Here is a 141,443-nt window from a genome sequence, read left to right as displayed (position 1 = left end):
GCCAATGAATGCATAAGCACGTGGAACAAAAAATATCAGTGTTTCTCTCTATCCCTTTCTCTCTTTCTAAAAAAAAGTCAATTAAAAACTGTAATAATAAAAATGAATAAAAATTACCAGTCTTCCCAATTGTATACAGGTCTGCAAACAAAAATAAGTGTCTTCAATGGCGCCTCCCCCCTCTAAGACTCAGTGGTCCAGCAGACAAAGGCTCCAGGGGTGCACTCTGCGTGGGAGGACGGCCCGGTGCTTCGTGGGGCCCCCCACCCCGAGCCTCTCCTACAAGGAAGGCGGTGAAATTCGAGGCAGACGTGAAGTCGGAGGAAGCAGGCGGAGGAAGAGTCCTTGAGCCCTTCCCCGAGGCCATCTGCACCGTGGGAAGTTATTTTTAGCCTGCGCCGTTTGAATTGTGAAAAATACGAAGCATTCTGGGAGTTATCCTAACCCTTGATGAGATAAATACGGTGCCCGTGCAATAAAACAAATGGAAAATATGTATTTACTCCAAAAGCTTCATTTAAAAAAAAATTAACATGAGGAAATGATTTCCTCAAGACCCTTCCAGTCGGAGACGAATGGTGGACCCAACCGCTGCAGGACAGGGGTCGGATTTATCACTGTGGTTACGCCCCCTGATTGGACGGGCTGAGCCCGCGAGGCTCCCCAGCAGCAAGGTTGCGTCCTGCAGAGCCCAAGCACACGCTCGCCTGGGCTGCGCACCTCAGGCCTGGATGGAATCCAGGCCCTGCACTTGGCCCCACCTCCGCGGCTGCACAGTTACTGTCCGTGCAACCCCCGCGAGTCCGGAGTGTCTCTGAACTTCAGTGTCCTGCCGCCCTCATAGCCTCCACAGTGGGTGAGAAAACTGGATGCAATAATAGCCCGTTTGGTGAAAGGTCCAACGTATTGACAGACGTGAGTCACTCTCGCTTGCGTGGACTGAAACGCAAACACAGAGCATTTCCAGGACCTGTCACGCATTCAGGAACGTCCCGGGCACTGAGGAAAACAACGCGAGAATAGCAGATCACATGGCCCCGGCCTCCGAGAAGCTTGTAAGAAAGTTTTCAGGCATTAAAAAAGCGGGGTGTGGGGGGGATTCGTGTATGATAGCAAATTAACACATCAGCATTTGGTGGCACAAGGAACAAGTGTCTAGAAGATCCTGGAGAGAGGCCCATGCCCGAGGCTGAAGGAAACACGGTGGGAGACACAGCAGGGCCCTAATGAGGCAAGGGCAAGGCTGACGGCGTCGCCCCTGAGACTCGGCCGATCTGGCAAAGAAAATGGGATAGAATTTAAGAGCTACGCCCCCGGCCACCAAATACTTACCAGATGTGGCCATGGCCCAGCCAGGCTAAGAAGTCAGCGGAAGACGTGGAGAAAGCCCGGGCTCCAGGCTGGCTGGGGTAGGGTCAGCTCCCTGGACCCAGTTTCTCCTCTGCAAAATAGTCCGCCCATGTCCCCTTGCTCCCCCCACCCCCACAGGCCCAACTGCAGGGCAACAGACAAAGGGGGGGAAGGAGAGAAGCAGGAGGACACCTTGCACACCCACTCTTGCACACCCACTCTTGCACACCCGCTCACTCTGGGCCAGCATGGTGTTCCACACTGTGTCCCACTTTCCCTCACTTCAGTCTCTCATGTGGGGCTGAAATTACTATTCTCATTTTATAAATGAGGAAACAACCTCATAGCCCTTGAGAGACTAGACCAAGTTCTTGCAAAAAGTAGCAGAAGAAAGATTCGAACCTAAGTCTTTCAGACACCCGAGCCCACGCTCTTCATTGCTCCCAGACAGGGTGGAAGGGGTCCTGAGCTGGGGGGTAAATGGAAGGGAGGGCCTGGCAAGCAGCATCCTCGGCTCTGCCCCCACTCTGGGCTAGGAGAAGGGGAGGCTTGGGCTGGAGACGCTGCTCTGGGCCCTTGGAAAGGCCTGGGGGCTCTGAGAGGTGGAGCCGGTGACGTCAGGTGAAGGGTGGCTCGCAGCTCGCCTAAGACAGGAAGAGAAGCATCCCAGGACCCAGTCCAGGTGGCCTCCATGGGGAAGGTCTGGAACTGGGGATTGTCTCTGTCTAGGGATGAAGACAAGACGGGCATCTGGCAGGGATCTCCCTGGAGGGCAGAACTGGCCCTGCCCTGGCATCCGGGACCAGTGGGACTGAGGGGGAGGGGGCTGGTCTCAAGGTGCACTGAGGGGAAGTGGGGCCGGGAGCCTGGGCCCACTCATGACCTACAAGGATGCTCAGCCCGACCAGAGGCGGGAAGAGAACTCATGTCACAAGCTAGAAAGTGCAGGAACCCGCGCACACAGACGTTCTGCTTCTCACACTTGGGAGCATGGAGGTGGGCAGGGGCCCAGCGAGCCCCAGGACAAACACAGCCCATCCCTCTGCAAGAGCAAAGCAAGGGGGTTTCAAACAACATTTTGACATTAGCACAAACTTGAAAGAATGAAACTGAACTCCACCATCTGTGCACGTGTTTAGAATGACATGATTCCAAATGCATCTCGCACTTGAAGCTGCCACTGGAAATGCCCCGCAAAGTTTCCCAGCCCTTCAGCCTCGCGATGGGAATTTTCCAAAAAGGAATCGAAGGGTAAGAACAAACACAGAGGGAGGGCAGCCAGGCCGGTCCTCAGGTGTGGAGTGGGCTGGACCCCAGGGCCAGGTACCCGGGAGATGAGGAAGGGGGCCAGGAAGCCAGGAGGTGAGTCCTGGACCAGCCCCTGAGGCTCCATTTACACTAATTTGGAACCTTCGCTGTTGAGCTAGATACTAAGGAAAGAGAGCAAAGGGAACTAGACCCTGAGCTTAATAAACCGGGAGGCATAAGCCCATTTGCTTTCTGAGCCAGGAAGCACCAGCTTCACAATCCAGGGGATCGAGCATTGTGCTCTGCCTAAAGAAATAACACCTCTCCCTCGCCCATCCAGTACCAGGTTGCCAGGTGGGAGCAGGGGCAGGCAGGCACATGCGCAGTGGAAGTCAAAATGGTGCAGGGGAGGGGCTGGACCGAAGAGGCCTGTCAGTCTAGCCTGGGAACAGAAGAGATTGGTTGGGAGGCGGGCCTGCAGAAATTTGAAAAGTCGATTGGTCCTTTTGAAAAAACACCTTTTATTATTATTATTTTTATTATTGTTGGAAAATTCTTTTCCTTTAGATACCGCAACATCCCCACTTCCACCAGTGATAGTGTCACCCAGGCAAAAGACATCTCCCGCCTGTCCCGGGTTTCCTGCGAAAAGGTACGCCCAACGGAAGGTGTGTGTAAACTGCAAAGGGCTCCAAGACAGAAGAAATTATCTTTATTACGTCACAGGAACTTGGGCAGCCCTGCCTGGCTCCTGATTGGTTCACTCCTCCATGACCACGCCCCCTCCTCTGTAGCCCCGCCCACACTCCAAGCTTGATGGCCCTGCCCCCAAGTGCTGCCTTCTGCTCTCTACCCCTCGTCTCCTGGTCCACAGGCTGTAGACGGGGGCTTAGCTGGGATTTGCTCCCTTTGGCCGCTGTTTCTTGGACCCACAGTGCAGACACGGGGTTCTGGCCGAGCCACGTCTGCTGCTCAGGCCACTGTGGGGGAGATGGGTCTGAGTTTAGGGGGCCGGAAGGGAAGGAAGCCCAGGAACATACACACGGACCTGTCATGAGCTGAATTGTACCCCCACAACTTGCGTGTGCTGCAAGTTCTAATCCCCGATCCTCCGACGTGATGCTATTTGAAAGAAGCTCATCAGGAACAGGGAACGGGTTCTCCCTGGCAGAAGGAGCCGCCACGCCTGCAGACCCTTCGATCTTGAACTTCCAGCGTCCAGAACGGAGACAACCAAGTTCTGCTGGTTAAGGGACTCTGACTGCGGTACTTCGTTGCGGCAGCCTGAGCAAACTCCTGCAATGCCCGGCCTTTCACCCCGGGCCACAGAAGGCTCCTGGAAGCGGCGCGGCCTGCGCCAGGGCTCCGAGAACAAGCAGAGGATTCCAGGCAGAGCAGGAAGGGCGTGAGAGCCGCTCAGGGCCGAGAAAAGCAGACAGGCAGCACCACGCAGACTTTCCCAGTGAACTCGTTTCCGGAAGTCTCTACGAGACAGAAGGTGGGGTCTGCCTGTTTCCGGTGGTCACTGGCAACACCTAGAGTCGGCAAGGACCCTGGAGATATAGTCCAACTCTCTGGTTTTGCAAACAGAACAATTGAGGGTAAGGGAGCGGGGATAAGCCACCCAGTGTCCCTCGGGGGTGGGAGCCCAGGCAGAACTGGAACCCCGGACTCCGGACGCCCACTGGTCACTGTAAACAGCAGCTGATCGCTGTTTCCAACACAGCAGATGTGGAGTGGGGGATGGTAAAGCAGGTTTCCCTTTCAGAATAAGGCTCATTTTTTAACTTAAAAGAAAAGCATGGATGCATGCCTTTGCTGATACCTACACGAAATACTTTGTTTTCCAGTGTGATCAGTATAACATAACTTGGGATTCCCACAGGAGGCGCTGCAAACCCGTGTGGCCTGGAGATGTCGTCATCAGAGCAAAGCGGCACTTTTCCAGCCGAGGGTTCTCACCGGCAGAGTGGCTCTTACCTTCCCAGGACATTCCGTCCTGGACCAGACGAGGAGCCGGCATCCGGTCCTTCCAGCCCGCTCACCTAATGACTTTAACACGATGGCTCCTCCGCTCAGAGGAAGGCCGCCAGCAACTCACTCTCCCCTCCGTCGGCACCTCCAGCCAGACTGAAGGAGAAGCTTCACCGTAAAAGTCACTGGGGTGGCTCCACCCCCACTGTGGGTGCCCTGAGACCCCTCCTCCAGAGCAATGAGCTGGAGGCCAAGTGGAGTGGGCCTGGGCCAGCCAGGGAGCCTCCCCACCAAACACCAGTAGGAAGAATTCTGAGGTCGCTGTGGTATCCGCCGCACCCGTTTCTCCCGGCAGGCCGTGTGACCCAGGACGAGCCCCAGCCTCTCCGGGCCTCGGTTATACCGTGACATGCACCTTAGCCACCTCACTGGGATGAAAGCAGAGCGACTGGTCGGATGAACTTGAGATTTCTCTCCATGCTGAAGTGCTTTGCTAATTCGGCAGTGCAAATATTAGGGCTAAAGATCACAATGGACTTGATTTGGGGGCCACTGACATACACTTCCATGATTCCCTCCCCACCACCTCTCCTCTTCGACCTGCTCCTTCCTTGCTTTCTTTGCTCCCAAGGTCACCCCTCTTCCAGGAAAGTGGGGGTGGGGGACAGGATCGGCATGCATGTCCCTGCTGCTCTGCCCCCGGCCCTGCATCACACCCTCGAAAAATCCCCATCTCAGTCCCTGCGACATTCTTTCCCCTGATTTCCCCACCCCCCACCCCGCCCTTCTGGTCACTCCTGCCTCTTTCACTCTGTAAATGGATGGACTCCGAGGTTCTGGGCTCCTCCCCCACCAGCTACTTCCAAGCCTAAAGCTTTCTCTGACGCTGCCTGTTCCCTGCCTGAACACCCCGCATGCCCTCCGTAAACCGCTGCCCTGGAGGGAATACCGCCGCCGAGCGAGCGACCCGCCAGGCACAGGGGAAGACGCAGCCGCGCTGTGCATTCATCACCACCTGCTTACGAGGGAACATGAAAATCAGGTCATGTTGTTTTTGGGAAGAACGCTGACCGGAATGCAGAATTCAGGTGCCGCAGAACCACCCTGTGGACTCGGATGGATGCCAGGAATAAGGCTGGGCCCTTCTGCATTCAGGGGAAGTTTCTCTCGGCTGGGAACACAGTCTCTTCTCCAGGGTCTGGCGTCTTCGCCGTGTTTTACAAAGCACAAACTCGTATCTTCGAGTGGGGGAGGGACGAGGGTGGTGCCGCAGCTCTACATTTTGAAAGTAGCGTTAAGCCCTGGCTGGTGTAGCTCAGTGGATTGAGCGCAGGCTGCGAACCAAAGCGTCGCAGGTTCGATTCCCAGTCAGGGCACATGCCTGGGTTGCAGGCCAGAACCCCCAGCAACCGCACATTCATTGATGTTTCTCTCTATCTTTCGTTCCCCCTTCCCTCTCTAAAAAAATAAAAAAATAAATAAAATCTTTAAAAAAAAAAAAAGAAAGAAAAGAAAGGAGCGTTAACACCAGAGTGTAACATCTTGACTCGAGTCTCTCTTCCCAAGTGTGAAGGACCTCGAGAGTCAGCTTTTGGTTCCGGCCACTCCAGACTTTAAAAATAACCCCCTCTTTAAAAAATAAATAAATACAAATAACCCCCTCTTCCTTCTCACATCCTCTGACACATTTTTTAAATTTTTTTAGTTGTAGCCAGCAAGACTATTGGAGCTTAGAGTTTGTCGTGATGAGAGTTCAGACAGTTACCAACAGCGGGGAGAGGAGGACAGGCGGACAGAGCTGTGCCGATCTCACTGGCAATTAAAGGGCAAAGCAAAGCACCATACCCAGGCAAATCAAGTCTAAATTAACAATGGGAGAAACGAACAAACAAAAACTCACGGCCCTGCTTATTGACCTCTAAAAAGATCGTTTTCACAGATAAGAGCTCTGCAGGGTCCAGACCCGTTCCCTGGCTCCTGTTTCATCCTCTCTAAGAGGAGGGGAATAAGTGCATCACGGGGCTGCTGCAAGAAGGAAAGGATGGAGCGTACTTAAGGGCCCGCCTTAGTCCTTGGAACCTAGGAAGCAGTGCATCATTTTCAATGCTTTTCCAAGTCAAGTTCCATCCATAGGTCCTTCACAACTAACTCTCTTCGTATCATCCATCCAAATGGAGGAGCAGCGCTATTTATTGAGGCGCTCTTGCCCTGTATGAGGTGGGGTGTGGGGGTGTGGCCAGGTGCTATTTGGTGTGAACTGGCTAAGAGCAGCTCTCCTCCCGAATTCCCTTTGTTGCTGCAGGACCTAGTGTGTTTTTTTAAGGTTTTTTTAAAGATTTTATTAATTTTTAGAGAGGGAAGGGAGGGAGAAAGAGAGAGAGAGAGAGAAACATCAATGTGCGGTTGCTGGGGGTCATGGCCTGCAACCCAGGCATGTGCCCTGACTGGGAATCGAACCTGTGATGCTTTGGTTCGCAGCCCGCGCTCAATCCACTGAGCTACACCAGCCAGGGCAGGACCTAGTATTCACAGTGCGATGTGGACAACGTCCCGATGGCTCCGTCTCCCCGGGACCGCAGGCCCTGTTTTCAGCTCAGATGCCAATAATGGACTGAGTGTTACCACCGAAAGGCGCTCCCAACAACCCCTTTCTGCGCAGAGCGGTGGCGCTCAATGCTGGAAGGAGCGTGGGCAGGTCCCAAGGACGGAAGCCACGGCCGCTTTCACAAGAGCAGGCAGCCAGCGTTTGGGGTTGGGTGTTGCCAGAGGCCATCCCCTCAGAGCGACAGCAAAAATGACCCCACGTGAAACGCAGACAGGGCAGACACGGGTTCCTGTACAGGGAAGCGTCCCTAAGCCATGGGCATGGGTGTATCATTCACAGATGATGGACAGGGGGGTCGGCCTTCCCATACCAGGTCACACGGGTCCCCCTAATTCTTCATGAGGAGGTTCCCAGTCCTGGGTACCCAGGGCAATCATCTGAGAAATGTGCGTGGGTGCACCCCACTCTGACCCAGTCAGTCTCTGGAGGCGGTGCCTACATGTCACAAATGTTAACGCCAGTGTCCTGCTCCCTGACCGACCACGGCCTCCCATTCTTCCATGCCCTTCCCGCCTTCATTCTCTTCACAGCTGTCTTTGACCTTGGGGAGACCTCCAGGTCCTGGACCCCTCCATTTTCCCTCATCCTCCTGGCCTCTCTCCCTTTCTAGCTGAGTCTGAAGTCTGCATTAGCCTGGGGTCTCTGGAGAAACAGAGGAAGGGAGAGAGAGAAAGAGGAAGAGAGAGATTTATTATAAGGTATACACGGGCCAGCAGTGGGCCAGCTGGAGACTCAAGACAGACAGTGGTGTAATTCCAGTTCAAGTGCAGGAGACTGATGTCCCAGCCCCAGCCCTCAAACAGGCCAAGTTCTTTCTTCCCTTTCTCCAAAGTGCCTCTTTGTCCTATTCGTGTCTTCAACTGATTGGACGAGGCCCACCCTCATTGTGGAGGGTCGGCTGTTGTACTCACTCTACCCGTTCCAGTGCCAGTCTCATCCAAAAACACCCCCATAGACACCACGGTCAGAAACCTAGGGTCCATCCTCCGTTTCTGCCCACCCCGTCAGTCACCCGTACCCCACCCGTCCTGCCAGACTTACACGCTGTCTCTCGCATCCATACATCTTCCCTCACGCTCCATGGTTGCTATTTTATTTGAGGACACTGTTTTTTTTCTTGCCTGCAATGACCTCTTCATTTATCTACCTGCTTCTCCGTGTATTGATCTGCTATCCCCACTGCGACCCGAGTAATTAATCTACAACGCAAATCGGACTATTCACTCCCTGCTTCCAACCGGTCAGTGGCTTGCTGCAAGAGACACAGTGAGCACATGGCTTACCAGGCCCTCAGTAACTCCTTGCCTCCCTGCCTCTGCGGCTCGATCTAACGGAAGGCCCTGTCCCAAGCTTCACGCACCATCTACGCCTGGCTTCCGTGTCTTTTGTTCTTGTTGATTCACAGCCTCCCAGCCTGCTTCTTACAGCTCATCTTATCCTTCGAGACTCAAGTCAAGCACCTCCTTCTAGAGAAGACTTTTCTAGACTCTCCCAGACTGAGTTAGGGTCCCCTCCTCCAGCTCCCAGAATGTGCCTGCCAGCACTGGGCACGGTGCCTAATGCATACTAGGCAGGTCCATCGATGTTTGTTGAGTGAATAAATGAATACATAAGCCATCCATTACCGTTAATAGGTGCACTCATAGGGGTGAGAAAAGGAAGCTATGGCAGCACAGGGGAGGCTCCCCGCCCTCCCGGGAGTCAAGGAAGGCTCTGTGAGAAGGAGCTCTGTGCTTGGCAGGGGGCCAGGAGGCAGGAGGGGAATTCTGTGCTAGGCAGCCCCCCCCCACCCCAGCATGTCACCTGTGCCGTCACGCTGGGACCCCACCTGCTTTGATGCTCTGCCACCACCCTCTCGAAAGCCCTCATTCTGGAACATGGAGACCTGCCTTGTCACGTTGCCTGGTGTCCTCCTCCGCTTAGGGACCCGATCGGGCAGAGACGACGAGCCTGTCCGAGGTCCCGGGGACAGGGGGGCCTGGGGAAGACCCCGTCAGGAGAGCTGAGCATTGTCGCCCCAGCCTGGCTCTGCCACTCCGAGCCAGACACTTGAGCACAGAGCAACGACTCTTTTCTCCCTGTGCATCTTGATCTGTTTATACGTGTTTAGAATGTAGAGGGAAACCCCAAATCCACATTTCCAAGCTCTGCTGTGCTCGACGCTTAAGCGCGAGTATCGTGGGGCAAATTGGATCCATGTGTCTCGGGTTCATTTACACTTTGTTCATCAGAATGGCCTCCAAGCCCCTCCCCGTGCGGCTGCCTCACGCCCATGAAGGCATCGAAGTGTTCTTGGAGCTTTGGGGTTTCAAAAAAGGGGGGGAAGGAAGGGTTGAAAATCTGAATCTTGAGTCGAGACAACTGGATTTAAACCTCCAAAGCTCCGATTACACTTTGCAACCCTAAATCTCCCAGTCCAAGGGGACACTCCACTTACCTCGGGCCCCCGAGTCACCCCAATATCCCTGTGGCAGGCGCCACCCCCAACAAGACGCATCTCCTCCCAAGAAGGAGGAGTGTGTGCCTCGATTGTGCCTTAAGAACTGGAAGCCCAGAGGAAATGGCACGGACAGCGGCTGCAGGAGCAGTAAGCCCCTCACTCCCGGCTGCGTTAGCATCCCCGTCTTTGGGCCTGAGAGGGATAAGGGAGATCATCAGCAATAATAAGGACCATCTGCGCAGCGCTTTGCACGCGATAAATCACTTTCACACCCCGTTTCTTATCTGGTCTCTGCTGTTTTTGTACGAGAGGTGCTGTTAGCCACCACCCTCCACTGGGGGGCTCTGGAAAAGAGGCTCAGAAAGGTTATGCGGATTACCCAAGCTCACACAGCGAACAGCCTCGATGCCAGGACTCGGACTCATGCCCTTGACATGCCCCCGGGGGCTTGTCTCCTACCCCCCATTCACCACTCCTCAGGGTGGAATGAGACCAACAGCGGCCAAACCCTCCCGGTCTTGCCAGTGGCCCTCGTGAGCCCAGATGGGGTAGCAGAGCCAGAGGAGCCACCTCTGCGCCTGGCATCCTTTTACTTCTCTCAGTGCCCCTCTCTCCCTTTATTGGAAGAAGTCAGGAAAGGGAGAAGCTTATCTCTTCTCACCCCATGCAAAGAAATGGTCTCATTGTTCCTGACTTTGCAACACCCATCCCTGGGAAATAATAGAGCAGTTCGCTTTAACACATGTTTTCTTTCCAGTTCTCACAACAGCCTGATAAAGTAGCTACTCTGCAACCCGTTTTCCTCAAACAGGAAGCTGAGGGTCAGAGAGGATGCTAAATTGGTAAGAGAGCCAAGCTTAAAGGATCTTTCTAAAGCCCTGGCTGGCGGAGCTCAGTGGATTGAGCACAGGCTGCGAACCAAAGTGTCGCAGGTTCAATTCCCAGTCAGGGTACATGCCTGGGTTGCAGGCCATGACCCCCAGCAACCGCACATTGATGTTTCTCTCTCTCTCTCTCTCTTTATCTCCCTCCCTTCCCTCTCTAAAAATAAATAAATAAAATCTTTTTTTAAAAAAAGGTCTTTCTACTAAGCCATACTGAGAGCATTTGGCTCTGGACCCGTGAGGACAACCCCTGGCAGAAAATGGAGCTGACAGCGGAGAACAGGGAGAAGGGAAAGATAACGGCTTAAGGACTGCAAAGGGAGAGGTTACTCTGTGACTCGCCCGTTTGGCCAGGAACACGAAACACTGCAGGAAAACCAGGCGTAAAGAGCAAGGCAGCCTGGGGGGAGGGGCGGGGGCTGGCTGGGAGCAGAACCTGGGGGGGCACACACATACAGGCATCCAGAAGACACGCCATTTTCCTCTTTCAAGTGCATGCAAATGCAACTATAAATTAGGACTAATCAGTACCCGTGAGGTGAATTAATTAAAAAGTTATAATTCACAAGAGGCCGACATTACTTGATAATGTATCGCCAAAGCTTATGAATATGAGAATTAATTACTTGGCCCAGATGTTGAAAGAATGCTTAATGCCTCGAGCTCTTGGTTTGAAGCATCCACTTTTTTTTTTTTTTTTACACAGGGCTGAAATGAAGATAACGTTACTGTGTGTTTCCTAAACTATTATCTTGACAAACAGCCACCATTTATTAATGTGTTAATAGTTGTTGCCTGGCTGTGCTAGGGGGTTTATACACGTTATTTCATTTAACCTTCGGAGCAACTGTGTAAGATGAACATAATTATCCTCATTGCACGCGACCGAAACAAGTGGGCTCTGCACTCTGAGAGGCCAAGGTCACTCACAGGAAGGGCAGGACCGAATACGCAAACCTTGTGCGTGCCCAGCTCTGCCCACGGGACAGCCCTTGCTGCAAACGAACCCCACGACCACTCTGGCTGACAAACTCCGCATGGCTGAGGACCTACTCCGTTTGTAAACCATGCACTTGGCTCTGCCTGTCTGTCATTCGAAGCTCACGGGTACACTTGAACCTGAAATCTGCCAGCACACAAGTCCATTGTTCCCATTCTCTGTTCGTTCCTCACTGGTTTCTCAACTCCACTTTCACCGAAACCCAAACCAGGTGTTGCCGCCTGGTGGGCAGGACAAACACAGAGCCAGACTCCAGTCCTCGCGGTCGGGGGGCGGGGGGGGGCGCAGAATGAGAGCACTGGTCAGACCCATCGACGCTGACCCAGAGCCTTGCCAGGTAGCTGTGGCACAAAGGCAAAGGTGGGGGAACCAGAACTTTCAAAATCTGGGTTCCATATGGTTTTGAGTCTTTCAGATGTTTTAGGTTTTTAATAGTAGGTTTTTATTTTCCACAAAGAACCTATTTTTGTAATAGGAAAACGCATTTTAATTATTAAAATTATGAATGACAGTTTGGCTGGGTATAAAATTTTTGAATCACAGTTCCTCTCCCAGGTTGTATATTCCGTTGACCGCCTTTGCCCAGCGATGTACAGAGAAGTCTGGGGCCTCCTTTCTGACCCTGTACTTCCAGGGTTATTTTGGTTTTTTCTGTGCAAAGTTTTCTAATATTCTTTTATTATCCGTGGAATTCAATATTCCCACCAGGACATGTCAAGAAGTTTGTCAGATTTCATTAAATCTTTCTGCTAAAGTTGCCATCGTAAGTTAACAACTTACTTTGGCATCAGAAGAATTTAGTGTGTACAGTTTTTCATATTGTTTCTGATTTGTTCTTTAGCCCCAGCTGTCACTCATTTTCTAGTCCATTTTCACGTCTCCTTTTACTTGATCTTTTCTCTCTCTCATGGTTTGCTCCACCTGAGTTTCACTCATGAGTTCGTCCTCTGCCATTCAGTGCAAAACGCCTCCGAGTTTCTACTCTGCCATTGTTGCCTTGGGTTATCTCTAGAGCCCCCTTTATCCCAGTGAAGGTAATGCAATTTCAGTCAAAATACAATGAAATCCCTTGGGTGACTTACCATCCTAAAGTTTATCTATAGGAATAAAGCTATAAAACCAAATGGGACATCTTAAGGGAAAGAATGGGGAACAGTGGTAATAAAAGGAGGTAAGCCATGCAACACAAGATATTAAAATTTATTTAAAAACTACAATTAGGAGAAACAAAGGCGACAGGTAGTCCATCGCCAATACAGGCGGGCAAATCAATGGGACGGCGTAACTTTGTTTATTCTTCCAACAGTATCTCAACCAGGAGGGACAGGATTTCACGCGACAATGGCAGGGAAATGCCTTGCTCACCACCTGGGGGTAAAATACCACACTCCTGACTTACATTTTTATAACCTAAGTTCTAGATGAATTCAAGGTTTCATTGTTTAAAATACATAAAAATAGATTAAAAATTGATGAATATTTACATAATCATCATATACAGGAGACTTGCGAAGTATTTTGTCAAAGATGAAAACCATAAAGCAACATCTGTCAATCTTAACCCTATGAAAATCAGTTTGAAAAATGAACACTCAGTGCAATAGAAAGTGATACAAGCCCTGGCTGGCATAGCTCAGTGGATTGAGCGCAGGCTGCGAACCAAAGTGTCGCAGGTTCGATTCCCAGTCAGGGCACATGCCTGGGTTGCAGGCCATGACCCCCAGCAACCGCACATTGATCTCTCTCTCTCTCTCTCTATCTCCCTCCCTTCCCTCTCTAAAAAAAATAAATAAATAAATTCTTAAAAAAAAAAAAGACATGCTGGCTGGGTTGTTTAAAAAAAAAGAAAGTGATACAAATGGGACGTTTATTTAAAAAATAAAGACAAATGGCAAAAAAAAGTTAAGAAAAACACTTATTCCTACTATAAGCAAGGCATGAAAAATCGAAGGACCCTTAACACGTCCTCCAGCCTCATCCCTGCTCCACAGACTCTGTTTTCACACACTTACTCGAGGCAAAAGGGAGACCGGCTTGGAGAGCCTTGCAAGGCCTGCCGTCGGCACACGCGTGGAAGCCAACGAAGGAGAAGGCCAACACGACGCAGGAGAACATCGCTGTGACCCATCACACAGAATGCAGCGGGCAGGACGAGGCTCGGGGAGCAGGAGCCTCCCCTCGTACTGGTGCAGCCATCTGAGGAGACAGTCAGGAAAACTGGACCCTCGGACTGGCCCTTGATAAAGGGGAGACCAGTGTGGGGTGCTTGGGCATGCCCCGAACTCGGCAACCGGCTTCACGCCGGCAAGGTGGCTGTGCCTTCCCAAAAGGTAGCTGTGCAGCAGGAAATGAATTCAGTCTGGGCCGTAAAAAAATGTGCTTGGGCATCATGTTTTACAGTTCAAAAAATGCCTTTGGCACATTATTTCTACATCATCTACCCACAGCCCTGCTAATAGGCAATGAAGAAGTCATTACCCTTTTTTTTTTAAAGGAGAGGGACCAGAGGCTGAGAGAGAGGGGATAATTTACCTGTAGCCGCACTGCTAGGTGCACCTAAGGAGATACTCAGCCCATCTCAGACGGGAGCCCTGCCTTCTTCCCCACCGCCCCGTCACCCTGTGGGGTGAAAGGAACCGGCCCCGTGCTGCTCCATGTCACAGTTGCACGGGCTTCACAGAGTGGATTCTCGTCCAAATCCCAAGTGCTCGTGCTGGGGAACAACAGCTGGTGTTGGAGGCAAACTGTTAGCAAACAACAATTTTCCTAAAGACTCCAGATGCTCTTCGAAACGAGAAGACCCTTTTGCTGCATCTGGATCCTTTTCTAGAAAGAAGAGAGAAGCACTGTGAAGAAAATATAAAAGTCGTTGTCACAAGGACACTCTACACCAGATTTCACTTACGGGGTCATGCCGCTGACTCGGGCGGAATTTACTGTATTAATACTTGTTGCTTTGGGCATCAGTGTCTCCAGGCCCAAAACTGAAAGTGAGATACCCTCTAAATTCCCTTCCCCTCTGAGCCTCCTGGATACCGCAGTTTAAGCAGGAAGCCAGCACACACTGAGAGAAGAATAAAATGAGAAAGGGGACGGGAAACCACGTGATGATAACGAGTAATTGAAGGGATCAGGAACCAGAGATGAGAAGACAGTGGGGAACGAGAGTCAGGTCTACAGGGCTGTCTTAGGAAAGGCTCACTCCGCTCATCCCAAGGGGCCACAAAGAGGGAAACTGGGACTGGTGGGCAAAAGCCCAGGGAGAAGCTAAAAAGTAGAACCACCCAGAGACGAAGCCAGAAGCATCCAGAGAAAGGAAAGAGAAGGAAAACAGCTGTGCTCCTGTCTTGATCTGTGACATGCATGACCTCGAACAACTACCATAGTCCTTTTACCTGGGCGTGTCAAGCCCTTTTCCAGGTTAGAAAACTGTTACTCAGAAACAGACCGTCTCATCAGCATCAGGGGTAGCGAGTTAGTGAATGTCACCTTCAGCAGGAAGGTGTTGAACAAAGGATGAAACACCAATTTAAATGCATGTAGGCATCACATGTAGAAGGTTGGAGAAAAGGTCTTTAGGATCCCTTCCAGCCAGCAAACCCCAGGCATGTAAGCTGTTGGGTGCTGCTTCCCAATCACCATGAAGAATCACATACTCCAAAATACTGAACGGAAAGAAAAAGTCCCCTTGGAACTCAGCCACCATCACCATGATGAATACTATTCTGATGACCACCACCATGATGACCACCACCATCACCACCATCACCACTACCACCACCATGATGACCACAGCCTTCACCATCACCACCACCATGATGACCACCACCATCACCACCATCACCACCACCATGATGAACATTACCATCATCACCATTACCACCATGATGACCACCACCATCACCACCATCACCACCACCATGATGACCACCACGATGACCACCATCATCACCACCACAACCACCACAACCACCATGATGACCACCACGATGACCACCACCATCACCACCACCACCACAATGATGAACATCACCATCACTACCACCATCGTCATCACCACCAGTAGGATCATTATCAGTACCAGCACCTATTATAAGCTGGGTACTAGTATAAGTTATAATTAGAAATATCGTATTAAATAGAATGGCTATCAAGGTAAATATCTTTGTTACCACATTACAGATGAGAAAACTGAGCCTCAGAAAAAAAAGCCAATTATTTATCAAATGTCATCTAGCAAGTACATGGCGGAGCTCAAGCTCCAGCCCGGTTGTGTCTGAGTCTTGGGAACACCCTGCTCTCTCCCTAACCCCTCCTGCATGCTGCCCTGCCACCGTTGCCCCGAGCATGGAATATGCCACATCAGGAAGGAGAGGAACAGGTGCTGGAGCTCGGGAAAGTGCTTTTAAAAATGTCTTCTCCTGCACGTGGCCACCACAATGGGCATGACTTCAATGGCACTGCACTCCTTGAGAGCCATCACGACCTCGATGGCATGGTAAGAACCAGCCTGCCCTCCCAGCTCTCTGTGGCTCTGGTCGGTGGCTCCAGGACACTGGCCGTGCCATCTTACAGCCCTACACACAGACCCTCCGGAAGGCACGATGCTGTCTCACAGAGAATGGCTCAGTGGAACGGCTCACCCCCCTCCCCCAGCGCCACATTCCCCACTCTGGGGGTGCTGACTTGGCTCGCCTGCCTTGCAAGGTGCGAAGGCCATGGGCAACTTTCCCCACGCTCAGCACTTCCTCCAGTTCTCTGGCTCTTTCAGCTGAGGCTGCAGTGTTGAACATGTAGTTTTGTAAATTAATTCGTTGGAGATTCACCCTTGTCAGCTAACTTTCCTCACTGCCATAAGTCAAGGAAGTCACTCACGAGCAACTGAAATTTTCTACTTTCATGTCCTCTTGAGCCCTTTTCATTTAAGACAGTGTTCCAAAACCTCTATTCAGCAAACTCGCCGGTTATATCCAGGGAATCTCAAAAGTGTTCACTTAAAATTAGCAGGGAAAGTGATCATCTCGTCTTAGCCTCAGATTTTTTAAAAATTGTGGGGTGGATCATCTGGGGTGAGAAAGGACATTGAAGACAACTAAGCCCCTGGTTGCTATCCAACATAAATCAATCTACTTCTCAGTTTCATTCTCCTCGACAGCCTCAAACCAGTGGGGTTTTTTATACCAGGAAGAGATGGTGCCAGGCTCAAGGTAGCTCTCCCTACAGGTGAGAACTAAGAAGAAAGAGCCTCACTTCTGCCTTCCAAGAGTTCACAGGTGAACGGAAGAAGGACACGCCACCCACCCAGGGACAAAGGGGACAGTCTCGGAGGGGCAGGCAACCTGGGAGCAGCTTGGGCTGGGAGGCCTGAGTCCTGAGTTTGGGTTCTGACCGTGTCCCTAATTTGCTCCATAAACTTGGACGTCACCTCCCCTCTCTAAGTTTCTGCTTACTCATCTACTAAAACAACAGCAGGGGATCACTTTCTCAAAGTGTCGCGTTTGCTCACAAAATTCTCACCCATAACTTCCCCACCACCCCTCTAAAATGGCGTAGCAAATTGCAAGTAAGGAAGTAACTGGCAGGTCATCTGCAAACTTTATTACCTTTCCTGATCTTTTCCCTCTTGTTTAGGAAACAATGATAGTGATCCGTTTCCCCAGCCCCCCTCTCGCTTCACCAAGCGTTACACTGCCATCGCTGTCGAGGTCAATGAAAGCCTAGATTTGCTAATGCTTCCATTGCCTGAATTTTCGAACAAATGCTTTGGAGAAGTTGAGCAACTGCCTGACTGCCCGAGATGTATTTTATGTGCTGAAGGCATCTCATGTGGGCTTTGTCTTAAGTGAATAATAGCAATGTTGTTGAGTGAATAACGGTTCAGCTAATGCCATTGTTACTAAGTAATTTACACTTAGTTAGGAAACCAAGAGGGTCATTTGAACTCGTATGCATTGAAATGTACCATATCTTGGTTCCACAATATGCTTTTCATTATTTCACAATGCCTCGAAGAATGGAACTAATAAAGCTGATATTTCATACTGTAGGGTGCAGACCCGCAGTTGGCTGTAATGTTCCAGCTTGCAATTCTGTTTATACAAGGAACAGATTAATCTGTTCCACTGGAGAAGAGGCCCACCCAAGGTCTACTGCACAGGTGAGGGATAGGAAAACCCGCTCACAGCTATTTCCTCCAAGAATCAGTGGAACCAGTGGGCACATCTCCCAAACTGGTGTCACAGAGCCATCGGTCGGCAGATTCAACTGCTGTTCTGGGAAAACCAAGAATGAATCCTGTTACATTTAGCAAGCCGAACTACCGCAGCCTTTCGGGAAACTCTGAGGAGCAATGGTTTCGATTCCTCTGTTCCTGCACAGTCAGTAGTAAGTGGCCAACTCGCTCTTGCGATCAGCCCGTATTACAGCACGTTAGCAGAGACCCGCGTAAGCACCGGCGGTCCTCATGAGACGGGCCACACGCGCCCTGGGGGCCTGGGAAAATCATCCCAGTACGATTCCCAGTGCCAGAACTTCACCTAATCGCCAAGGAAGTCTCGGCACCTATGTAGTCTCTCCTACTCTCAACTGAGTGTAAGCTTTTTAAGGCCTTACCTGTGGAGGGAAGCAAAGCTTTGCCACCCCCAAATATGTGTCTTCGGGATATTGGTTATTTTAAGCTGTTTGTGTGTGTGTGTGTGTGTGTTTTAAGAAACAGAAGTCTCAGGGAAAATCTTTGACCTTTCCCCTGACTACCTAATGAGGTAAATAGGGGACCTGCTCCAGGAAGGGGCTGTCATCAGAGGCCACTACGGTTTCACGTGAACCGAGTGTGTTAGGGGGCGCCCAGCAAGGCCCATGGGATCAGAGGCCTCTCGGTGCCTCACGGGTAAAGGTGGCCCATCATTTATTTACCGAACATTAAGGGCTTTTCCATCCCCACGTGGGTTGACTTCCTGCTTCCCAGGCTCCACACCACAACCCCCTTCTCAGGATGGAACACACGCCCCAACCGCCCTTGGGCCTCACATTCTCACGGAACCCCTACGAGAATAACCCCAGTAAGTGTGAGCATTTTCTCCCGTTAATCTGTCATCTGTCATCTCAACCATTTGCCCAGCCCGAAGAAGACCGAAGGGCAAATTCTGTCCCTGCTCTGCAGTCACTCATTAAGCAGAATCCACCTTCCTTTGCACCCAAGTTCAGACACCACTGACCGGCTCTCACGGGCACGTTGCCTGGGTGTGCAGGAGGTGTTTGCACACCAAACCTCCCCTCGTCCACCTACTCAAGCTGTGGTGCACGTGTGTCCGTCCTGCTCCCCGCACCGTTGTTTGTGTGTGCACCCGCCCCCACCCCCACCCCCCCAAGCAGCGTGCTCGCCAGTGAGCCCGGCACAACCGCAGCCGGAGGAGGAGAAAACCAGCTCAGGGCCGGTGACGCTTTTGCCAGATTGCCCGCAGCCTCGGTCAGCGCCGCTGCTGTAACAAGGAGGCCGGAGACTGGGCGGCTCGGAAACCACAGAAACTTGCCTCCCGTAGTTCTGGAGGCCGGAAGTTCAAGATCAAGGCAACGGCAGATCACTGTCTGGCGATGGCTCTCATCCTGGTTCACGGTCAGCCACCTCCTCGCAGCGCGTCCCTCGGGGGCCTCTTTGGTCAGGACACTAATCCCGGTCATGAGGACTGCACCCTGTGACCCAGTCACGCCCCAGAGGCCTCGCCTCCTGACACCATCACACGGGGGGTTAGGCTTCAACATACGAGTCCGGGCGGACGCAAGCTTCCCGTCGTCCACACCCGGTTAGTGGTCAGGGAGCTGAGCTAGGACTCCAGGTGTGTCCGTCGACAGGTTCCACGATCTCCCTATCGCACCGAACCGCCCCAGCGTGGCGGCCTCCCCGGCACTGTGGCATCGGCCCCTTTCCCTCGGGCCCTCACGAGGTCACAGGAAACAGCCCACGGACACTCTGCAGCACACAGGCACCCACAGACGGCTGGTCCTCAGGGGCCCTGGCTACATTCCAGACACTGTTCTCGGTGCTTCCCGGGATGTTTGCACGCCCTCCAACCCCCACCGGTCTTTGGGGACAGTCACTGGTATGACCCTCACTCAGCAGGTGAGGAACACAGGTCACGGAGGTGTTAAGTGACTTCCCCAAGGTCACACAGCTAAGCAGTTACAAAACTGGCACTCAAACCCACATGGGCTGGCCTCAGAGTCTGGGCTGTAGCCTCTACACTAGCAGCTCCAAGGGTCCCTCCACCCACACAGGGGTTTAGCGAACGTGAGCAACCCTTTACCGAAGGCCCCCCACTGTGCCAACACGGAGCAGGGCCGGGGCACACCAGCGTTGGTGAGACTAGGCGGCCCTTTCTGCGCTGGAATCTATAGGGTAAATGGGGAGGCGGGTGTCAGACCAGTGAGAGCTGCAAAGGCAAACACACAGGGAGAGGGACGGGCAGAGGTGGGGACAAGACCCTTTCTGGTCTGAGTGACGAGAGCCCGGTTGCTGGGACCTCACTGGGTGACATTTGGCACGTCTGTGACTGCCGAGGGGGCAACACCAATGCTCCTCCCCCCGCAGCTCGTCTCCTGGGCCTGAGTTTGCGTCTGGGCTTGGATCCTCCTTTGAGATGCCCTAGTCTCGTCTGAAGAGGAAGTAAGGGCGGTGGGGACTCCCTGGGCGGGCTGCTGGGACGCCAGAGAGAATTCAGAGAAGGCAGCTAGCACGGCCCTGGCCGCACGGCACACGCCCGATTTCCTCGCCTTTCTTTCTCCTCGTGCGCCGACCAGCCTCGGCCGCGCTGGGGCCCTGGGTTCTCGGGAGCAGCTGTCAAAGCGGCAGCTCAGCCACCCTCCGCCGGATCTCCTTGGCCGGGCAGGGGGCCTGCTCCTTACGGCTCCGAAATCGAACCCAGTGTCGGCGGTGAACCCAGCACCGCGTCGGCCACGTGGGCAGAAGGAGGCCACCTGCCTGTCGGTGTCTAAGTCCACCTGGGCTCTGTTCTGCTGCAGTATCGGGGGGAAAACCCCAATCTCCTGGAGACTCAGAACAACAGAGGGGGATTTCCCACTTCCCTGCGTGCCCCCACGGCGGACTGGGAGCCTCTGCTTTGTGTCATCCTCACTCAGGGACCCGGCCCGAGAGAAGCTCCGTGACCATTTCCTTGAGGGCTGAGCAACGCGGCAAACCGAGGGCCAGCTCCGGAGGCTGCTTTTGCTGCTTGGGTGGGACCCAGCGCTTCTGCCCACATGTCATTGCCATGACGACTCACACGGCCACCCCTAACCCCAAGGGGTCAGGGGAGTGCAGTCCTGCCGAGAGCCTGGAGGAAGAAGAAATGGTCTGTGGCAGCTGCCATGACCCCCACAGGGCGTCACCACGTGCCTGGTCTCCTCCGGGAGGCTCTGTGCCAGGGAGCCTGGGAGGGAACCGCTCCCGTCTGAGCCTGTCCGGGGAAGCTTCCCAACACGACCCATGATCCAGGGCGTCTCAGGCGCGTTCACTGAGGCAGCCCTACCGGCAGGGACAGCAGAACTCCTGCCTCTGGGCTCGTCCCAGAAGCTCCTGTGAGCCCTGCGCCTGCTCCGTCGCACGTGGCTGTGAGTGTGGAGGTCGCATCCAGCGCTCACAGGGCACGAGCGGCGCCCCTCCGGTGCGCCTGCACCACCCCTCGCCCGAGCCCCTCGCCCGAGCCCCGCGCACGCGCGCCTGAGAAGTTCAGCGACGGCGACAGGTCCTCAGCATCCCCAAAAGGTATTCTCAAAGTCTTTGCAGATTGACAGAATCTCTGCATCATCGCTCTCTGACTTAGATCGCTTTTCTTCTTCGGGATGAAAATTCGACCTGCCATTCCCCGAGAAGCGCTTCGGAGCCGCCCACGTGGTCTGCAGGGTCGCGCCCACACTCAGGAGCGTTCTCCGAGGAAGGCACGGCTGCGGTTCCCGCGGACGGACGGCGGGGGGCAGAGGCTCAGGGAGGCCGGCGGCTTGGCGGGGCCCCACAGTCCACGGCAGAGACGGAAGGTGAACCGCCCGGCTTTCCTTATTCTCCCTTTGTTTCCGCCGAGAAACCAACCTCAGACCCCAGCAAATGCAGAAGGCAACCTGCAACGTCAATTGTATTTCTCCCCTTCTGTAGCAGGTCCTCGTGGCCTCACCTCTCTGGGGGACAAACTGCAGCAAGAACCAGTGAGACAGGGGGTGTGGCCAAAGGGCTGTCGCTGATCGGGGCTGCAGAGACTGGCAAGGAGACAGTCAGACCAACCCCCAGTGGATGTGGGTCTCAGAACTGGAAGAAGACCAGCTCGATTCAGCATGGCAACTACTTTCACCTGGCCATGACCCTCAGCCTCATTACACACTCGTTGTAACACATTTGCATGCTACACAACATACCCCCATGGAGCCTTGATCAAAACACAGAAAGCCCCTGCCCTGACTGGCGTAGCTCAGTGGATTGAGCGCGGGCTGCGAACCAAAGCATCGCAGGTTCGATTCCCAGTCAGGGCACATGCCTGGGTTGCAGGCCACAGCCCCCAGCAACCGCACATTGATGTTTCTCTCTCTCTCTCTCTCTTTCTCCCTCCCTTCCCTCTCTAAAAATAAATAAATAAAATCTTAAAAAAAAAAGAATTGTTTAAAAAAATGAAGCATTTGGAAGACAGAATGTGATAGATTTTAAAAATTGCCACTCTTTGCTCCCTCCCTGCAGCCACGCCCTTGGGCCAGGACACACCCCGCTGAGTCCGAGCCGGGTCCCTGGTAGCAGCAGGCTGTCGCCACGGGGATGCAAGCAGAGGCTTCCCGGGCACTTGCCCACTGGAGCGTGTCCTCGCGCACGGCTCTCGGAGCCTCAGGACAGCCCCAGCGCACGAGAGCCGAAGCTCCTCTGTGCAGCCTGTGGGAGGATGAGACACTCGTGACCCTGTAAGCCCCACCGCCCCAACCACACGCAGCTCTCACCCCTGGAAACAGAATTAGTTTCCTAGCCAACCGGCAGCTGACCACAGATGCGAGCCGGGGCGGGGGGGGGGGGGGGGGGCAAGGAGTCCAGCATCAGCAGAAAACCACCCAGCAGAGCCCAGCCCAAACTGCCAGCCTATAGAATCATCAAACCAGTCAATAATGGCAGTTTCAGTCCACTAAGATTCGGGGTGGTTTCTCAGGCAACAACAGCTACATGACACAGAAAAAGACGTACTCTGGTAATACAGTGGAAAAGCACTGGGCTTCCCCACTGGGGACGTTATCTGACCGTCTGTGACTCTGCATTGCTGTGCCTGACACGGGAATCACAGCATAGGCTCCCGGGGCAGCTGTGAGAGCAGAAGGAAGCCCGTGAAAGCAGCTGTCGTGCAGTGAGGCCGAGCACGCATGAGATGAATCGGTGTCGTTCCTCATTGGCAGGAATTGAGAAGGAAGAACCGTTTCAGAACACGAGGGACAGAGGACTTGGGTTACATCCATTTTCACAGCGTAGGAGTGGGTTCCAAATATCACTTGAGGAGTCCAAGGATTTCATCGTTTTGAGCGATGGGTTAAGTCTGGGGCTGGAATTGGGAAGCATGAGTTTTATATCCTAACTCGTCCACTGACTTGCAACGTGACCCAGGACGCTTTTCAGAACCCAGTTAACTCCTGAGGGGTGGTCCTTCGGGTCTGAGCCAATCACAGCAGAGCAAGGAGAAAGCCAGCTCCACGCAAGGTTCTTTCAGACCGAAAGTTTGAAGTCCAGCCTCCGTGCCTGGGCCTTTGCTACTTGGTTTCCACTTGTCCTGCCACCCACAGCCCAGCTAACCCCATACACCCAGCACTCTGGCCCAGTGAAACAGCATGCGAGACCCGAGACAGAGTACACGGCTGTGGTACCCAGCTCACGCTGCTCTTCTGCTGGGATGTATTCTCCATGATCAAACTCCTACTCATCCTTCAAGGCCTACCCCAGGGAGTCCCCTGAGCTGTCAGACAAAAGTACTTTTTTCCCTTGTGTTCCCCACAGCCATTATCTTGCCTCAGTTTCTATACAGGCAGAGGCTAAGACAGGGACCCTCGTGCATGTAGGTTATTAAGGGAGGGCCCTCAGGGGGATCCTGAAGGAGAGGGAAGCAGGAGAGGGTGGTGGGAAGAGCTGCAGAAAGGGGTGAGCTCAGCTGGTGTCTACATGGAACACAAATGAAAGCACAGGGTTGTCCCACCTGGAGGCAAGGGGCCTGCCTCGTCTGTTTCCTCATCTCAGCCAACCGCTGGCTGGAAGCAACCTCAGGGAGAGTACATGACCTTCTTCCCAGCATCCCCAGGGCCGCATCCACTACCCAGGGCAATCCCAAGGGAAGGGACCGTTGTGGTCAAGAATGAACTCTCGGGCCCTGGCGGGTGCGGCTCAGTGAATTGAGCGCCCACCTGCGAACCAACGGGTCGTTGGTTCGATTCCCAGTCAGGGCACATGCCTGGGTGGCGGGCCAGGTCCCCCACTGGGAGCATGTGAGAGGCGACCACACACTGATGTTTCTCTCCCACTCTTTCCCCCTCCCTTTCCCTCTCTAACAAATAAATTTTTAAAAATGAAAAAACGAAGGATGCACTGTGAGGTGAGCCTCTCACAGCAGTGAGTTCACTCCGTTGAGGCTCAGCTTCTTCAGGTCCCCACGGGCCACAGTTCCTGGGGAGGCTTGCAAGAGAGGTTCCCTAGGTCACATGTGAAACCCGGCTCCCTCCCCCACCTCCCACACCGCATCACCCTCCACGGTAGCTAGCCAGGCGGTCGGTGGGATGTTCCTGAGGGGGAGGGGGAACCAGACCCCCACGGAAGGAGGTCTGAGGCCCATTTGGCTGTTGAAACTGGGTGTGGGGGCCCTAAGAGATGGGTACCCAGGGAATCACCTCAATGCCAGGCATGTTCCCCCTGTCCCCATCGGGACACAGCCCCTTTCCCCGTGATGACAGAGTCCTCACCCCTACCGAGTGAGAACACCTTCCTTTGCCAGATAATTATTAGCACAAACGCCCAAAACGACCAGCAGCAGCTGCACCTTTAAATTCAGTGGGCCCAGCTGGTGGCATCTCCCCTGAGCCTACAATGACAGGAGGCGCCAATTCCCTACCTGGGCCACTAGGGGCGATGGTGAGCAGCCACGCCTGCTTCCCTCTGGAGGTACCTGCACCCATGTGCTCTATCCATTCTACAGTGCGTCTCCTTCCAGCCGCGGGACGTGTGTCTGTCCTCCCCCGTCCCCTTGCCCCGGGGCTCCCGGGAGACGAGGTCTGTTTCTATTTATCTCTGATCACATAATAAATCACCTTGCTCAGCACGCAGTAAGGGTGCGGAAGGAAGAAGAGTGTGTCGCTTACAGCACGCACAGGGTGCCTCCGCGTGGTCTGCCTCACATTCCTCCAAAAAACACACCCAGACTGTGGTCCTAACACCCGACACAGGGGCAACGGGTCCGCGTAGTACATCGGGGCCACCCCAGGGCACGGGCATAACAAACAGCTACCCAACCGGGGACCGGGCAAGGGTCAAACTACCCCCAGCCGCGTATGTGCTGCCGGCAAAGGGGAGAGAGGGGAATGCCACGGGCCCGGGTTTCCAGGTGCCCCGAACCTGGTGAAAATCAGACCCATCACCCCACCAGGCAAGGCTCCCCCATGTGGGGCTCAGGGCTGAGAGACGGTCACGGGGGGTCACGGCCTGTCAGGAGTCTGTCCCCAGGACCTCGGTCTATTCCAGGTCTGGGGCTGGGGGACGGAATGGGCAGGGGGAGAGTGACTGTGGAAAGTGCTGGGCCGGGGCCAGCACCCTGGCCGCAGCCCACCCTGAGTGTCCTGCCTGGGCCAGGAGGGGCCCGGAAAGGAAGCCGTGCAGGAGAGTTGGGGAAGGTCTAAAAACCACAGGAGTCTGATGAGGAAAGCCCAGAGGCTGCCCAGTGATGCAATTCGTGGGAGACAAAAAAGAAAGAAAAGAAAAAAAAAAAAGAAGTAAGAAAAAAAAAGAATCCTCCAAGCCTACCCAGGAGCATTCATCATTCAGCGTGACCTTCCAGGAATCTGCTGACAGACACAGAGTGTTCTGTGTGACTCCCTGCCCGGGACCTGGAATGACTGTGAAGGGGAGGAAGGCAGGGGAGGGGGCCGGAGTGCGGGGCGGGGAGGCAGGGTGGCCTGGTTCCCGGCGCCATCTCGGGCTCCATCTGCTGGTGACACTGGGCACCACACCCAATCTCCTGACCGAACACAGCCCCTGTTTGTGGCAGAAGGTGTGTGTGTGTGTGTGTGTGTGTGTGTGTGTGTGTGTGGAGAGGAGCAAAACACATTTGCACCCGGATGAGCCAGGTCTCTCATCCCCTTTGGATGTCGCGTGCCTGTCGGGTGAGACCTGCTGTGCTGGTTTTACCCGTGGGACACTGGGGTTCAGGGAGATGATCCGTTGCACCCAGGGCAAGCATGGACCGATTCGTTGTCACTGTGGAATCACTCCTTTCTGACCCCACAGGGGCCGGACCAGCTCCTGGAGCATAGACGCTCGCTGAGTGAAGGGCTGGATAAGGCCTGAGGACCTGGCCTTTCCGCAGTGTGTCTGTAGGAGCCGCTCTACACAGGAAGGGGCCGAGGCAGCCGTGAGGACGGTGCCGTGTTCACAGGCAGTGCTGGGAAATGCCCGGCGCATCTTCTGCCTCCGCATCCCCCTCCAAGATCACAAGCCACTTCTGAGGCTGGGGTGGGTCACACTGCCCTTTGACCTCTCCTAGCACTGAGTCGTCCTGGAGGGACCACATAAGGAAGAGAGGAGAGCGGGCTGCCCAGCCGGCCACCAGCGTCAAAGGGGCGGGGACCAGACCACACTGACAGGTGACGGGCTACCTCTGAGCTCTCTGAAAAACTGTTTGCTGTTGTGGCAGCATATTGTGACATGCCTGGAGAGGCTCAGGCACATCAGGTGTCTTTGTGCCCGGCCCCGCCTACCCATCCATCCCATCCCCTCCTAGCTGCCCCTCCCCCCATGTGCACCCTTGCCCTAAACACAGAAACACACCTGCTATCCAAACCCCTACCCAAGGCAAAAACTGCACCAGCCAGGGACCCCCGCACAGCAAACCTCCCATCCCCAAACACTCTGGCATCTACCGCGTCCTTGAACCTGGGCAGCACGTCGATTCCCCTTGTGCTCTCTCTGGCTGGGATGATTCTCCTGCTCGGGAAAACTCCTGTGCAGCCTTCAAGGCCCATTTCCAATACCACCCCCTCGTGAAACCTGCTCTCCAACCCCACTGACTAGCTAATTGTTCCCTTCCCTGAGCACCCAGCGATCTCGCTTGTATTTCACTACAACCCACAGGGTACTGTCTTCGCCTGCCTGTGCCCTGGATGTAAGCTGTATACTCAGCAAATACCCGTTCAATGGCACATGGGCGAATGAGCACGAGCTTCTTGTACACCCTCTGAGAGAAAGAACAGGAGTCAAAGCCAACTAGACACACAGAATGATTAGAAACAGAAGCCCATTATTGAATGAGTTTATTATTCAGCTGCACAGTAAGTGCTCAATAAAAAAAGTTAAACTGAGTATCTTGACGCTGGACTTATTTTTGGGTGACTTGGTTCAGGATGTTTATTTTCTGGGCCCTAGAGTTTTCTCCTGGGAGCTGGAAACAACTGCTACCCAACAACCCCGGGGCGAGGATGGCACAGCGCCGGAAATGCGCGGCCATCGAGCGTGCCACAGGGCCAAGTGTCGCTTGCTCCCACCGCTCCGCTCTGAGACAGAGGCCTGGGGAGCTGGATTCTGGTCTAAACCACCCCTCCCGATGGCACCAGAAAGCCAAGGAGCTGCCCAGAATTGATTCTGGGGCCTCATTTGCACCCCAAAGCCATTTGAAGAAACGAGCCTCCTTGGGATGTTCGCCACACCTACTGTGTGCTCGGCCCCAGGCCAGCCCCGGAGACCAGAACTGTCGGCGAGTGAACGGCAGACCTGCCAGCAGGGGCCGGGGGCGCCTCCTGCAGAAACAGACCGGCCTTCTCCGGCTGCGGGCAGGCGTCCAGGCGTCCAGGCGTCCAGGGAGTGCGGGCGCACAGCTGCAGCTGGGGCCGGCGGCCAGGGCAGACTCGCCCCTTGTGTCGGGACCAGCGGGAGACACAGTGCCCGCTCTGAGCTGCACAGAGCGGCTGTCATCCTCCCCTCCAGGTGCCGCCACAGGGGACCTTGTCAGGGGCCTTTCGGGGGCAACCTTCCCACGGGTCTCCGTTCAGCGTTCACACCAATAAGGCCACAAATGGGGTCCACGCGAGGGCCGTGACAGGCGATGCTTTCAGAGACGTGCACACAGCCACCGATTTGAGTCCCATTTTCGTCATGTGAGGCTGAGTCATGGCTACAATCTGTCCTCTCCGTGGGTAAGAGCGGAGAATCCCAGGCTATTAGAGCCAAGAGGAAAGTTAAAATTCACCTGAACCAAGGGCGCTCCACCTTTAGGTTATACCCGCACCCCACCCCCAGGGCTTGGAGATCAGATTGCTGCGCCCTGCACCCCAAGTGTCCTATTCACTCGTTAGGCCTGGGGCGGGGTGGAGCACTTGCATTTCTAGGGAGTTCCCAGCAGGGGGTGCCGGCGCTCAGGGTGCCAACCCAGAGACCTCGCTTGGAGCACCCATGGTCCAGGCCCATCTGGGAACTGAACGGTGGAGAAACAGGAGACCAGCGAGGGGACACCAGGAGTAGAGAGCAGCGCCCCCCCACGATGTGCGGAGCGGGGCACTCCCCAGCCCACGCACCCAGAGCCCTTGGAGCCTGAGTTAGCTGCACGGTCGCCGGGTGACGCTCAGGCCCCTCCGTGCTGCCACCAGGAAGTCATGACAGAGGTGGTGGGGGAGGGCTTGGCTGGAGGCCGCCTCACGCGTCTGCAAACACGGCCCTGACTCCTCGGTGGAGGAGGCAGGTGCAGGCAGGACCAGAGCCAGGGCGGGGCCAGCCTGTCCGTGTGGCTGCACGGGGACGGGGCCGTGAAAGATGTGATGAGTGAGACCCAAGCCCTGTGAGAAACGCATCCTGCCGTACTGTCCTCCGTCTGTCCCTCCATCTGCCACGGAACGGCAGGCCCCAGGCAGCGTCCGACGGCAGGTCGGGGCCGGTGGGGAGAGCCTCGCAGCCTCAGTGCAGGGGAGCAGCCCGGCTTTGGCACCCACCTTGGGTCCGAGTCCCAGCCGGCTACGTACACAGCCTTTATGCCCCTTCCCTGGAGGCAGTTTTGAGCCTCAGGTCGGAACAAGCCAGGAGCACGTGTCTCGGAACCCAGCACAGAACAGATGCGCTCAATGAACCGCACTCACAATAAGGCCTGACTCCCCCCAGGCCACGGGCAGTGCGCCTCCCCGTGTGGGTCACTCCCGGGCAGCGGCTGCCACAGGAGACTTCTCTGCAGACTGGACACGGCGCCGCTAACACGGAAACCACAGAGAACGGCGGGCTGGCTTCTCCGACCAGGTGACCGCCCCCAGGGCCTCCGCGGTCGTTCTGCAGACCTGAGGGGAGCAGGCCCGCCCCCTGCAGGTAGAAGGAAGGGCACTGCGGGCACCCTAACTAACTCCTTCTGTGGGTAGCTGAGTGTTCGCAAGGGCCTTTCAAGTTCAAGTCGGGTGAGTTTTAAACTAAACCGTGTGTCCACGGCACTCGGAACTGAGCCACTGAGGCAAACGGGGCACCCCGTCTGCCTGTCCTCACAGGCGAGGCCAAGACGAAGGAACCTTCGAGGGGTGGGGGAGGGGACCTTGTGGAGTGTCAGACCCTGAAACGTTCACAGTGAGAACACGGGGCTCTCTGCAAGAACACAAGCTAAAGGAGTTCGTCATCACCAAGCCCTTATTATATGAAACGTTAAAGGGAATTGCCTAAGAAAAAGATCAAAATACGAACAGTAAAACGACTACAAACTCACAACTATCAACACACAAACCTCAAATTAAAACAAGAACAAAAAACAAACGAAGCCAACAAGTAGAACAGGAACAGAATCACAGAAATGGAGATCACACAGAGGGTTATCAGCAGGGGAGTGGGAGGGGCATAGAGGGGGAAAAGTACCGGGAATAAGCAGCATACATTATAGGCAGAAAACGGGGAAGTCAAGAATAGTACAGGAATGCAGAAGCCAAAGAATTTACATGTACGACTTGAAGTAAGGGGGCCATGCTGGTGGGAGGGGGTGTGCAGGGCGGAGGGGAATAAAGGGGAGAAAATGGGATAACTGTAATAGCATAATCAATAAAATATATTTTTAAAAAATAATTTAAAAATTAAAATGAAGAAAATGAAGAAACTGAGTCATGAAGAGGTAGCTTGCCCGGGGACATGGTGATTAGTCCCCCGCCGGCCGGGTCCTCCTGACTCGCCACATGTAACCGCCTCTCACACTCGCTGGGCGGTAGTGCGCATGCCGGGTACAACAGGCCTTCCTCAGAGGTGGAATAGTCACGTGCGTGAGTGAAGAGTTTCAGGGGAACACACCCACATTCCAGCCTGAAGAATCCAACAGGGATTCAACACATACTCTGTGTCAGATCATTTATATCCATGAGCATCTTTAATGCGCTGATGTGCAGCGAGGAAATAGCAGCGCTGTTTTCCAGAGGCAGATGCTGAGACCCAGAGAGGATGGAGAGCACGCCACAGCCACTATCTCGGTATTCTCGAGTGTCAGGGAGACATCGCGGCAGTCTGTGAAATGGGGAAGTGCAGACTCCCAGACGTTCTTCTAGAGTATTCTTCCAAAATATCTGCATCTTCCGCACATCTTCGTGCTAGTTCACCACTCTGTACATTGAAGGAAACTGATAAGAATGCAAATCATTCTTGCCCATGAAAATGCTAATGGTTTTGATCTTTGGAGAGGCCATTGATTATTGCCCTGGGCACACTGAACTGTTTGCAAATCTATTTGCAAAACCACTTCCAATTCCTGACTGCCTGAGTGTGCGTGCTCTTCGAATTCTCCATTGAACCTGTGTTTACACTTTACTGGTTTTCTCATTAATTAATGAGTGAAATAAAACCCTTGACATGTATTCATTAAATATTTCCACAGGAGTCATGGTTTCACCTTTATTTCAATTTTAGCACCAATTAGGATTCAAACCCAAGTTTGTTGGTTTTGATTAATTACACACACACACACACACACACACTTGTTACTGCTAATCACGTGTTCTTTAGCATTAAGCTGTAGCACAAATTTAAGCAGGTCTTTTAAAACTTGCAGTTTTCTCCCTGGCTGGTGTGGCCTGTTGGTTGGAGCATCGTCCCATAACCGAAAGGCTGTGGGTTCAGTTCCCAGTCAGGGCACGTGCCTGGGTCATGGTTTGGTCCCTGGTCCAGGTGCGTACCATCCCCAGCCCGGGCACATATGGGAGGCAGCCAGTCCCACATTGGTGTTTCTCCCTCCCCCTTTCTCTCTGCCTTCCTCTCTATCTGAAAGCAATGAAAAAAAAAATTGTATTTTTCAGTGTTGTCTGTTAGGGACAGCCCTGGATTCCCATGACGGCATGTGTCCCAGTCCTCTGGTTTCTGTGCTCGTCTCCCTCCATCGCCTCCAGATCCCCTGGGTGCCACTCTCCCAGGCTGTACTGCGGCCCCGAGCAAACCGGCGCGTGGTCGGGGCTAAACAGTGCAGCCTGGATTGAGTCTGACTGAGCTGAACTAGATCTGCACTCAGCCTCCTGTGTTCTTCCAGAGTCCTTGCCTCCCCACGGTGCCAGGTCCTGGGGGACAGTCTTGCAGAGAGGCCTTGCGGAGAAATCTGGGAACGTACCAGGTTTTCTCCCTGTCGGGGGACCAGAAGCTTTTCCAGGCAGGAAGAAGGACCGCTGCCGTCCACAGACCCTGGGCTGGCAGTCCCAGTGCCCCTACACACACACACACACACACACACACACACACTCTCTCTCTCTCTCTCTCTCTCTCTCTCTCTCTCTCTCTCTGAGATAGCATCTTGCTGGAACAAATTCCAGAGGCTGCCAGCTCTCAGCCCAGGCCCTACCTACGCCACACAAGACTTCCCTGAGTTCCAGCTTTTTTGTCATCGGTGGTGGTTGATTTTACGCGTTACCTTGGCTAGACTGCAGTGCCCAGATATTGGGTCGAGCACGAGTCCAGATGTTGCTGTGCCGTGTAGGTATTTTTGAGATGTGATTAGTGTTTAAATCGGTAGACTCTGGGTAAAGCAGACGGCTCTCGGTGATGTGAGTGCTCCTGCTCCCGTCAGATGAAGACCTTACGAGAAGAGCCAGGCATCTGCTGCGGAAGAGGGACTTCTGCCTCCAGCCATTCCGCGCTCGTGGGCTGCAGCATTGCGTCGTCCCCGGGTCGGTAGCCCGCCAGCCTACCCCGCAGATTTCAGATGCACGGAACCCCCACCCCCAAACAGTGAACCCATTCCTTTCCCTCCCCCCTCTCTCCCCCTCTGACTGTCTCTCGCCAGACAGAAGAAAGAGTAGTAAACAGAGCCCAGGGGTGAACTGGGCAGGACCTGGCTTCCTGGGAGGCCGTGAAGCAATGAGAAATCTACTCTGCAGACCCGGCAAGGGCCTGCCCTGCCAGACGAGGGTCCCGCAGGTGAACCAAGGCTGAAGGGCACTAGAATGCATTCCAGCGGGCCCCCCCGCCCTCTGCCCTGCAGCGCCACCCGCTCCCTCCCTCCAGGTGTCCGCACCTTTGACCAGGGGGAAACCTTAACCCACCCGTACCACGGATGTTGACATGGGGCGGGGAGTGTCAACCCCGTCATCTACCCGGAATGTTGCACAACTGAAAAACTGAAGATGATGTATTGAACTGTGACAGCTCTTGAGCACCACTTTCCCACCCCGTGGAGGGTCGGTCCGTGAGGAGGCTGTTGGGGCAGCATGTGCGTGGTCACGGCACCCAGAGATCCCAGGGCCGTTCCGTCTGAGCAGCTGCTCGCTGAACCAACAGGGCGGCTCTGTCACCAGACCCTGGGCTGTGGCCACCGGGCTTGATCCAATGGTGGTACAAGCGAGTGTCCCAGGGCAACTGTCCTTCTACAGGGATGCCACTCCCGAGTGGTGACCCCACTCCCTCAAATCCTACTGCTGCTCGCCAAAGGCCCTGAAGTAAGTAAGGACTGAGTATTAATGAAATCACCCCCCAGGTTACGTTTGCCCCTGTTCTGCAAGTGCGGCCCATTCTATTTCACGCTGCAGACAAGTTCGGCCGTGTGGTCTAATGTAGCCCTGGAGGGGTTACACGGTGACCCCACATATACATGGAAGAACATCCCCAAGATGGACATCGTAAATTCTTTTCCATTGTTTAACCTCCGCAGGGGAATTAAAGGCCAACAAAATTAACATCTAAAAGAATTCTTCTTTCCGATTTCTCCTTCTGCTCTGGGGTAGGGAGCGGGGCTCCGGGGGCAGCGGGTTTAGGATGGATTCCTTCCGAAGCTGCGGCTCCCCCGGCCCCTTCCCGTGGGAGGCTGGAATGCATGAGCACCTGCACAGGAGTGACACTCCCGGGCCACGTCTCTTCATGTCCCCGCTTCCCGAGGAGCCAGTGCGAACCCCAGGGTTATCTCACTACCACCCCCGACACCCACAAAGGTTAGGAAACCCAAGCAAACCGCAGGCCCGTAGGAATTACGGGGACAGGACCAGATCACTCGGCGGATCGCGACACGGCCAATCCTACAGCAGAGACGCCGGGGATTTCTGGGAGGGGAGTCAATGGAAACTGTGAAAACGTTGCCCACCGTCGGTTCCGGCCCCACCGGAATACCAGTGAGTCTGGCCCGTCGCTGGGCGTGGCTTTTCGATAAACGCAAATTCAGCAGGAAGACGGCACCTCGGAGGAGGCCCACGGAGCCCGCTGGGAGTGGGCAGCTCCCTGGACAGTGGCACTGGGCGCACTGCTGTCTGCCCACAAGCTTGACAGACGTGAAGGCTCTGTATCTCGTTAGAGGCTCCTGCCGCCTGTTCAAATCCCTTGACCTCTGTCTCCCCAGATGTCCCTGGCACCCCCGCGCTGAACCACAGGTCGGATCTGTCTCCACTCCCCCTGTCCCCAGAGCGCACCACAGTAACTTGCAGCTTTTGGTTTCCTGAAAATTCCATTTGGTGTTTTCTCTGCGCGACTCCGGAAGATGGAATACCCCTCGTAAAACAACAGGGCTCAAAAGGTCTGTATCCTTGGCTAGATAAAACCTGCCGTTCCACTGCTGTGGTCGAACCCCCAGTCTGGGTCTCTCAAACCTACCACAATCATAGTTTATGACGTGCACACTTCCGAGCCAAGCTGAGCCCACTGCCCACTGGAGACGCGGAGCCTCGGACTCAGCTGGTCTGGGGCAGGACTCCTACGGTGGTGATTTTTGAAATCCCTCCTCCCCATTCAGTCTAACGTGCAGGTTGAGAATCCCCATCACTGAGACCGGCTCCTGGAGGGTCCTCTGCTCCTAACACTCCTCCCAGCGTCAGCCACGGCTCGGTCCTGGTGGGGCCCCCTCCGAGCATTCATGTCCACGTCAGGCCCTCGGGAGTTGTCCTGGGTTCCTCCCGGGCTCTCCTCCACCCCCATACTACGGCCTAGGTTTGGGTGCTCAGCCTCTCCCATGGGATCGCAGCTGCCCGGACAGTCTCCAGTCTCCCTGGTCCATGCACACCACCACCTGAGTGATCTCTCCACAGTACCACCTACTCAGGCCGTCCAGCCTCCACTACAGTGGCCGCCAACCGCGATGCAAGGGAGACCCGACCAGCTGGCCTGGCTACTCCCAGGCGCAGGCTCCTCTCCACCGTGGCCTGACCGCCCTGCAACCCCTTCCTCTAACCACGTGGAGCTCGTCGCTGCTGTCCCCCACCATGCTGCCACTCCCTGGCCTCTCCCTGTTCCCCAGCCACCACTCCAGACTGAGTCCAGGCACCAGCCTCTCGCCCGCCCAGGAGGCCCTCCTCCTCGGGCCCTGAAAACACCCACCGCTCCCGACCCCCAGACACACCCACCCTCCTTCCCTCCCTCCCTCCGTGGCACTCTCCCAGGACACTGACGTTCCTGTCCCTGCACCTGCCCACCTGCAATGCACAATTTCTTTAAACGTCCCTTCCCACAGGCCCTGAGCTCCCCGAACCCCCGGACACCTGGCATCGCACCAGGCACACAGGAGACCTTCAGTGCGTTTCCTCCTGCAGATGCCTAGTTCACTGCCCCGTGCCGGTTCTAAGGCGCCCCTCAGACAGACGACAGACAGACAGATGGGGGTTGTTTCATGAACACTGTCTCCAGCTGTAAATAACCTGCCTACTACCCTCCAAACCAGCCGCTGGGTGGGACAACAGGGGCGGTCCCTGGAGAGGCTGAGCAGGGAAGACTCGTCCCTTGGAGACCAGGAGGAAAGTGTGGAGACATGAGCAAGCGAGATCCAAGGCTCTTGTCTTTCTTCCCCTCCTTCCCTTTCCCCTCCCCCTTTATTTTGTTGACATTATATCATTTTCGTCCTACTAGATTTTTGAGGCCAAAAGTAATAGATTCACATAATTCTCGAAGTCAAAGGAGGCCTAGCCCCGCCTGCCCCACCAGCCCCTCCAACGTGCACAGGCCCCGGCTCCTCGGAGACAGAGCTTTCTCAGCTGTTTACCCTGCTCTCGGCTTCATTTTTCTAAATAACACAAAAGTGCCGTCATATTCTGATGAACTAAGTAGATACTACTTACTGGCTTCTTGTGCTAGATGACGTTTCTATCTTCCATGCGCCCTCTTGTCCCATCCCGGCGACCCTCCCAGGGTGACAACGTGGTTTCTTGTGGCCGTCCGTTCTGGCTTTGCCCGGGGCTGACAGCCGCTCCTGTTTTTATTACTTGTTATTTTCCCAATGTATTTCGATCTCCTCCTTCCTCCAAACAACTTGATGGGGGGGAAAAAAACTTCTCAGGAGCGTTTTCCACATTGTCAAAGATATCCTTCTTTTTTCCTCCTCCTTCGACAAGCAGAAAGAGAAGCACAACATCGAGGCTGGATGGCACTTCTGCGGAAGGGCGTGCGTGCCAACCCGGGTCCTCCCGGGAGGCCTCTCTCCGGAGGTGCGCGGCCGCCCTGCCCCCTCTGACCTGGATCTGCCCCCATCTGTGGTCTGTGTCACTGAGACAATGCTACCTGCCGTCACAAAGAACCTCAGAGCCTCACAGGTCATCACCATGGAAACACGTCTCCTTCCACAAAGCGCATGTTAGTCTTTGGCGAGTCGCCTGCCACCTAGTGACTCGGGGACCCGGGCTCCTTCCAGCGTGTGGCTCTGCCTGAGAGCCCTGCGCGGGATGACGGGTAGAGACAGGGCATGGGGACCAGGCCCAGCGGTGCTTGAACTGCCTTGGCTCAGCGGTGACCTGCCGCCGCCGCTGCTGCTGTTCCCACTGCCAAGGCGCAGGGACACAGCCGCACCTCAACACAAGCCGGGGGGGGGGGGGGGGGGGGGGGGCGGAGAAACAGCGACCACGCCCAGGAAGAGGCGGGACTCTCGGAGGACGACAGTGTGTCCCCTCTGCCACCCCTCCCAAGGCTCAGGGTCTCTGACCCTGCCCCGTTTTCACAGGGAGCCCCCAGACAGTCAACGTCTCCACAGGACACTCGGCCTCGGGGGTTCAGCAACCGGAGTGTCTCCTTTGTGTCATTAAGCGGCCGTGACCGTGTAGCCGCCGCCAGGAGACAAGCCAAGGACAGCAGGCGGGGGCAGAATCCCTTTACCTGGTCCTCCTGCCCCGCACGCTGCTGCTGCTGCATCAGAGCATTCCTTGGGCCTGGGATCGCCGGCAAACGGTCCAGTTCACGCCCCACTCCGCGCGGGCTCCGTTCCCCCACCCAGCACGCCTGGTCGGTGCAGACACCTCTGAGCCGGAAGGCCAAGCTCTGCTTGGGGAGACGACTAGGTCTCGTTTGCGTTTGTTCCTGCGCAAAACAGGAGGTGCAGACCCCATCGCTCAAAGCGTGTTAGTGTTTTAAAACGGCGAAGGCACTGTGGACCACGCCAGGGTTCGGTCCCGGGGAAGACGCGGGCGCTGCCCCGAGTCCGTCCTGCGGGCTGGTTCCTGCTCCGTCCTCTGGTCGCTGCCGACAACGACCGTCTCAGCTACAGGGCTCCAGGGGGCGGCTCGTGCGAGGGGCCCACGGTGCGGCCCTTGCTCCACCGGTCCTCGCCCACTTCTCCTTCGTCGCCACCGCCCGTGCAACTGCCACTCCTGTGACGGGGCGGAGCTTGAGGGCGCCTGAAAACGCGCTGGGTTTGGAGACCCGAGCTCCAGCTCTGCGTCTGCCTAGTCAGACGGCCCTGGACTAGTCGCGGTCTCTCTCGGCTTCCATTTTTCTCGTCCAAACGGCGTGAACGGCCGTAAAACGTGATCTGCGACGGCGGTGATAATAACACTCCGGGCTGGGCCTTACCTTACCGTTTGCAAAGCACAGGCGCGCCCCGGGGTCCAGGCCACTGTTCGCTCTGGGGGAACCAGGTGGAACCAGCGGAGGACTCACTCAGGGGCCCCGCCCTGTCGTCAGAGTCTGCAGAGCAGTGGGGGTGGGGGGGGCCGGGGGCAGGATGAAACCCCACTTCATCTCACCGGGGCCCACCCACGGGTGTTTTCCAGCCCAGGGCCCCCACGTGACATGGCACTTTAATCGGTGCTGCCGTTCCATCTGCACTGAATTTTAAACACATTTCGGTTTGACCACTGTCATAGGGCCACTGTTTCATGTTTGCATGTATTGAAGTAAAGCTGTGTAAGAAGAACTTAGTTCGACACTAATATTTTGAAGGCGACTCTCTCGGGGCTGGAGAAAAACACCTCAGTTTGTGCACTTCACACGCCGCCTGCGTGTCGAGTCCCGATGGTCACCTGCTCGGGCAGCGAGCACGGAGTTCTGCGGAGAGCCCGGATGACGGCTCTTTCCCTGTGTGACACCACGTGTCTCCTTGGCTGTGCCGCCGGAAAGTGAGGGCACACGCTTTTGTCCAGAACCACGTCTCTCTCAATAAATCAGCCTCGGACCGCCTCACCCCACCAATCCGTGCTATTTATTTTCAGGACGTTTCTGAACTATGAATCAAGCAGACAATGCACAAAAGCGAAACTGTCCGGCCGCTCTTCGAAGAAAAGCACAAAGTTCCCGAACGGCCGGGTTCCTTGAAAATACAAAGCCCTTCTTCCTCGCTGGGCTCCGTGACCCTCTCGGAAAAAGATGTTTTTGCAATCAGGGCAGAAACACGACTGGCCGCCTGCGTTTACATTTCTTTGTTGCACAATGAATGTAACTTGTTCCGCTTCCAGCCGCGGAGAAAGGAGCAAAAGTAGTGGTTACTTTCCAAAGTGAAACTTAAAACCACAATCTCCGGTGCACAAAAGGCGGAATGAGTCACCGGAAGAGGCCACTTGCTTGCAAAACTCATTAAAAGCAATGCGGGCTGAATGGACTTCCTGCACCAGCGAAAAGATCTCTGGCATCAGGACACTTCCTCCAGGCCCCGACAATTTGGGGGAGGCAGGAAGCCATCAGAAATCTGGGTGAAGCCCCCGGTCTGCTGGTTCACAAGTGCCCCCCACCTCCTGGCAGGCAGAATCCCTTCCCAGCCCGGACCGGCTCGCGCTGAGATGCCCAGGAAGGTGGCTCCAGCAGCAGCCGTGCGTCACAGGCCAAGGACACCCTGGGTTGGGTTGCCACGGGCCTCTCCCCTTCAGCAGATCCCTTCCGTCACTCTGGCCAGGCCAGGTTCAAGTTGGATGTCCTGTGGCAGCTCCGCAGAACCAGGCTACAGGCCTCAGGTGGATCTGCTGGAACTTCAGGTGGGCCCCCCACGCAGTTTCATTCAGAAAGCCAAGGGTGAGGCCCAAGAGCTTGCAGCTCTAACAAACCCCCGGATACTGGAGCTTCGGAGGGGCCCCCCAGACTTCACTTGGAGAGCCAAAGGGTCCTTAGACCTGAACTACAAACAGCTGCAAACCCCTCCCTCCTCCGTGATGTTTGACCTTGGGCTGTGCCAGCTAACCCTGAGCTCACAACACACTTGGCTGGTCTCCAAGGCACGGGCTCGCAGGAGAGGCGCCAGTCCAGCCGGACTCGTTTTCAAAGGCTGTGCCTCCAAACCAAGCTGGAGTGTGCCCCCAGGTGGCCATTTGGGGTCATTGACTTTCAGAGCCAACTTCTGTCTGGTCGCACTCTGGTCCCTTCAGGCACCAAGCCCCTTGTAGTGGCACCGGCACTTGGGCCCCTTCCATCACAGCAGGACCTAGACCGGGGCTGTCAAACCCATTTTCACCCGGGGCCACATCAGCCTCACGCCTGCCTTCAAAGGGCCGGATGTCATTGTAGGGCTGCATGCATGTAACTGCTCCTTAACTAGGGGCAAGGAGCTGGGTAGAAACAAGGTGCCGGGCCGGATAAAACAGGGCGGAGGGCCCGATGCGGCCCGCGGGCCTTGTGTTTGCCACCTGTGAGCTGGAGGGGCCGGGCAGGAAGGGGACCCTGGGGCACTTTACCCACTCTCTCTTCATTTAGGGCAGAACTGCTCCCCCATGGCCCTCCTGGTCTGGAGACAGAACAGTCCGTATGTCTGCAGACGTGTGAGTGACAGGTGAGTGACAGCTGTCCCGGACAGTGGCCTAGGGCCACCCTCCTGCTAGAATGAGCAAATTCAGATTGCAGAGGAGTTAGGGGTTTTTTGGGGAGGGGGTATGGTGATGTGGGGGTTGTTTTTCAGGAGGCCTGCCCAACTCTCTTCCCTGACTCTTCTCCTGTCTGGGGGTCCCAGCACAGCCCGGTGCACCACCGGTGGTCGGGAAGGGTGTGCTGAGGACCAACACCGGCGGTCACTGCCCCACCGCCAATGCACCTTGGCCTCGATGACAGGGCTGGTGAGTCTGGTGGGTGTGCCGACTTTGGAAACCAAAGGCAGCAAGTATTTTAAAATTTTTAAAAAGATTGTATTTATTTATTTTTAGAGAGGGGAAGGAGGGAGAAAGAGAAACATCAATGTGTGGTTGCTGGGGGCCATGGCCTGCAACCCAGGCATGTGCCCTGACTGCGATGCTTTGGTTCACAGCCCGCGCTCAATCCACTGAGCTACACCAGCCAGGGCACAGCAAGTATTTTAAATGTTCAGGTTTGCAGCCGAGACATGGAGAAATGCAAGCTGCACAGGTGTGAGCGCTACCCGCACGGCGCAATGGGAACAGCGTGCCCGGCAGCACCACGGGGAGACGGTGGGGCAGAGCCAGTGCCGGCCGAGGAGCTCCGGGCCCAAGCCCAGGGTTGACGCTATTTTTTTTTTTACCTTACAGGTGAAAGAGCTTACGATCTGAGTGCGCTGGAGTAAACCTGTGACGTCCCACCCAATGAGAGGGCTCGTTTTGTCTTCCACATGCACAAGTGTTTGTTCTACAGACACCCCGAGACGAGCTCTTCGCATCGGGGCTCCTTGAGCAGCTCAGCCTGCCACCCCGTCAGCACTGAAGCATCCAGGGGCCACTGCTCCTGCATTTATTCCAAAAACTCGTGGGCTGATGCGGGCAGATCAATAGGGTGTCTCGGGCATGTGGACGCTGCACAAAATCGATAGGGATTATGGCAGTGTTCAAGTGGCCTGGGTGGACCGGTCAAGGGTTTCAATTGATTTGTTCAGAATGAAAACGGAGTCGGCGCCCCACGCGGAAGAATCCAAAACCTGTGGACGGCGAACGCGAGGCAGGGGAGCCTGCGCCATTGACCCTCTCCTCTTCCCTACGTTGTTAGCGTCTCAACATCCTGAAAACCTCTGGCTGGGGACAGTGCGCAGCCCTTTCTCAGAGGGAGCAACGGCCCCCAGGAGGCACAGCGGTGAAACGCAGGCCTCCCGTCTGGCCCGCACACCCCAGAGGCAACAGTCCCCAGGCTCGCCTGTCCCCAGGCCGGGTGTCAGGCCACCAGGGACCAGCCCTATAGCTTAGAGGCCGCTGAAATGAGTCCAGTGGCCGACCCTACGCCATCCACCCTGGCCTCCCTGCTGTGTCTCCTGCAGGAACGCCGACAGAGCGCAGGCTCCCCCCCCCCCCCGTCCCCGCCCCCCACGCTCGTCACCTGCCGTCCCAACAGCCAGGTGCTTCCCCACGGGGCCCCGCCTCCTCCCATTTCTCGGGCCTGTGAGGGGAACACACTTGGTTTCCCTGAACCTCTCTGGGGTCTTCTCTTGTGGGCAGAGTCCACTCAGGTAACAGCCACGCGGGAAACGCTGCCTTGCGGGCCAGGCTGTGAGTGGCCCTCCAGGGATGGCCTGTCAGTGAACCCTCCCTGCTCCCAAGCCACTGCCATGGGCGGGAGGCTCTGGAGCGGGGCGCGCCCTCTCCTCTCCCTTTCCCCCCTCCTACCCTCCCAAGTCCAGCAGGTCGGTATGTTACCAAAGGCATCGGAAGAGACTCTTTTATTCCAAGTTTTGAATAGTTCAGTCTTTTTTTTTTCCCTTGAGAATAAAATGTTTGGTATCACACACTAAAAATCAGCAACTTAATCATTTACCAAAAACACCATTTAGAATTCACACAGCTGATTTCCACAAGTCTTTCAGGGGTCTCTTTTATTATCACAGCAGCTTCCAGCTCTGCGTCCGGCAGAGCACGGCGGTATTACAAGGGTGCTCATCATCGCGCCAGCGAGCGCACATACAGATCGGGGTCGCACATGCGATACAGGAAAGGAGTGACCCCCACCTGAACCTGAACCTGAGCCGGGGATTCTCTTTGCAGGTGTAATCACGTCTCCGCCGTGCTGGGTGTGCGTGAGTGCTCTCCACCACAGGCGATGAACACTGGTCACTCCGCAGCTTTGAAGCGCGGGGCCCACATGCAGCATTCTAGCACGTGACCGCGCGGCCACCGGGTCGCAGTTGTATAAACACAGATTAAACCAACGCGCGTTCATGCGGGAGTGTCGCCCAAGGACAAATCTCATTTCCCAAAGCAACAAGCCAGGTGTGAATGTTACTGCCGGGGGGGGGGGGGGGGGGGGGTCCCACTCTGTACTTGACCCCGATGCGAGTGCAACTTTCTGCAAGGCAGGCTGCGGTTCAGGGTGCCGCGGTGCGCAAGGCCAGCGTGGCGCGCTCACACCTGCCCGGGGGAGTGGATTGGAGCCGCCGGGCAGGCAAGGGGCAAGCGGCAGGATGGGCGCGTGGCAGGAGGGGAGCGCCACCCCCGCGTACCGCCTCGCTGCTCCAGCGAGGAGCAGTGGGGTAGCCTCCGCAAGCCGGGAGCTCGTGCGGCGGTCCCAGCAGTGAGAACTCCCCCCAAAACACCCTCGTGGCAGAGAGAATGAGCGTAAGCTCGAGGCCACTGTCGAGCAAGCCCAGAGTACTTCAGGCGGGAAGACTTTATTTTCATTGCCTCCCAAAAGGACTGTGCGCATGCGTGTTTGCGTTTCTATGCAACTAGAATTAACCACACCCGTTCTCTGCGGGGGCCCTTCCGCTCCCCAGCCCCCCACCCCCAACCGCAGCGAGGCCGCTGCGCTACGCTACGTTCTTTCACAGAAAGAGTACCATCCCCGCAGCTGCTCCGTGCGCGCGCCCCCCCCCCCCCCCCCCCCCCCGCCCCGTGGCTCCCGCAGTGCAAGTTAAAGAGGAAAGCACTTCAATCACGGGAGGAAAACGCTCCTTAGAAAAATAATACTTCAAAAAATAAAGCAAAATCTTTTACCAAAATAATTCTTTGACTTTTCAAAACTGTTCTCTCGGCGAGCCAATGTAATAAACGAGTTAGGAGACTCGTCTCTCTCGGACCACCGTTTCCCCACCGGCCCTTGGTTCGCGAGGGAAAAGCCGAGGGGAACGGAAGGTGTGAATCCTGGATGGCGAAGAGGGCCGGGGCTGTGAGGTCTGTACACTAAGGCTCTGCGGACGGTCTAGCGTGTATCTTCTTCATGTGTCGACGACAGTTAATGGAGAAAGAATATGGCTAAGTGCTTACAACAAGAACCCAATCAGAGGAAAGTAATAAATAACATCTACAAAGAATATAATTTAACTTCTTGAAACTATCTTCTTAAAACCCAGCAGTTTCTTCTGAGAGCTTCCAACGGAAACGGACCTCACTACCCTCCGCGCCGGCTCCGTTCAAGGGCACAGGGTCAGCACACGCCCTTGCTGGGGGGAAGGGTGCTTGCCCGGCGGAGGGCCGGGTGGGGGTCGCGGAAACGCTGCCCCGGAAACGTCTCCGAGATCTGAACTTAAGGCGTGGCAGCGCGACGGAGAGCCGGACGGAGCCTGCCACAGGTGCGGTGAGGCCTAAACCTTCCAGCCTCGGGCCGCACGCGGGGCGCGGGAGATCAGCGGGTCACACAGGCTGTCTTTAACCAAAGGGATTTAAAGAAGGGCTCGTCACCTAAAACGTGGACCAGTCGGCGAATACTGCAGGGGAACAACCGCAAGGCGGGCCCAGGGCAGGGAGGCCTGCAGTCCCTCCAGAGCCCCCCCCCCCACTCGGGTGGCGTGACCCCACACGCCCCTCCCGCCCAGTGCAGAAGAGGGGTACGAGCTGCCCCCAGGGAGTGTGGCCCGCACTCCAGTCGTGCGCATTGGGCGTTCCTCAGTTACACTGCCCCCAGCAGGGCCCGACAGCCACCTCTGCTCGGGGTCACGGGTGCACGCCGCACACCGACCACCAACCGAGGACGCGCTGCAGGCCGGGAGGGCGGTGCCGGCGCCGGCTCTCAGCGGCAGCCGGGGAGCGCCTCCCACTGCACAGGCGCCCAGTCGTGTCGCCCGTGAAGCGCACCCTTCGTAGCAGTTGACTTAGAAATGTCAGCCCTCGGGGCCGCGGGGCCGGGAGCGTGCGTCTGGACTCTCTCTGCTCTCCAGCAAGTGACTGCACGCCAGGGTCCCCAGCTCCGCTCCTCGGCTCCCAGAGCCCGCCCTTCGAGGGGGCGTGGCCCGGCTCCACGCAACGTGGGCGCTCGCGCTCGGAGAGTTCACGCCGAGGCGGAGCGGACGTCCTGGTCCTCAAACGGGGGCGGCGGCTCTCTCCAGAAGGTGAAGTCGCTGAACGTGTCCGAGCAGGGGAAGTCAGACGAGTGGCTCCTCTTGAGCAGTGGGAACACGTGGTCGACCACCTCACAGAGTCGCACGTACCTGCGCGGAAAGGGACATCATCATTGCCTCCCGGGACACCCGGCGGAGGGGCACACCCGCCACGCTCCCCGCCCCGTGCCTGGAAACTAGGAGAACGCCACAACCCTGAGGGGCGGGCCCAGGGGGTGAACACGGCAGAGGGGGCCTAGAGTCATTCCTCAACAATAACAGGAGACCGAAGGGCGCGCCAAGAAGGAGTCGGAGAAGGCCCCACAGCGAGGCGGCAAGACCCAGGGTGGCGTGGAGAAGCGAGGAGGACGGCAGAGCGGGAGAGAGGAGGACCTGAGGACGTCAGCCCAGCAGAGGGATGGCCACCCGCCTCGGACCTCACGCGTGGGCACTGCAGGGACGGAGCCCAGACCCCTGGAGCGCCGTGGGTCTGGGTGTGTGCAGGGAAGAGGCACCAGGCCCCGGGGTTCAGGAGACACAGATTCGACTCTGGCCGTGCCACTTACTGGCTGTGGGATCTTGGGAAAACGGCTTTGTCTGCTAAGCCACAACCCACCCCCCGCCCCCCATGAAGGGCAGACAGGGAGCGCCCCACACTGTTCACAGGAGAATTAAATTAAGCAGAGTATGCAGCAATACAATCACGCACACTGCATGTTCTTGACATGCCGTCAACGGACAATTATCATTAGGGAAGACTCAGCCCTGGCTAATGAGCAGCTTTAAGAAGAGAAGCGGTCATTGGCGCGAGGGTCGAGGGACCTGGGACCTGCTCCCCGCCCCACTGCTGTGGAACCCGAGGCAATGGACTTGAACGAGACCCGTGTTTCTCAACGCGCCCCGCAATTCCCTCACTCCACTTTCTGCACATTCCCAAGAAGTTGTTGCACATCAGTTTGCTTCTGCGGCCTACACTACAGAAGGAAAGTCGCCGTGTTGAATATGCATTTTCAGACCTCCGGGCGCCTCCAACCAAGAACTGTGACAAGCCGGGGCCCCCCTGAGCATCCCCAGGGTCCCCCCGCCCAGCCGCCGGGTCCCTCTGCAGCTCCAATTTGCTGGGAATCGAAAGGGGCTTTCCAAAACCCGGCCTCTAGGATTTAGTGTGCTCTAAGGCATAAAACAGCTTATTAAATGAGAATGAGTGTGTGTATTTAATAAAGGACCTCCAAAGGGCTTCTGAGAAACATCGTGCTTGCATAAAATGAAAAAAAAAAAAATCTCCCTTAACGAGCAAGAATTATGTCTTTCCTGGGGATGAAAACAAACGTTTACAATACCTCCTGGCTTTAGGACCTATTCGCTTGAGTTCTGCGGCTGTGGGAGGCGACCGACCCCGGCGGGGGCAGCTCACCCAGCACTCACCGCCAGGGGGTGGGGCCCCAGCCCAGGCAGCTGTCAGGGGGCTCTGAGTGAGCGCTGGCCGCGCCCCACCCGTGTGCCTGGCCGGACCGCCCTCCCCCACCACCCCCACCCCCACCCCACACAGGACTCCTGCAGGGCACAGCGCCCAGGGGGCTTGCACTGAAGCCCCTCACCCAGCAAGGCCCTTGACCCTCGGAGACCTTTCGGGTGACTCCGCAGAGCCAGTGTTGCAAGTTCGGGGGGGCGGGCCCCCACTTGGCTTTGAAACGGTGGTCCCAGTTCGGCCCCAGGTGTGGAGAGCATGCTTTCCGGGGAAAGGAGCCCCCCTCTCTCGGGCACAGCCACACCCCCAGCCCAGGCTAAGACAGCTTCCCTCAGCCACACGAGCAGTGCCCTCGCTGTCGCTGTCGCACACGGGGCTCCGCCCCAGGCCAAGGCCCCGGCAAAGTGTGCGTCCAAGCCGAGTCTCAGGGAATGGGGTGACCTCGGGGGCCTCCTCCTCTCTGCCGGCCCCTTAGAACGACACCTGCCCCGCGGCTGCTGCCCGGCAGACACCTGGGCGGTCCCTGGGCAGCGGCGGCCCATCGCCTGGGAGTCTCTCTGAACCTAAACAACAATCTACTCGACCTTCCCCAGACTCGGGGGGCCGTGACACGTGGGAAGGTGACAGGCCGGGGAGCCAGGGCAGAGGGGGCTCCGGTGTCCCCGGGGGAGGCCTGGCGTCATCAGGGTGGCCACGCAGGACTCAGGAGGGGAAACCACGAAGCTGAATAGGCCCCCCACTGCGAGGCCAGGCTGGAGGCCCCGCCGGGGGAGGGCACTCTGGAGGATGGCAACGTGCTCCGGGGAACCCAGATCTGCGGTCGACGCAAACCCACCAGAGGCGCCGGGAGAAGACCCAAAGACGCCCATTCCAACCCCTCCACCCGAGGAGGGCGCCCGCAGGCCCCTGGGGTGCTCGAGGCAGCAGCTCTCAGCCGGGTCTGCCCACACGGGGCCAGACAGAGGCAGCCACGTCTGTCCGCCTGGCGTCACCGGGTACGCAAAGCTCCCAGCCCCTGGGGGAGGAAGTGCTGTCCCCTCCAGGAAGTGAGGAGTCCGAAGTGAGAGACGCCTCCCTGCCGTCGCCCAGCCCAGCGGTCAGCCGCGGGAAACCGGCCGGGACCCCCACTGCGGGAGGGGTCCTTACAATGCGTGCTCGGCCTTGTTTCCGATGGCGACGCTGCGGCGTGCGGGAATGTGAAGGGAGACACCGTCCCTCAACTACAGCGCCCCATGATGCATCGGGTGCCTGCCCCTCAGCGTCACACTCTGGGCTCCGAAACCCAACTGGGGGACCCACAGCTGCTAGTTTCCAAGTTCATTAGACTCCTCTCTGGAGTGGAGTACGGCCCCAGTTTAAACGCTCCACCCAGAGGGGGTCTGATTTAATCCAGACTGTGCAGACGTGAAATTTCGGGCATAATATGGGAGCTAAAATCTACTCTCCTTGTGGGGACTAACGGTTAAAGCACAGGCAGCGAAGGACCCACGGGTGCACGGTACACAGTGCAGGACCGTTCCGACACTGAGACGCCGGGGGCGCCGGGGGCGCGGGGCACTCACGAGGAGATGTTGGTCTTGGCGTGCTCCTGCACCAGCTCCCCTTTGGGGTTCACGGTGAATATCCTGTTCAGGGACACGCCCACTTGCTTGTACGAATACACGTCCTGTGTGGGGTGAAGGGTCAGAGAAAAGGAGTTCACCGTGAATACACACACAGGACACCTGGGGTCCGATGCCACGTGACGCGTGTTGGTGAACCGGACCCACGCTCCCAGCTAGCGCAGGGGGAGCACATCCCCGGACGGACATGAGAGACTGTCAGGTCGGCAATCCCCTCTGGCGCCCCTGCGCTCAGCATCTCGGGAAGGGAGTTCCAGACACCGGGACCCTCGGCATGCCCCCTGCAGCCCTCCCGCTCCTTACGGCTATTCTCCCACCTTCTTGGGCACGAGTGTCAAAAGTAGGAGAATCCCCTTACTCTGTCCTCCTGACCATCGAACTTTCTGGCAAATTGGGGCAGAAGACACAAAGTGCCAGAGCATTTCCTGTACTGCACGGAGCAACACCGTCACCCCCGCCCCTTATGCACAGGGGGCGTGTCCCGAGACCCCTAGTGGGGGCCTGAAACCGGGGAGGGCACCAGACCCTGTAGGGACTGTGTTTTTCCTGCACAATGCAGACCACCTTTGATTGGGTTTAATTATCAATTAGACACAGTGAGAGATTAACAACAGTAACCAATAATAAAGCTAAAGAATTGAAACACTACATTGTGATAAAAGGTACGTGAATGTGGCATGTGGCGTTACCAAGTAAAATACGGGTGACTCGAACACAAGCACCGTGATGCCACGAGTCCATCTGATGGCCCGGACAGCTACTGAGTGGCAGACCTGACAGGCAGGGGGCGAGCAGGGGTGTCCGCCCTGCGGCCCATCGGCCACGTGCAGCCCATCGGCCACGTGCAGCCCAGGGTGGCTGTGAATGCGGCCCGACACAAACTCGTAAGTTTACTTAAAACACTGTGAGATTTTGTGTGTGTGTGTGACTACTTGTCCCCGTGTATTTCATGTGCGGCCCAAGGCAACACTGCTTCTTCCAGGGTGGCCCAGAGACGCCAAAAGTTTGGGCGCCCCTGGTACAGCGTGAAGGCTCGGGACCAAGGGAAGACTCGGGGGGGGGGCAGAGTGGGACGCGTGGGACTTTATCACGCTGCTCGGAAGGGTGAGCGAGGTAACGCTGATGAACTGTTTATTTCTGGACCTTTCCACTTAATGTTTCCAGACTGCGGTTGAGAACAAGCAGCTGAAACTGCAGAAAGTAAAACCGCGGACCAGCATGGGGGACCACCGCACCCTTAAAACTTGTACCTCGGGCCTCACCACTGCCCTAGGCATCAGCCCTGCGGGCCCCGGCCGGCAGAGAGCACCTGGCCTGGCCGGTGTTCCTGTTCGACTAACTCAGTGGACCGTTCGGAACTGAATGTTTCCAGACCCACGTGTCGTGCCTCAAACTGAGACTCGACGGCCAAACTGCAAAGAAAACTAGAGGCTGTGAAACAGCTCGCAGTCCCCTTGCCTCTGGATGCGGGCGAAGGCCTTTGACCAGCCGCCCCCCCCACCAGTCGGAGGGGAGCCCGGCCTCGCAGGCAGCCTCCCGGGGGGCAGCCGCCAGGAAACACGGGGGGCCCCGGGGCGCCCCACCCCCCGGCTGCTACTCACAGCAGGTCGGTTTCCAAAGGCCGCATAAAAGGGTTCTGTGTTTGGGAAAAACAGGTTTTTGATGTCCGTCAAACACTGGACTTTAAACTTTTCTGGCTTCTTTTCTATCACTTCCCTGTCAAAACAAGGAGAGAAAGAAGGGAGCAGGGTGAGAGGGCAAGCTTCGTTCCCATCAAGCCATTCTGAACCGTCAAGACGCCGTGGCCCGAACAGCGCTCGTATCTTCAGGGGCTGACGGTGCGTCAGCCCGCTCCGCTGTCCCAGGAACGTGCTGGACGGGAAGGGACTCGCTCCCCCCTTCCAAGTCCCCCAGAACGGAAAGGCTGAGGGCACTCGGTCTGCCGGTCACCCGCGGAACAAGGACCCCAGAGCACAGGGGAGAAGAAAACCTCTCCCACCCCGTCTTCTGAGGCCGGCACAGCCTCGGACACCACACCTAAGGAAACGGAGTGTGAGCGGTGTGGGAGCCGGTCTCATGTGTGAACATCAGTGCGAAGCTTCAAAATGACTTAAAAGCACCCCGGCTGGCATAGCTCAGTGGATGGAGCACACGCAGGCTGCAAACCAAAGCATCGCAGGTTCGATTCCCAGTCAGGGCACATGCCTGGGTTGCAGGCCACAGTCCCCAGCAACCGCACATTGATGTTTCTCTCTCTCTTTCTCCCTCCCTTCCCTCTCTAAAAATAGATAAATAAAATCTTTTAAAAAATTTTTTAAAACTTATCAAAATTTAAGCAACACTTTCAGAATAGGATGCTTCATCATTTCAAGAAGGCAGGCACGCAACCGAAACTCAAAGAAAGACTTGTGCAGTGTGTGGAGATGGTGCTGTGACCAATCGAACATGGTAAACGTCATTTGCACAGTTTCGTGCTCATGGGGATGTCTCGTTGGATGACGCCCCACGGCCAGGCAGACCAGTTGGAGTTGACAGAGAACAAATCCACACATTCATTCATTGAGAGCAATCGACGTTATACCACTCGGGAGAGAGCCGACATACTCGAAACGTACAAATCAGCAGTTACTGGTGAAGATGAAAAACGTGCCTTCTGTTTTGTGGAAAAAAATCAACACGAACCTTTGGGCCAGCCCTCTGTGTCCTAGACTCGCAGCATTTCGGAGCTCAGGGGGATGCAGCAGATCCTCTGGCCCCGCCCTGTCACCTGGCAGCTGGGGACAGTGACCCAGCAGGGGGGCACCACCCCTCATTAGTCGCCCAGCAGCGTCCAAGGGTGGGGCTCCGGCCCCCACTCCAGCCCCCGCACACCCCACGCCAAGAGCTTACTGCTGCCGACTGTGCCGCGCGAACACCCCCAGTGTACACCCGGACAGCACGGTCACAACGGCACCGGATTCCCGAGTCTCGCTAGGGCAGGTCACGGCTCACATAAGCAGACCTCCGACCAGTTCTGGGACATCTGAGGCCGCCCCACCACAGCTCGGCCCCGACTGGGGGCCTCGGGCCACGCCCCCTGGAGCGCCCCCAGCTCCCAGGAGGGAGCACAGCTGTGAGGGTCCGGCTTCTCTTTCTAATAACTCCCCGCTAGGACACAGGGGCCCCTCTGGGACGAGAACATTTAAATCAGGAAAAACCGAAGAGGATCACCGTGAGTTATTGCAGTGGTAGGAGGCCAGGAACAGAAACGTCAGCTCTGGACTCTGCCTGGCAAAGCCTTGGTGCTCAGCATGCCACCAAGCAGCGGGTCGCACACCATGCCCACGCCCCGGGGACACTCTGTTAAAACACGGGATTACCGAGCCATCTCGTTAAAGCGTCTGGGTTTCTACCGAGGTCTCCGTCACGACCCCTCAAGGAGAGTGCACTGCGGCACCCACAGGTGTTGCCTGCACCTTCTCCCCAGTGCGGCCCGTTTCCGTGCAGCATCTCTTCCTGCAGCAGGAGGAGGAGCTGCCACTCGCACGGCACAGGACCGCACTGGAGACGGCCGCCGGCGAGCTGAAGGGACACGGCCCAGAGGGCGCCAGGGCCGTCTGGACTCTCCACCACCACCAGCACGGTCAGGGCCACAGGTGGCACCTCTGGTCCCCAGTTGAGGCAAAATCACAACAAAACTTCTCATCGGACATTCGAGACACAACCGCAGGGTGCGCACTGCAGCCCCTGGCAGGGCCGGGGTCCCGTTACGGCCACAGCGGGTTATGCTGTGGGAGCGTCTGGGAGCTGCCCGGGGGCTCGGGCTGCACCGAGGGGGCCAGCGCTCCCCTCCCCCACCCCGCAGGCCAGAGTCCAACTGGGCCGCCCTGACCAGAAGGGGGCCAAGAGGGCCGAGGGAGGAGGATCGTGAGAACCAGGCCAGTGGTCTGTCGCACGCCGTTACAATAAGCAGCGACCAAAACTCCCTGTGAGGACGAGTATGACGGGGGTCCAAGGCCAGGTGAGCGGTGGCGTCTGGTAGGAGGGCCACTGAACCCGACCCAGGTCCCCGGCTGGACGGACTGCAGGCTGACTCTCCCAGACCCCACGGGAGTCTGACAACACGGGGCGGGGAAGGGGCGCGGGAGCAGGAGGGGCGGCCACCACAAAAGGGGTGCAGCACGCGGCCAAGGGCGAGAACATCACCGTGGAAAGCAGAGCCGGCTCAGCACCACCGAGCTCTAGAGGCTGGGGGGAAACGGGACTGGGAGGAGGCGGCAGGTCCTGAGCGGAGAAGGGGGCCCCGAGGACGAGCGGAGAAGGGGGTGGGCAGGGCCAGCCTGCTCTTCGGGGTGATTTTCCCGGCGCCCACCTTGGAGACGGGAGCTGGGTCAGGAAGACCCTTCAGAGGCCGGCCGCTACAGCACATCCCCCCAGGGAGGGACACACAGCCCGCCCCGGGCAGAGCAGACGGGGCAGTGGGACAGGAGGGCGGGCCGGCAGCGCCTACCTGTGCAAGGCGGAGAAGAGGCTGCTGGGGCTCAGCAGCAGGGGCCCCTGCGGCAGCACCGTGCCCCTCTCGTTGACCCAGTGCAGGTAGCCCCTCGTCATGTCCGCCATCCCGATGGCCCGCGCAGAGCAGTAGAGGAACTTGTACCCGTTCCTGGAAGAGACAAAGGCGCACCCTCAGCGGCGTCGCACTGGGGGGGGGGGGGCCTCCGGCGCCCTCACAAGCCCGGACCCGCATCCGCCCCGTGAACATGGCGTGGTGGCCGGTCCCCTCAAGACCACATTCCACAAAACCTGATTACAGATGCCACCCCCACCCCCCCACCCTGCCCCGGGGCCTGCCTCGTCGCCGGCTGCTTCTCCCCAGACAAGTCACCGTGGCGCCCAGTGTCCCAAGAGCTCTGGGGTCCTGGGGCCCCATTTCTTCCCACCCCCATCCATCCGGGGCCCTAAATGCCACACCCTGACGGGGACAGCGGCCAACGTTAGTGACGCTGTGATACGACGGACGCACAGCCGGCCTGCGTCCTGGGTTCCGGGCACAGAGCCTCCAAAACCCTCGGAACTCCCCCGGCGGCAGGAGTGAGGGGGGCACCCTGCACCGTTCCTGGGCCGCCCCCTCCACACGCGCCCCAGTGTCTGCTCAGAGGCGACGCGGGCAGGGCGGGGGCCGGTTGCCGGAGGAACGAACCGGCAGTGAGAGCTCAGACGCCGATGTCCGAGGATTCGGTCAGGCATGCCCAAGCGCCCAAGCCTCCGGCAACCCCGACCAACGGGGCTCAGACGGCTTCCGGTCCGGGAACGTGTCCAGGTGCTGAGAAGGCGGCACGGCCCAACTCCTTTGCGGGGGGGGGGGGGTCCCTCCCGGGCCTCACCCTATGCTCCACCTGGCTGTTCACTTGCGTCCTTGGTAATAAACCAGTAAGCATGTTTCCCTAGGTCCTGAGCCATCGTCGCAAATTACCGAACCTGAGCGGGGGGGAACCCCCGGTTTGCAGCCAAGCTGGGCAGACTGTGAGTGATCTGGGGACCAGCTCCTCTCCCCCGCATCTTGAGTAGGGGGCAGCCCTGGGGGGAACCCCACCCGAGCTCCTGCTGCAGCCTGAACCATCCCCCTGCCCCCCCCATCAGGTCTCCACATGGAAAGAAAACAGAAAACTCAGCACTGAACCCGGTCATGCTCACAGCCCCCCCACACCTTGCCCTCCCCCAGCCAGAGCCCAGCGAGCCCTGGCCCCTGCCCTGCCTTCCAACCCCACCTGCTCCTGGCGCAGCACACAGGGGCGGGTTCTCGCCGCCCCTCCCCCTCGCTGCGCTTGCTCCAGCGCCAGACCCCTGCCCCCCCAGACCCTCAGGGCTCTGCTCAATCGCCACCCCCTGAGAGGGCTCTTCTCTGCTGCCTCTGCGTAATAACACGACCTGCCCTGGCCCTCACCCCAGGCGCTGATGCTGGCCCCGTCTGTCCCCCTGTCACCTGTCACTGACGGTACATTGCAATCCCCTGTCTGCTGTCTCATTCATCTGCACACTCCCTGAGGGTGGGGACTCAGTCTCACTCTGGGCTGGAACCCCTGTGCCCAGAGCAGTGCAGGGCACACAGCAGACACTCGGAAATATCTGCCGGAGGAGCACGTGCAAACTCCCCACTTCCCATCGACTCCCTGCTCCCCCACGGACACCACACGCTGGCCGCGGGGCTTGTCACCAGGCTGGGCTGGTAGTGAGTCCTTTAAAAGAAACACAGGAACGTTTTTAAGACTAAAGAGAATCTAGAAACATCAGCGTGTGTGGACCACAGGGATGCATCTGAACATCAAGCAGTCTTTCTAATTAAACATCTTTGTACTTGAGCTGTCTAATCAATGCAATCTTTAAAAAAAAAATCACTATTTCTGTCTCCAGCTCTTCACACCCAAGTCGGAAGCTGCCACCTGCCGGGAGAGCTCTGAGATGCTAATTTGATTCAAAACTCGATTTTCAAATGCTTTTCACACTTCCTGGCAGCTGTGGTCACCACCCAGCTGTCCGGAGGCTCCGGAGGGCTCCAGAGGTCGTCCCTAACCTCAGGTGGGAAAGCAGCTCGAGGAAGGAGAGCACCCCCTGCTCATAATGCTCGTAGGTAGCAGCAGGGGCTGGCTGCCCAGGGCCTTCGCCGCACACAGAAGCTGTCGGGAACACCAGGAGCTCCCACCCACGCCCAGGTGTCCCGAGCCCCCATGGGCCATGGCCCAGCAGTGGAGGGGGGAGGCCGCTGCTCTGGGGGCCACGCACCTCGCTGGCCCCCGTGTCTGGGTGCCGCGGGAAGCACAGCAGACTCCGCACTTGGGGGAGTGTGAGTCCCCGCCTCCCGGCCCTAACGGAAATGCAAGGAGGCTCCAGGCTGTTCCAGAGCCTCACCCTCCACGGCTCGCTCACCTCCACGGCTCACTCATGCTACACGGCTCGCTCACGCTACATGGCTCACTCACCTCCACGGCTCACTCACGCTACACGGCTCACTCACCTCCACGGCTCACTCACCTCCACAGCTCACTCACGCTATACGGCTCACTCATCTCCACGGCTCACTCACACTACACGGCTCACTCACACTACACGGCTCACTCACCTCCACGGCTCACTCACCTCCACGGCTCACTCACGCTACACAGCTCACTCACCTCCACAGCTCACTCACCTCCACGGCTCACTCACCTCCACGGCTTACTCATATTACACGGCTCACTCACATGACACGGCTTACTCACGCTACACGGCTCACTCACCTCCACGGCTCACTCACGCTACACGGCTCACTCACGCTACACGGCTCACTCACCTCCACGGCTCACTCACGCTACACGGCTCACTTACGCTACATGGCTCACTCACCTCCACAGCTCACTCACCTCCACGGCTCACATTACACGGCTCACTCACGCTACACGGCTCACTCACGCTACATGACTCACGCTACATGGCTCACTCACCTCCACGGCTCACTCACACTACACGGCTCACTTACACTACACGGCTCACTCACACTACATGGGTCGATAGAGAAGAGAAGGCTTGCGGGCTTGCATGTGTTTTGGTAAACCGTACAACCTTATTTTTTCAAGAAGATATCTTTTCTGGGAAAATCCAAATTGACACAAATCAAGACAGTCCCTTCCCCCCAAAAATGTAACTGCTTTTTTTTTAACGTCTCAGCGAAGACAGGAATAGATCGATGCTCCAAAAGCCACAATGAGTCAGGCTGTGAACTGAGAATTACTCAGAGGCCTGACCCAAGACGGTTTCTTTCAACCTAAAATAGACGCGATTGTCAGTGCCGTGCAAGTCACTGAAAAGCCACCACTTAACCCTTCTAAAAACAGATCTGCCCAAGGTGAGGGGGCTGTGGGGAGAGGGTTAGGCGGGCACAGGGCGGGGAGTGTGCAGGCGGGGACCTGCAGGGGGCAGCGTGGGGACGAGGATCGGATCGGCCCTCTGCCTGCGCCCCGCCTCTGTCCAGCAACCGCCCTGGCGGAGCCGACCTTACAGCAGCCTGCCCCAGTGAGCGCGCCTTCTCTCGTTATTCACCCGCTCGTTACACACCGCAGACGGGGTGCAAGCGCTTCTGCCTCTGCTGGCAGCGCTGAAAACGTGGCGACTGCCCGCCAAGTTCGTCAACAGGGCACCAGATGCAACGTGCTTTCTCCATATTACGGAACTGTGTGCGGCGGTTAAGAAGAGGTAAACCTGCCCTGGCTGGCGCGGCTCAGTGGAGTGAGTGCCAGCCCGAATACCCAAAGGTTGCCGGTTCAATTCCCAGTCAGGGCACATGCCTGGGTTTCAGGCCAGGTTCCCAGTAGGGGGCACACAAGAGGCAACCACACATTGATGTTTCTCTTTCTCTCCCTCTCTTTCTCCCTTCCCCTCCCCTGTCTCTAAAAGTAAATAAATAAAATCTTTTTTGAAAAAAAAAAGTAAACCCAATGTGACGCAGCGGAAGGGTGCATCACGTAACTGTTCGCAGTGCTCGTAGCGAGGGGATTAGCTTGGCACTGGATCACAGAGGAGGAAGACACACATCTACATACTTCTAAATTTCTCTAGTTCTCCTTATTTCTCTCTATTTAAAAGAATCATGTATTACTTAGGTAATTTTTTACAGAAGAGACCTAGAAAAGAAAGGTCAAACTAGTGACCTGGGCATCTAAGAAATTGGAAGTCTCTGATTCCACCAGAATAGAAGGTCCCCTCCCAGGCAACCCGCCTCCCCCCCCCCCCCCCCCCCCCCCCCCCCCCGCACACTGGAGCACCAGGTCCAGGACGCCTGGGCAAATGAATGAGGGCAGAGCAGAAAGCACGCACTTCACTCCCCTGTGCTCACGGGGGACTGGAAACAGCGCCAGGCGCCCACCCCCAAGGCCCCTCGCCCCAGACGGGGGCCACCAGTGAGCTTGTCAGGCTCTGAGATGTTGGGAACTGCCCTGCCTGGTATCAGAAGCTATAACCCCCGCCAAGGCTAAGGCTGAGGGAACGACCTTGGACCGTCAGCCACCAAGGAGACAAAAGCTTATCTCCCTGGCAGGGGCACCACTTCTGCTCCTTTTACTTCACCCTGCCTGGCCCCCAATGCTTGGTCGGTTAGCCAATGACGAGTAAAATTTCCCAAGGGGGGAACGACCTAAGACAGGCACGATCATGTGGGAGGCCCCCAAGAAAGGACTTTGGGGGCTACAGCAAAAGGGGGTGATGGACCCTTGCCCCTTGGCTTTGACAAAGCCTGAGTCCTCACTGTCTGCAAGAAAATCTCCTAATCTCTTGGCTGCCTTACTTCCCCTGCTCCACCTAAGCCTGAAACAATGACAGAGGGTGGTGCAGCTCTGTGCTGGAAAGGGTGGGTTCCTGGGTGATCAGGTCTAAGAAAGAATATGTAAAATCCTGTGAGACCTGCTTTGTTTAGAATGCCCTCAATTAGCTGATAAGGGACCAAGCAAGAAGTAAGTTTGTTCCTCAAAGTTTTATGGCTCTTTAGCTGTCTGACCCTGACTCAGAATAGGCCCTCAGAGTTCCTTGTTATCTGTTGTCTGATCCTCACTTCCTGGCCATGAGTATGAGCTTCACCTGAATTCCTGTGTAAACGAACCCAGTAAAAGCCTGCTCGGGCGGGAGAACGGGACGCTCTCCCCTAGGGAAGGTGGCCGAGGCGCTCCCCACTAGAGAGAGTGGCTGTTCCATCCCTACGTCCCTAGTTCCCCACAGGACCTGGTTGTCTCTGTGTATGTGTTTCTCATGTTTCGACGAGCCACCCACAGCGTTCCTCGGCCACTGCAAGCCGATGGTCGTGTCACGGAGCCACGGGCCTGGGTGCTGTCCCGACACTCCCCTCCCCCTCCTCCCATGGAGCGGTGGAGGGCCGGTCCCGAGTCAGCCGCACGCACCTCCCAGCCCTGACTGGCTGGAGAACAGGATGCCAGGAAGGAGCGGGGGTCCCCGAGGGGCTCAGAGCCCTGGGGACAGAGGAGAGCGGACGCGGGGGCCCTGGAGCTGGGCAGACAGGGCCGGACCGAGTTCCGCCTGTCAGCAGCAACAGGAACTCGGACAGGCCGCTGTGACTCTGAGCGTGTCTCACTCGTCTAAACACAGAAGTGATCTTACTTGTCAAAATCACCCTGGGCCGGGAGTGAAGAGGCACGTGTGCCCGACCGACAGACTCAGAACTACCCACCCCCCCTGGACCCCAGACCCCCAGGCAGGGGCCCCACAGCAGGTGCAGTCTGTGTTCCGGCCACTCGGCGAAGCGCTCCCCGGGCCACGGCTACGCCGGGCTGGAAACCTGCACCCTGGGGGCGGGACACCCTCTCTGGGCAGATGTCAGACCACCATTCGTCACCCGCCTGTCCCTGATACTCCCCGGCATGACCTGCGTGTGCCCCGGTCCCTCCCCCAAGGCTGCCACCTTCTTCCCTCTCCATCAGCTTAGGTTCACCAGCCACTTCCTCTCTCGTCTCTCGGCACTGAACTCGGGGTTCCCTACCGCCATGCTGCCGACGCCCCCGGCTGAGCAGGGAGCCGCCCCGGCGGCCCACCTGCTGGTGCAGCGCACACGCACACCAGCAGTGCACGGGGCGGGCAGGCACTCTGTACTTACTGGCTCACTTTGTGGTACAGCTTGGCGATGCCCTGGTGGGTCCAGTCCTTCCCGAGGGTGGGCAGAATGTGGCCGAGAGTATCTGACCTAAAGAAGGACAGAACAGAGAAAAGCAACATAAAGAGGGCATGAGGGCATCGCGGAAGGGAAAACACGTGGGTTCCGATTCATGGCACCACAAATGCCCCGTGAAAACTGCCAAAGGACCCGCCACTTGCTTCCCGGACGACAGAAACTGAAGCGGTCACATGAGAAGGCCGGGGAGGGGGGGGGGGGCTACATTCACACGTGTGTGCCGCGTCCCTGAGGGGCCCGTCACGCACGAAGCCCCTGCAGAGGCGTCCACGTGAACCACAGGAGGAGCTGGCCCCCCAGGCGGGAACCGCCGGCCAGCAAGCCCCCCGGGGCAGCTGCTGGGCTGGGCAGCAAAGGCTGGGCAAGCCCAAACACTGGACGGCACGGCCCCCAGCGCCACAGAAAGAGCCCCAAGGCGCCGGCCCCAGGCCCAGGGGTCGAGATGGAGGTCAGCGCACCGGCCCAAGGCGGCGGGCCCACCTGGTGATTGTCCCGTCGATGTCAGAGATGATGACTTTGTCGTCCCAGTTCCACAGGTAGATGGTACCCTCGCAGCGGCAGGTGCCCTGGTACTGCGTGGTGACGCTGAACACCACGTCGTTGGGGCCGTTCTTCAGCTTCAGGCTTTTCTGGAAAACACGACACGACACGCCCTCTTGAGGGGGCGGCCCGGGCCGGGGGTGCGTGCCTCCCGCTGCAGGACAAGCGGGGTTGGGGTCCTCTGGAATCACCGTCCCCCCCCACTGGACCACGGAGCAGTCCCGTCTTCCCCGTCTTGCTCCAGGCGGGAGGGCTCCCTCCAGGATCCGGGCGACCTGAACCCCGACTCTCCCCGCAGACCCACTCCCAACGCGGCTCACACACCTCACACACACAAGGTCTCCCACCCGCCAGGAGGACGCCACCCCCCCAGGGAGGACACCACCCCCCAGAGAGGACGCCAACCTCATATCTCGGGATGAGAGTCATCGGACAGGGTTAAGGCCTAGGCCACCAGGCTCGACAAAAGGAGCCACAGTTCCAGAACGGGTCACACTCCCTACTCCACAGCCCAACGTGCAGGGCCCCGCCCGTGGGGGGGGGGGTTAGACCACGGAAGCGCAGCGTGGGCCCACGCTTCCCTACGGAACCACGTTTTCCACAGTGCTCACACTGGCGCAGACTGGAGGCGAGCAGCCTGCCACCAGGCCCCGCCTAGGTCCGGAAGCAGGGGGTCCAGGCCCAGGAAACCAACCGCACAGAGGCCCCCAGACTCCAGGGTGCCCCCAGGTCACGGGCCGGAGCCTCCCACCACCGCATAGTTTGCTCGGGAGCTGCAGGGTCGCACTCGTGGGGCGGTGTGGGTGTCGGCGCCTGCCCGCTGTCATTCCCCACTGAACACACCCCCCTTCCCCCCCCCCCCCGACTAAGCCTGGGACACCTGCTCATGGCCACTCACGGACACAGGGTCCACGGAAGGAAGGGCCTGACCGAAGCGGCCGTGCGCCCGTGCAGAAGGGGGCACTTCGACCTGCCACCTGGAGTGCTCCAAATCCCATCGCTGGGGCTTGATCTCCCCGCCCCCAGGAGACGCGTCTGAGTCAACGAGCATCTCAAAGCAGGAACACCCGAGCTCGGTCTGTCGGCCAGTCACACTCGGGGTAGGTCACCTGCACCGGGCTGCCTCCCTGTGCCCGAGAAAACAGGCCCCCCAGGGCTGCTGTGGCACAGAAGGCAGAGGGGACGCGGCCCCAAGGAGCCGCCCGGATGGGCGCCCCCGTCGGGGCAGAAGCGCGGGGCTCCGGAGGGGCAGCAGGGACTCTGGGGCACCGAGGTGCCGGGAAGTCCCGTGGGGGCCGGCGAGGAGGGACGCCCAGATGTCACACACACGCACCAGGCCCGGCGGCCGAGCCCCGGCCGGCGCCCACAGGCAGGCCGGAGGAGCAGGCCCAGACACTACTCACCAGCTGCTCCGAGGTGAGCCGGAGGGTCTTCTTGTAGCCGACGCTGGACAGCAGCGGGAGGTGGCTGGCGCTGGAGGGCCTGGTGGCTGCCCGCTCCTCGTCACTGGAGGACGACTCGTGCTTCATTCTGGAACCCACACAGCGACATGGCCGCCGGTCAGGAAGTGCGTCCGGGCGGCCACCAAGAATGCATCGGGCCGGAATCGGTCTCCTGAGCACCGAGCCTGGGGCGGTCATTCCCCGTGTGCCACACGCACGTTTATCAGGGGGACCCACTCAGCTCCCGTGCACACGCTCCCGCGTCCCTCGGCTGGGGACGCCTCTCCTCCATGGCCTCCCAGTTCACTAGCGACCACTGCACCACCAGACACCACCGGGGGGCTCCCCTGCCCGGTCCGCGCAGGGCTGGGCCCCCGCCTTGCCTACGAGCACCCTCACTGTCTCTCCTCTCCCCTCTCCCCTCTCCTCTCCTCGCCTCCTCGGCACAAGGAGTCCCATCTCTGCACGTCCAACCAGTCTGGTCCCCACATCTGCCTCTCCAGACCCACAGCACCCAGATGAGGGCACTCTGGGGCAGACCGAGGGGCACCAATGAGGACAGGGAAGACTCGCCAAGCCCGCCCCGGAGCTCCTGGTGCCCTGCCCAGAAGCCTCAGGGCGAGGGCCTTCTAGGCTCTCCTAGTGGGTGGGGGTGGGGAGGTGCAGGGGGAAGCGGGTTCCTCTTCCTTACGGAGCCCATACACAGCACATCAGTAATGAGTCGAGAACTCTTCCCCAGGCCTCAGGGGCTCGCCCATAAAATGACCTGTTCCCACGAGAGTCCCCTCCTGCAGAGCCCGTGAGCGACGCTGGTCCTCCTAAACCCACAGCCCAGAGGGGTCCAGACGGGCCCAAGGGCGCCTGGCCAGGAGCGGCAGACGACGCGGCCGACGTGTCGAGTCGGGCAATGTCCCCGCCCCATCCAGACAGTCTGGGGGGAGAGGAGACCCAGCCGTGCACCAGCGCGCTCAGGGACAGCAGGCCGGCGTCTCCCTCCGCGGGGCGCGTGCAGAAGCAAAGCGGAATCACTCTCGTTCCCATCTGCTGCTCTGAAGAAGACCCCAACATGGGCAGCCTGCCACGCTTGAGGGGCCACAGACACAGGGAATGAAAGGGAAGCGGCCCTGGCTGGCATAGCTCAGTGGATTGAGCACAGGCTGCGAACCAAAGCGTCGCAGGTTCGATTCCCAGTCAGGGCACATGCCTGGGTTGCAGGCCACGGCCCCCAGCAACCGCACATTGATGTTTCTCTCTCTCTCTTTCTCCCTCCCTTCCCTCTCTAGAAAAATAAATAAATAAAATCTTAAAAAAAAGAAAAGTAGCAACTTAAGTCCTCATAAGTGTTTAAACTACAAAGAAAGGCAAGTTTCAGGAGGGAAACCTATGTCCCTGTCACTGGTAAGGTTCTTCTTCATCATCATCATCATCACCATCGCCATCATCATCACTACTCCTGTCTCCTGTCCCCTGAGGCTGCCTCGGGCCACGACCGTGAGAAGTCCTCCGGTTACACTGTATCGTTTTTAAGCCCCTCTTTCGTTTGGACGTTAGATCTCTAAGGGAGAGACTGTCTCCATCTGATTAGGGGGAAACCAAATCAAGCCAAGTGCCCCCGGCCACTGAACAGATGGCAGAGGCAGGGCTGGGCCCCGAGGATACCACCCCCGTCCACCTGGGTCTAAGGCCGTGGGGTCTGGTGAACACCAGGCCATCAGCGTCCACCGGGCCTGCACCGTGACCCTGGACACGGGAAGGAGCTGCCACGCCCCGGGATGACGGCTGGCACTGTACCTGGTGGACATGCCGAGCTGCGATGGCTGCTCCCCAGTGCTGTGGCTCTTGCCAGCCAAGCTCTGCTCCGGCTTACTTTCCTGGAGAGGCAGAGAAAGCGTCAGGGGCGTACCGGCCGGGGGCCCACCCTGGGGTCCCCAGGCCCAGAGCAGGGTCCGAGGGCCTTCCCCGACAGCACACCCCCCTCCCCGTCTCTTCTGAAGCACACAGTTCAGCTCAACAATACACGTGACAAAAGGGAGTCTGTTTTCCACCGGGGTGTGTGGCACCAGACGGAACTCCACAGCCACCGCAGCGCCGTGCAAATGCCCCGTCGGGGGCCGCTCGGGGGCCTGCGGGCTCTCAAAGTGTTTCCCTGTAACCGCTGAGGGAAATGCCCGAAAACATTTTCACCCTGTGTTGCGCTTGGAAAAACGCCGACGCCGCCTTTCTTTCTCGCACTCATTCTTTTCCCAGAACAGGCTCCTCCGCTGGGCCAGCAGGAGCTCTGAGCGCCCGGAGATCGGGCCGGCCCCGCCTCCCTCCCTTAGGATCCAGAGATCGGGGCCGGCCCGCCTCCCTCCCTTAGGATCCGGGGCCAAGTCACGGGACCTCTCCGCCTCGCGTCCCCCTGGAAACCGGGCGAGGACCCCGCTCCCCCCCCCCACGCCCCGCTGGGGGGCGGCGGCGCCCACAGCCCCACGGGGTGGCGGGGGGGGGGGGGGGGGGGGGGCAGGGAAGGTGCCGGAGGCCAGCGCGGACCGGCGGAGGGCGTTCAGCTCAATCTCGCTCTTTGTGGTCATTGGCTCCGGAGGTAGATTAACGTTTTCCGTGTTAATTTTAAAAAATGAGCAATATAAACAGGGTGACCATCTTAACACATGGTGAGTACTAAGTATTTTCTAAATATCCTTTAGCTTTTTATAAGTGTGCACACAATTGATGGGATAACACACCCAGTGATTTTTAATCTATTTATTGAGACGGGCAACTCAGCTACCACCACTTACTGAGCTTTGTTGGACTAGCTCAGAATATACGTATATCCATCTGAAACAAATACAGTTATATTTTTAGAAATATTTAATGTCATAATGATTCCTTATTTCATCCTGGCATTCTCCTCAATCCAAACTGGTGGGAAACTGGATATTATGCAGTAAGTAGGTCTTTGACATAGCTTTCTACCCAAATTCTAGAACATTCTGCCCTTTAGTAAGGGAACTAGAAAGGCCCTTTAAGTCTCTTAAAGAAAAGTATACGTTTGTCCTAACATGTCTAGGTTCCTTGGGAATAATGGGACAATCACTAAAACTCAAGCATGCTAACGAAGAGCATCAAAGAACAATGTTACCATGACAAAATCTTTCCAACAGACTTTTCCCCTTGGAACTGATAAATAAATAGCTCACTGGGGTTTCTTTTACTTTTCTTTCTTATCCTCACCTGAGAACATGCTTATTACTTTCCAGAGAGAGAGGGGAAGGGAGGGACAGAGAGCGAGAGAGACATCGATTGCTGCCTCCCATATACACCCAACCCTGGACCGAACCTTTCCCTGTGGACGATGCTCCACCCCACGGAGCCACCCCGGCCAGGGCGCTTCCACTACAATGATAACCAACTGGACAGTTGTCCCTGGGGTCTCTTCATGCTACATTCCAAAAGTAACCACTCAACAAACATTTCCCGACTCCTGCTCTGGGTCCAAAACGGACACCAGGACTGCCCGGGGGTGAGAGCCACCCACGGTCTCGGCCCTCATGGAGTGTGGGGTCTCGAGGGAGCAGATGCTGACCAAATACTCACACCGATACATGTGCGTCAGTACAAACTCTGACAAGATGCATGAAGGACCAGCCTGGCCCCCAGCTGGTTGAGCGAAGGGGAGTGAGAGGGGCCCTCCGAGCACCGGGCAGAGAAGGCACCACGTGCAAAGGTCCTGGGGCAGACGGACTCTCAGCCAGTGACGCCACAGCTCAGAGGGCGGAGGGAGAACTGTAGAGGATGAGGCTACGGGCGGGGGTGGTGGGGGGACTAGGATCCCCGAGGCCTGGGACCACGGTGAGGATACTGGTCTTCGTCACAAGGACCCTGGGGACCCACGGAAAGGTTGAAGCAGGGAGCAGCACATAAACTGGACCAGGGTCCTACACAGAACAGCACATCACAGCACCGAGAATGAAGCAGGGAGGACAAGAACGGACACAGACAGCTCGCTGGGAAACAGTTCCAGGAGAGAGAACGGCCGTCTAGACTCGGGGGGGGGAGAGAAGGCGGAGAGACACAGAAGATGTCTGGGAGAGACGCCCAGGATGGCAAACCGGTAGGACCAGGGGACGGACTGCGTCTGAGGAGGAAGGGAGTGGCTAGCCCGCGGACGGCCAGGGGCACCGTTTTCGGACCGCGGTGAAGGATCCGCAGAGAAACGGTGAGTTAAGTGTGAGAGATGACAAGTTTGTGGCGTCTGGGAGCAATCTCGGGGGGGGGGGGGGTGTCTCCTGGGTGGCTACTTGATACCTGGGCAGAGGCATCAGAGAATGCGTGGTCTGGAAATAACAGTGGGTCGTCTCGCGGGGGCACCTGCCGTGCGGGGAGTAGGCGATCGGAGCAGAAGAGAAGACCCTGAGACCACCCCAGAGACCCCCTCCCGGGGCGCCGAGCCAGCGGAGGCACTCCCGGTGGACCCAGCGGCGTGGACACGAGGAGAAGGGTGCACGGAACGGGCTGGGGGGGACACGGAGACCTGGAGACCAGTGCAGGCGCTTACAGAAATGCCCTCAGCGTGGGCAGACGAACGAGAACCGCTGGCAGCTCTAAGCACGCCTCACTGAGGTCGTCCTCACAGGCAGGAGGAAGGTATTTAACTTAACACACACAAAAAAGTGAACAACCAGATGGAATCCCTGCTATTCAGAGACGGAGAAGCATTCCAGAGGAAGAGGGACGTGACCGCGGCCTCCGGGCCTCCCAGACCTCGCCCCTCCACCTTCCGCACACCCTGCAAAGCCGTCCCCGCCTCCCCGACCCCTGCCCCGGCTGACGCCCATTTCTCTGACGTGAGAGCTTGAGGAACTCCGCCACTCGAACCCCAAACTCCCTGAGCTGTGCCCCGACACTCCTGTGTGTCCCGTGCTTACCTCCTTGATTGTGGTGTTTCTTCCCCTCCACGAAAACCACCATCTTCCTCCCTTTCGGGGCATCTTATCCCTCATGATGGACTCCACAGTGGCCTGTTTTAAATGGATGGGAACATAAATAACGGAACCAAAAAAAGATCGACTTAGCACACTCAAACCAAAAGACGCACACGTGCAAAGTAAAGTAAGATTTAACAAAAAAAAAAAAAGAAAAAAATCAAGAGAAAATGGAACACACTATTTGTGAATTAAAAAACTTGGAGAAGCAAAACCTAATGGCGTCCAAAATTACAGTGAGGTAACTTAAGCATGAAGACTTAACAAGATGTTAAAGGAATAAACAAACAGCAAAAAGATACAACACAACAACAACAGGAAAAAAGAAAGCATTGAAAAAAATCATTAGTGATTAGTAAGACCAGAGCTTTCAAATTAAAGTGGCTTACTGGTTAGGACACTGTTACTCTCAATATAAAATAAAAAAAGTGAAATGATTACTATGGGGTATAGGGTAAAAAATGCAAAAGATGTTTTTAGTAAACGTAAATTTCTAAAGTTTGACAAACTGAACATTCGTAAGTGCATTTAAAATATCAAGTGTTAAAAAATTCACACTCTTGTGGGAGAAGATTTAATATCAACTAATAATTTTCTAAGTATTTCCAAGGGGCAAAGGATCCATCTTGAAGCTAATTCCCTGGGCCAAGGTCATTGTTATCTCATTTTTCTTCCTTGGTTCACAGAACTGTCAGGTAGCAGCTGACACCTCAGCTGGTAATGACTGAAAGATTTACTTTCAACCAAACAGGCTGCCAATAAGTGGAAAGGTAAATAATTTACACATTCGGCCTGAATGTGCTTCTTTTTGTCATTTAAAACATTCCTACCTGACACGAAGAAACACCTGAATACACAAGATGCATAAAATGCAAACCATACACACCCCCTCCGCAGGAACAGGGCCATCCATGAAGATGTAAATCACCCTGCTCCTCCTAATTCATCCAGGAACGTGTAAAACCCCAATTTAAAAAAAAAAAAAGAAAGAAAACCCTAACAGGACTATTGTCTGCAGTTCACAGGGAAAACAAAAACAGCCAAGAAGATCCTCAGAAGAGTTACAGGAAGACACAAGCCTTACTAAGTAGTCCAGTATACACTGAAAACCAGAGTGGTTTTTTGAAATGCGGCCGCTACACGAGTAAACACACTAATGAAACAGAAGGCCAAGTCCAGAAATACACCTGCACTCACAGAGAAACGTAAGTGATGACCAGGCTGCAACCGCCCGTCGGCGGGGACCAGAGCTGTCACCCAAGGAAAGGTGCCTGGATGATCTCGGGCAGCCGCGCCAGCCCCGGGGGGCTGCCGCCCTGGATGCACCGTCACCCCGTTCTCACTGTCTGGCCCACGTGACCAAAACGCTGCTCGAGAACCAGGCTGTGACGTGTCCCAGAAAACGAGCCTCAGTCAGTCTACACGACTCACAGTCCTCCCGCCGTCTCGCCAGCTACTGGTCGGGAGGCGATCACGTGAACAAGCTGCAGCCAATGAAATGCCTCCGTCCTCCCCACTGTGGACGGGGCCGTGGAAGCAGATGGGTGGGACAGTCGCCTCGCGATCAGGACGGGGAAGCCGAGGAAACCACAGAGAAGCCGAGCCACATTCGTCCAGCCGGGACGCCCAGCCTCTGCGACTCTTCTTGTGCATGAAAACAAACCCCCCTCATCTGAGCCACTTGTGGGTCACTGTTCCCTGCCCCAGAGCCCCCTGCCTCAGTGACCGGCAGCGAGGAAAGAGAGCTGGCTTCTGTCCCCTCACCCGTCACTCTCAACATAAAATGTAAACGGAGCGAAGACGTAAGGAAGCACTGGAAGAGACAGGGCACATGTTCACGAGTGTTGGAAGCCAGGAAGCAGGGCCGGTCCAGGTACGATACGAAACCCGACAGCCGTGCAACACTGACAGAGCCTACGTGTAAATATAATTCTGTATTAGACAAACGCCAGAACCAGTCAAAATAAAAATCGTCGACACACTTGTAAAAAGATTTCGGATGTGTATAGCCAAGTCTTTAAGTTTACAAGCCACGGGTATTTCCTTTTCCGTAAACTACATCCTTTAACAGTATTTCCGTTGCACTGGTCTTTTCGCTTATTAACGTGTAAGAGTTGAAATGTGTAACGTAAGAATTTGTCCCGGGCCACGGATACCGTGAGGAACCGGGCAAGAAAAACAAAAACCACCCAGGAGAGCAGGCCCCCCACCCAGTGCACAGTACGCACAGGGAACATACCCCCCCAAAAAGGTCACAAGCCCCAAACTCCAAAACACACACGGACACACGAGAAGGAGCAAATGCACTCATCACAGTCAGACAGCCCTCCCAGACCCTCAGGCGTCAGGATTACCCAACAGACAGCAACATCAAAGCAGCACGGAGCACTTGCTACGTGTACACAGGACCAAAAAGCAGCGTGTGGTCTAGCAGGAAGACGCAGCGCTGGAAAAATGAACGATTCCAGGCCGAGCGCCCATGACGCCTTGGGAGGGGGAGGATGACAGCACAGTGGCTGCCCCGGTGAGTCTGACCTCGCACCCTGCGTCTCCCTCAGCCTCTCGCCTACTCTCACCTGCAGCCTGGAGCGCCCGGGCCCTGCCCTGGCTCCTCGGCGGCCCATCGGGCCCGAGGCCGGAGCTGGCACCGGCATCTGATGCCCACCGCTGGGCTGCGACCCCGCCCCCTTCCCTCCCCATCCCCGGCTGGGGACACCCCAGCGTCCGCCTGCTCTGCCCCCACCCGTGTCCCCAGCACAGCGGGTGTTGGGAAAGGAGCCCTGGGGAAGGCAGGACTTGGTCCGGCACCCTCACGGCGGAGAGGTTTGCCTTGATGAGCACATGGGGAAAGACATTCAACATGCCAGAGAAACGGAATCCAAAGCCCTGACGCTGATATGCAGGAACTTCGAAGAGCACAACGTAACTAAAATAAAACAAAATCTAAACTGCACCCACCCAGACTCACCCGCCCACCACTTTCAGTCCCTCCTTCTTTCTCGTGCTGACGCTCACCTTTGGCAGGGGCTTCTGGAAAGCTTGCATGGCCAGGAGCAGCGGGGCCGCCGTGGTCCAGTTATAGTACCTGGCGCGAGACAGTGGGACAACTGTCAGACCGAGGCTCGGACTGAAAATCTCACGGCGTGAGAAGAGGTTGTGGAAAGTTCTGGAACTGCAGCTGGGTCCGTGAAGAGCCCAAAACTGTCGCCCACATCCCAGCCTTCTCCCGCATGCCCCACCCTTGCTGTGGCCACAGGGAGGGGCCGAGCAGCTGCCCAGGCAGCAGCACGTCCAGTCGGAGGCAGGGGGAAGCCGCACGGCCGCTGGAGGGCAGCCCGAGGCGCACGGTGCACCAGGTCACCCCCACGCTGGTGGCACTGCCTGCCACGCTTCTAGGGAAGGGCCACCAGGCTGCCTGACTTCACGGGTAAACATCCACCACCACCTCTCGGGGAGAAGAGCTTGCCAACAGTCTACCGAACGCCTGCACGTCCCTGACACCCCCTCAGCTCATCTGGGGGGCCTCAGATGAGGAAGCTGTCTGGGTGGACACGCAGTCTCTTCTGTTACACCTGCCCAGGCCCCACAGGCCCGAGACAGTCCACGGTCCCCTGTAAAACCCAGCACCGAGACCGTGGAAGCCCACAGGCTCGACACTCACGTCAAGCTAACAACTCTCCGGCACCACGGTTCTCGCCAACGGTGAACTGACAGCAACACGTTTTAACAAAGACACGTACGTATATACATAAACACATGACCTGACTTCTAAGGTCCGCTGTCTAGGTCTCTGCACTGGAAAACCTGACGCCGAAACGGCGCCACGCCCCTGTGCGCGGCTCCCCGGAGAAACTCACTTATTCCCGATCTTCACCACGAGGTTGGGGTCGTCGATGAGCGCAGGGTTGTCCGAAAACTGCTGATACGACACGGCTTGTTCCAAAAAGGCTTCTGGGGAAGCAATCGCGGGGGACGGGGAAGGAGGTGAGGAGCGCCTGGCTGACAGAGCCAGGGAAGTCTGCCGAGAGCTCACACGCTGCCACGGCAGGGTAAGTCTCCAACCGCGTCAGTGCAGGGACCTCGGTGTGTCTGGGGGGGCCGGTCCACACGGAACGAGGGGAGCGTGGGGCCGACTGAGGGTGTGGGGGAAGCGCCCCCCTAGCTGGGGCGCAGACGCGGAAAGGGCAGGGGCAGGAGCGTGGAAACCACAGTCTGCGTGCGCCTCTGAGGATGCAGGTGAATGGTAAGCGGGGCGCAGAAACCGGGCGGCCTGGGTTTAAGTCACACCTGATGCTGTGACCCTGGGTGAGCGGTTCATGTCCCCATGCCTCAGTCCCCCCCTCTGCCCCAGGGACATACTTCCGCGGGAGCTGTGAGGATGGATGAGGCCATGAATAAAAGGCGGTGTCCTGCCTAAAACAAGGGCTCGATCCGTGTCAGCGGGTGTGGCTCTGGCCACGGCCACCTGCAGGGGGTGCAGAGGCCCACGTGGGGCCCAGCCGCTGACGCAGCCGCTGACGCAGCCACTGACGCAGCCCAGGGCCAACTGAGGGTCTGGGGGAAGCATCCCCCTAGCTGGGCTGGCAGGAAGCCAGGCAGGGCTGGCAGGAAGGCCCGGGTCAGGGGCGCCTTTCTTCGCCATCATCGGGCTGAGGGGTTAGCGGGTTCGGGGCTAGCATGGGGGGCCCTGGTCTCTGTGTAAGAAATAACTCCCAAAGCCATGAAGGAGACAGGGTCCAGGATGGCACCTCAGGCAGGGAGGCAGCCATGAGTGGCGAGGGGGAAAGGAACAGACCAGACCACAGCAGGAGTGTGGGGTGGTGGCGGGGGGTGGGGTGGGTGGAAGAGGGACACTCAAGGTCTCCTTAGGGAATTTGTCAGGTGGTACGGGCTGGCCACACTGACTAGGGGGCCTGGGGCCACCCCCCCACATAAGTGTCCTGAGACACTGAGAAATCACTTCTTGGATATGGTGAATGCCGTGACCTCATTCACCCTCCAGGCCAATACTAAAAGCACCCTTCACAGCCAGCTGGGAAGCGTCCCTGGACTCGCCCAGAGGTCCCCCCTCCTCCACGATGCCATAGCACTTGTGCACCCCTCCAGCGCACTGTGCCCCCACCGGCTGCAGGCCCCCACACCCCCGCAGGGCTGGTGCGGGCCACGGAGACACACACCAGGCGCAGCAAACACGCCTGACAATGGGTGACCCCAATGAGGCCACTGCCTGAAACTGCATGTGCACCCCAGAACCCCGAGGTCAGCCACGTGCAGGCCACCAATGCGTGGGTCATGAGCAACAGCGAGCCACGGGTGGTACTGGGAACCCAACGAAGGGGAAGCGACTTCTGTCGTGAACCGAGCCCCGCAGCCCCAGCTCCGGGGCGTTCTGACCAGCTGCCACAAGAGGGCGCTCTCGGCTTGAAGACCGGCTCCAAAGCCCGGCGGTACCTGTGGTTATCTCCCTGTTGTCACTGAGGCCACCGCAGAGGGAGATGGCGATGGACGGCAGGTCCCGCAGGCCGTCGGAGGTGCTCTCCACGCCACTGTCCACGCCGGAGCTGCCCACGGACTGCGGGGACTGGTTGGCTGACCGGGCCCCGTTGTCGGCATGCTTGGGGAGCCCGGCAGGATCTCCACTGGAAGGAGGGAGAGGGGAGGGCCGTCTGAGGACCTTCCTGGCCTTGGGTCTCACACAGACATCAGACGGCCCCGCAGAGCAGCAAAGGGCTTCGTCTCAGACGGATGTTTTGGTGACGCACCGTGGGAAGCCGAGACGAGTGAAGGGAGAGAATACAACCTGTGGCGCCCCCTCCCAGGCCCGCGTGGAGAGACCTGAAGGGACGGGGCTCACCCAAGAGGCCACAGCTCTGCACTCCTGGCCTCCCTGCGAACCCCGGGAGAACTAAAGATGCCCCCAAGGCCACAGGACACCCTGTCCTGGGGAGAAAGAGCCACGCAGATGCCACTCGGGGCACTGGCCACGGCAATGCAACCTCAGGGTCATCAGGAGCCACAGCCCTGTGCGGGGGGGGGGGGGGGGGGGGGGTCCCTGCTCCGAAGGTGCGGAGCCCTGGGGAGACGGCCCCACCCCCGCACTCTGCCTGCACAGAAGGTCCCCGTTTCCACTGCCTGCTCCTCCCAGTGGAACTCAGGCCTCCTGCCGCCTTTTCCCCCCTTCTCATCAAATAGCAGGGAAAGTGAACTCACACAGGCTCCGACTCAGGGTACAGAAAGGGACGTGAAGAATAGGGAGAAACCTTACTTTTTGGGGAAATACAGGGCAGCCACCTCGGGGTCCATCTCCGTGAGGTCATCCAGGTAGACGCCGTCGGCACCCAGGTGTCTGCTTCGTTTGTCTGTGGAGGCACACGGGGCGCCGTGTCAGAGCGCCGCTCCTCCCCAACGGAGCCCCTGGACCTCCCAGGGTCTCCAGAAGCCACGGCGCAGCACAGCACGCACCCGTGCTGGGATGGGCCTAAGCTGACCCCACAGCCCCACCCTCAGAGGCCTGCAGTAGAGTATTGCTGGAAAGACAGGTGCCCTGGTCTGCATGCAATGCCATCGCTCGCCGACTGTGGGGCCTGGACCAAGTCATGTGACCGCGCGCCTCACTGCCCGTCTGGGACGTGCACTCCCTCCACCGAAGTGATTAGCATCGTCATTACTAAGCGATGCGCTTCCATCCAGCCCGATGCGCGGGAGCACAGCACCCACGTGGGCGCTGGCTGCAGACCTGCTCGCTTCCGGCAGAGAACCACGTCACTGGGTCCCGGGCTGGTACCAAGCCGACTGGCTGGCGGGTTACGGTTCACATCATCACTCTGACACGCAACCAGGTGTGCACTAAGTAGGGTTTATGGAGCACCTACTGTGTGCCAACCACTACTAAAAGCAGCGAGTAAACAAAGCTAAACCAGACCAAGAGTCTTGCCTTCGCGGAGCAACTAGGTTGCACTGGGGCGCCAGGCAAAGCCAACAAACAAATGAGCATCTGAAACGTGGTAAGCAGAAACCGAGCTCCGCACGGAGAGAAACTGGGGGCGGGGGAGAGGGGACCGGATTAGCTGAGCAGCCCAGAGCATGCCCAAAAGGACTCTCTTCCTCTGGATCCCAGCACCCCCGAGCTGTAAGGTGAGGGGTTCGCTACCCGATCCCCAAGACCTCCTGTACGTCTCATTTTCTACAGCCAAGGTCTCGTAATTAATATCCTCCGCGAAGGGGCGCGAGGCGCGCAGCTGAACGCGGCTGACGTCACGGCTCAGTGCCCTGGACGTCCGAAGGGAGGGGAGTCACTGACCGAGCCGCACCTCCGCGCAGGAGGGCGGAGAGTCCCCGCCCCCGCGCACCTTTTCTCCTGGAAGGCGACTCGGTCTTGCTCGCCACGGCGGCCAGGGCTCTGGCGTCCTCCGCGGCGGGCGGCGGCGGGGCCGCGGCTCCCAAGGCCTCGGCGTCTTCCTCGTTCACAAACTGCATCTCCGTCTGAGACTTGCTCTGCTCGGAAAGGGGCTGCACGGGAGGCGCCCCAGCCGACGAGGACGGCGACTGGTCGCTAAACGCATCGGAAGATTCACTGTGAATGACCTGAAAGTGTATTTTCTCACAGATCTTCCTGCTGCTCAGCGGGCTGGAATCTTTCGTCTTGTGTGGCGAAGTCTGGACCAAAGGGGGGGGGGGGGGGAGAGAGAGACAGGGGTCAGAGCACAGGCAAACAGGAAAACTGAGTCAACCAAAGAACCACGCTGAGCCAAAAAAGGATCAGCTGAACTGTCCACACTTGGCAGGAGACGCCTCAGCCTGGGGACGTCCCGTGGAAGTTTCCAGATCTGCCAAAGCAAAGGAACTTCTCTAGAAAATACCCACTGGCAAGCAGAAGTGAGCGAGATGAGGAACGGCCAGCAGGTGGCAGCAACCCACGTGCCCATCCGGAGAACGGTACACACACACACACACACACACACACACACACACACACAGTGGGGGATTTTGCAGCAATGAGAATAAAGGAGTTGTAATTAATACAGCTACGGATTGAAGCTTGCAAAACCAGTCTCTGCTGTTACAGAGTCAAGATCACGTCTATCCCTATGGAGGGTCAGTATGAGCAGTAACTGCCAAGGTCGGGGCTCCCCGGTTGGTCCCGCTTTGTGGCCTGGGTGCAAGTCACACGGACACGTGGGAAAATGTATTGCCCTATGTACACACTTATGACCTGGGCATTTCCATGTACTGTAGAATGCTCACTCTTGCCATGTATGATGCTCACTTTTTTGCCCAACTTTTTTAGGGAAAAATAAGGCTGCGCATTATACATGGGTATTACCAATTCCACATCTCTATAAATGTTTTTGACTTTTATTTCTGCTTATGCGTTAAAAGCGTAACTCTAAAAAGCAATAATAATATCGGTATGCAAATTAATATCCTAGAATGTGATCATCAGTTTTGCTTCTAAATATAAATAAATAAATACACTGAATTAAAACAAAAGATTTTTTTTCCTGAAAGTTTGGGCCAAAAACGTGGGTGCACAGTATACACGGGAGCACACTATACATGGAAAAATACAGTATGTATGTGTATTTCACCCCAAAATGTGAGTGAGTGATGAGTGAAAATGTATTTGGTGGCTGGTTCACATGAGCAGGAAATTAGCATTTCTGACTCTGCCTCTCCAAGAAGTTTCCAGTTAGAAAAGATTCATCCAAACACAGAAATGCAACGAGCCCTTCGGGACTCGGGCGGGGAGAGGGCGTTAGGCCGGCGCGGGTCCCGGCGGCTCCCAGGCGCACACACAGCGCAGCCTGTGGGTGGGGCTTTGTCCAGCCTGTGGGTGGGGCTTTGTCCAGCCTGTGGGTGGGGCTTTGTCCGAAGGCGTTGGCTCAGCACTTCCGCGCCGTTTCCCAGCAACCAGTGACGTGGATTTGCGAGGAGGGTTGGCTGGGTCAGCACGATAGTTTGTGGGCAGAGAAACCAGCGTTTTCCGTGAAAGCTAAATAGAGCCTAAAAAGGGCATGAATCCCCAGGTTCAGCCCCAGCACGCCTACTCCCCGACGAGCTGCCTGCCCATCTTGAGTCTTAAAAGAATGCTTTCCCCCCTCCCCCGCCTCCTCCACTGGCTCTTCGGATGGTAAACATTTAGGGGGGACGCCAGAGGCTGCGCCATCTCCAAGGGCTTTATAGTAAGTCAAAGAAGAAACAACCTGAAACACAGTAATATAATTCAAGATTCGTAAAGTGCACTGGAATATAAAATACAGCTCCTTGAAATAAAAACCCTGTGCCCATTTCATGTCTTGAGAAGCTGCCTTCCGTCTGCAGCAGGAAGCGAAGTTCCCGGGAAAACCACTCACTTTCGCGGCTTGCGGCAGCTCCCCCCAGAGCCAGAGCATCTCCAGGTTGCTCTTCTGCATCGTCCTGTCCGCCGCGGACTTACTGACCAGCTCCGAGTCGCTTTTGGGCGTGGAAGGCCGGGACCCTGAGGGGCTTAACACAACACAGACCCGTGATTAAAGTGGGAAGGCAAACTTTTTAAAAAAAAAATGTTTTGGGCCCAGAACTAGCATGGTTCAGATAGCCCAGAAAATGCAGCCAAGTCACCATTGCCTTGGGACAGCGACCTTCAACCTTTTTCATCTCGTGCCACACGTAAACCAACTACTAAAATTCTGCAGCACCTCCGGAAAATATGTTTGGCAGATCTGACCAAAATCGGTATAATCAAAAAAATTTTGATTCGTTCACACCAGACGGCTGTTGTCTGGGCTGTTGTCATTTTTCTGTTTGACAGCCCGAGGGCAAGAGGTCGCTGCCCTGACTGAAGAGTCAGGTGTTGCACATTTTACAAGTTCCTGTGGGCGAGCTGGGTGAAAATCGCTGCCTCGGGAGCATGGCTTCGTGGCGTGTCCCTCTGTGGCCGCCAGGGGTCCACAGGACACCTGTCCAGGGGGAAGGTGCTCCCAGTGTGGGTGGCCTGGTCCCAACCGACTGCCAAGCTCCAAGTAGAAAGGATGAGGAGTAGCATTAAAAAAGGGAAAAGTGAAAAAGTGAGACAGACTAAAAGACACAGGGAAAAAGAGAGTTTTTCGTTACTTCGCCCCCAGCCATCCCCCGCCCAGCCCACCCCGAGCGCACCCCTGCTGCACCCCCAATTTCCAATCACTCTCCAGGCATTGCAGGGCCCTCCCTGGCCGTTGCCGACACATGCCCATTCTGTTCCACACTTAAAATACAGACTAGAGCCTGCGCTGGCTTTGAAAAGAGGAAATCATGTGCCAACTTTACCGCAAATGCCAGATGCCACCACACTCACAGCCTGTCACCTGCCAAGAGTAGTAATCTACTGACTGACAAAATTCTCACCGAATTCTAGACATGCACATGGGGAAAACAAAATACCCCTATAATTGCTGCTCGTCTTTATTCTCCTGCATCCCTCCCTCCCTCCCGAATGAGATGGCAGTTTTCGAGTGCAGCCAGAAAGGGAGCTGCCCCAGGTTCCCCTGTGCCGTGTCTCGCCTCCCACGGACACGCCTGGTCCCGTGTCTGGGTCAGAGTCACTCCCCTGGAGCACAGCCTCCCCATCGGGGCGAGAGGGGCTCATGGATGACACTAACTCAGATCCAATCCGGGCCCTCAGTGGCTGAATTGATCCTGCACGTCCTTATTCAAGCCATTGGGACCGAGCAGACTGGGCCTGCTCCCCTCACCCCCACTCCGAGAGGCAGATGGCAGCCCGATCCGGCCCCAGTGCCGCGCGTGGTCTGCCAGCCTCCACCCCAGAGGATGTCAAGGCTGAGCGCAGCTCCAGAGCCGGCCCGACTCCAGGACCCCGAACATCCCGACCCTTCCGTCCCTTCCGTAGAACGCCACGAGGTGGCCAGAGGCGTCCAGGTTTGCAGACGCAGGCTCACAGACTAGAAGCAAGCCCCGTGCGTGGGAAAGGCACAGACAAGCGGCACGTCCCACCTGCCCCAGCGCTGGGCTACCACGGACACTGGCCCCCTCGGCCGCACCAGCCTTTCTCAAGGGAGTCTCTGCACCCACACACACACACACACACGCACGCACACGCTGGCCACTCAAGGGGGGTGCACCTGAAGCTGAATTAATCAAGGACTCCCGATCCTGGATGTGAGTGAGACTGACGAGAACGATGATTCCAGAGTTTCCCACGGCCAGACGTGAGGTTTCTGCATGCGACCCAGGGTTGCTCCACAAAGCAAGCTTACAAGGGCGCTGGCTGATTTTCCTAAGGGACGCAGTCATTAGCCCCACAGCCATGCAGTATCTCTGCCCATCAGGCACTCGGTCGTAATGGCTCACGGCTCAGGTGACCACATTCTAAAGTGGCCTTTCTCCTGTGCGTGTGCCCTCGGGATGACGTATGCATCCTGAGATTTGGTTCTTTAGTCGAAGAGAAAAACCATTTCCCATCTAGAAATCAATCACAGCTTCCCGCACTCAAGTTTTGAAGTAAGCCCCACAGGCCCACAAAGCTGGGCCGCAGGGCAGGCGTGCAACCCCGCAGAGGGCAACCCCACAGAGGGCAACCCCAAGGGAACAGGGCAGAGATCTGAGACCGCGGCCTCGAACCAGAAAACAGACCTACGGCCCTCAGCCTCAGGATCCGTCCTATCCGATCCTGTCCTCCACAGCTCTGTTCTAGAAACGCTGTGAAAACATCTGACGCCACTATTCAGAAAGTTTGATAAGCTATTTAAATAATGATAATAACCTCCGTTAAAGTGATATCCTAAAAAAAAATCCTGTAAACTTACTTGCTGAACAACCCCAGACAGAGAGCAAAAGATCATATTCCCCAGTTTTATTTCGTTCTTCTATGTTCAAACCACTCCCCAGAAGTAGGGAGAATTAGAGGCTCAACCATAACTCCCAGAGAGTCAAAGGTAGTAAGTAGTTGAAAGGAAATCTACAAGTGTTTACAATGAAAGTGGAACAGTAATCTCTATGTAGTTTCATCGTAAGTAATTTGATTGGTTAGTAAAATAGATTTGTGAGAATCAGATGCCAATTTTCACCTCACAGAATCTCTATGCACTTGCTGCGTAAGGAATTGCGGTTAGTGGTGAGACAGGCCTGTAAGGACCAAGGGAACAGGTCGTTATCGAAGGCGCCCGCCCGGGGGGGGGGGGGGGGGGGCGGTGGCCGCTACCTGTCCGAGGCGAGGAGGAGGCACGGCTGCGGAGGGCAAGAACTAGACAGCCCTCCCTCGGCCACGTCCGCCAGGTGAGGGGGGCTCCGCTGGCCGTCCAGCAGGCTCCTGGGCGATGCACGTGGAGAGGAAAAGAGATCACAGGTCAGTCAGAGGAACAACGGAGTTCATGGAAACCGAGGACCGCTCTCAACGATCCCGTCTGTAAGGAAATGAATGTTCCTCCGGCATCTGACAGCGGCAGAGGACAGGTTGAAACCACTTAGAAATCAACACGAACTGCCTTAACCGCCAAAAAAAAAAAAAAAAAAAAAAAAACAGGGAAGACTTCCCGAAGACCCAGTTCCCTTCCCAGCTCATCCGTCTGCGCGGGAAAGACTGTTTTCCTCCGGTCAGAGATGAGTGCTCTGCCCGGTCTTTGGAGTAAGCGGTTTGACTGTTTGTGCTGTCGGCTGTCTCTTTAAATAAAGAAAATGCATAATTCCCAGTAGGGAAATTACCTATTTACCTTAATTTGTAATTGCAATTGACAGTGGTCATGTGGCAGGAAAAGAAACTGCTCTCTGTAACACTTGCAAGTTTTGTCTGGACCAAAGCTGAGTAAAAGTTATTTTTAGGTAAGGAGCCGGCTAGCAAGACATTGCTATGTAACGTTATCTGTAGGTCACTAACCTTGCCCCTGCTTCTGAATGCATGCTTTCAGCAGCTGGTCCCCCCTCCCTTTCTGCCTGTGTAACTGGTATATAAAAAGGACCCCTAACCCAGCCTTTTCAGCTCGGGATTTGGGAATTAACCCTTGAGCCCCCCGGGTAATACAGTTTGTGCTTCGTTATCTCCCCGAGTGTGGGTGGATTTTCCACAACAGTCAGATCCACATAATCTGACACGGCCACCACTCTGGGTTCACAGTGTAAAACGTGACAGACTGAGAAAACCTCTCTGGGGTTATACTGAAGACATTGATTTTAAACTCTTTAAATTAGTCAGGAGCGTTTGAGCAGACTTTCCAGGCCGTTCTCGGTCTCTGCCCGTCCCACACAGCTGGCTCCTGCAGTGCTGAGTTTTTCCCTCCTGGGGCTCCAGAAAGGTGTCCCGCCGCCCGTACCACACGACAGGACAGCCACCGGCTGCAGGGGACTGCTGAGCACGTGACATGTGACTAGTCCACACTGTGGCCACATTGTGTGTGACACACACAATGACCTCAAGGACTCAGTGCAAAAATATAATGATCAATGTATGCAAAAACGGACTCCTTGAAATGGTATTTTGGATACATTGGGTCAAATCTAATGTAATATCCAAGTTCATGTCATCAGTTTCTTTCCACTGTTCAGGGCAGCCGCTGGACTTACGCGTGGGGCTGGCACTGAGTGTCTGGGACACAGCTGTCCTTAGACAAGTCCAGGCCCCAGCCCCACCCGACTGACCGACAGTCCTGGTGACAGTCCCGCCTGCACCCGGGCCCTCGGACCGTCTCGCCCTCTCTGACCTCAAGCTCGGCGCACCCTGGCCCCCCATGCTGTGCCACCAACGAGGGCACCAGGACCCGAGTGCAGGGGACGGGCTGCAGGCATGTGCTGGAGCTGGCGGGGGCTCCTGCACCTCCATTTTAAACCAGACATCCATCCTACACACTCAAGAAGAACCACCCAGGGACGCTGCTCATGATCACTTTGACTGCCGTTTCTCGGGCCCTTTTCACGGCCACACACTCCTGCGCATACTGAGACACTGCCCCTAACAGCCCTCCCTCCACCAAGGAATCCCCTTCCATGGACACGCTGGGGACCCGTTTCTGGGCTGTGGCTCAATACAGGCCACAGCCCAGCATAAGGCCTGAGGTGGGGTTCGCCACCCACGAACCAATTTTCGGGCTGATGGGCTGCTGTCGCCCCTATGGAGACGGCATGACTGAGATCTGCCCCTCCCCCGGTCCCCAGAAGAATGCCCAGAAGGGCTCCCATAGGTTCCCACGGGTTCCGCGGGTTCCACGGACTGAAACGTCTCAGGAGCCTCAGTGGGGCGAGCTGCACGCTGGGCAGCCCTGGCTCCCCAGCGCCTACGGGAAGTCAAGGCCAACCTGAGAGCTCGTTTCGGGGAAATAAGCATCCCTGAGTTTAGCAGAAAGGACTGAGCTCGGGGAGAGGGCATCGTTCCAACAGCCCCAGCGACCTCGGCAGCCCGGGAGCAACCTCGCCGTCTGAATCTTTAGTTAAGCATCAGGAAAGGGCGTCGGCACCTGCCTTCCCCCGGGGACAACTGGCGTCACGTCAGTTAACTTTCTGCATCGGCTCGGGGAGCCCAGAGCCGTCTCTGCCACGCGGCTCCGACGTCGGGAGGTAAAGGCGTGCGTGGGTCACCTCGGTCCCCACCTGTACCTCCCACCCTAAAGGGCATTCTTCCCAGGGCTAACTTCCGATCCGCGGGACCGGGACCGGTGAACACGCTACACGCCCCCACACGCGCACGCATGCGCGCTCGCGGCTCACCTGGTGCTGGGGGACCACTCCCGATCAGAATTGGGGTACGACGCCGACTGGGGGTAAGTCAGGGCCGAGGGAAGGTTCTCCTTGGGGACGTCTTCTTGGAATGGCGGCGTGTCGTTACAGAGAGTTCTGGTTTGAGAAAATAACAACAATGAAAGCCTCAGGGTCATCCGCAACAGACTCCTAACGCCGCCCCGTCTCCGTGATCGGGATCCCCGCAGCGCCCGGCCGCGCCCCAGGCGGTTCAGCGGGGGAGGCCGAGACGCGGACAATGCAAAGGTGTCTCGCGCTCACGCTTCGGCTGGAGAGCTGAAGGGAGCAGCCACGGAAGTCCAGCATCACCCACCATCTTGGTTGTAAGCTACGTCCAACGTGTGCTACTAGCCCTGGCTGGTGTGGCTCAGTGGATGAAGCACCAGCCTCCAAGCCAAAGAGTCGCAGGTTCAATTCCCACTCAGGATACAGGCCTGAGTTGAAGGCCACGTTCCCAGTAAGAGGAACCCAAGAGGCAACCACACATTGCTGTTTCTCTCCCTCTCTTTCTCCCTCCCCCCCACTCTGAAAATAAATAAATTGTTGTGAGACTTTTTTAATCTTTGGTACTTAAACATTGGGTCCACAGGATTGCAACATTCAGCCTAAAATGCATGAACAAAAAAAAATAAGGAATTCTCAGGGGAAACTTCTTAAGAAACGGTGTCACCGGCTCTCAGGCGGGACCTGCCTGTGACTGACCCTCACCTGCTGCTGTCCGGCGGGTCCAGCTCCTCGTCAGAGCTCATCTCGATGGGAAACATGTCTTCGTCTTCCGACGTGTTGGTGTTGTCGTCCCTCTTCAGGCTGTCCAGCTGGGACTTCCTCCTCCTCTTCCTTCTCTTCTTCACCGAAGAGCCGCCAGAAGGGGCCTCGCTGGGAGCCAGAACTGGGGCCGGCCCGCCGGCGTCCAGGCCCCGCGCCCGGTCCACCGAGTTCCTCCGCAGCTGGCACTCCATCCGCGAGGCTCCTTCCGACAGGATAGGGGAGGTGGCCAGGTGCATGGGGATCACCTCCTAAGGGGCAGAAGATTTTTTTTTTAAAAAAAGAGCCTCGTTCATTTGGGTCCAGGAGCAGGACCATGCCAAAGGCGTGCCGGTGCCCGCGTGGGAGCCCCAGCACCGCTCGGGGACAGCCACGCGGGGCCATGGGGAGAGACGCCACAGTGACCCGGGAAAGGAGACCACAGAGTCAGCAGTTAATTCTTCAGATGCCAGCGCTGCTGCTTCCGCCTTTTCATAATTATAAGGGAGCGAGGTAAGTATCAGTCATCTCACGCCACCAAAACTCAACTCGGAGCTATCCAGAGTGAAGAGGGGAAACTGGGCTGAGTCGTCACGTCACCCGGGGAACTAGACCCAGTTTCTCACCTCCGTGTCGGTGAGGGGGTGTGTGTGTAGGAGCAAGAATGCGTGTGTGGGTTTAACGTGCACGGAACTGAGGTGCCCGTGTGTTTGGGAAAGGACTGGACAGTCCCTCGTGCTGCCCCCAAGGGCCTGCCCCGGTCAGGGGGCAGCCAGGCACGCAGACGTCCAATAATCAGACACTGACCCTTTTCATAGAGACAGAGGGAGGGGAGCGGGGGCATCAGGGGGCTACATTGTAATGGGGAAAAAAATGCAATCAAAAATAATAAATTTTTTAAAAGATAAAAAGGCAAAAAGAAAAGAATACAGAGCCTGTCCATTTAATAGCTGACCGATGATTCGCTAGTGTTTTAAAAGCCATAGGAATCATTTTGTGAACGATTCATTTATTATGAGAAGCCTGGTAACAGGAAGGGAGGAACACGTGTAAAAAGGGGTGAACGCAAACATGCTGCTGGCGTGGGAAGTGCCTGAGGGAACCCAAGTGTGCAACAGACATGAAACCTACATCTGAGAGGCTCCGCCTCAGGCTGGAAGGGACGGGAGAGGCTGGAAGGGAGGAGGGAGGCTGGAAGGGAGGAGGGAGGCTGGAAGGGACGGGAGAGGCTGGAAGGGAGGAGGGAGGCTGGAAGGGAGGGGAGAGGCTGGAAGGGAGGAGGGAAGCTGGAAGGGAGGGGAGAGGCTGGAAGGGACAGGGGAGGCTAGAAGGGAGGAGGGAGGCTGGAAGGGAGGGGAGAGGCTGGAAGGGACGGGAGAGGCTGGAAGGGAGGAGGGAGGCTGGAAGGGAGGGGAGAGGCTGGAAGGGAGGAGGGAAGCTGGAAGGGAGGGGAGAGGCTGGAAGGGACAGGGGAGGCTAGAAGGGAGGAGGGAGGCTGGAAGGGAGGGGGAGGCTGGAAGGGACAGGGGAGGCTAGAAGGGAGGAGGGAAGCTGGAAGGGAGGAAGGAGGCAGGAAGGGGGGGGAGGCTGGAAGGGAGGAGGGAGGCTGGAAGGGACAGGGGAGGCTGGAAGGGAGGAGGGGGGCTGCAAGGGAGGAGGGAGGCTGGAAGGGATGGGGGAGGCTGGAAGGGAGGAGGGGGGCTGGAAGGGAGGAGGGAGGCTGGAAGGGGGAGGAGGCTGGAAGGGAGGAGGGGGGCTGGAAGGGATGGGGGAGGCTGGAAGGGATGGGGGAGGCTGGAAGGGATGGGGGAGGCTGGAAGGGAGGAGGGGGGCTGGAAGGGAGGAGGGAGGCTGGAAGGGATGGGGGAGGCTGGAAGGGAGGGGGAGGCTGGAAGGGAGGAGGGAGGCTGGAAGGGACAGGAGAGCCTGGGAGGGACGGGGATGGATGGAAGGGACGGGAGAGGCTGGAAGGGAGAAGGGAGGCTGGAAGGGAGAAGGGAGGCTGGAAGGGATAGGGGAGGCCACGTCATCCAGCTGCTCAACTGGACCAAGTGAAGAAGAAACGCAGCGCGCACTGACACTGGGTCAAGAGCAGGAAAGAAGGTCCCACTGGCTGAAGAGGGCAGGGGTGCAGCTCTGCCGTGGAGGGGAGACAGCACCCCGCAGCAGCCTGCTGAGGAAGGACACAGGCCCCCCAGTTCCCAGCAGCCTCTCAGGGGCAGAAAGGGTCATCGGATGGGACAGAACGCGCTCTGGCCTCCCGACCCCGGCCACCCACCGACACCTGTAGGGCCAGCCCAGGAGGCCCTCGGAGGTTTGCAGCTTCCTCACCCGAAATGCTTCTCCAGCTCTTACAACACAACAGCCATTGAAAGCCCAGGGGAAACGGAAGTTTAAAAGGCAAGTGTGCATTTGAGGTGGGAAGACTGTCTGTCGAAGCACCATCAGGAACTAATTCATAATCTCACAGCCTTCCCACTGAATTGGGAGGTAAAGAGGAGGCAGGCAGGCAGCCACAGCACAGCAGGGGGATGCCGGCCCGCTGTGCCACCCCTGTGGGCGGGCCAGGAGGAAGCGGAAAGTGAGACAGCTGCTCCAGAGCCCAGTGCTGTTTCTTTTCACCCAGGCCACCTTCCCTGGGAGGAATGAGCTCAAGCAGACTTTGCTGAGGAATGACCACCTCAGGTCGAGTCCAAGTGGCTCTCTCAGTGCGTAAAAGAGTAAAAAAAAAAAAGCAGTTTATCTAGAAGAAAACACAGGGACCAATCTTTGCAACCTTGGATTGGGCAAAGGATTCCTAGACACCAAAAGCACAAGCAACAAAAGACAAAAGTAGATCCATTGAACTCCAACAAAATTTAAAACTTTGTGCTTCAAAAGACACCACCAAGAAAGTGCAAAGACAGCTGATGCAATGGAAGAAAATACTTACAAGTCGAATAGATTATAAGGGGCTTGTGTCTAGAATAGATTACAAGTTCTTACAATTCAATAATAAAAAGGCAACCCAATTAAGAAATGAGCAAAGGCTCTGAATAGACACTTGTCCAGAGAAGATACACAAATGGCCAGTAAGCCCTTGAACCGATGCTCAGCCCCCACCAGCCACCAGGGGGAGGCAGACCACAGCCACAGTTCACGGCCACAGTGAGACACCACCCCACTCCCACGGGGACGGCTGCGAGCACAGTCAGGTCAGCACTTATCAGTGGAAACCCGGGCAAGAGGGAACTCCCACGCGCCGCCGATGACAACACCCTGCTGATGAAAACGCAAGTGGCACAGCAGCTCTGGACAACAGTCTGGTGGCTCCTCAAACGTCAAACGCAGTTAGTCACCGTCTGACCCCGCGACTCCGCTCCCAGACATGTTCTCCCAAGAGAAGTGGAAACACGCCTCCACGTGAAAACTGGTACACGAACAGTCACAGCAGCGTCATTCACAAAAGGGGAAAACCACCCAGGCGTCCACCCACTCGTGGAAGAACAAGCAGAGCGTGGGGCATCGATATAATGAAACCGTTCACCACACAGGACAACGCAGTGCCCGCTGGAACACGGGTGACCGTGTGCAGGACCGCGGGTGACCTTGAGAACATCAGGATGAGTGAGCGCAGACAGGCATACAGGATCAGCCAGCACACAGGCCCGTTTACATGGAAGCTCAGAAGGAAATCTGCTGAGACGGAAAGCAGGCTAGCGGTTGCTCGGGGCTCCGGGGGGTCGGGTGGGGGTCAGGGACAGGGAGGTGACAACTACAGGGAACAACACAGTTTCTGCTTGAGGTGATGGGCATGCTCTAAAATTGACTGTGGCCCTGGCTGGCGGAGCTCAGTGGATTGAGCGTAGGCTGCGAACCAGGCATCGCAGGTTCGATTCCCAGTCAGAGCACATGCCTGGGTTGCAGGCCATGGCCCCCAGCAACCGCACATTGATGTTTCTCTCTCTCTCTCTCTCTCTTTTTCTCCCTCCCTTCCCTCTCTAAAAATAAAAATAAATAAATAAAACCTTTTTAAAAATAAATAAAATTGACTGTAGTAGCAATTGTGAAAACCAGTGACACATCTGTGAAAACACTAAAAACCACTGAACTATACACCTGGAATGGATACATTCTGTGGTACGAGAATTATCTCAACGACGCTGTTAGAAATGTTTAAATCATGAAAATAAAAATTTAAATAAATAAAATAAATCTGGTCACTCATTTAAACAAAAATTCCAACACACAGCCCTCTTAAGGTTTGACACCAGTGTCACGTGTCAGCTTTGGACAAGGGTTTTCAGGCCAAGGGGACTGGTTCTCCCGCCTCCCTGCAGACCGCCAGCCAATGGGAGCAGCCGGGGCTGCTGAGGCGCGTGCAGGCGCAGTGCAGGCAGCCGACCTGGCTCTGACCCCAGGGCAGGCCGGTGCCTGCCTCCTCCTCCGCCGCCATCACTGTCCACAAGGCCACACGGCCGGGCGCCGGGGTCACCCTCCGCCGACACCTCCACTGTCCCTTAGATAAGGGTTGCTCAAGGCTCAGAGCCAGGAAGTAACCTGACCACCCAGCCTTCCCTACCTGATCATTATCAGCCTCTTGAACAAAAAATGCTTCTCCGTTATCTCCCAGTTTCATGTGCAAATCCACGGACTCCCCGTTGATTTCTATGTCGACCTGAAAGGGAAACATGTGTCTCCACAGCAGGAAGCGGACCTCGAGGGGTGGCCCCGCCCCCACAGACACACACACACTTGAACCACATACACAGCACACACAGCACACACATCCCACAATCCCCACTCTCAGTCGGCCAGTCCGGCCCTACCTGCGCTTCCCCATCCGTAAGTGGAGCCGACCTGCCCACCCACACCTCCATCGCTTCCAGCCCGGCGGGCTTGTGACTGCCTCAACAAGCAGAACACATTAGGTGACTTCAGAGGCTGGGTCCAGAAAAAATGCAGCATCCACCCGGCGCTCTCCCTCTCTCTCCCTCTCTCTCTCTCCCCCTCTCTCTCTGTCACTCTCTCTCTCCATGCTCGCCCTTACGGCTAGCCACCATGCTGTGAGGATGCCCAGCCCACATGGAGAGGCCAACAGCCTCCTGGGAGGCCAGCCAAGGGCCACGGGTCACGTGAATGAGCAGGCTGTCAGAGGGTTCCCGCCCCCAGCCCAGAGCCCTCCAGCTGAGGCCCCAGACGGCGACAGCAGAGCCAGACAGCCCTGCCGCGCTGGGCCTGCATTCCTGACCCCAGAACCCAGGAGGCCTCATGAGCAATGGGCGTCATGGAACTCAATGCTCGTGGAACCCGGGAGCTTAACGCCCGTCAGCATGGGGGTGGGTGACTTGCACAGCCACAGTCACCAGAACCATTCGAACTGACTGTCAGCTCAGGGAACAACCCTTTCTCTTTATATTTTGTTAAAGATTTTATTTATTTATTTTTTAGAGAGGGAGGGAGAGGGAGAGAGAGGGAGAAACATCAATGTGCAGTTACTGGGGATCATGGCCTGCAACCCAGGCATGTGCCCTGACTGGGAATCGAACCTGCAACACTTTGGTTCCCAGCCCGAGCTCAATCCACTGAGCTACGCCAGCCAGGGCCGGGACAGCCCTCTCCAATGGAGAGCTGAACATCCAGGTCCCCGACACGCTCCAGACACGTGGAGACGCAGAACTACGGGGACCTTCCCTGCGGAGAGAAGCCGCCCCAGCCCCCGGGGCCCCGGCCCCTCACCACTTTCTCCCGCGAGCGCAGGACGCCCATCTTCCCGAAGCGGACATGGAAGGGCGAGCACTGCAGGCTCCCGTTGGGCTGGCGGACGACGATGATGTCGATGCATCCGGACAAGGTGGCGGGGTTCAGGCCCTTGTAGAGCTCCTTCACGGTGACGAACACCTGGCCCGCCAGCTGCCCGACGTAGTTCATGGTCTGAGCCTGGAAGACAGAGCCACGCAAGACACACACGGACACACGAACAATTAATTACAATTCAGAGAAGGCTGTCTACCTGGAGTCGGTCGAAACAAAATGCTCATTTCAAAACGTGGATCACACGTGCCTTTGGTTCCCCCGCACGGGCTCCTCCCCACCCCACCCCACCCCACTAACCGCCCCCCACCAACAAACCGACGAGCCACCAGCCCCCACCCTGAAGACCCCGGAGGCCCGACCTCCGGCAGCACTGGGCCCTTCCTTGCTGAGGTCAACGGTCCTTGTTCGTCCTCACAGCCCCTGCCACCTGCAGATGAGGAAACTGAGGCCCAAACATAGTGGGTCCGATGGCCTGTGTGCTCTGGGCAAAAAAGGATGTTGGATGTGACTCTAATTTAGAACCGAGAAGAATCAAAACTTGACGGACAAGACCTACAAGAAACAGAGCGCAGACCAGCCCTCGCTGCTCACTTTGGGGCCTGAAACGATGCCCTCGGGCTTGGCGATTACCTTCCCGCTCAGATGAGGAACCCGGTCACTCGATCAGTAAACACGCGGAGATGCGCACGCACCTGCCGCCCTCAGGCGGGGACCACCAGGGCGGTCCAGCTTCCAGCGTGAACACGAGTACGTGCCCACGAGCACAGACAACCACGCCGTTTCCAAGTGCGCTTCGTGGTACACATGAACCAACTTCATGGAAAAAGGGGAGGGCGCACAGTCCTTGAAAAGATGACTATTAAAAAAGGATTCTTTGTAGCCCCAATGCTCCTTACAGGGAATCCTCTTATACAGGAAATCGTCACCACCAGATAGATGTCCAGCCTAGACCTGACCACAACACCACGCTTACTGAGGGGCAAACCTCTGACGCTACAGCGACGGGCAAGCAGGGTGAACAGCATCTTGCACAATTCCTTTCGTATACATCACCTTGTGCTCGTGGGATTCGCACAACCACCCCGTGGGCACGGGGCCTGTCAGAGGAGAAAGCTCAAGGACGAGTGAAAGTACAACGAAGCAAAAACGCCCAGGATCGCAGGTGGGCCAGCAGACCCGGAATCCGGGGCTCTGGACTCGGCAGCCCCCTCCCCCACCCCACCCCCACGGTTTCTCTTAACCATCCCCCTCGTGTGTGAATGTATGAGCCGTGCTCATCACAGAATGACGTGTGCCCCCCCTCCCCAGCAGCCACACCCGTGCTACTGCTGCTGCTAACACAGCTCCTGCGACCTCAGGACCCGCCGACCAGCACTTTTTATTCACAAGAGAGAGAGAGCTCACAGCTGGGCGGGACGACCCCATCGCCACCACCTGGCTTCTCTCTCGTCTGTAAAATGAGGACTTTGGCCCGGGTGGCCCGGAGGTGCCATTCCAGCTCCAACCACTGGAAGGAGGAGAGAGGCGGCGCTCCTGAATGCTGAGCCGCTGAAAGGGCATCTTGAATAATTTAAACTCAGTGTTCCTCTGCCCTCCTGTCCTCAAGAACGAAGCGTCCCTCCCCCTCATCAAGGAGCACATTCAAGGTTATCGGGCAGAATCTGAGCGTTTGGAAGCTGGCAGGATCCTGGCTGGGCTGACGGTCTGACACCGCAGTTTGAAAGAAATAAGCTCAGAAATGCGAAGTGACTGGCAGATTTCCCCCGTGGGAGGCTCGGGTTTCCACTCCTCTGATCTCTGCTGTGTGTGTGCCCCGGGGGCTGGCCTCAGTCATGTTTCCCACCGTAAGTCATCAGAAGCTGCTCTGACATCTTCACCTCTCCCCTCCACTGCATAACTTATTCGCAAATCTGAAAATGCTTCCATGTAGAAGCAGAAAATATGTTCATAGTTCGTAACAAATACCAGGGCCAGGGCCAGGGCCAGGGCCAAGGCCAAGGCCCCGCCCGGCGATGGTCTCCTGTCCTGGCATTGACACCCCGCGGCCGCCCTGGCTGAGCGCTGAGAGTCTGTTAAAAGGGTGAACACCCCCACCTCCCACCTGGTAGGACGGCTCCTGTCGAAAAGCAGGAAACAGGCACTGCTGAGGACGGTGCAGAAACTGGAACCTGTGTGCACTGCTGATGGGGCTGCCAGACAGTGCAGCCACCAGGTAACCGAGTGCTGATTCCTCAAAAAGTGAAAAACAGAGCCACTGTGCAATCGAGCAGTTCCACTGGCAGGGGTGTGCCCAAGACACATGGACGGCACATTCTCAAGGAGGCGTCTGCACACCCGCGTTCACGGCAGCATCGCTCCCGACAGCCAAGAGCTGGAAACAGCCTAAGTGCCCACCGATGAGAGAGGGGACAGAATCGTGGTGTTTGCACATGACGGAATGTGAGCCGGCCTTACAAAGGAAGGGGATTCTGGCACCTGTTGCAATATGGCTAGACCTGCAGGACACTGTGCCAAGTGAAATAAGCCCGTCGCACACACACACACACAAACACTGTGATGAGCTCCCTTAGATGAGGGAGCGGGAGCAGACGAGCTCACAGGAACGTGGGGAGCGGGGACGTGGGGAGCGGGGACGTGGGGAGCGGGGACGTGGGGAGCGGGGACGGGGGGAGTGTGTCCTGGGCGCAGAGCTTCTTCCGCAGATGAGAGACGGTCAGCAGCCAGAGACCAGCGAAGGGCCCCAGCATCGCTGTGCTTACTACGTTAAGTGTGCTGAAGTATACACCTGAGAGTTGAGACAGTAAACTTTACGTTCTATGTATTTCTCCACAAATTTAAAAAAAACTGAAGGGGTGAGGGAGAATACTGCATTACTAGCCAGAACTCACTTCAGGAAGATGACTATTAGTTGGTGAAAATTTTTGTTCAAAAGGCCTTGGGCCCGAGAGACCTGGGAGAGGGTGGCCCAGTCCCCCTGGGGCATCTGCGGGGCCAGAGCGGCACCCCCGCCCCGCGCTCCCTGCCCCTGCCCCGGGACCTCCCCCAGATCAACGCTGGACAAACACTGAAACGGTGGGGGACAAACCAGCGGGGTGCCAGGTCCCCGCTCCAAGGCCATCAGCTCCCTTTGAAGTAAAAGGACCCCGAGGGAAGCCAATCTGGTTGACCTGAAGAAGCCGGCCCAGATCTCGGAGGTCAAGCTAATCTCTGACCCCCACGGTTTCCATTAAGACACGCGGCCAGGCCCGGCGGGGGGGGGGGGGGACCTGTTTTGAAGAAAGTATCTTAATGCCTCCAGAGGAACAGAAGAAGTAAACCTGCCGAGAACCAAACAAAACGCTTAAATTTCCAGTTTGACGGCTCTGAGCCGCACACTCCCCCTTCGCCCCATACCAAATTACTTCAGATCAGTTGATTTTAATCTCAAACTCTGGCAAAGAAGAGCTGCTTCACCTGACAGGGCGCCAGGGACCGCCCGAGACAGGACTCCACAGCCCAAGTTCAAAGGGTTTCGAGGAGAGCTGAGCGCGACCTCGCAGACCCTCCGGCCACGCCGGGGCCGGTCGGCGGGGGTGTGGGTTTGCCGAGCGCCTCCGAGGTCCCGAAACCAGCGAAGGTGTTTTCCTACGGGGGCGTTTTCTGGCCTGACCTTCCGAGATAACACCAACGGTGTGGGGCTCTTCCCTCCCACCGGAACTCCGCTTGCCCAGGCGTCTTCCCTAACTCGGAATCTGCTTGAGACCCAGACAGATGACACGCCAGGGACCTAAACGCCCAAAAGCGTGTTTGCATCTGGGATTCTGTTCCCCACGTCAGCAGGAAGCAGGAAGCTGAGGGTTCAGCTTGAAGAGTCAACTACTGAAACTAAACACGGGGACGGGAGACATTTGAGGCCAAGGACCTCCATCTGATGGTCCACTCAGGAATCCGTCACTCCACCCACTGGTCCCACGAGAGGGTAAAAGTGATTTCCACTCCTTTTCCATTTCTCTCGGCTGTGGTGTCAGCGGAGGCGCCTTATCTGGGAAGTCACCGTTTCCCCATCTTCCTGTTGTGGGTGTGCGGCGCCTTGAAAGTGAATCCGGGACGCGGTGCGACCTGCGGCAGGTCCCACTCTGCTCCTCCTCACCCCCCGCCCCCCGCCCCGGGAAGGCTGCAGACCGGGAGGGCTCGCCCAGGCCAAGCTCAAAAGCGAGTGCAGCACTCTGTCAGGGATACAACTCTCGGCATCTCCTCTACCCTTCAGTCCTTCTCACCTCTGCTCCTCGTTCGGCTGCCTTCTCTTTAGGACTCAGGTCCCTGCAAGACTTCACGGTCCCTCCTCCGGGCACCATTCCTGTGGCCTCCTCCACCTTCACCCTCACCTGCTGTCCGGCCTCCTCCTCCTCGGCCCTCCCTCCGGCTCAGTTCACCACCTCCCCTCCCGTCCGGGACGCTGGATGATGAATGGGGGCTGTCACCTGTCAAGTGGCTGGAGTGCCCTCATCCCCCACGCTGGTCTGCTGTCCTGAGGATGGCAGGGCCTCTGGGCACCCAACCCTGGGGGCCAGGAAACGGCTGTGGTCACACATGCCACGTTCCCTTTGACTAGCCCCTCCAACACCTGAAAGACAGGAGTCTTTTCTTTCTTTTTTTCCTTTTTATGGTCTGTTAAGCTAGGTACCTCTGGAATGACTGGATTAAATCTGCATGGTGACTGTCCTCCCAAAGTGGAAGTGTAGCACACCAAAAAAATGTTACTGATCTGACAAAAAAAATAGACGTAATTTTGATTGATTTACAAAAAAACAAATAAGAATAGTCGGAATTACCTACCCTCTTTGCTCCACAGTGACTTTTTAAAAAATCGGGTGCCTAGGCTAGTATGTTAGGATTTCTGGTGCCAAGAATGAACCAATCAGACACAGCCTTATGATGCAGTGTGATCGAAGAGATGCAACTCCATGATACAACCTACGTATGGTTCAAGACGGGGCAGTCACACCAGACAGGCGTCGCTGGGCTGGCTGCTGTCATTTTTCACGTGACAACCCGCGGGAGAAGAGGTCCTGCGTGCCCCGACGCCACAGTCAGATGCTGCCTGATTCCGAAGCTCTTGCGGCGCGCGGGCTGGAAGTCACTGTTCAGAAGACGTCTCGGGTGGTACAACGCACAGAGGACGCGGGACCCAAGCCGCCTCCGTCCTCTCTGCGCAGCACACAAAACGCATGCTTGACCGGCATGTCCAGGCCCCGCGGTGAAGTGCACGCGCTCCAGTGACGCCGTGGGGCGGCGGGGAGGGAGCGCGCGGGCGGGACGGGCGTCTGGGGCGTGGGGGGACACGCACAGCCCGTCACGCCTTAGTGAGGGACGAGTTGGCGCGCAGGCAGAAATGCGGGGACGTATTAGAGGTGGCGCCGACCACCGGCAACGAGTCGCGCGACTGCGCCCGGGCCCCAGCAGAGGCTGCCCTTGGATTGACCTCTGAAGGGGGTGTCCTGAACAGGCGAGACTGCCGGGCTCTAGGAGGACACAAAAGTCCTTCCGCCCGGAGGGAGGGTGGTGAACGCCGGTCTGCCGGCGGCACAGCCCGCTGCACGGCCCGCTGCTCGTCTCCAGGAGGTTCCCGGCGGCAGCAGACGGATGCAGCCCCGGCGACCACGCCTCTTACCCGGCTCACAGCCAGCGGCTCCTGGGACAATCACTGCGGGCGGCACCGGTAAAATGCTCGTTATGAGGAAGACTTCGGCGGGCGTGGAAAACCACGCAGGGATTCTGCCGACTTCGGAGAGAAAGTAACCCGCGAAGCCCTCAGACCTAAACCCAGTTTCTGCTCCAAACCCTCCACACATCGCTCGCTGCGTCCCCGGGCCGCACAGCAGCGCAACCCCGTGCAGCAGCCCCGGCTTCAAGGAACCGGGGACGAGGAACCGGGGCGCCACGTTTGCGTGACGCTCGTTCAGAGACGCAGGACCAGGAAGGGGCGGCGTGCGGACAGGCACCCTGGCTGGAGCGCCCTAGCCCACCCTGTCCTCCTCGGCACCGTGCTGCCCCCCATCTCACTGGATAAAACTGGAATCCGTGGGGGAGGCCCAGTCACAGGAAACCCCCTGGGGGGGCTCGAGCAGAACAGATGGCAACCACCTAGTGCGAAGTGACAGATGACATCCTGCACGTGTCTGCAGGGCATCCCGGGCGGTACAAATGGTCACAGGATGCACGGAAGTCAGCGTTGCCAGGGGGCCGTTCCAGAGCCAGGGTGGGAGGCGCAGTCTATGGGACCAGGCTTCTGCTCAGACACTACACCTCCGCTGGGCAAAGAGGTTACGGAGGGAATTTGGGGCGGGGCTCTAAGCTGAGGACCCTGCCACGCAGTCATAACAGCCCCAAGAAATCAAGTCTTCACCCCAGCAAGAACCGGGGGTGGGGGTAGGGAGACAGTTGGTGGAGGGAGACGGAGGAAAGGGTGGAGGATGTGCAGACACCAAGGTGCACCCTCCGCCTCCGAAGCAGTCAGGCAAGCCTGGATACCGGGGGAGAGTGCTCAAGTTCCAAAACTAGAAGAAATCAGGAACATGGGGAACGTTTTCGCCGTTGATGCCGGTGAAGACAGTCCCCCAAACAAAACCCACTGCAAACGCAGCTTAAATCCCAGGCTCCTTAGGCAGCTCTTGCCGACAGACGGGCCACGGACCCCAAAGGGCAAGAGCCTGAGAAGCAGGAGCTGCATGACAGCCGGGGTCCGGCGGCCCGGAGGGGCCGGGCAACGACACGCCCTCTCTCCGGGGCCTCCAGACGCTGAGTGCGGGACCTGAGTGACAGGGGACATCCCGCTGAGTCACAACTCCGATATTTCCAGAGTCTTCACACCCTCACCAGCCAGCCCAGCTGCCCAGCGCCTCTGGGAGGTAAATTCAAGGGGCTCCCTCCCAGCAAGGACAAAGGTCAAAAACACCGTCCTGTGTTCCAGTCTGCCTGAGAAGAGCCTTTGTTCTGCACGGTGTCCTCAGGGTGACTCATCACCTCCTGGAGAGGCTCTGCTGCTGATCCCCTGCCGCGCCGGAGAAAACACACATGCCACTGGACACAACACACAAGTCGGGCGGCCCCTCCCCCACCCTCCCCCACCCTCCCAGCAGGTGCTGGAGGGCACCTGTGGAGTCTGAGCTGACGGCGCACCCACCCGGGGAGCTTCGGGGTTGGAAGGCGACCCCATGTCTGCTCACTCCCAGCGGGGCCTGCTCTGGTTCCCGGGATCAGCAGCAGGGTCCCACCCCTGGGTACAGAGCCAGCGCCCGTGGCCAGCAGACACGGGTGGTCTGTCACGCCCCAGCCCGCTGGCTGCTTCGGTTAAAGGGCACCTCAGAGACTTGGAACGGCCCACTGAGTTCCCGCACGACGCCAAGCAGAGAGCGCAGCCGAGAACCAGAGCGCTACGGACCTTCCAGGCCGCTGCCCATCTCCACCTGCCAGTGAGGTCGGGACACTGCCCAGATGGTGACAGCAATGGGTTAAAGCTGCCCACTGTTCAGCACAAGGGTGCGGGGGATACCATGTCCCCACCCTGCAGAGGAGGCAGCGGGGCGTTAGGCCCTGGCACGTGCTCAGGGTCCCGAAGCAGGGAAGGGGCGGAAGCAGCAGCAGTCAGACGGAGGCAGGTCTGCTCCCGGTTGTGACAGTCGTGCAGGCCTCCCGTGTGGCCCCACCGTCCAGGCGGCGCGTGCGGCTGGCTGCACACGCAGACTCTGGGTTACACAGTGCAGGGATGCAGAGAACACTCGCTGTGTGACAGTACGTGCACTTCGCCCTCGGCGAGGCCAGAACCACCCATTGAGGGACATTTCGATGGCGGCATTGCCTTTTCCTGAGCCGGCATCTGGTTAGGAAGCCGGTCGGCTCTCGGGTCCGCGGGTGCACACCGTGCCGGTGGGTGGGGAGCTGCAGCCGGCCCCACCCCCTGCCATCCCCAGGGGGCACGCGCAGGTGAGGCAGGTGTTTGGCTGAGCCCTGCCACCCGCTCTCAGAGTCAGGAGGAAGGCCCAGGCCCCTGCAGCGCTGAAAGGGGCCTCGCTCCTTTTTGTTCATGAAGAAAACGGGGGGAAAAGATTTTACGGGGGACGTCTAAATACTCGCGGCGGAAATCTCTCTGCTCCCCCTCTGCACCCCGATCGGTGACCCGTGGGTCTGAACGTTGCCTCTGGGACAGGCGAGCCCCTCGCCCATACCCACCCCTCCCCACACACACACACCCCTGTTCCTCCCTGCGCCTGGCTCAGCGCTCGGCGCCAGGAAAGACGGATTCCTGCCCTGCAGAAAGGGAAAGCCTTACACCGTCGCTGGCTCGGGTGTCGAACCACCGAATCCCGATGTCCGCCTGTAACCCTTCTGGAAACTGAAGACTTTCTTTCCTTGCGAGAGTGAGCAACCCATCGCAAGGAGGACTGAAAGCCTTTGGCTTCTGGTCAGGACGGCTCTTCCTCGAGGGCATGACACAATCTGCCCCCTGGGGCTCTCCCCGCGGGTCCTCCTTTCTCCCGGTTGTCCTTGGCCATCGGAGGAGGGCTCTGTGGCTGTCCCCGGGGCCCTAGCACTCCAGGAAGGCACTGCCGGCCCCCCAGCTGCCTGGGTGCTGAGTAAGTTTGAGGGGTGGGGGCTGCCCTGACCACCCCTGGCTGCTCTCCCGCCACTTCCCAGTCTGTGTCTCTCCACGTCGGGGGTCCAAGCCCCAGCCCGACCAACTCTGAACAGAAACTCGAACTCCGCACGGCTCCCGGGGCCCCACCCAGGTCCCCATTCACCTGACAGGCTGGGAGATGAAGGTGGGTTTTCCCACCAGAGCATTAAAAACAAATCCCCAAAATGATGTCATGACTAATAAGGCTTGCATGAAAATGAAACTGGCTTACAGTGTATCTACCTACATCTTGTGACTTACGTTAGTGGCAGAGAGGAAGTCTTTTTTCCAGGGCATTGTGGGTATTTATCAGCCTGTCGGGATGATGAATGACGTTTACGTGGCAACAAAAGGAAGTACGGCTTAGTGCAGCAGCAGGGTGCAGGGGAGAGCACGCCAGACCGAAAGTCCAGCTACCTGGTCCCATCCCTGCACCTTTCGGCACACCTGTGGGCAGGTCGCTCCCCTCCCAGCCAGTTCTGGACTGCACGAGGCCATTAGGTCCTCCACCCGCACAAGGTGCTTATAAGAAGCTTCTTGAACAAAGCAGACCAAGCCATCAATACCCTTTGCGGTGCGAGCCCAAAATAGGGAAATTCACTAGAAAAGCTTGAGGTGCTTTTAAACAGCCTGCAAGTCAAACGGACACTTCCTGACCAAAAAAAAAAAGATGAAGCAGCAGAAACCGCCGGCCCCAGAGTGGCCCCACCAAAGTCCTTTCTGAGCTCAGCAGGTCGGACGAATCCAAGGCCCCCCCTGCTCGCCCCAGCCCAGCTTCGGGACCCGGAGGGGCAGCCGGCTCAGGCGGTCCTGCCTGCCGGCGGGAGGGAAAGCGGGAGGCATGCTGCGTGTGTCCAGGACGGAGGGCACGGCCACCCTGCAGGAGTGGGTTGAGAAAACAGGCACCTGGAACGATCGGACGTGCGGGGAGCAGGGCGGGCCAGGGCCCCCACGCGGGTGGGGGCGCCCCACGCTGAGGCTCTTGGGCACAACGGTCAGCACACAGCCTGCGTGCCAAAACGCCAGGTGCCCCAGGCTGGCAAGGCTCTGGGAGGCTGTGCTGCTGACACTGTGTCAGGATTAGGCAACGGGGGTCTCGAGACTCCTCACCTAGTTGTTACATCACGGGGGGGGGGGAACAACAGCATTTCATCCCAAAATTGGCAGAACCCTTCTCCAGAGCTCACTAACTGCCAAGAAAGACCGGTTTCTCGGAACGCATGCCAAAATTCAAAACCCCAGCCGCAGCTTTCATAACCCGGCCGTTTCTGCCAACACCATCCACCTCCTCCAGAATGATAAGGCCAGTGGACGGTGGCCTCGGACCAGCTCAGTGAAAAATGGGCAAAACACGGAAAGACAGAGTTCACAGAAGGAAGGAAGGAAAGGAAGGGAAGGAGGAAGGAACCCACCAGGTCGATGACGGACAAGAAGAGCCGTCCAAACCCCTGCAGATCCGAGGAGGCCTTTCAGAGGGTCCCAGATCAGAGCGTTTCGTGAGAACCCAGGGCTGGCGAAGGTGGGGGAAGCCCACCCACCGCCCACGGCGGGTGGGGCAACAAAGGCGGAAGCACCTGGCAATGCCTGACACTTTCTCACAGGTACTGGCAAACCTCAGCCATTCTCTGCGGCGGGACCCGTGGGCACACAGGATTACAGCATGGACTCTGACAGGGGAAACCAGAAACAGCTCCCACATCCACGGGGCTCTGGTTGGGAAGATGACGGACCAGCCGCACTGGACGGTGGAACATGAGGAGACTGTTTAAAAAAAATGGGAGAGGGCCCTGGCTGGCGTAGCTCAGTGGATTGAGCGCGGGCTGCAAACCAAAGTGTCGCAGGTTCGATCCCCAGTCAGGGTAGTACATGCCTGGGTTGCAGGCCATGACCCCCAGCAACCGCACATTGATGTCTCTCTCTCTCAATCTCTCTTTCTCTCTCTCTCTCTCTCTCTCTCTTCCTCCCTTTCCTCCCTCCCTTCCCTCTCTGAAAGAAAAAAAAAGTGCTGGCCTATGAACCAAAAAAATGGGAGAAGGAGACACAGGTCTCCCTAGAACAAACATGAAAATGTATATACTGGGTGAAAAAAGGACATATTTACACTGGGTGAACCCATTTGCTAAGAATTGCATTTACAGCCCAGACTAGTGTGGTTCAGTGGGCTGGGCATCTTCCCATAAACGCAAAGGTCACCGGTTCAATTCCCAGTCGGGGCACACACCTAGGTTGCAGGTTCAGTCTCCAGTCAGGGTGCTTACGAGAGACAACCGATTGCTGTTTCTCTCTCACATCAATAGCCAAAGAGAGGTCTCCCTCTCTTCCTCTCTCCCTTCCCCTCTCTCTAGTAAGTAAATATTTTTTAAAAGAATTACACTTACCTATTCTGATATACACATAAAAAGTCTGGACTGATTTCCAGGCTGAACAAGGTGCATTCACAGGCTCACCGTGCAACCAGACCTGGGGACGGGAGACCCTCACTTCTCATCGTGCATATTCCCACAGGGTCAGTTGCTGAGAGTGAATCTTTACCAGTGTTCTACTTTAACACTAGTTTGTAAGACCCTCGGAGAACTGGGTGAGGAATCCAAAGCTCTGACCAGCTCAGTGTCGGGGTCTCCCCGTCCTTGCTGGGACTGCTGAGACAGGAGGGGTAAAGGGGGGGCCTGCTTCGGTCAGAAAGGTCAGGTGGGGTGCGCGTTCAGCTCCTCCAGCGTTGTGCAATGCTCAGATCTTACAGTCTCATGTGATGAGAGTTCCCGGGTCCCTGCCAAGGACACCAAGGGCCTCTAATGGCGGTGGGGGGGGGGGGGGGTCGAGGGTGATGGAGATTACACACAGGGTGGTCAGATTCAGGCCCGGATCCTCTGACTGTTAGCTATTTGACTCATTAATTGAGCACTAGGCTTTGCTTCTGCTCTTCGCCTACCGCTAGCGCCCTGTGTCCAAGTTCTGTCTTGATGGAAAAGAACGCGCTGCTGCTCTTGCGAGCTCCGTACGACTCCAGCCCACTGCGCCCCAGCAGCTCCCGGAGGGCAGCACACCAGCTGGAGAGCCAAGAGCGCTCAGGGGCTAGGGACACCGGCCGGCCCTTGGCGTTCAGGTCCCAGCTCCCCCACCGACCGCGAACAGGTCGCTAACCTCTCAGCACCTCAGCTTCAAATCTATAAAATGTGATGCTACCCGCAGGGTCTGACCTCACGGGATTGTTTGTGAGGCAGTCCAGGTAAAGCACTTTTCCCAGGGCAAGCACAGACGACAGCCAGGTGTGAAGCCCGTGGTCACTAATGCTCCCGGCAAAGGCTGGACTTTAGATGAAGGCTCTGGCTGGACCGTGCTTGGCACATATCGACTATTTCAAAGGCGCCACAGGGTCAAAAGCATACTGTTGGTTAAAGCGAATACAGAAATATTAAAAGGGTATGCTTCCATTCCAACCAGTGGTAATATACTTCCATGTGGCCAAAAACCTGAGCCCAAAGGCACCCCCCACATTGGGCAGCACCCTGCCGTTATGCAAAGTTCGATGGCAGGAAATTCTCTTGGCATCGACTCCAGCCCACTGCGCCCCAGCAGCTCACGGAGGGAGCTGAGGAGTGTGCCTTAGTGGGCCACGGTGCCCCATCACCCCACGACCTCTGGGGCGTGCATCCTCTGTAAACCAAAGGCGGGTGCCTAGTGAGACTCGTGAGTGCAGAGGAAGACTTCAGCAAACACAGAGGGCACGTGTCTGCAGGGAAACACACAGGCTTCCTGGAAACAAGGTACACGGGCGAGTGTGCTCAGCCCATCCCAGAAGCAGCAGCCAAACAGGTGCGTCTCGGGCAGCGGCTGGGTCTGTGGCCAGCTTTGTGCGCAACACAAAGGACTCAGGGGCAGAGCCACGGACTCTGCTGAATCCAGCAGCCTGTCGCTTTTTTTTTTTTTTCTGGAAAGCCCAGCATTGGGCATCTGCAGAGAACTCCAGTAAGTTGTTGCAAGAATCACAAAACTCAGTCGGTGGGTTGAGAGACGCGGCCACGGTCACCGGTGTGGAAGAGCTCCCTGCTCCCCGCCAGACGAAGCCCTGTCCACTCACCCCCACCCAGGGTCTCAGCTGGACAGGGGACATCTTTCCGGCTGAAGGACATGAGATCCTGGGGCGGCCCCTCACCTGAACCCCCATGTTCTCTCTCCCCTGTGCACTGAGACCCAGCAGGTCTGCCCCTGCAGCCCGCTCCTTCTAGAATGATGTGGTCTTTGTGGCAGCGGAGACCTGGGGCGGTGACCGAACTGTGCTGGGCCCCCAGCCGGCTGAGGCCAAACTAAGACTAGCGTAGCGCCCAGGCCTCAGAGCCACCGCTGGGTCGGGGTGGGGCTCCGTCCGTCCAGGCCTGGCCCTCCGCGCAAACGGGAATAAAGGCTCCAAACAAACACCCACATGCAAAAACGCCTGATAACCCAACCAAGGCTGGCAAGTATGGCGTGTTATCAAAATACAGAACCAGAAAACAAGCCCGTAGCTCGTCCACCATTTCCAGGGGCAAAGAAGTGTGTGTTTATTTCTCAATTATGACACATTTTCCTCAATGGCTTACCTTAATTCACAAGGCCAAATTATGGAACACAAGATGAACAAAAATTTCACTGCTGTCCCCCAATTTTACAAAAAAAAAAACTTCTTGAAACATCATTTCCAAAACACTCCTACTATCCTGGGCAAACTATTGGGTTCTAAAAACTCTCCGAATTAATGCCGCCAATTGTTCCCGTGTCCTGTGTGATGGTCAGAAACGGTGGTGGCATTTTTCTCCAGCTTCACCCCCCCACCAAAACAAAGTATCCGCCCGTGGCACGTGAAGTTATTTCTAAAACGCTCCTTTTCATCGTACGTTTTCCCGGCTTTCCCCCTGAAATAAAGCCATTGGCGGGGACATCCGATGGAACCCACGAGGCCTAGCACCCACTGGCTGCCGCGAGGTGCGCGGAGGCCTGGCACTCCCGGGACCGCTGTAATGTGAGAACCCAGATTCCAAGCCTGGTTCCCGGACGCCCAGCAGCTGTGTGACCTTGGGGCCGGACAGACGTCCAGCCTCCCAGTGCCTCAGTTTCCTAAACTGCACAGCAGGAATCTTACTCCCTCAGGGCACATTTTCATTCAAGTCCCAACGCACGTCCGGGCTCCTTGCTGCCCAGAACCAGCCCGCCTTTCCTGCCTGGATCGAGAAGGTCCCGCCGCCGTGGGACCCGGCGACCGCTCGCACACCCACCGCACCCCACCCGAGCCCCGCCGGTCCTACAGGCCGCTGAAGGTCAGCACCCGGGGGCACTCCGAAAGGAAAGGCCCGAGGATGCTGGGGAGGCCGCCTGGCCCCGGGCGCGTTTCTCCGCCTGCCTCCCGGGACCACTTACCCCCAAAGGGCTGCGGGGACAGAGCCCGATCCCCGGACGTCAGGTCAGCCCCGGTGCCTCGGCCCTCTCCGGCCTCCCCGCGCGCCAGCCAGTCCCGGGCCGTCCCGGCTCCGCCGAGGTCGCAGTCTCCCTCGACCACGGCCAGGCTCTGCCTGCTCGCCCCGGGATCCACGGCGGCTGGGAGGCAGCTACTCCCCGGGAAGCGCGTGCGCGTGGCTGCCTTTGTATGCAAACACCCCGCCTGCCGCGCGCTCGCGCTCCCCGCGGCCCGGGCCGGGGGCGGGGCTAAGGGGGCGGGGCGGGGCCCCGAAAGCGGGGTGGCCCGCGGGGCCTCCGGAGGCACGGGCTCCTGGGCCACTTTCAGAGCCGGTCCCGGAGGAAGGTCCCAGTCCGCCAGCCCTCCTTCCTCGCCTATCTTAGCTTTCCTGTAGGCGTGGGACCTTGGGCCATATTTCTGATGCCCCCCCAACACACGCCAAAGTCATATGTTTAATTCAACGGTCTAGATTGACTTTAAGGGACGCTGGGGTTTGTAGCCTGGTAAACAGCGGGGGACACTGCCCCCCCCCCGCCCCCGCCCCCGCCCCCGCCAGGGGTTGGTTGCATTTTCTCTGGGCCCTACTCTTCCTGAGCAACGGACTCTGGGCATGTCCCTTAACCCTTCTGACCCCGGCCTTCATGTCTTCAACCACAACGTGGCAGCTGTATTGATCCTACGGGTATTTGCACTTAGCTCCTCACCGCCGGTCCACCTTCCTCCTTTGTCTGAATGACCTCTGCTTCAGTCAGCCGTTCGCTCGGCAAGCAGCGTACCTGTCACTGAACAAGACAGCCAGGTCCCTGCCCCTCTGCGGCTTCCATCCAGCAGCAGGAGACGCGGCGAGGGACAGATAAATAAAAAGCAAATTAACCTCCAACGGCGAAATGATTTAGGTCACGCAGATGAAAAGAGGGTTCTGTGATACAACTGGGAAGTTTACAGACAGAAGGGAACCTCCCAGGGTGACCTGATCATAAACCTCTAGGTAAAGGGTTTGTCTTTGCCTGAAGCAAGCCTGCCTGCCTTTTTTTTTTTTTTTTTTTTTTGAGAGTACCTTTAGTAAACCCGGGGACGGTGAAACAAGGCAGGCTCAGGACAGAAGCAGCAGCAGGAGAGCCCAGGCGGGGCTGCTCTGCCTCACCGGGAAGGTCAGAGACAACGGCCTCAGAGACAGGTTCCCGGGTCAGCCCAGAACCAGCCGCTGCTGCCCGCCGCTCCCGCCCACTGCTCCCCCCACTGCGAGTCTTGTGGGGACCCTTGGAGTGTGGGAGATGCACGCCTGCGGGGGAAGAAAGGAGTGGGTGTGCCTGGAGGAGAAGAGCACACCCACTATGTCTCGTGCATCCAGGTTAACACACCTTTGAAATGCTAGAGTAATGCTCTTCTTCCGACCCCTCAGAGGCATAACCACGCTTTCCCTCAGGGAGCGCATACCCTGGTTCACTAGCCGCAAATCCGATCCCCACCTTACTTTCTCCCACTTTAATTCCAGATGCATCAAAAAAAAAAAAAAAAAGCACAAAACACAGCAAAACTGTCCTTCCAGGAGGAATTTTTCTCAGTCCATGGAGATCTTGCTTTCAGGCATGTACTCTGTTTGGCTCAAATAGACTCATAAGAATTCTCTACAGGCCTGGATATTCTTACACTGACAATCAGATGAGCCAAAATCCTAAATGACAAGAAACACGCAAGTCCTAAGATGGGCCCAGGAGGCAGAGCTTTCTGGAAAGCTAGCTGAAGGTCCCCAAGGCAGCCCTCTGCAGGGTCCTGGGGCCACGGGGCAGCTGCAGGGGGAGCAGGGACCAAAGCTTTAGGGCCTTTGGGCCACTTGAAGAAGTGTAGATATTCCAGAAGGGTTGTAAACAAGGGAATTACAGAACACACATGTTTGAAAGTGATTCTCTGCTATATGGAAAATGGACTGTAGGGGGCAGGAGTGGAAACTCAGACGGGCAGCTACAGCAGGAAACCTGGGGAGCCGATGGGGGCTCAGACTAACGGGAGCGGAGAGGGTGGTCATGAGAAGGGGAAAGACTTCAGGTATGTTTTGGAGGACACCCCCGGGGACTGACAGACATGCGGGTGGGGTGGGGGCGGCCTAGGATGAGAGAAGGGGGAGTCGAGGGTGACAGCTCCGCATGGGGCTGGAACCACTGAGGGACTGTGGTGTTCTCTCCTGGGCTGCAGGAGGGAGAGGGAAGGGGCAGACTCAGAGGAGATGTCAGGAAGGCCTCCGGGGCTTGGCAGGGGAGGCGGGCTGGCTGGAGTCTGGGGCCATCGGCCCGGGAGCTTTGCCCAGGTGGTGTGTCTTCCATCCAGCAGGCCACGGAGGCCACAGAAGAGCCCTCTGGTTGCCCTCTGGCTGGTCTTGGGGTAACTGCCATTCAGGCAGCCCCCTCCCATGCTGGCTTTGCAGAGGCAGGCGCTACACCACACAGGGGATCAGCATGTATAGGGGAGACCCTCCCACAGAGTGTCTCAGAGACCAGGGCTGGGACCGCAAGTGCAGAGCCCCCCAGAAGGCAGCAGTCTCACCCTCTCCTCCCCGCCCCCGCCCCCCAGGGAGGGCCCACAAGCAAGACTGCCCTGCCTGGAAAGGCTCCCTGGAAGCAAAGTCCAACCTCAGGCTGCTTAGGTGAAGCCTTTGTTTAAAATAAATCTTGAATGATCAAAACGTGAAGACTGGAGGTCTCAAACAGAAAATCCGGTCCGACGCGCTTATTCTACAAATGACGAGCTTGGGGGCAGCGGAGGTTTTGGGGGTTTCACCCAAAGGCGGCACGGATTCGCAGGGTCCACCTGGACCCTGAGCAAGTGAGGTCTGATGGCTTTCCAGCTTCGCCTGCCGCCCCAGGGAAGGCACTTTCTCTGCTGTCCCTATGGCTGCCACAATTTCTAAACAGAGCCAGACCCGGGGGCCGGGGGCCCGGGACGGTGGCGGTCAATCAAGCAACTTATTGGAAACCCCTCACTAGAACACATTTCACCAGAAGCCGAATGGGACTCCTAACGCGGCCCCGTCGGGAACCCCCCCGGGAGGGCCCTCGCCGTGTTGCCAGTTGCCAGCTGCTGGGCGGCGACACTGTGACTCAGCCTGCGAGGCTGAGGTGATCCCTTCTGGCCAATTCCAGGACCTGCCGCTTTCGGCCCAACTCGGAAGAGAGGGCACGCGCGATGAGCAAAACTTGCTCCCCGGGCGCTGGCTGGAGGAAGAAGGGTGGGTGGGTGATGCCAGGCAAAGCGGCGCAAGCGTGCTGGGTTCTGCGGCCTCAGTTTCACGGTCTGGAAAGCGAGGGCGGATGCTCAACCCACAGACGCACTCCAAGGACGGAAAGCGCCATCCTGTAAACCACGTGGCGCGCCCGCTCACCTGAAAGCCTTTTAACCTCTAGAACCCCATACGTGGAGGGCTGGCGGTTCGCGGAAGGATCCGCTGAGTGCTCGGCCCGGCTCGCCCGCATCCAGGGGGCCCCCCCCAGAGAGCGCCGCCTTGCTGAGAGTGGATAAGGCCGGGCAATGGCAACTCCTCTGCCCGGAAAAGCGGCCAGGGTGATGGAAGCCGCCTTAGTCTAGCTGGAAACCTCCGCCTTTTAGCTGGTGACAAGAACTCTATTGTCCTGGGCGTTCTGACGTTTTCCAGATCACCTACCTACACCACGGACAGGGCTCTGCAAGGGGAAAGGCAGGATGCGGTGAACAGCCCGGGAAACATCGTAGGCAGGTGTACCATGAACCAGTGGGTGGTGGCATCGGCGGGCAGCTCTATAAATGCCCCCCTCCCCGGGCAGAAAAGATGCCCAAGAAAGAACAGGCCCGGGAGGACCTGGGCTCCCAGCGAGGGAGGGGCTCTCCCTGGGGTCCAAGGCCCATCCTCGTCTGGGGCCCCTGATGAGGTGACTTCCGCAGGGATCCTCCCTGGCTGGGGCCTCAGGAATCAGGTGGGAACTAGGGGCCCCTCGGTACCACCTCACCTCCTTGGTGTACAGGGGATAGGGCGGCCTGGAAATCCACCAGAGGCACAGTGGGTCCCTTGGGGGCCGGGGAACCATCTGACCAGAGCCAGTTTCAGGGGGAAGGGGAGGGTGGAGCGTCCCTGGATTCCACAGGGAGAGAAGGAGGGGGGGAGGGTAAACCAGGGAGAGCACCCCCAAATTAGGGTGAGGACCACAGATTAGGGCTAAGGCGTCCCAGAGGGAAAGAAGTCACAGGGAGATAAAGGGGCGAGGCTGACAGTGGCCACAGCGAATATTGGAGGCCACACCCCCGATTCACCCTAAGGGAGACACCAAGTAGATGGCGTCGTGCAGCAGCACTCACACGGAGCAGCAGAGAGGCGAGGAAAGCCCCGGGCAGCGGGCAGAGAGACCTGGGCCCCTGGGCCTGCTGTGCCCCCTGGGCCCACACTGGGTCTCTCGCTCAGAGAGCGGCCGCCAGCCATCCCTCGCTGCGTCACTCGGCCCCACCTTCATTCATCCCCCGTGTGCTAAGTGTCCACGGCGTGCCAGGCCCTGGGTGGGGCCCCGGGGGCTCCCCTGGGGAGCAGAGCAGACAGGGCACCTGCCCCAGGGAGTGCACGGTTAGGGCAGTAAGCGCGGCCAGTCACACAAATACACCTAGAGCCCGTCTCCCTGCTCAGCAGCTCAGAGAACTAAAGCTTCACGCACATCTGCCGGGGCTCACCTGGCAGCGTGTGTGGGGCGGCCTGGTGTGTGTGGGGCGAGGGGAAGGCCCGGGCTGACCTCTGGCGGGGTCATCGGGGAGCACAGCAAGCCACATGCCGGCCGGGCCAGGGGCTCCCAGCCTGTGCTCCCCGTGATCAAAATGGCCTGGGACACCCTTTCCCCTCCGGCCACAGGGGGAACATTCCCCCCCCCGAGCCAGGCTGGGACAAAACAGACATATTTCTTTGCTACACTATTCCCTGGCCCCTCTTCCAGTTCCACCTCCAGCCCCAGTCCCTATAGACCAGCCCACACGCCATTTCTAATCAGTGTGTCCAAATCCAGCTTCGCAGCCTTCATCCTTCCCAGCATGCCCCGCCCCGGACCTCCGCCCCGCCCCCCAGACCTCCGCCCCGCCCCCCAGACCTCCGCCCCGCCTTGCAGCGAGCACCGGTCTCTTCTTCGCCAGCCCCGGGATGGACCTGCGCACTGTCTGGTGTGGCACGAGCAAGTGCCAATCAGAATGGATGCCAGGCAGGGCAGAGAGCAGGCCGGGAGGGGACAGGGAAGGGGGGATGAGGTGGCAAGAATGAAACTCTCTAACAGTTTAATCACTGGCAAGGCCATATTGGCTCATACAAATGAATCTTCCCAAGAAGAACACATTATCTGCATCTCACTGAGGAATTCAGACTGAAATGTTTGTGCCCCTCCCCCACCCGGCCCACACGGCCAAGTTCATGTGTTGAAGCCCAGTGGGATGGCATTTGGAGGTGGGGAGGTACTTAGACTCAGATGAGGTCTTGAGGGTGGGGGGAGCCCCACCAGAAAAGCCTGGACCACAGAGCTGAGCTTAGCGACCCGGGCTCTGACCTCAGCGAGGGAAGCTGGCTCAGAACAAAACCAGGTTCCCACAGAGCAGACCCCGGGCCACCTGCCGTGGCGCCATGAGCTCTGGGCCAGCCCGGGGGTGGCTGTTCAGTTACTAGACTTCTGGCCCCAGTTCAGGTGCAGCCCAAGATACCAAGTTATAGAATGCATTGTCAGCTCAAAACAAACAGGAGAGCAGAAAAAGACTGGATGCACCAACAAATTGCGTCTGGAAGCTACAGAATTTAAATGCCGCTTGCCCACAGGCATCCCCACTGGCATCCCTGCGTCGTCTGGAGCCAGACACAAGCTCCTCAATCGCTGACCTAGACCCTGGCCTTGGTGGGGGGAAGTGACTCTCCACTCTGAGACTTCGAGTCCGTGGTATCCTCTGTTAGAATAAGTGAAACCGTTTGAATCAGACGTTCTCACCTGCCCTTCCCGTTCTCAGGCAGCGTTTCCCGTGAAATCTTGTCACGCATCAGAACTCCCCGGGAAACTGTCAAACCTCTCCACGCCCAGACTGGGTCCCCATCAGGTAAGCGCAGTCCCTCGGGTGGGACCCAGGCCTCTCTCGGGCCACGGCAGCGCTCCCCGTGACATCCCAATGCTCAGTCACGTTGGAGGGCCGGTCTCCAAACAGTCCACTCTCTCTCTGGCAAAGCCCACCCTCCCCTCTCCCAGCCCCCAATGCCAAGGGCCAACAGATCATTTATATTTCTCCTAAATGTCCACGTAATGAACCCATACAAGCCAGCTCGAATAGACTGAGTGTGTGTGAGCGGGGCAGGAGATATTGAAAGGAGCCAGGGATGGAGGTGCTCGCTCTCTCGCTCTCTCGCTCTCTCTCTCTCTCTCTCCCGCCCCCCCACCCCCACCCCCACGCACTGGGTTAGCTCGGCCCCTTCTCTCTCCCAGCCTGCTTCCTCCCAGCTTCTCTGCCCCCCTCCGTCTGGCCACACAAAGCTCATCACATACCTCTCCCCTTCATGTGGCCTGCACGTGACCTTGCCCTTCAGGCCCCTAACTCCAAGATTTCGAGAGAGAAATCAGATTGACCCCGCCCATCTTCTCAATCTACACACCATGGGTCACTGACCCATCCTAGGAATGGCTTCCTCTGGGCCACGCTCCGTCCTGGGCCCGGGGCTCCCCCATTCTGCTCGCAGCCCCTTTGGCCTCACCTGGAGCAGCCCAGACACGGCGCTGCACGGCAGGAGACAGAGCCGGGAGCCAGACGGGGCACCTCCCTGCCAGGCGACCATAACTCTGCCACGTCCTACCAGACTGGACAGCAGAGGAAAAGCAGCAAACCAGGTGCCGGGCAGACAGGACCGCCCTGATGGGAGGCACCTTGGGGGGTGGGGGGGGCTCCAAGATGGAACCACGCTGACCCCAGCTTCACTTCCTGCTGGTCATGTGATCTAGGGGAAGGGACGGCTGACCTCTCTGACCCTCAGTGCCCTTTCCCACTAACCTGGGGTGGGAATAGCTGTTTCACGGGGGCCACCGGAATAAATGGTTCAAAGCGCTCGGTGCGACACCCAGCACGACATACGTGGTCCCCGCCGGCAGGTCCTCCAAGGACAACAGCAATAACAACAACGACTTACTACGACGCTTAGGAGCCTGACAACAAGCACAGTGTCAGGCTTGGGCTTTCGGGCAGGGGAAGATGCCTTGACAGATGAGGCGTGTGCAGGGGGAGGTGTTTCAGGCCGAGGGACCAGCACACGGAAAGGCACTTCCCGCAGGGAGGGACACGTGGTCAGTGCCGTGAGGCTCGAATGCGGGCTCCCCGCTGGAATGCAAAAATAAATCCGAGGTCTTCTGCCCTCACTCACCATGTCCCACGTGTGCTGGGCCCCCAGGGAGGCTGTGGAAGTCCCCGAGCGGCTGGCGAACGGCTTGGCGAGACGTTAAGTTAGCACAGGAAGGCATGCACCTCTTAGGAGAGTGAGAGTCAGCTTCCCGGATGAAAGCACCTGCTCCCCGGTGCTCGGGAGAGCCACGGTGAAGCTCCTCCCACCCCGAGCAGGATGCTACCATCACACCAGTAAGACGACGCGCTCCTGCAGGAACCGTCCAAGACGACCCCCTGCTCCTTCGGGTGGGGGCATGGGGACACTCTCTCGGTGACCTCCTGGCCTCTCTCTCCACCCCTCCTCCCTCTGTCTTGGGGAAGGCGCCTCACACTTGCTGCACAACTGCCCCTTTCTGGCCTGAGGGCCAACGCAAACCGAGAAGGAGTTCAGCCTTTCCTGGTGCACAAAGGGAAGGAGACCGCCGGCCCCTCCGTGCTCAGAGCACTGGCTGTGGAACACTTACCATGAATAAATTCTGTCTCTGCCCCTCCTGAGCTGTCAGCGAATCTCTTTAAAAGCTAAATGGGCCGCTGGACGCCAGTGCCACTCAGCCGCGTGTCGAGGACCTGGAAGCCATGTGTGTTGAAGCGCGACAGCGAGGCAGGAGGCGCGGGATCCCCTAGCTTCCAGGAGGGTGGACACCGGACGTGGGCAGGTGCTCTGCCTTGCTCCCAGGTGCAAAGCTACCTCCTGTCATAAAGATACCAGAAGTTTCACTTTCCCTCTGGACAAGAGCAGTGAGCTAACGCAGATGGCCACCCCCCCACCAGGCGAACCGGGCGGGATAGACGGCAGGTGGCACGTGGTGGTTGGCGGTGTCGAGTCCTCCTGCTTGGGGAGTGGTTGGCGTTGAACTTGAGAGCACGTATCGAAAGGGCTGTATCATCCTGGCTACCTAAGCGGGGGAAGTGTCTTTCTGCCTTTGCAATCTGGCCACGGCAGACAGCCCGTGTGGGGCGGCGGGAAGGCTTCTGCGATGGCCCAGATATCAAGCTACAGGGCCACGCTGCGGTCAGGGGTGGCCTCGACGGAGGGGCGACCCACTTGCAAACGTCCCTGTTTCAGAGTGGATGGGAGCGGGTCCCTGAGCAGGGGCCCCGCCCGTCACCTCGCAGGCCCAGGTGAAAGGGGGGTAGCACCTGCGGGGGTGTTGCCCTGAACCCACGCTGGGGAACCAGAGCTCTGTGCAGTGCCCCGTGCTGAAGTCCTTCTCGGAGCGAGAGAAACTGGTTCCTCCTTTGCTGCCGCCGCCAGAAGGCCGAGAGCCCCGGGGGGAACAGGGCGCTTCCGGAGCTGGGCGCGCAGGCTTCCTGGCCGGGGGGGCCCCGCCGGGTGTCTGTCTGCACGGCCGGCTGTTCTGAGAAGTCTTCCAGAACCGCCAGTTCCCGATTCGGAACGAAACAAAGCAAAGAAAAACCCACTGTCTTGAAGTCCCAGTGAAAGGACACTTCCTGTGCACACTGGTTTGCTGATTACCCCTGCGTGGCGAGCTGCTCTCCGCGGTACAGACGCCTCAGCCGTGGGGGGGCGTACGGAGGGCAGACGGGGGCCTGCGGGGCGAGGGAGCCAGAGGCTGACCTCACCTGCTTCCCAGAGGCGCTGGGGGCCCCTGGCCCGGGAAGCAGAGCTCCTGTTCCGCCCGCCTGTCGTCCTTCTGTCGGGAATCAGACTCCGGAGATTCCTGCCGAGGCGCCGATTTGGAGAAGAACTCCCTGAAAACACACTCAGTGTCACGTGCTGGTGCACGTGTGCAAAGGACGTTGCCTTTGTATGTAACCCTGTTCACAAGATGAAAGGCTGGAGGAAAAGTATTTGCATAAATTAGAATTTCACTGTTAATCTGGACCACGGTTGATCATTCTTAAAAGCACTCCACGAGGGGATCATCGGTTGCTCTGAGCAGACGGAGAGAGCAAACCGGCGACCAGAAGGTGGAACCAGCACTCCAGGCGTCGCGGGACAGGGCTCTGGGGTCCCTGGGCTTCGGTCACCGGCGCCGTCCTCCGGTACGCTCTGTGCCTGAGGCACGAGGAGTCCGTGGAACCCTAAGGACGCTCCGCCTTCCCTGCCTGTCATTTACCTTCGCCGCCAGAAGGAGCCTGGTCTCCCCCGTCTGGAGGATCCCACAGAGCTGGCGTTAACTTCAGAGGGAGGTCCCTGCTCCTGGGAACCTGGGTCCCCTGGTCGATGTCCCTCCTTCTCCCAGTTGTCTGTAGTTCTCGGCAGCCTCGTCCCCCACTTACTGGCTGTTGTTAGGAAAGGATCCCTGAACCATGACCATCTTGCCCTTCTCTCTCCTGCCTCCTGATCTCGCCCCTCCATCCACCTCCACCCCCCCATTTTCTCTCCTCCATCCTCCTCCCATCCGCAGCCTCTGCAGAGGGTCCGGAAGACACGCATTGTGGGGGGGGCAGGATTCCCACGATTCTGTCGGGACTGTGATGTCAGCACCGCTGGTGCACAGCGGAGGACAGGGAGAGAGGAGGTGGGTGCGGACCAACGGAGGCTGCGGAGTGGAGCCTGTCTGAGACCGGCCCCGGTTCAGAACAGAGCGCGGTCCACACCGGTCCACACCGGGGCGTCAGGGAGCTGGGAGCGCGGCAGGGCCCAATCCTCTCAGGAAGGCGGGTTCTGTCTTCCTGATTTCCGAGTTCACAACCAGCGGACTAGAAGGACCATCTGATGTAGAAAGCTGCCCTCCAGCAAACTAAAGAATTGTTGACAGAGGAAATCACCTCAGCTGTTTTTCACACAGCGTAGAAATTTGGTATCATCTGCGAAGTCTATTAAGAGATTTCTGGAGCCGCTGTTGTTGCAGTTCTGAGATCAGGCGAGCTGCGTAGGAGGTCTTTGATACGGTCAAGTCCCAGGCGAAAATGATGAATATGTACAGGATACAATTGTTGAATTAGTGTTCAATGAACTAAAAAAATACTTTTAAAGGGTGATACAGGTAGAAAGTTACAGCGTCAGGACAGAATCCGACAAAATAAGACAACACTGCTAAACGACAACAGAAGTCTTTGCTCAGGTGTGATCCCGGGAGCCCAGACAATTGGCTGAGCATCGGGGGACACCCCCTGTCCATCTGAGCCCAGTCTTTATACGGATGCTCAGGGTTAGAGTGAGGTTCTCTTCTTGTCAGCCATCTCCGTGGCATGACCAGAATGCCTGGAGTCAGACGTTACACAGTGGAGTGAAAGGTAAAAGTTGGTGATATCGGTCAACGAACCTAGGGCCTTCTCCTTCTTGGGAAAATGCACAGTGGGGGGGGGGGTGGGGGCAGCTCTCCTGGTCTTCCAAACGCACAAAACCTGCTTACCCCGTCCCACGTCGCCTTTGGGTGGCGCTCTTGAGTCTTGGGAGAAAAAGTCACGTAAGAAACAATTTCTTACAAGGAAGGCAATTTTTCTTTTTCTCCAGCGCATGGTCCTTCGGATCGATGTGCAGTCACTGCAGAGTCCGAAAGGGGATGTTCCGGTGGCGGAAGGCCGGGCAGTGGGTTCTAGTAACTGCTTGGCACATGCACGTTGTTTTGCTGACTTGTCAGAATGCAACACAGTACATCAGCACATCGGGTGCTGCTCCAGCACGTCCAGCTGCCCGCCCAAGCGAGTGCGGCTGGAAGCCGCAGTGCCTGCGATGCCCACAGACCACTTCACCAAACACTGCACTCTTCTGTGGTCTCCCCAGACCTCGGCAGCCCCTTCTTACCCAAACTGGAGGGGCAGGGAGGAGGCTAAAAATATTCACTGGCTCCTTAAATCGTCACTCCCGTCTTCAAAAGTACAGTGTTCTACTGAGACCAATGCTCAACGGGCCGTGGATTCCAGCGTCTGTGACGCCCCACCAGCCCCGGTACAAGAAGAGCCCAAGCCCTGGCTGGTGTAGCTCAGTGGATTGAGTGCATGCTGTGAACCAAAGTATCACAGGTTCGATTCCCAGTCAGGGTACATGCCTGGGTTGCAGGCCATGACCCCCAGCAACCACACATTGATGTTTTTCTCTCTCTTTCTTCCTCCCTTCCCTCTCTAAAAATAAATAAATAAAATCTTTTTTAAAAAAAAAGAAGAAGAGCCCAAGCTTTTGCATTTTCCCAGACCCGTGGCAGTGGGTTGCACTGAAAGGACTCATTTATGCAACAAGCCATTTCTGAGCACTTAACTGTGTGCAAGGCAAGTGATTGAAGAGATGCCTCTGTCCTCAAAGAGGTCAAGGTCTAATAGACAAGACAGGGTCCTCGGCAAGAGAAAACAAGGACAGGAGGTTCACACCAAGAGGCCCCTTGGGTCGGAGAAGGAAGGGGCTGGTCCGTGGGAGGATTAAGAATACGAGGTCTGTCCAGAAAGTGCCCAGCCATGCAATATAAAAAAATAGAGACATTTATTGAAGAAGATACAGGAAACATTGTGCATAGGATAATGACGCCTCAGTCCCCTTCAAAGTAGGCACCTTGGGACCTCACACAGTTCTCCCAGTCTCCATCAGCTGCGCCATCATATTCTCCTGAATCTCACTGGTGGTCTGAAATCTCTTCCCTTTCAAAGGCGATTTTAGTTTTGGGAAAAGCCAGAAGTTGCAGAGCACCAAATCTGGGCTATGGGGGTGCTAAGTCCCCTGGGTGATTTGATGTTTTGCCAAAAAAACTCTGCATGAGACATGATGCATGGGCAGGCGCGTTGTTGTGATGAAGCTGCCAATCACCAGTTGCCCACAACTGCAGCTTTCTGAATCATCCAAATAGTGTCCAAGGAGCAATGTTCAAGCTCAATGCAAAGTGTGATGCATCTTTGTTGCTCTACTCATTCAGTCCTTTTGAATGCAACAGCTGCCCAGTACACACGCTCACTCAAGGGCGTCTACGGCCCCCAACTAACTGGTACAGTGACGTCGTCATTGATCACGCATGTGCATTCCAGGCCACTCTCCTTGGCTGCCAGGTTACATCGATGTCGTGTAAACCATTTACTTTATATTAATGATGGGCAGACTTTTTCCAGACAGACCTCGTATAAGCTAAAAGGTGATGTTCCTTTTGTCTGCTCATGTTACATACATAACACTTTATGTCTTCATCTGGCCTTCGTATCAATAAGCACTGAGCTCTGATCAAGGAAGCCTCGGGAACCAGGAGAACGTGGGAGAGCTGGAGGTCAGCTACCGGGGTCTGAGCCTGGGCCACCGGCGCCTTCTCAGGCCCCGTGAAGAAGGCGTTTCAACCTCAACCCAGACCCACCACGGCTCTGCGCACTGCCGCCTGCATCACAGAAACACCACTTCTTGGCTTCCTGCAGCCAGCACAGGGGGGACGTGGCGAAAGGCCGGTGGGGTAAGAACCGCCAGCAGTGTCTGCGGGCTTGTCCACAGCCTCCGACGATCCAGGCTGCACCATGTGGAGGCAGAGGAGCGGGGGCCGGGGGCTGGCGAGCGCAGAGAGCCCGCTCAGCTCCGCACTGCCGACGTGTGTCCACGCAGCGTGTCTGTGCACACGTGGCACGGGACCCCGGGACCCCTCGGTGAACCGGGAGAACCCGCTGAGCAGGAAATGACCGCTGTCCGCACAGTCCTCACGAAACACGTCACTGTTATGCTGCCTGCCATTCGCCCGTGCCAGGCGAGGGCGCTGCAGAGGGCGGCTGTGACGACCCGCATTGCAGGAAAAAAGCCATTGGCTAAGGGAGACGCTGCCGCACGCTCCTGGTTAGGAAGCCGGGGATGCCACCGGACGCCTGGGCAATAGCCCCGCTGACAATGCTGGACGAAAAGGAAGACCCTGGGGCAAACGGCAGGTGGTGCAGAGCGGACAAACACGCGCTTATCTTCCCTTTACTCCCAGACACCTTGTTAAATGTCAGGGAAATGCCTGAACGTCAAAGCTCACAGCAGCAGAAGGGGCATCGTCCGTGGAGCGGGTGTCCAGTGAAATCCAGACGGCGGAAGGCGAGCGCCCGGGGAGGTGGGACTGCAGAACGGATACCGCGCGCGGACGATCCCCGGGGCCACCTGCAGGGGCTGCGGCCCTTGTGCGCCCTTGGGCCGTGGGGCAGGGAGACACGGGCCAGCGGTGGGGACCTGTTTCTCCTGACGATGAAGGAGAAAGGCAGGCACAACTTCCAGGAGAAACCCACCCCCGGCCCCAAGGACAACTCCGTCTGTGACAGAGGCAGAGGCAGAACGCACTGAAAGGGCGGGAGAGTCCACCAGGGGCGGGGCGTGAGAAGGGGCGGGGCGTGAGAAGGGGCGGGGCGTTTGTTCGGGATGCTCTGAGGGAGTCTGCCGGCTTCTCCTCTGGCGGAGCTGGTCCGCAGGATGATAGTGCCGAGCAGGTGCCTGCACGGACTGGGGGGAGGGGGGGGGGAGGCAGCCAGCTTTACGGGAGCCAGTGTTTCCTGGCTGATTTTCTGGGAACCAGACCCAGGAATCGCTCCGATACAATTTTTCAAAAATAAATTTAAAACTAGACACACGTTTCAGTTCCTCCCCCTACAAAAACGAGAAGACTACATTTCAGGTGCAGTCCTCTGGCAGACCTAATGACAACAAGAAGTAAGAGGAATAAACAAAATGTGGTTTCCGGTAACTGGGCCGGGATCATCCAGAGTTCAAGGACGGGTTGCCCTTATTAGAAATGCCACAGTCAAAGCCAAGGGTGGCCACAGGCGGGTGGGAGGTGTTGCCAAGGCACAGTCCTCCAAAAACAACAGGAAGAGGGCCCGGCTTGATGTCACAGATAGTGCCAATAGTCTGACGAGCAAGCCTGGTTAGGAGTTTTGGTGAAAATGTCATCGCTCACCTGTTCCTCCAGACGCCGGGCCCTTGGCCTTGAATGAATCGGTGCGTGTGTGCACAGAGAGACACGGGGGGTGAGAGTGTACTTCTTGGGGTCCTGTACCCCATGGCCGGATTCTTTGACCCAAAAGCCAGACCCCTTAGAGAAACCTGTGCTCAAACATTCCCCAGGTGCATGAAGAATTAATTAGTCACCGACTCCTCCGAACTAACGAGCCCGTGTGTGACTCCACGGTGGCACGCCTCACAAAGCATTGTCACCGCATCCTGGCGTGTCCTGTCTCCCCTGCCATTTGGTGAACCCTTGACGGGAAAGACCAACCGTGGCACACCCATCCCTGAGGCCAGTGCCCGGCACCCGGCACACCCACGCCTGAGTCCCGGTGCCCAGCACATTTGCAGAGCAGCTAGGAGAGAGACAGGGACAAAAAGGCAGAGGGAGATTCTGAGTCTTACTTCTCTGTTTCACCTCCCCTTCATTTTTGGTTTTCTCATCACTAAGCATTTTTGGAATTTATGAACCTACCTTGTAAGAACAACAGCATAAAAGTCACCAGCTACTTTGATAGAAGAGAATTCGATGGGAAACCCACCTCGATGCCCTCGTCCGCCTCCCTGTGCCACACGTGCTCCCCATGGGACTGGCCCGCCTGCAGTGACGCTGCTCCCCCGCTGACCACACACGGGTCGGGGTGTCCGGTCCAGACCCCGACCCTCAGCTCCAGACCACACGCCCAAGCAGCTGCTGGACACCCCCACGTGGGTGGGCCACAGGCGCCTCAAACTCCACCAGCCCAGCAATGAGCTCGGGTCTCCGGCCCCCTCCCCCGCACGACCAGGCTCTCACAAGGCTGCAGATGTCACGTGGCTCCACCTGCTTAACACCTTCCAGGCCGCCACCCCCCACTACCTACAGGATCATGTCCAAGGTCCTTAGAAAGGGGGACAGGCCCCCTGGTCATCAGGACCCAGCTTCCTCCCCCTCCTCCACGCCCACCGCCCACGCGCTCCAGTTCCCCGCCACGAGCACCACGCTCCATTTCCACGCCCGCCTAATGCGGGCCCTTTCGAGACTCTGCTTGATGCTCGCCTTCTGTCGGAGGTGTTTTTCCTGCAATCGCTGCTACATCGTCCACCCCTCCACCCCCCACGCTGAGCCCCAGACCTGCTTCCGCACAGAGCCCCGTGGGGACCAGCTGGTCCCTCGTGTTCAGGGCTGGAGGAACGCTCCATGTGCACGGGAGGGAGGACGTGGCGCTCGGAGAGGTTAGCTGACTTGTCCAGTGACACACTCACTCTAAGTGGCAGAGCGGTGACCAGGACTTGGGGCTCCTCACCCAGTTCTCCTGCTCAGAGAGTAACAGCTTTCTGTCACTTCGCCTCTTCTCTCCATGGCTTCCTATCTGGTCCCTCTCCGAGGAGGCCCCATGCAGGGCCCGCAGGAAAGGCCTAGTTAGTGGTCTGTCTTGCCCCAGCTGCCTCTCTCTGACCCGTAGCCCCTGGGCCAGAGGCTGCAGCTGGACACCAGACCGGTGGGCTCCCATCCCAGCTGCTGCCGCCCTGGTCTGGGGAGTGGGGGCTTGGCCATGGGAAGCAGCCTCAAGCCCACCTCAGGCTGCCCCTGCACTCCTACCCGTGGGAGAGAGGCTCACTTACCAGGACCTCCTGCCCCATCTCTCCCCCACGTCTGGAGGCGGTGGCTCCCCCCTCCAGGCCTAACAGCCACCAACTGCCGGCTGGCCCGAGTTCCTGTCCTCTGATTGGGCCCCTTCCCTGCCAATCCCCTCGGACATGGAATTTCTGCTCTTCACAGAGCCCCGGGCCAGGACCCCTTGGGGGGAGCCTTCTTCCTTCACCCCCGGGGAAGCTGCCCGCTCTGGCCGACCCTGCGCTAAGCCTCATGCGTCCCCTGGAAACCCCCTTGGCCCCCGCTCTGTTCCAGAGTCCCCCACAGACCACGAGCCCTTCGAGGGCGAAGATGAAATGTTGTTACTTTTGTGCTGCGTCCCCAAGGCTGAGGACAGGCCACAGAGGGACAAATACAGGTCCCAGCTGCATCACTTCGTCCCTGGACCAGCCCCAAAGTCCTCCCGTGAACCCCAGCACCCCCAAGCTTATTCCCTGACACCCACCCTCCACAGGCAAGGCCCTCGGGTTTAAGGTGCGTGGGGCACAGCAAGGTGTACGATGTCGCTGCAAGTCTAGCTCCAGGGCCAGGCGCGTGCCCTGGGAGAGAAGGACTGGAGGCTGGGACTGCCGTCGGGGGCTTGTGCGAGTATCCCCCCCCCAACGACCAAGGCCCAGAGCGGCAGATCCAGGAGGAGAGTCTAGGAGCTGGAAGTGGTATCCTCAGGCTGCAGAACTCGGGGTCCAGGGAGATCCCAAAAGACAGCGTCCACGGGCAAAGCCAAGATGGAAGCGCTAAGCAGGGTCACAGAGACCACCCGGAGGGCCTGAGCCAGTGGTTACGGAGGGAGAGACAGAGTCTGCTAATGGGCCTCGAGGGGCTGCAGGCAGCTGCAGGTCTCTTGTCAGAGACACGTGACCTTACACGCTGGGGCAACAGCCACATCGAAGCTGATAGCAACCTTTCCTGTCCACACTAGGGAGCCGCTGAGTGATTTTTACTCAGAGAGGCAACAAAACCACACCCCTGCCTGGGGCAGAATGCAGGGAGAGGAGATGAGAAACGAACCAACAGGCTCTTAGCTCCATCAACCTTGAGAAAAGTGCTACAGGCCAGCTCCCCAGCACCCGCCACATGGTGGGGTGACAGCCTGGAGCCTGCACCTGCCCGTGGCCATGAACCCCAGTTTGCCGAAGAGCCTTGTCTCTCATCCTGAAACGTAAAAGTGCCATGAGGACGTTCGCAGCAGCTTCACTCACGTTGATGTTCGAAGACCATACATTTCGAATCCATCCGGGGTCTCTCATTATGGGGATCTGCAAAACAAAACCACGAGAAGTTACTGAGTAAAAAGGTTCTGGAATCAGATCTCGGGGATGATCGCACGGCGTTGGGAATACACTGAGCACCGCTGACTGTGCACTTCGCCGAGGTGGGTTCTGTGGTCTGCAAGCTGCAGCTCAGTAAGACAGGAGGTTAGGGAAGAGGCTGTGGCGACTCTTCCCCCAGCACGTTCCGTCAGCCTGGGGTCTCCGTGACACGGAGCGCCAGAAAGCCACCGCTCTCTCCCCGCCTTCCTGCCTCCGTCCATCCCTCCCAGAGCACACGGAACCTGTCAGTGAAACTTCAGGAGACGGATCCACAGCTGGGAGACATGGGTCGAGCAGGGACCTTCCTTTTCTTTCTCTTTTAAATGCCCTCCTCAAGCACAGTCTGCTGCAGGAGGCCTCGTGGAAAGGGACAGAAGGGGACAGTACGGTGGTATCGAGGAAGGGGACCAGAGTCGGCAGCCGTGGCTGCAGAGAACCCTGAGGTTTCGGACAGCGCAGTTTGAGGGCACCCACTGCACGTGGCGGGGAGCTGCGGATGGGTGGGTGGGACGAGCAGGCCTGTGTTTCCCAGGACCGATTCTGGGCGGACCGTTGCAGAGTCCTGGAACCACCTCCGGGATAAAAAGGGTCCGTACAGTTTCCTGTAAGCTGGAACCCGGGAGAGAAGGCGCATGAGCCTTCACGGCTTCCACACAAGTCTGGGTCCTCTCCGGGAACGTGGGGTAAGGCCACTGGTTTCTTCATCTGTGCACTGCTTAACTGGACAGTTAATTCAATCCTGGTTGCAACCAAGGGATGCATTGCACGCACTCGCTGGAGTGCATCTCAGCCCCTGAGGACGGCACAGCAGGCCGCAGAAAGCCCCGCAAGATGGACACAGGTGTCCCGGACCACCCAAGCCAAAATCAGTGGGAGGCGCGAGCAGCCGCACCGGTGTCACCCTCAGGAGAGATGCTACAGAGGCTGGCGGCATTTCCACCTCGCAAGGGTCTGGTCCCGGTGGAAAGTACAGTTTCAAATCGAACACCAAATACATGCGGGGGAGGGGGGGACCAAAGTAGGTGTACGGTTGTGATTACGTGAAACAGCTTATTCGTGTGTTATAATTTATTCTTGTATGATTTTCCATACGAGCAGCAGTAAACCTGCTTTTGCCCCGAGCTGTGTACCTTTTGCTGCCACGGGGGCAATGGCGCTGCCCCTCCAGGGTTTGGGCTGGCTTCGGAGATGGGACAGAAGCACCAGAACACCAAAATAACGACCCTCAAAGCTAAGAAGACAGGACCTCATCCCGCCCACAGCTATTCGTCGTCACTCGACATTCTAGCACACAATTGGAGGCCCAGCCTTCGGGCCCTGGGCAACGACAGTTACCAATCCTAGTGGACTCGGAGAACGAACTTGGGTTTGAACCCCAGTCCTCTCACTGACAGCTGGGTGGCCTTTCAGGAATTTGACCTTTCTAAGTCTCCAAGGCCCCACCACCAAACACCATGCACTGGAGGTTCCGGCTTCAGTATGTGGATTCAGGGTCGCACCAACATTCCGTCCATCATGGTGTTACTCGTGTTAACATTTAAGTGAGGAATACAAGGAAAAAAGAAGGAGGGACGGAAAGTGGAGTCACGAGTGAGGCCAGCGCACACGGGCATTCCACAGAGTCCCACGGATCTGCAAAGAGCGGGCAGAAAGGTGGCCCTGGCCGCCGATGCCCAGAGACGGCCCCGAGTGGGTGCGCAGCTCACGGTGCAACTGAGGCGGAAGCCAGCCCTGTCCGTGTTCAGAGACTCAAGCCCACTCCCGAGTTTTCTGTTCCGGCCAGCGCCCAGACTAGCAACTTACTTTCGTGCCGTGCATTACTGTTGCACACGGTAGTTTCTCTTCTGATTCTTACACCGGCTCTGCAAGGTGACTATTGTATCGCTGTCCTTTCTTTACAGAAGACAGGACTGAGTTTTTGTAGTTATTGTTTGTCTGTTTTTTTAAAGGTTTCATTTACTTATTTTTAGAGAGAGGGGAAGGGAAGGAGAGAGGGAGGGAGAGAAGACACATCGATCTGTTTGTTGCCTCTTGTGCACGCCCCACCTGGGGACTAACCCACAACCCCGATGCGTGCCCTGACCAGGGGTCAAACCTGCGACCTTTCACTTTGCAGGACGACTCCCAGCCGACCGAGCCACACTGGTCAGGGCATGTTTGTTTGTTTTTAAGAAGAGAAGATCGAGGCTTAGAAAGACCTCAGTAACGGGCTCCTTTGCTGCCCCACAGGTCGAGATTCCCCCCAGGCCAGACCCCGCCCCGCAGCTCCAGGCCACACACCCACTGGACACTGCCACGCGGGTGGGCCTCGGGCACTTCAAACCTCGCCAGGCCAATAGACCGTGTCTGAGCTGGGTGCCCCCAGGAGCACCCCCGAATAGTACAGAAATGGAAAGAGAATCTGTAGTCAGGGGAAGTGCATCAAAGCCCTGGTTATAATACTTAATGATGCTCACTAGGGAAGGGTTGGGCTTCACACGGGCTGTATAGGCTGCGTGTGTGTGTGTGTGTGTGTGTGTGTGTGTCAGATCACAGGGACCTCAGATGTTTGTGCTGCTCCTCTCACCGACGAGCCCTCCCCTTAGATCTGAGCGAGCCCACGTGAGCTGCTTGCTCGGTGACCTGCAGAACAAGTGCTGTTCTCCACGTGCGGAGGCCAGGTTGTAAGAAACCTTCCAGCAGCCTCCATGGTGCCTGGTGATGTTCTTTATGGGGACGCCAGCCGAGCTGTAAGAGGTGTGACTGTCCTGAGGCCCACGTCCCTGCCGGCCGGCATAGGCACGCCTGCAACAGCCCCAGCTGAGCGGCCCTCCAGCCACCCCCGCCCAGCCACCGGACACTTGTGGGCAGTCACAGTGGTCCTTGCAGGCCAGCCCAGCTGCCAGTCAGGCTCCCCTGCGTCATCCCAGTAGCACGGGAGGAGCAGAACGGTCAGCCAGCCAGGCCCGCCCACACCCTGACCCTTGAAACCATGAGAGAGAAAGAGGTTGTTGTGACCAGCCGCCAGGTTTCACAGCAGTTGGCTTGGGAGGGCTAAGTGGCCAGCACAGAGCACGGGTTTGCAGGAAGAGGGGCTGGATTGCACCGCTCCGTGGGATTAAATTGCATCTGCGTATCTGTTTCCCGGCGGAGGGCGGTTTTGCAAGACGTCTGTGTGTTTGCTCTGAACTGCACAGTCTGTGCCTCTGAGTGCCCGACGCGTGCGTGTCTTGTTTTCTGGGTGTGTTTACTGCCGGGTGATGAAGCCAACTCCCCCGTGTGAAACCGAATCCCAGTCCTCACGGCCCTCTTGGCCTGTTTGTGAAGAGACCACGGAGACCACCCCCACGTGGGCGTGTCTGCACGAGAAGGTCTGATTGGAAAACGCGGACACGGCCTCAGAGGAGTGGGTTCTACTGGGAGATTCAATGCAGGCCACCGACGAGCCTCCACTGTCCACCAGGCATCATGGAGAAGAAAACCTGGCTCAGTGACCCGGGGGAGGCCAAGCAGTGTCTCGGAGACTCCGTGAGGATCGGGCCAGGATTGGACCCTGGGTGGCGGGGGCAGCCGCAGGGATTCCTGGGCACCCTGAAGCCCCAGCCTCCACCCCTGTACTGTTGGTGCCTCCAGGCCCATGCGTGGGCAGCTCAGAAGCAAGCCACCCCCACTCCAGCCCCCCAAGCTGTCTCATGGGATGTTATGCAAAAACAGTTTTCTGGTGGGTGCAAGAAATTTAGAAACACAGGTGAAGACTTTTTTCCTTGTGTGGTTCCTCCGTGCCCTCACTACGTTACTGTCGCTGGCGGTTTCCAAGAAAGAGAGAGAATGTAGCAGCCCCAGACCGCATCGGCCCGAGACCCCCTTCTCGCTGAGCAGTGTTTGCGTGCCAGGTGGCTCACCTGGGAGAAATTCTGCTGCAGAAACAACAGGTGACCCTGGAGGCCAGTCATTCACACGCCCCACCTCCACCGATTTCCCACCCCACACTCCGGCGGCCCACGATGAGGCCGTAGAGTTAAGAAATTCACGTCTGAGTGGGGAGACCCGTGGAATAAGCCAGAAGGGGGCTGAAGGGGAGTGGCTGTTTGTGCCGCCGTGATGACAGACAGACAGACAGACCGAGAGAACTGAGGCCAGAGCGAGGGAGGCTGGCCCGGCCTGCTGCGCCGCCAGCTCAGCGCACGCCCCGTGCAGCTCCGACCACAGACAGACCCGGGCACACGCTAAGGCGTCCTCCTCCGCCGGGCCATGCCGTGTAAAGCAAGGCGTGTCTTTCTCATGTGTCCGCCTGGTTCGGTGTGGCACCCTCACCTTTCTGTTGTCTGAGTTTCGATGCTCTCGTGGGTAGGGCCCTGCTGCCCCCGGGGCACTGCCCTCCCAGGACCAGGCCGAGGGGAGGGACCGGGGTCACCACTGGGCCCCCGAACACCTGCCCCTCGATCCCAGAGAAGCGGCAGCAGTGCGCGTCCCCTGGTCGTCCTAAGAAGAAAAACCCCTTCCTCGTGGCCCAGGTGACATCCGGGGTCCACGACCCCTTCTTCTCTGGACCCTCGGGCTTGACGACGTTTATGGCCACGCCCTTCCTCGGGAGCCAACCACCCAGGGCCCCTAACTCAGACGCCTCCTGGATCGGGCACTCGCCCGCAGGGCCACGACCCACCTGTTCTGATCACCGCAGGGCCAGGTCCCAGACCCCGGGGGACCCGTGCCCCAGAGCCCCTGACAGCGGGCGCACCACCCAGCCCTACGCTGTCTGTCTGCTCCTTCCCGGTGGCAAACACAGCGAAGCCCTCCCCCACGCATTCCCTCCCTCCCTCTGCCTCCCCACGTGACCCCACTCCCGTTTCCAGGGGCCTGGGAGGGTTACAAATGTCTCGCTGCACAATAGTCATTTATGTGTCTTATCAACCCTGAGTGAAACGAGTCCTGGCTTCCCTCAAAGCACACAGCATCCTGAAGCCACAAGCCCAGGGACACCGTGAGAACATCAAGGCATTGATATGCACGGGCACACAGGGGACACAGATAATGAAGGGACAGTTTAGTGCAGCCACAGCCCAAACCAAACAGACACCAACCAACCAAAGAGAACACGTCAGCCCCAGACACACAGCAGGCACAGCGAGTGCCTGCGTGTGTGAAATGGGCACAAGGACACGCCACTATTTTCAGGATTACATGCGAATGGACGTAAACAGTAGGCACAGAAACCAGCGCCTATTGTGCATTCAGCAGGTGCTGTATTTTACCATCATCATCATTATTATTACTCCCACCATCGTTACGTGTCACTAAATGGCAGCAATGGGGTGCGGTTGCTGCTCCTGTGAGTGCCGCCTGGGCCCGGTGCTGGGGACAGACCTGCGTGTTGCCGCCACCGTTCAGAGACACGCCAGCGAGCACTGGATTAGCAAACTCAGTCACCCCGTGACTGAGCACCTACAGCTGGTCACGCTCCGTGCTACGTGCTGAGCTCCTCGCGGGGGCGATTGCAAAGCTCACTGAGAAAGGATCGCTTGAGCTATTCATGGTCCAGCGAGAAAAACGGGTGCAGAAACGCACCTCTCAAGTCTAGCCCGATGCGTTCGGTTGGGGATGCATGACCCAAGCACTAGGGTAGCCCAGTGGGGCGGGGGGAACCCCCGGGGGAGGACGAGGGAAGGTCGGGGAAGACGTCTCAGAGGAGGTGGGAGCTGGTGACCAAACAGGAGTCACTGGGCCAGCAAGGAGGGCATGGCCAGCGGAGAGATGGCACAGCTCCAAGGAGACACAAATCGTCCCATAAGCCAGCGAGGGGGTGAGAGTGCCAAGTGAGTGTGGGACACAGAGCTGAAAAAGGGAGAGGGCCCTGCAAACCGGGAGGAGGAGCTGAAGGATCAGATGGAAAGAATCAGGTGTTCTGAGGCTTTGTCGCAAGGTTTTGTTGCGACGATGGGACGCAAGCCCCGGGTACGGAGGAGGGCGTGGGGGACCAGGCGTGCACGGTGGCGCTGGGGGTGGCACCACAGAGCGAGCAGCAGCCACGTGACCCATACCGGTCACTCATTGCCTCCCAGTGAGTGAGTCACATCAGAGTCAACTTAGAAATGAAGAAACTGAGGCTCGGCATAGCTTTGGGTCCCCCGCCCCAGGCCGAGTGCTGTGGAACTGGCCAAGGGGAGACCTGACCCAGGCCCGGTCTGTCCAACCCCAAAGCCTCCGCTCTTCTCTCTCTGATTTGCCTTTAGCAGCAAAGGGAGGAGGCACGGAGGCCGCCGCAACAGCCAATGAGGGAGGCGGGAAGTGGCGGAATTGGGCCAGGACAGAGAGAGGGACAGACGTCAGGATGACAGAGCCTGTGACAGCCACACAAGCCAGGATTCTGGGCAGCCGCGATCTCAGCCCACCCACAATGCCGAGGCATCACACACGTGACCGAGGCTGGCCCAGCTCCGGACGTGGGGCGGTGCATCTGCACTTGGGCAGGCCCTTGGGGCTGCACTTGGGTCAGGGGGAACCCTCGACTCGACTGCATGTGACTCGAGCTGTGGACACCACGCCCGGCGATCTAGTCACACCTGAGGCGTGGTGACCATTCAAAGCTGCACTTACAGGGATTTCAACCCATGGAGCCAGGCAGACCGGTGGCCACATGTGCATGCCCCTCAGTGTGGAGTGGTGACACACGCCCGCTCTGTGCCAGGTACGCGGCCCGTCCCTGCCCTTCTACTCTGAGCATCACGGGTGACACCATCCTGTTTTTCACCGGAGAAGCTGAGGTTCAGAAAGCTCGAGTAATGTTCCCAAGGCCACACAGCTGACGTGCTCTGTCCACTCTAAAGGCCCTGTCCCCCTCTGTCCAGCTGGCCAACTCCTGCTCGCCCTCGGCCGACACCCCCACGTTTGCAGACACAGCATCAGGCTGTCTAAAGGCCCGGCTCTTGAAAGCCAGACCCGTGACCTCAAAGGGAGGCGCGTTTCACTAGCTCGGAACGTGAAGAAACAGCTGCCTCTGAAGACATCAGACCCGCAGGACACTGTTGTTGCATTTCTCAGAAGAGGCGGGTGGCTGGGGAGCCAGTCAGCAGCCCTCATCCCGGGGAGGACATTTCAATAAAGAACTCGGAGAAAGCCCCTTGACCTTGGGTACATCCAGTCCGTTCTTCAAAAGCTGGTCTCCTGAGGCAGCTGCCGTGAAGCTGGACCCCGGCCAGGCTGCAGAGCCGGCAGCGGCCAAGAGGGGTGATGGCCTAGGCGTCGGGACACTGCAGGACACAACGTGCCCCTGCACCTCTGGGCTCCTCCCCCGACAGTGCCCCACGGGCTGAGCTGGTGGGGACAACAGACCCAATTCCCGGGGACTTGGGACCTGCAGAGAGGGGGCACCGAAGGGAAGGTCTGTCTGTTGCTTCAGAGAAAATGACAACACGGCCAGCACTGACCACAGTGACACTGTCTGGCCACCACCGCCCCGCCTGCAGCCCCAGCCAGGCCCGTAAGCAAAGCCGGACTCCGGGCTGGGAAACTGGCCAAAGCTGAGGCAGGCGTGACAAGTTGGGCCTGTCCCCTCCTTCCCCTGACATTGCTGCTGCAGGGACCCGGGCTGGGGCTCGCTCCTGGCCTCATGGGAGAGGAAGGAGTGGCGTGGGAGATGGAGGGGACACAGGGGACTGGGCACCCCAGCTCTGCAGGTGCCCACGGCTGGCAAGGCCGACTGATGGGGTGCGAGTCAGGTTTTCGGCCACAAAGGCAGGCAGCCAAGCTCCTCCCCACTCCCTCCTCCACGCACGGCAGCCTGTTCCTGTCCTGGGCCAGGCCAGGCCGAGTCACGAGCAAAGGCAGGCAAGGAAGGAGCCAGCAAGTCACTGAGGTTCAGCAGACACTGCACATCCTCGTGCTGGGGGGACAGGCCGAGCCCCTAAGTGATGACACACAGAGGTAGCGAGAGGCAGCAGCCCAAGCCTGACTCCTGGTTGAGCCCCAAGAGGCCAGAGGGGCTCCTTCTGGTGCCCGTGCACGGAGCCCCAGGCCACCAGGGGTGCGGCTGCAGCTGGGAAGGCAGATGAACCCCAGGGCTCACAAACGCGGGAGCTGAGCCAGGCTTCTGGAATGGGCGGTTCTCCCAGGAGCAGCCGGGAGGCCAGCCCTGGGAGCACCTGGGGCTCTGAGGCAGCGGGGGGGGGGGGGGGGGGGGGGTCTGGTTAGGAACGCAGGTCCGTGGACACAGACAGCAGGGCAGGCATACCTGAGGGTGCGGGGCGGGGTGCTGCGTGGAGGGGGCGAAGGGGGAAAAATTGGGACAACTGTAAGAGCATAAATAATAATTTTTTCAGTATCAACTAAAAAAAAGAGTGCAGATTCTGGGGTAGGGCCTGAGCATCTGCATTTCTGAGCAGCTCCCAGGCAATGCCACGCTGCTGCTCCACTCAGTGGAGTGCCTGGACCACAGGTAGATCATTCTAGAATCCCTAGATCAGTGCATCCCAAACCTGGCTGCCCAGCACTGGCAGCTTGTTAAACACGCCCACTGCTCAATGCCAGAAATTTGATTCCTTGGGGATTCTGGGATTCCAAGTATTAAAAAAAAAAAACCACTTGGTGGGAGATTCTGGGGCAGAGCCCTTTCCAAAGGCAGCTAACACCCCCCACCCCCCAACCCGCACCTGGCCTTCTGCAACCCCAGGACCAGGCTCCGCCTTTTCTACTTCCGACTCTCTAGCTCCACCTACCGGTTTGTCTCGTCAGTCCCAACCCAAGTGGCAAAGCTTCCCACTCACAGCTGGACCAAGGTTCAGAGAAAGGCCCTGGAGCGTGACTTGAGGGGCAGGAGGAAGGCGGGCCCCTGACCCAAAATAAGAGTTCTCTCCCACGTGAGCTGGCCTCCATGCCTCCCGGTTCTCAGCTGCGATACGACCCCAAGGTCTCGGGGGCGGGGCCAGGCCCCGATTTCTCTCTCTATCCTGGGGCCGAGCGCAGCCTCTGCGCCCGAGATGGTGAAATTCAACTGGAAACTTTGGGCGACGCGTCGCCCTTCTCCCGTTTCGTCACAGGGAAACCTCCGGAGAAGGGCAGCTTCCACGAGTGGCAGCCTGCGGATTCTGCTCGTGGACACACACTGGACCTCGGAGGGGGGGAGGGGCAGGAATGCGGGAGATGGGCCGGGAGGCGGGCGCTCCACGGAGCCCTGGCTGGGCTGCCGGCGCCACCTGCTCAGCATTTCACAGACGCCGCCGCCACTCGAGACCCAAACCTGCTCGCTTCTCAGGATGCACGGCAAGACACACTAATACACACACACACACACACACACACTCCCGCCCCACTCTGACCCGCTGGAGCACATCTCTAGCGCCGGAACCCGGGAACTCTCCACGTTCCCATGAGAGTCTGGTGTTTGGGGTACACGGTGCGACCTCCTTGACCCCCTGCAGCAGCCCACTGTGCAGACGAGGTCACGCGCACGTGAACTCACGCCGGGCCAGAGCCAAAGCAATGACACAGAACCAGACTTCCCACTGACACTTTCACAGGAGGCAGAACTACTCAGAATCCTGGTGGGGAATAATGACTTTTTGCCTTGAATAAGCATACGCCAGCATTAGCTGAGGGCACACAGGGAGGCAAGGCTCTGTTTGGGGCACGTTCACCCTGTGCACTTGACCCTGCGAGCCCCAAGTGAGGGGTTCCTGGTGTTGGAAAGCCACAGACTTTGGCAACTGGTGAGAAAGGGGCAGGCGCAACTCTGGCAAAGTAAACCCGCTCATTTTCCATGGAACAATCAGGTTCCCCTGCCAGGGGCCGATCACCCACACAAACACAGGCCCCGGCATGCATACATGCACGCATGCCCCGGCGTGGGCACGCAAAGCTTTCACCAAGGATCTGATAAAATCTCCCGTGATGATGCCCTGAAGGATCGGATAACCCGGGTTGGGCCACATTGCACTAAGCACAGGCAGTTAGACCAACATTCCTGGAGGATGTGGAAATCAGCCGGGACGGAGGACTGCATGCCACTGGCTATATTCTAGCACGTTCCTTCTTAGACATGTTGCTGGTGTTGGGTTGAAGGAGAAAGCACAGTTGTGAGTTATGGTCAGAGACGACTTATGGTCGGAGATGGTATAGTGAGTTCGCACCTCGAATCGCGCCCTCCGACCCAAACCCAGAGTCTATAACGGGACAAAACCAAACGATGCCGTGAGGCTCAAAAACAAGGCAGGTGCTGTCGTGAACCACAGACAGGTGGGAGGTGGAAAGGCGCGGGTCTCCGGGCTTGAGTCCAGCAGCCGAGGGCGTGGCCGGCCCCTGGGGAGGGACCCACAAGACTGGGCACAGGAACCAGGCTCCCCACGGAAGCCCCATGTGGGACGTGGTCCCCGCTGCTGGCGGAAGAGGCTTAAAAACGCAGCCGCACTGCTTCGGGCTAAGACTCTGGAGGATGGAGGGAGGACAGTGACACGGCCTTTCGAGCAGGAATCCCAGTGAGGGGCTGCGCCGCTCAGAGTCTGGGCACCAAACTTCCCCATCGTCGCCACCCGAAAGGGGGCCTGCGGGGCTGGCCGGGGCTCTGGGCAGCACCCGGGGCCTGGGGAGGCCACTGGCTGGGAGGGTGGCCCTCAGATCGTCTGGCCTCAGTGCACTGGGCGGGGGCGGGAGACGGATACTAGAGGAGGGAACTCACCACCACAAATAGAATATGCATCAAAACGAGCCCCAAGCAAAACTCCTTACACTTAAGAAGAGAAATAACGCTGAGAAATGCAGCAAACAAACAAACATTTAGATGAATTCACACCCGAGTCATTTCATTGAACAGCTGGCAGTGACTCTAAACAAGTATAACCAGGGTGCCTGAAGATATAGATTGAGGAAGAACTTCCACTGAAAATAGAAATGATGTCACAGAAGGGAACAAAAATTAAATGCTACCCAGTAGCTAGGGAAAAGCAATTAGATGTCTTGGAGACGAAAGCTATGGTCACTTAAATTAAAACACAAATATCAAGACCTTGGGGAGAACCTGGCTGGCGTAGCTCAGTGGATTGAGTGGGGGCTGCGAACCAAAGCGTCGCAGGTTCGATTCCCAGTCAGGGCACATGCCTGGGTTGCAGGCCACGGCCCCCAGCAACTGCACATTGATGTTTCTCTCTCTCTCTCTTTCTCCTTCCCTTCCCTCTCTAAAAATAAATAAATAAAATCTAAAAAAAAAAAAAGAAAGAAAAGTCTCGCAGCAGACTCATATGTCCTCACTGCGGAGGGGAGGCCACTGTCAGCCCACAGGAAGCTAAGGGCTGGATGACTGGCAGGCGTATACACATAATAAAAAGTTTAAAACTAAATTAGACATGAAGGGGATATGTTTAAAAATTAAGGAGAAGCGCTAAAAGAATGGGAATTCAATCTACAGTTGTAAAATCGGCTGAAGGAAACAAAAGATGCAAGGGGGAACGATACTTTTTCAACTGTCCATTCAGCTGAAGTCAGAAAAGGAGAGAAAACAGCTCGCCTTTTCAGATGTAACAGAATGAACGCGTCGGATAACAGCATCTGAGCATCAGAGGACTCACACAGGTCTGAACCAGTGAAATGACATTGAGCACAGACAGACTGCTTAATTGGCTCTGCTAGCCAAAGAGTTCATTGCGTGACTCCTAGGAAGGCCATGAGCGCTGTCTGCATATCTGGTCTTTCCTGGAAACGCGGTAAGTGGTTCTGCTGTTCGGGACGGAGGGAGGCTCTTAGCACTCCCACGGGGCCAGCTCTGAGCGCAAGCTGCAGGAGAGGCCCCGCCCACCCAGCCCGGAGGCTCCCAGATGTCACTCAGTGTTTGTTGTTTGTTTCAGAAAGTTCACCAGGGCGGGACCCATGCAGGGAACAGAGTCTGTCCTGCTACTCCGCCCCCACCCCACCTCCACCCTCACCCTACACAGAGCCGTGGGGTCTCAGGATGGGTTGGAAGGGACCATGGTCCCTGCCCCCAGGCACCGGGGCTAAGCAGACCCACGCAGGCTGGGAGCAGGGGTTCCCAGGAAAGCTAGGGTTCATTCCCGCAAATGCTCTTCAGGGAGAAGCACAAAGGCAGAACGTGCAGTGGAGAGAGCGTGGTCTGTCAAAGCAGGAGGGCTGCGCGGGGATTGCGGTCTCCTGGTCTCCGGGCTGGCAGTCATGAGACCTCGGGCCAGGGAGGCAACCTAGTGAGCCACACACTCAGCTCGCACCAGGGCTGATAAGACCAGACCAGAAGGGGAAGGCCTCTCAGGGCCCCGGGCACAGAGAAAGCTCTCAGTGAACAGCAAAAACAGTACTACGCCTGGACAGTTACCATTTTTGAAAGTGCTTTGGCGTATCCATAAACTAGGAGTAACTCAAACGTGTACAAAATAACATTAAACGAGACGCCTGCGCAGCCTCTGTCCCGCCGGTGACCTCTCGCCCACTGGGCGTCTCTGATTGGAGAAAGCCCAGAAACCCGACCCGTCTTGCTTCACCCTGAACTGGGAAGTGTCCACCCAACGGCTATTAATAAACTCAGCTCCTGCCTAGGTCAAACCAGGCGAGTCCCCAGCTAGCCAAGTCCCCTTTTCCTTTACTTTGAACCACGTTGAAATTCAAATCGTCTTGTTCTTAGAATAAGAGAGTTCATTCCAGAAATGACAACAAAACTCACTTCCTGTTGGCCGAAATGTTTTATATATTAATTCATTTTCCATTTGTTCTCCACTTGCACGGAGCAGGGCGGGGGGGCGGTGGGGGGGAGGCATGGTCCCTGCCCAAGGCTGCCTTGTCCGGGGTCACCGTGGGACAGCGCCCTCTGGAGGCATTTCTGAGACAGGACACTTCTGTGGCCCACATGACAGCCGTCCAAGGCCCGCTGCCCTGTTCTGGGGTGAATGGGAACAGGCAGGGCCTGCAGGAGGCACCGGGGTGTGGAAACAGGGTCCGGCCTCCCAGCCACGGCCAAGGAGAAAGGCTCGGTCCACCAAGCAGGGGCCCGGAGACTGTCCCTCTGTGTGTTGCTCCGAAAAGAATCCCAGCCCGTGACACCGGAGTTGAATGGCCCTCGGGAAGTTACCCCTGCAGGGGTTTGCAGCTGTGCTGCCTGTGGAGAGGGAGGTGGGGGCTGGCAAGGTGGCGGCTGACGTGGGAAAAGCAAAGGAGCCTTGAGAAGGGTGGTCACCAAGCTTGTTGTCTTTGCACCTTCCGAGGTTGGCCCAGGTCTATAAGGGAGGGGTCTGGGTATTGTCACTGGCAGCGAGGGTCCTGTGTCAGGGAGGGCAGGTGCTGAGAATCGTGGTCGGGCCATGCCCGGGGCCACAGCCGGTGCACAGGGCCCCTCTGTGCATCGTCACTGTGGTTCTTCCTGGGGGGTGGGGACCAGATGGTCCCGTCCCCCTGGCGGGCCCTGCTCCAGCCGACATGTGGCGCACCCCAGACCCATTCTGATGGGGTTCCGGCTCCAGAAGCCGGCTTGGATCCAGGGCTCCGGCTCGGAACAGCCAGGGCCAGCAGGATGCCAGCCCGAGTTCACATGTCCCATCGACTCTCAGTGCACTCATACCCACAGGTCCTTCCAGTGCATTTTCCGTGCAGCAGCTGCTAAGCGAAAAATAATAAGACTCCCACAGGTTCACCTGACTCACCCTCCCCCTAAGCCGGCAAAGCAGGTTTATCGGCCCCAACTGTATGGACGAACTGAAGGCTGAGAGAGACTTGGAGGCGGTGGGAAGGGGAGCTGGCAGTGCAGGTGCGGGCACACCTGTAGGGCAGCCCTGCCCCCGCCCCTCTCATCAGCAAAGCCCCTGACCTGAGTGAGAGTCTGTGGGAGGAAGCGAGCGCCTGTGACTTCACATTGAAGGACTCTTTCCTTTATCCCCATCCTTCCCAGCCCCTCTTCCCACCACTGGGGTCCAGCTCCGGCCCACCCGCCACAAGAGGCTGCCCTCCTGGGCTGCCACACTGCGGTTCGGTGGCTCTCGGCCCGGACACAGCAGAGTTACGGGGTCAGATGAAGACGACCCCCACAGTCCTGCTCTGTGTGCGCAGAGAGGGGGGGTCTGGGCTTGGGTGTCTCCTCCTCACAGTGCTGAGACCCGTGGTCCATGGGGAGATGACCCGCCTTCTCTTCCTATTCTCGTCATATTTACAGGTGGTCTCATTTTTCAGGCTTAGCGCCGTTGTTCATACCGGCTACCATTTGCTAAATACCTGCGAGCGTTCTATTACCAGGTGGTGTAAGCCCCGTCTTACAGGTGAGGAAGCTAAGTTTCCAGGAAATCGAACCGTGTAAGCGGCCAAACTGGGACTTGAGCCCAGGCCTGAAGCTTCTGCCCCCCAAAACCACCCCCCCTTTACTCGGGTCCTGTGTATTTGACCCTGAGTGTCTGCTTTCTACCGCCCCTGGATGCCTGACCAAGACGGATGTCGCCGTGCACGTCCCAGCTAAGGAGAAACAAAATCCCCGGAACAAGATCTGCGGATCTCGCTCGAGGGGAACAGCCCGTCCTCCTCCCAAAGCCAGTCCCTGCCCAGGCTGGCGGAGCCCTCAGCCTGGAAGGCTCCAGCCGCTGTGTGCTCTGGGCATGGAAACCCTACTCTTCTCCAAGGCGGGGGGCTCCAACGCTGGTGTCTCGGAGACCCCTTTCCCGGCCCAGCCAGTTGGAATTCTTCCTGATCAGTGACCCCATGAACTTGGCCGCTGGCTGGGGGCAGGCCTACCTGCTCGCATTCTGCTTTCACCTCCCAGAGGAGGGGACCAGGTGTCCCCCTCTCTGCACACCCCACGAGGCTCTGCATACCCTCGGGGCCCAGAAGGCAAGCCCCATGGATTCTCGGAAGGGCCGTGGCCGATGTCACAGGTGGATGATGCCAACGTAACAGATATCTCGGAGGGTGCCCAGGCCGCCAACAGTCCTTCCCCCGCCCCGGGGCGAAAGCACCCACAATGGCTGAGCCCCTTTTCCTTTCCCCAGAAGCAGCCAGTGCGGCCCGGGCTCCCGGCCGCAGTAGCTGCGCCCTCCTCCTAGGCTCCCCTGCCGTGCCGTCAGTCCCCTGGGCGTCTGCCTCGATTTCCTGCTTCGCGTTCCCGTTCTGCTTTGCCGAAGACCCCTCTGGGCCAGGCCCTCCTCTGTCCCCAAGCGCCGGGCGGGAGGCTGGCTCTCCCACTGGAGCGGCCCGCTGGGCTCCCAGTGTCCCCACCAGGGGACAGCTGCCCCTCAGCCCCGCAGGCCAGATTCTCCCCGGCACCGGCACACGTCGGAGAAAAGCCCCAGTCCCCGGGACCCTGCAGACCCTGTGCCTGGAGGACACCCTGCAGGGGCTGGTGCTGCTGCTCCAGAGTCCAGGACCCGCCTCCCAGTGCCCCCCACCCCCCGCCAGCCACAGAGGCCCACGTCCCCCCGGAAGGAAAGTCACAGTGTCACACAGTGGCCCGTCTGGGACAGCACAAGGGCCACTGAAGGCTCTAACCTGGGGCTCTAGAGTCAACCCCCTAGACTCTAGGGTGCCGTGAGGGGCTGGACGAGTCACGGAATAAAAGGGGCGAAGGGCTGGGCCCAGAGCCCTTCCCGCGGCTGCAGTAGGCCAGCCTCCCCCAGGGCAATGAGCAGAGTCCGAGTGCCGTGCGCCCAGACGCCGCAGACGCCGCGCACGGAGGGACGACTGGCTGGCATCGTGCCCTCTTACTCCCACTCTGCCGCATGTCCTAGATCCTCTAGAATCAGCACACGTTCACAATCAGGACAAATAAGGAATAATCAAAAACTAGGAGCCAAACACAGGTGTTGCCAGGGCGTCCCCAGGTCACAGCCTCTAGAGGTGGCCCGGGGGGGGGGGGCGGGCAGCTTCCTGTCCACCCCCACCCCCACTGCCATCAGCCCCTGCGCTGCCGGGGTCAAGTCCCGCCTTCACAGCCTCGGTTTCCCCAGCTGTCCAAAGGGAAGGATGGCGTCAGCCCGGATTGCAGGACAGAGACACACGACCTGCACTGAGACCCGGGTATCGGGGCTGGGAGACCATCGGTCACCGTAGTGGGCGTGGGGGGCTTTGCGGGAGTCCCTCACTGCCCCCGGAGGGGAGGCAGGTGCACTTTCGGCCAGCCCGGGGCTGCTGTGTGTCGGGGCATTTCCGGGAGTGGAAGCAAGGCCCAGCCCCGTGAGCCCCCACTCACCACACCACCAGCCTCTTTAATTAGAGGGTGGGGCTGGCCGGCCTCACAGTACTTCTGGGGGTGACAGGGGGTGGGGCGGGGGTCCCTACCCTGTCCCCTGCCTGCAGAGGCAGGGCCGTGGACCAGCCCCGGGAACTTCCGAAGGCCTCCGTCCACTCAGCAGCTCTCACCCGAAGGGCCCAGAGGAGGGAGCAGCGTCTGGGTCCTCTTTCTCCCATGGGTGTCCCCACTGCATCTTAGCATGGGCAAGCTGCCCTGAGCACAAACCTGGCTAGAGGGACAGGTAACCACCAGCCAGGAGGCTCAGTCTGCCCCACACAGGCCACGCCCCTCACACGATTGCCCGGGGAGGCAGAAAGCCCCCAGCCCCCTCTGCTGCCAGGCCCGCGGAGCCCCTCTGAACCCCGGAAGAGTGCCGGCCCAGCCAGCCGTCTGCAGACGAGGGCCAGAGGCGGAGGGTCACGGCTCACCCGGACACTATGTGTCAAACCCCTGCCCGGTGGAAGGGACAGCCAGCCCCGAGTTCTAGCCCAGGTCCCACGCTCAGGACCACTCCCACTGGGCGTGAGCTGAACACCCTCCATGCCTGCCTGGGGGGCTTTCAGGGAAAACAGCTGCTGACAAACAACCTCCGCCCCCACCCCACGGAAAAGCCCCGGCAGCCAGGACGGGACCTGAACAGGCAGATGGTGCAGCCCCTGGCTGTGGAGTCCGGTGGGGCCCCCAGCACACACAGCACACTCTGAGACTCGGGGTCCGACGACCGCATGGGGGGGGCCCTCCCTTCCCCCAACCCCCACCTCACTGCACAGCACAAGGCCCCAGCAAAGGGCCTGGAGCAGGAAGCCCTCCAAACACCCCGTGCCCCGTCTGGAGGATCAAAGCCGTCACTATTTATTTCCTATTCAAAGCAAAGGGAAAAAGTCCTTGATTCTTGAATAAGTTCTAAAACCTCTATACATGCGGCCTCCGTAGCGGGAGCCCCTGGGGAGCACCCGGCTGGTCCCACCACTTATTCGGTGAAGTGTGAACACACGAATCCTAACTGGCACCCCCTCAGCACAAAGGATCCCACGGGTCCCCGCAGTGCTGTTCATCCGGGGATGCTCACGCACGGCCCTTACCCATGACCAAGGTGAATCCGGGTGGTCCTTGTCCTTCGAGGGCTCCCAGGTGGAGCCACAGGTGCGGGCCTGCTCCTCCATGGCCCCGCCCTCGGGATGCTGGCCGCCTCCTCGCCGCCACCACCAAGCCCTGGGAGAAAAATGCCGCCAGAGGCTCCCTTCACGCCCTCAGGAGCAGGGAGGCTGGGCCGGGGACACTGAGGGAGGCTGGGCCGGGGACACCGAACCCGGCAGGTGGCTTCCCCAGGAGCTGGGCCAAGTCACAAGGCTCCGATAGAGAGCAGAGTGTTGAATTGCAAATCTTCTCCCACCTGGGGACTTGGCTGACAACTGGAGCCGCCTCTCGCGTCCTAAAGGCCGCAGGGTCCCCCAGGGGCCAGAGGCAGTGGACTCGGTGAGAGGAGCCGGGCCGGGGGCGCGACCCCTGCTGGCCGGCAGCCAGCACTGTCTTCATTCCCTCCTCCCCCGCTCTCTGATGCTCAGAGGCTAACCAGCTTCCCCAAGGTCACACAGCTCCAAGGACAGAGTAGGGATTCAGACCAAAGGGGACTTCACGGGAGGAGGTGCCGGAGAGACCGCCTAGTGCGCTGGGGGCAGGAAGCCCCACCCGCCGCAGGGGGGCGGCACATAATCCGAAAATGCCCTGGGGAATCCTTTCTCTCTACCCTTCTGTGTGGCCTCCACAGCCCTCGGGAGGTCGGAAAAGCTGGGGTCACCAGGTCACCATCGTCACCTCCATCACACTCAGCAGCACCCGCCAGCACGACAGCTCCCCGGTTCTGAGTGCCTCCCACATACCAGGAGCGAAGCGGTTAAGCCACACGCTGGCATATAACTCGCAGAGCAACCCTAGAAATAAGGTCACGGGTTGAAAATAGGAGCTTGGAGAGTGGGCCCCGGGTCCCGAAGCAGGAAGTGGCATCTCAGGGCCGAGCCACCGTGAGGGGCGGAGCCAGCCAGCCAGCCAGCCCCAACCCTGCCGGGAGCCGGGGATGCGTGGCGATGAGCCTGTTGGAGGGGCCTGCTGCCGGGTAGGGGGGGCTCCAATAACCAGGGCGGTGTCAGGCAAGGCCAAGGGCAGAGGGCACGCCACAAGAGTGGGCGGCAGGGGCGTGACAGGGACAGAGTAGGGGACACTTTGCCATCTCACCCAGAGAGAGGAAGGGAGAAGGTGCTTTAGAGTATTGGCATCTGAGCACGTGGGCGGGGAAGCCGAGGCCGGGAGAGGAAGAAGGGTCAGAGAGAGGACGGCGGGAGGCCGGTGTGCAGCCAGCCCAGCCAGTGCTAAGTCGGCTCCCTGACAGCTCTCCCCACCGGGGCCCGCCCCTTGCTCGAGTCCCTGAAACCTGTGACTCCCGGACCGCCTCCAGGAATCTTCCAACTCTCCCCCCTTCTCCAAATCCCTCCCCGGCCAGGCCTTCTCTGGTTTCACTGCAGCGGGCAGGTTCCTCCTCCCCCCAGAGGCCTGCCCTCACCCAGCTGGGTGAGAGAGAGGTACTCCTGCACAGGAGGGTGCCCGTGTCTAACTGCCCTCCCCTTGTAAGTTCAGGGGTCAGAGGCTTCCCCGGTGCTGCATCTGGGGAAGGGAAGGGAGGGACTTGGTCCCGGGCCTCCATTCCCAGGTCACTCACTACGCCAGGGTCCTGGCCACACAGGTGTCCCTGCCTTGCCCACCCTGGAAAAGCACAGAGCGCCCTGGGGAAGGACCACTGTGCACAGCCTCACAGCTGGGTGCCCCACCCCGCCCCGGCACAGTTCCCGCGGTCTGAACGCCCCAAATGTCCCGAGGTGGTGGCCCGGGGCGGGGGGGGAAGAGCACCACTTTCAGACACTTCTGCTGAGCTGGATCATCACCACCACTCGCTATTTTTACTTCCTCCTGTTAACATACTTTAAGAATCTCCTGACCAACCAGTGATAAGAGGGTGAGTGGCTGGTCACACCTGGCCCTGGTCAGCATGCACAGGGGCGAGGCCTGTGCACAGGGCGGTGGGTCTGACCGGGGCAGCCCCCGTGTTGCTGCTGCCATTCCGAAGGCACAGGCATGCGCCCCCTCTGATCGGGAGGGCAGGGGGCACAGTGCTCAGTACTCCTGGCCCGGGTGGCGGTTCCCCAGGCCTGACGGCAGCGTGTGCTGGAGACGGGTGGCCCGGCTGGCGGGTGTCCCGCTGCTGCTGAGAGCCAGCGCTGGTTTGGCAGGTACACCTCGCCACAGGAGGCGGCCGATGACAGGGCTCCGAGAAGCTCTGCGTGACGCTTAAATCTCAGGCTCTGAGTCATGCAGCTCTGGGCTCTCATCTCTCTCTGACCTTTAGAAGCTGTTCTGACTCGGGGCCGGTCCCTTGGCCTCGAAGAGCCCTCCTTTGCTTATCTGGCAGACCTGGGGATAAAAATAGAGGCGCTCTCTCAGTGGGACTGCTGTGGGGATCCTGGAGGCCGCGCGCTGAGAGCCCTGACGTGAAGCCTGGCGTGTGCTAGACCTTCACAAAGTGGCGGCAGCCACGGAACCTCCCAAGTACTGGGCGGTGGGCTCTAACAGCCTCATATCATGGACAAAGAAGCTGAGCCTCTGATTACTTTGGATTTCCCCCCACTGCAGACTCCCCAAGCTTTCCGACAACAGCGCTCCTGAGGGCCACGGCCTCGACCAGGCGGAACCGCCTGTGAAACACTGCTGGCTGCTGTGTGTCGCTGCTGCGAAGAGCCCACGGATGTCCCTTCCCCGGGGCCTGCCAGTGCAGTCTGAGGGTCACCGGGGAATGCTCAAGGGCACTTTGGGTTTTGCCCATTCTAAACCTTAGTTCATGTTGTGATCTCTCCCCAGAATGCCTCCCCCCTCCTTTCGTTCCAAGTTGCCCGCTTTCGAGGCCCAACTGGTCAAATTTCCGTCTTCCTCGAAGCCTTCCCCGTTCTCTCCACCCCGCAATGACCTTCCCACACTTTGACCTTTCAGGGAAAGGATGAGGTGGGGACTGACATTCCCGAGTTCACTCCACGTGCCAAGAGTCTGTCTCACACCCGTCCTCTCTAACTCTCAAGGAGAGGCGTTACCATTCCCCGGAAGAGGACACCAGCTCGGGGAGGCTCGCCCGGCCGGGAGGAGGCAGGGCTCAGAGCCCTCACTGTTCCAGCGCGCACACACAACCGCCCCACCCCCACGGCCAACGACCCCTGCTGAGCGGTCCATCTGCTACAGCGGAGGAATCCGCAGGGCTCAGGCCTATCGCTCGCCAAGGCCTATCGTTGGCCGTCAGAGGCACTCCCGGCGCTCTTTCTGTGGCCTTGACCTCTGCTGATGACAAATGTCCGTCCCTGGAATGTCATGCAGAGCAATGCCCCTGCCCTCCGAGCGCTCTGCGCTCCCCTTCTCCTCCATCCAGCCTCCCACGCCTTCTCAGGTCTCGATCGTCATCTCTGTGCAGCGCCGACCAGCGCTCCGCTGTCTGCCGGGACCGCCCGCGGTCTGCTGACCCGCGCACCCGCTGACGGGCATCTCGGCCGCTTCCAGGCTGCGGCGGCTGTGAGTGAACCTGCTACACACGTCTGCGTGCAGGTTCTTGGGGGGACACAGGTCCTCGTCTGTTTTGGGCAAATACCAAGGACCGCGATTGCTGGGTTCGGTAATAAGAGAACGTTTGGTTTTGTAAGAAGCCGCAAACCATGTTCCAAAGCGGCTGCACCGCGTTCCACTCCCAGCAGCAGCGAGGCAGCGCCCCTGCTGCTCTGTGGCGGCGGTGACGGCGGCGTTTGGCGCTGTCAGCGTTTCAGGTTTTGGTCATTCTAACAGGTGCGTATCGATACCTCGTTGCTGCTTTCATTTGCATTTCCCTGGTGGCATGCAATAAAGAGCATCTTTTGTTTACTTGCCATCCGTGTATCTTCTTCGATGAGGTGTCTGTTAAGGTCTTGGGCCCTTTTTTTAAATTGGACTGTTGGCTTTTTCCTGTTGGGCTTTCAGAGCTGTGAGTATATTGTGGGTGACTGTCCTTTATCACACACATAGGTCAGCTGAGGTCCCAGTAGCAAGCAGAGGGGACACCTCCCACAGCTCCCTGACAATGACACCCTCCACAGACTGGGCGAGTGTGAAGCCATGAGGATGCAGCGGTCAGTGACAAGGGACTTCCTGGAGGACATCAGTGTGGTACTGAAACAGCCCTCACCGAGAAGAATAGCAGCTGCAAAGTGCTGACATGCTGGCAAGTCCATGGCCAGCTGTGTCTGGGATGGCGCACAGTGGGACAGCACCCAGCCAGACAGCGCACAGTGGGACAGCACCCAGCCAGATGGCGCACAGTGGGACAGCACCCAGGCAGACGGCGCACAGTGGGACAGCCCAGGGCACTCGCTGCGCTGCCAGTCCCCAGCTTCTGCACAGATTCCCTCATTCATCCTTCGCAGAGAGTCCACATTGCAGGTGATACTTTCTTCATGCAGAGATGGGTTGAGAGAGGTCTGAAAACCTTGCCCAAGGCCGCAAGGCCAGTGAGTGGTCGTGCTCAGCCCAACTCGTCTTTCAGGTCCCAGAGGAAGCCACCTCCCAGCCAGCACCCGCTTCCCTCGGTGGAACCGAACTGAGAAATGTGAATGCGGCCCCGGGCTTGCACTCGTGGTCGTGCATTTGCTCAGAGGCACGCCTGGGCGGGGACGGGAGGCTCTGACTCTGGAAGTTCTCAGAGAGGAGGAGGCACTTGCTAACTGGGGACTCGCCCAGCCTCCAGGCACTCAGAGGGAGAGAGCATAGGCTGTGAAAGGGGGTTGGAGACCAGCAGCTCGCAGACCCCTCCACCCCCACCCCCACCCCCACCCCCAGCCCCAGCCCCAGCCCAGCGCTGAAGCAAGGTGCCGGTCCGCACGCTGTATTCATGCACCTTAGCGCCTGGCGCCTGCAGCAATGCGCTGTCCGCGCCTGCGCTAGCGCGCTCGGCCCAACTCTCTCCGCTCCGCTGCTGCCGCTGGCGGTCGGCACGCTCTGTGGACCTCTTACATCTTCGTGCGGTGCCACTCCCTCTGGGTCTTCGGAGACCTGGAATGCCGCGCCTACTACTCCGTGCCCGAGCTGCGCTGAGCTCTGCCTGGCCCTGTGCCCAGCCGCCTGCTGACGCCCCGCAGGCCCCGCACCCTGCTGTGGCTGGTCTGGGCGCCTGGCCCCGCCTATGGCCGTCATCACGGGGCCGAAGGGGGAGCTGAAAGCTGTGGGTGGGAAGTCAGAGCCCGCCTCGCACATGCACCCCAAGCTGGTGTCCCGTCATTGCTCCAGGTTTTCACCCAGATAAGGGGAAGGGGGGACCAGACCACGTACGTTTCCACCTCTAACACTCAAGACCACCCGGAAACTTGGATCTCATAGGCACATTTCGCAAACACGGTGACACACGAAGAGAAGTCTGGGATTTAAAATGAACTCTGAAAGTGGATGGTCTCCCCAGCTTGCAGGAGTGGTGACTGAGCATTGCTGGGTGTAAGAACTGCCCGGGGAGCCTGGGATGACAGATCTCCTACCCCACCCCAGGCTGCTGCTCTTCCATTATCAGCAAAACTGGTCACCTTCAGCCCCGGGACCAAGGACAGCCAACCAGCCAGGGTGATGGGATTTTGCACAGATATGAGAGAGAGGCCTGCACATTCAGCATTAAGGAAGATTTCAGGAGAAATACACACCCCAACTGCAGCCTTAACAAGGACATGGGAGAACACAAGGTTAAACCCAGTCAGATAGCATTCCATTTGCTTCAGAAATGCTAACCATGGTCCCTGTAAAGAGAATTACTGAGAACCAGCTAGGAAGAAACCTTTATTTTTTTTTTAAGATTTTATTTTTTAGAGAGGGAAGGGGGGGAGAAAGAGAAACATCAATGTGCGGTTGCTGGGGGCTGTGGCCTGCAACCCAGGCATGTACCCTGACTAGGAATCGAACCTGCGACACTTTGGTTCAAAGCCCGCGCTCAATCCACTGAGCTACGCCAGCCAGGGAAACCTTTATTTTTTAAAATGGACTTCCTGTATCAGACGTGTTTGCTGGTTGTCAAATTCCTAACCCAAATCTGGACCTGATAATAAGACCAAAAACAAAAATTAAAAAACCCCAACCCACCAGCAGCAGAACAGGAGCCACAGGAGTGGATCTGGTCACTTGGGGACTCCAGCGGCAGTCAGAACAGTGGGAGCTGCCACTGTTACCATCACATCAGGTGCGGGAACCCTAACCTCCGACCTCAGGGGTCCAGTCCGAGCACTGCCTGCCACCACGCTGGCCCAAGCACGTCAGGGCCACAGAGTAGCACAGGACCCTCGCCCACCTCCCAGCAGGCTCATTTGGGGTGGTCAGTGCACCGCTGCACCCTGACACGACCTTGCCGGTGAACCTGCAGCCCCATGTTTGAAATGCCTGGGAATGAATTTCCACCACATCTCACAGCCTGGTGGCATCTGGGCATGCCTGTTTTGGAGCTAGAATTTGGGCAGAAAGTGTCATGCAAGCTAAGTGTTAAAAATACACTACTTGCAGAGTCCATGTGACGTGGACTGACCAACTGAAATGTGTTCGAGGCGCATTTTCGACATTGTACGTGTGAGTTCTTTCAGTGTGACTGCACCGTCCAGCAAGCAGCACGTTAAAAATATTGGCCTGGGCATACAGTCTGTTGCTGCAACAAAATAACCAAACTCGGATTAGGGTTTCCCATACTTTGGTTCACCTTTCGTTCTCGTGCTTTATCAATGAGCTGATTCTCTGTCTACATTAACCAGTGTTTTTAACCAATAAAGTTGCTTATGCTTTCTGAAAGTACAAAAGCTATAGAGCTTTTCCAGGAACATTTTAAAACTCCGAAGAGTAATTCCTAACTTTAAACATAGTTTTACCTTTGACTTGCCTCGACTGGTACCAAAGTTGCAATTTGGTAGGAATTATGCTGTTGCAATTTGGTAGGAATTATGCTTGGCTCCATGGCAAACTAAAATGACTGCTGTGAGTGGTGTTTCATTTTTCTGTTGGTGTCGATTTGTGAATGCCATTCAGGTGAAGAAAAAGCATCGCTGATAACTCCTGAAAAGGGTACAGCACCTAATTCAGATATCTTGTACTGTTTTTTTTTTTAAAGATTTTATTCATTTATTTTTAGAGAGGGAAGGGAGGGAGAAAGACAGAGAGAAACATCACTATGTGGTTGCTGGGGGTCATAGCCTGCAACCCAGGCATGTGCCCTGACTGGGAATCAAACCTACGATATGTGGTTCACAGCCCACGCTCAATCCACTGAGCTACGCCAGCCAGGGCTCTCGTACTGATTTTAAAGTGCTGTTACAATGCTCAGTTCAATTAAAAAAAAGTTTGCCAAAGGAAAGGAACTCAGGAGGAAAAACCCGACACATTTTGAATTTTAAAAATGAAACATTTAAAAAACAAGGTAAACTTGTTCTTCCAAAGTCAA

General features: G+C 57.7%; 1 protein-coding gene across 3 annotated transcripts; it reads right to left on the bottom strand.

The window, feature by feature from the left end:
• Positions 1-43,021: 43,021 nt before the first annotated feature.
• LPIN1 (lipin 1) lies at positions 43,022-134,169 on the bottom strand. Of its 3 annotated transcripts, XM_036027669.1 has the most exons (22): positions 134,011-134,169; positions 116,647-116,703; positions 85,411-85,611; positions 84,254-84,349; positions 79,657-79,964; positions 78,919-79,044; positions 76,427-76,534; positions 73,605-73,737; positions 71,601-71,907; positions 70,517-70,610; positions 69,703-69,890; positions 68,109-68,202; positions 67,267-67,336; positions 64,195-64,287; positions 61,076-61,155; positions 59,246-59,372; positions 57,783-57,931; positions 57,228-57,314; positions 51,108-51,260; positions 48,220-48,334; positions 46,559-46,662; positions 43,022-43,639 (listed from the first exon to the last, which is right to left on the bottom strand). In XM_036027669.1, the coding sequence occupies exons 1-22, from the start codon at positions 134,089-134,091 to the stop codon at positions 43,480-43,482; spliced, it is 2,931 nt and encodes a 976-aa protein (XP_035883562.1). In that variant the 5' UTR covers positions 134,092-134,169; the 3' UTR covers positions 43,022-43,479. The 3 variants fall into 3 exon arrangements, with proteins under 3 accessions (XP_035883562.1, XP_035883563.1, XP_028372765.1); XM_036027670.1 differs by lacking the exon at positions 76,427-76,534; XM_028516964.2 differs by lacking the exons at positions 116,647-116,703; positions 134,011-134,169 and adding an exon at positions 99,533-99,772.
• Positions 134,170-141,443: the final 7,274 nt, after the last annotated feature.

The sequence above is a fragment of the Phyllostomus discolor genome, chromosome 6 (genome assembly GCF_004126475.2).
Source record: "Phyllostomus discolor isolate MPI-MPIP mPhyDis1 chromosome 6, mPhyDis1.pri.v3, whole genome shotgun sequence".
Taxonomy (NCBI): domain Eukaryota; kingdom Metazoa; phylum Chordata; class Mammalia; order Chiroptera; family Phyllostomidae; genus Phyllostomus; species Phyllostomus discolor.
The sequence above is the reverse complement of the archived record's forward strand: the minus strand, read 5'-3'. Positions and strand labels throughout refer to the sequence as shown.

Coding starts and splice junctions, on each gene's coding strand:
- LPIN1 (XM_036027669.1), bottom strand. CDS start 134,091: ATGGAGGAGCAGGCCCGCACCTGTGGCTCCACCTGGGAGCCCTCGAAG. Junction 79,965..84,253: donor AAGAGGCTGATAATGATCAG/GTAGGGAAGGCT, acceptor TCTGCCCCTTAG/GAGGTGATCCCCATGCACCT. Junction 57,932..59,245: donor GGCTCACCTCGGAGCAGCTG/GTGAGTAGTGTC, acceptor CGTGTTTTCCAG/AAAAGCCTGAAGCTGAAGAA.